Source organism: Myotis yumanensis, unplaced genomic scaffold (assembly GCF_028538775.1).
Source record: "Myotis yumanensis isolate MYYU_CA2020_CCGP unplaced genomic scaffold, mMyoYum1.0.hap1 SCAF_3, whole genome shotgun sequence".
NCBI classification, from domain to species: Eukaryota; Metazoa; Chordata; class Mammalia; order Chiroptera; family Vespertilionidae; genus Myotis; species Myotis yumanensis.
Genome location: NW_027223754.1, coordinates 113,902,327 through 114,046,505, shown reverse-complemented (window position 1 = coordinate 114,046,505; position 144,179 = coordinate 113,902,327). Strand labels below are relative to the sequence as shown.

Here is a 144,179-nt window from a genome sequence, read left to right as displayed (position 1 = left end):
AGGACTGTTTGCCATAGGAGCAGGAAGAGACACACAGGCTGGTGGGACAGGACAGCAATGGAACATGCACCCAGGAAATGTTGGTCTCTGACAGTAATAACACTACAAGTCAGAGGGCAAGAATGGACTAGTCAATAAGTGGCCATGGGACAACTGATTGTCAATATGAGAAAATAAAATTAGACTCAATGTGGAAAGCAAAACTTTAAAACTCTTAGAAGGAAAAAATATAGGACATCTGCATGATGTCAAGGAAGGAAATAAAGTCTAAGATATGCACACAAAACAAAAAGGAAAACACAGCTTCATTCAATTACACTGAAATTGGAAAACTTGCATACAAGAAAAGATACCATAAACAACATGAAAAAGCCAACCGAAGTCTGAGAGAAAAAGTGTAAATACAAAAAACTAATAAAGGAGCTGTGTCCAGAAAATATTAATAACTCTACATATCAATTTGAGTCAACCAACCCCATAGGTAAGCAGGCAATTGATGTTAACTGGAAATTTACAAAAGAGGGACCTGATAACATGCTCTACTTAGTAACTGAGGAACTGAAGGTGAGATGCCATTCCGCTATCATCAAATTGGCAAAAAAATTTTAAGTATGACAATATCAAGTGTTAGAGAGGATGTGGAGAAACAGGAACTTTCATACTTTCCTGGTAGGAGTGTAAGTAGGTACAAGCATTTTAGAAAACAATCTGTCTAGTGAAATTGAAGATGTGTACATCCTATGCCCCAGCAACTCCATTCCTAGAAATGTTCCTCAGAGAAACTCAAGTATGTGCACAAGGAGATCCATAAACCCTGATTTAAACATTGTTTATAGCAGAAACAAAATATCCATCATTAGGAGACTAGACAGATAAATAGTGATATATTCTTCTGTACTATGTGATAGTTAAAAATGAATTAACCAAAGCCTTGTATATTACCATAGATAGATTTCAAACATAATGTTGAGTCAGAAAAGTTGCAGTAAAATACATACCATTGCCTAGCAGGCAAAACAATATTATTTCTGTATCTAAATATTGTATAAAAACTAAAAGCATGCATGAGAAACACCAAACTCAAAATAATAGTTAGGTCCAGGAAGAAGAGAGGTGAATAGAATGGAGGTGGGTGGGAATGCACAGAAGGCTGTATCTGCAATGTTTAATTTGTACTTTACCTTCATTATTTTATACTCTTTATATTTTTGTATGCTTGAAAAAATTTTAAAAACTGCATCTTCTTTATTTTGCATACTTTAATTTCAGAACAAAATTTTAAAAACCCACAATACACAACATCCAAACCTAATATCAAATATGAGAAGAGACGGCTTGCGGCCATTGTAACCTGCCTTAGGCAAAGACAGGAGAGAAAAAATTACTAAACATCAGTTAGGGGAAACCAGGTGGACCAGGGCCATGCAGGGCTGCTGGGAGAGCCATGAAGACACTACATAGAGGATGCAAGGTCTGCAAGTAGAAACTCTTAATCTACTTCTTCCATGCAAGAGGCATCCTCATCACCCTCAAGGGGGTATCTCATCAGGAACAGCAGCACTGGGTTCTTCTGCTGTCACTTCATCTTCATCAGTGCCTCGGCCTAGCTTGATCATGCAGTAGATGCAGTTGGAGTAGGTCTGATGATCCTCAAGTGAAAAGTCAGAAGAGAGCAGCACAGTTTTAAACAGTAACACCACAAGGTCCTTGACAGCCTTGTCATTCTTATCTGCCTCCACCTTCTGGTGCAGGGTCTCCACAATGGGTTGGTCAGGGTTGATCTCCAGGTGCTTTTTGGGCATCATGTAGCCCATTATAAAGTTATCCCGAAGTGTCTGGGCTTTCATGATACACTCCATATTAGCTGTCCAGCCGTAGGTGCTGGTCACAATGCAGCAGGGTGAAGACACAAGGCTATTGGAGACTGTCGCCTTCTCAACCTTCTTATCCAAGATTGCTTTCATGAGTTTGCAGAAGTTCTCAAACTTGGCCTTTCTCTCTTTCATTTTCTTTTTCTCCTCTTCATCCTCAGGTAGTGCCAGGCCCTCCTTGGTACTTGAGACCAAGCTTTATCATTCAAACACCTTGAGCTGCTGCACACAGTATTCATCGATAGGCTCCTTCATATATACTACTTCAAAGCCCCATTTCCAAGTCGCTCCACAAAAGCAGAGTTGGCAACTTGCTCTCCCCGGTGATATAATAGATGGACTTCTGGGTCTTCTTCAGATGAAAGACATATTCTGAAAGAGAAGTCATTTCACCTCCAGACTGGGAGGTGTGATAGTGCGGAAGCTTAGAAAGGCACCCCTGACTAGTCGAGTCCTCATGGAGTCCAAGCTTTAGGTTATTAGAGAATGCTTCATAGAATAGTTCTCCTTCTTATAGTTCTTATAGTTCTCCTTGTCTTCTGCCAGCACAGAGCAGAGCTCAAGGCACTTCTTAACAATATTTTTATGAATGACCTTCAAGATTTTACTTTGCTGGAGCATTTCTCGGGAGATGTTCAGGGGCAGGTTCTTAGAGTCAACCACACTGCAGATGAAGTTGAGGTACTCTGGTATCAACTCATCACAGCTGTCCATTATGAACACACTAGAGGCCTGGTGCATGAATTCGTACACAGGTGGGGTCCGGCTGGCTCGCCCTGATTGGGGCCAATTGGGGCAGGGCCAGCCAGGGGGAGGGGACATGGGAGGTTGGCCGACTGGCCCCACCCTCGATCAGGGGGTGGGGGGGACGGTTGGGGCCACAGTGCACATCAAAGCAAACGGTTGTTCCAGTTGTTCTGGAGTTCTGGTCGCTTGGCTTTTCTATATATAGATATATAGATGATGGACATAGAGTTTTTGTTGTTCTTCTTGTTCTCAAAGAAGTCAAAGGGAGCCCAATGGGGGATGAATAGCAATGCCCCGAATTCCAGCTGACCTTCTACAGAGAAGTGCTTGACTGCCAAGAGGTCTTCCAAGTCTTCAGACTTCAGCAATTTCTGCCTGGAACACAAAAGTCTCCACTTCCTCCTCTGCATGGTGCACCACTTTCTCAGGCATCTTTAAGGTGATGAGATACAAGTACTAGAGAGCAGGGACTGTATTTGGCTCACAAACTGCTGAAAATTTTTCTTTGAAAAAAAAATCAAACCCTTCTGATGAAGCAATAAAGTGTAGAGAAGAAAAAATAATTTTCCTTCTACCCTCCTAAGTTCTTCTGGCTGGAATAGTAATCAAATTAATCATGAGACAGGTTATAGGAGAAATAACCAAATTTACTGTATATGTATATACAGGGGTTCAATAAGAAGATAGGGGGCCAGAGGACAAATGGGGCAGTTAAGGCTTATTTGCTATCTTGAGCTAAGGAGAAAGGGAACATGGGGGAGGGGGAGGAGGCGGGGGGGGGGGGGCACAGTTGTGGTTTGGGACTTCAAAGGGCAGGAAGGCAATTCACATGGAGATGGAAAGCAAATGTTTGCTAAACAAATGTTTCCTGAGCCAACTTTAACAGTGGGACACAGTGAGGACTTTGATCAAAGGGGCCTTGCTAGGTCCCTCCCTTTTATCACACCTAGTTTATAGTAAAACATAGTTATCTATGAAGATGGCTCCCTTACTGGAGAAGGTCCTCTATCTAAATTCTTTTAGGTGGCTAGGGAGGGCAAAGGTTCTTCTTGACTCTTGTTTCTTAAAATAACAAACTTAAAACAATCAATACCCCCCAAAAGGCATATTTTGAGGTGACAAACTCTGCTTCTCCTCTCCACAAACTAGCCTTGATCTTGCCCCTCTAAGGCTGTCTTTGCCAGCCTTTCCAGTCCCCTACCCATCAATCACTCCCCAGGTACCATCATACCAAAGCTTTGTGTGGTTTCCCAACTACAAGAGTCCCTTCCTTATCTGTGGTTTTGCTTTCTGAGTTTGACTCTGATTCAAAAATATTAAGTGGAAAATTCCAGAAAGAAACAATTCTTAATTTTTAAATTGTGCTTCGTTCTGAATAAAGTGATGAATTCTCACACTATCCTGCTCTATCTTGTTGTGGTTTTGCAGTGCTTGTGTTCAAGGAACCCTTATTTTACTTAATAATGACCCCAAACTATAAGATTTAGTGATGCTGGCAATTTGGATTTGCCCAAGAGAAACCATAAAGTACTCTCTCTAAGTGAAAAGATGTGTATGCATAGGAAAAAACAACAACAGTATAAATATGTTTTCAGGCATCCACTGGGGTCTTGGAACATATCCCATCGATAAAGGGCTACTATAATTTCTCTTCACAACTCCATGCCTTTGCTTATGCTATTCCTCCCTCCAATGCCATCCCTTTAGACCCCACCTGGAAAACTATTCATCCTTCCTGATTCATTTTATGTGTCACCTCAGGTGTTCTTCAAGATAATGCTTCTCAAATTTTAATGTGCATAGGAGTCATCCTTAGATCTTGTTAAAATGCAGGTTGATGCTGTAGGTCTCAGGGGGAGGGGCATGTACTGCATTGCTAACACACTCTCAGGGATGCCCATGGGCAAGTCTGAGGAGCCAGGCCCTCATGATCCCACCTTCCTCCAGGGCACACGAGCTCTCTGCTCTGGACTCCCACAGCCCCCTCCACATCCCAATTGTTCTGGGTCTGGTTTTCATATCTGCCTTCTTCACAAAACTCTCAAGGGTAGTAATCCCACCCTGGACCACATTGTACTGCCCACACCTGGGATTCATTTGCTGAATATGTGAAACATTCCAATGTTAAAAATACAATTATCTTTTGTGCCTCAGGTGAAACCTTATTAAATCTGTTAAAGCTTCTGTTTAATTATGTTTTATATCCCAGGCTGGTAGCAACAGGAAAGCAGAGCAGTGAGTGCACATTGTGTGAAGACCAAGTTGAGTAAGCTCCTAATTATAGCGCTCATTTGCGGAGGGAAATGGAAATCCTTACATGCCTTCAGATCCCTCCAGGCAGTGAAAGTTGGGAGAGGTAGTTACTTAATCACAGGGCAGGGTTTTGTTCTAAGCATGAAGACTTAAGGCTTAGGGGAGCTTTGCAACCTCTTCTAAGAAACAGACCTTCAGAGAACAAGAAGATTAAAAGGGCAAAGGAAGGGCTCCCTGGTGATTAACTCCAACTGCTTGGGCGAGGTTCCCACGGGTGGGCGGAGACCCCGCTCTGCTTTACCTGTGCAGGTGGCTCAGTGGAGGCCCCATGGAGCCCAGCGCAGCTCTCAGCAGCCTGCCCCATTCCAATTCTAGCGCTGCAACTTGGCGGCTAAGACACCTTGAGCAACTCGCTTCACTTTTCTAGGCCTAGGGGTGCCAGATTCCAAATCGTATTGCATATTTATACTAAATATAAAAAAATTATGTGCAAAGTATAAGACATATTTATACTGAAAATACTCCTTGTTTATATGAAATGCAAATACAATTGGGCATCTGGTATTTGGCAAACTTATCTGGGCCTCTATTTATTTCTAAAATGGAGATGATAACAGTACCAACCTTGTGAGTTTATGAGGATGACATGAATAATATATGGAATTTGCTTAGCATAGAACCTGGCTTAGAGTAAGTGTTCAATGCGGTAATTTTATTATAGCTCCCTCACAAACAGTGCTGTCCATTACCCTAAGTTCTAACTGGCCACTCTGATTCCAGTTCCTTCTCCCTCCCACCTTCCCTCTGTGTGCTGCTAGAGATATCGCTGGAAAATAGAAATCTGATCATGTAGTTTACATCCTACTTAAAATTTTCTAATGCAAAAACACTAATTTGAAAAGAAATATGCACTCCTGTGTTCATTGCAGCATTATCTACAATAGCCACGATATGGAAACAACCTAGATGTCCATCAATACACGATTGGATAGAGAAGATATGATACATATACGTAATGGTATATTGTACAGACATTAAAAAGAAGGAAATCCTACCATTTGTGACAACATGGGTGGACATAGAGAGTATTGTGCTAAGTGAAATAAGTCAGACAGAAAGACAAATGCCATATGACTTTACTCATAAGTGGATTTTAAAAAAGCACACAAATGAACAAACAGAAACAGACCCATAGATACAGAAAACAAACTGGTAGGTGCCAAAGGGGAGAGGGTGGGAGGATGAGCATTAAAAAAAATAAAATAAAATCCTCTAGTGGTTTCCTGTTACCCATAGGATCAAATCCACACTTCTCAGTCTGGGGTGAACTTTCAGGCTTGCACTCCCTTACCTTTCCCATCTCCATTACTGCCACCCTCTCCTCTGTGATTCCCACGCCATGCCTATTCCAAGCCTCTTCCTGCCGCTGTGCCCTTTCCTGCCACTTCCCTCCACCTGGAATCCCTTTCTCACCTTGGCCTCCCTGACGAATATCCAGTCATTTTTCGGAGCTCTGGTTAAGATCGCCTTCTCTGAAAGCTTCTCTAACCCCCCTATTGTGAACCCCACCCTTACCCAACCCACCTCCATATATGGGCTCTCACAGGGCCTCATACATACCTTTACCTGTTCTTATCACTCTATTTATAATTACTTCAATTTTTGTCTCTAACTGTGTAAATTAGTTTTAATCCACAGCCTGAAACTTTTAGTTAGTATTTGAAATAATCTTAATGAGGAACTCATACATTAGGAGTGATTAGTGAATACTTTAAAAACCCTGGCAAGTCTCACCAGTCTAGAGGGGGGTTGCACTACTTCAAACATCCTTATTTAATTCTCTACCAGAAGACTTGTTCCTTGGGTAAGGGATGTAGGCCATCTTCCATTTAGAGAGTGAGCAGTGATCAAGCTAGACTTGTACAATGGACCCGAAACACTTATACAGCCATGTCTGTCCTCTCTTGAATAGAATAGAAAGAACCTGAGGTCTAAACCCCAGTCATTTCTGGGTTTTCACTTACTGGAAGCTTTACCATTTGGTGTGATTGAGTTGATCTGTTGTCAGAACACAGTCACGTTTGCCTCTGGTCAAACTTTCATGCAAAGTATTTTATTGGAATGTCCGAAAGAACAGAGAGCATGGTCTTTGCACTTGCTTGCAAACAAAAGTCGGTTCACATTTCAGAGTGTGGCCTAAGACTTGCTGTCATTATTACACACCACCTGGTAAGGAGGTGGTTGGGCAGGAGGTATCTGTATTCTTCCACACATTTCTAATCACTGGAAGCCACTGTCATCCACCAAGAAGGACCTGATGACCATGAAAACAAGTTGGTTTAGATCATTTTGCAACAACCTGCCTCTCCAACTAAAAGTGAGTTTGAGAGTAGGGACCCATGTTAACCACTTTGTGACTTCATCTCCTCCCACTGCAACTAGCCCAGCATGGGGTGTGACAAGACCATTGAAAGAAAAAGCCAAGACCATTTATTGCTGTGCAGATTTTTAAAAAAATATATTTTATTGATTTTTACAGAGATGAAGGGAGAGGGATAGAGAGTTAGAAACATCGATGAGCGAGAAACATCGATCAGCTGCCTCCTGCACACTCCCCACCAGGGATGTGCCCGCAACCAAGGTACACGCCCTTGACCAGAATCGAACCCGGGACCCTTGAGTCCATAGGCCGACGCTCTATCCGCTGAGACAAACCAGTCAGGGCTGCTGTGCAGATTTAAAGTGTTGAGAACAAACTCAGATATCTGATAGCAAATATAATGGGGTGGAAACATATAGGAGAAATAAAGGATACATAAGAAAATTAACCTTTGATATATTTTCCTTGAAATTTGTTTTGTAAGAAATAGCTTTTCCTCTTGAGAATTCATCCATTAGCATTAAAGACATTGAGAAGTCATAAAAAAATAAATTTCCTCTCAGGCATTTTACCTCTGGGTCTTCTTCAAATACATACCATAGTTTAACCAAAGAAAACATCAGACAAACCCAAATTAAGGAACATTTGACAAAATATCTGGCCAGCACTCTTCAAAGCTGTCAAGTTCACAATAAACAAGAAAAGATTGAGAAACTGTCAAAGACTGGAGAAGACTAAGGAGACATGATGACTAAGTACAATGTGGAATCCCAAATAAGATTCTGGAGCAGAAAAAGGACATTAGTGAAAAAATTGGTGAAATGCAGTTGTTGGTGGTGAAACGGCACCAAGTGTTAGGCTGGTAGAGTTAGACCAGACCTCTGTTCAGCAACCTTGGTACTTGAGTTCTGGCTAGGAAGAAATTCAGAGCCAAGACTCAAACTATAAGAGAAAGTTTATTTAGAAAGTCACAGAGGTAGAAGAAGTGAGCTGTAGAAGGAATGGGCTCAGGAAATTAGTTAAAGAGGCAAAAGAAGGGCCCTTCGAGCATGGGAGAAAGAGAGAGAAAAGGGAGTGAGGAAAGGGGTGGAAAAAGGCATGTGTGTGCTCCTTAGAGAGAGCCTCTCTGGGTCCTCTGTCCTAAGGGCCTTTATCTGGAAGTCTCAAGGGAGGACTTCAATAGAATATTCATTAGCTTTCTAGGTGTATCTCCTCTGGGTTGTGGTCTCCACTGATTGGTCAGTGCCAAGGCAGGAAGTCATTAGTCATTAAAGCCGGTCATGATGTCAGCCATGGTGTTGCTCCATCTGGTTTTGCTGTTTTTCTGGGCTTGGAGCTGAAATACAGCTGAAGTCTAGATGTCATCTCCAGGGGTTAATACCTAAGGGATTGGTTATGCAAGGGCTTGTAGCTTTGCCCATTGCTAGGCACCTGTGCTCTCCACCCTGGTGACCCTCTGCACCTGACCTATGTATAGTTCCTACTCTGCTTATGTCTATCTAACTGTCTACCACACAAATATGTATGGAGTTCAGTTGATGGTAATTGGACTAATGTTAATTTCTTAGTTTTGACAAATGTACTGTGGCAATTAAAGATGCTAGTATTAATAAAAGTTGCCTGCAGGACATATGGGAACTCTGTATCATATTTGGAATTTTTCTGTAAAATTATCATAATTCAAAGAGAAAAAGTAAAGGAAGATATTTGACTGACTGGATTTGTTTTAGAAATAAAGAGGGATCTTGTTCCTGATAATTATAAAGTCAAAAATAAAAAGGGCCTGACTTGATGAGGTGGTTCAGTTGGTTGGAGCATTATCTCATACACCAAAAGGTTATAGGTTCAATTCCCCATCAGGGCACATATCCAGGTTGGAGGTTGATCCCTGGTTGGGGTGTGTACAAGAGACAACCAATTGATGTTTCTCATTCACATTGATGTTAGTCTCTCTCTCTCTCTCTCTCTCTCTCTCTCTCTCTCTCTCTTCCTCCTCCTCCTCCTCCTCCTCCTCCTCCTCCTCTTTATCAAAAATCAATAAAAAAAATTAAAAGGGAAATCGTACATGTGAGAATGACATATTTGTTGGAGTCAGCATTTGTTTGAGGAACTGGGTGGGATCTGAGCAGACCATTTGGGCCACATAGTTGCTACCAGGTTTGCAGGTAGGATCTTCTTTAAACTTGGTTCACATGTGTGGCTTTGCTGAATGGGTGGGTGGGTGGCTAGCTACAGTGTGAAAGCAGCTTTGGGGAAGTGAAACAATTTCTTCAGGGTTGATTCAGCAACTTAAGGGCACAGAGAATCACAAGCATCACAGCATCAAATCCCTTTCTTCTAATAAATGTCACAATAAACATCAAGCCTCATTCTCTTTCAGTGCCTACCACAGTACTCCACACACTTGTGTATCCTGAATGTTTGCTGAACTATAACCAAGTTCAGGGTTGCTCACACTCACCTTGATGGGAAAAAAATGCAGCCAAAGTAGATAAAGCTTGCCTTTTTTCCCCCTGATATTGGCTTTGAGGTTTTCCTTTTAAGTTTGAGATGAAGGGAACTAGTATTTACATTTTGACTAGATCACTTTCAACGTAGCTAGTCTCCATGTTTGTTGATGTAAACAAATGCAACAGTTAAGTAAGTATTTGCTGTTACACAGTGAGTGTTTAAAAAGTAATTTATTATTTTTCTGATTGTAAAACAAATAAGGCTCTCAACTGAAAACAAGAATACCATAAAAATAGAAAGAAAAAGAAAAAATTAAGTCACACCCTATAATACCATGACCCAGAGACTAATGACATTAACAAAATAATGAACTTTTAAAATACATGTATACATTTTTATATGATTGGATTCATACTATATCACTAGCTGTTAAATAATTATTCCATTTAATCAGTTTTATGATTTTAAAAATAAAAAATAATAATAGCTAAGTCTTATATAGCACTTATTATGGACCAGATGGTATGCTCGCATAAATCAGCTCATTGAATGCTCACAATATTTCTGTGAGCTGGTTACTATTTTCATTCTCACTAATAAATGAAGAGGGTGTAACACATATTGGTTAAGTATCTACTCAGGATTATATACATCTTGATATTTGATTAAACCATTATATGTGTATGAACTAGGATTTGAACTAGGCAGTCTGGCCCCAGAATCTACCCCGCTAATCACATACTCCATTTTCCCACATAGTTCATTTAGAAAGTTTGAAACTCTGGTAACCAACCTCCAAGGTGATGCTCACCTCCTGGAATTCATCCATTGTGTAGTCCGCTCTCATGAATCAGGATTCATGTGTGTGTCTAACAGAGTATTGTGGAAGTGACTGTGTGTGACATCTGAGGCGAGGTCATCAAAGGCATTGTAACTCCTCCCTTGGTCTGGGGGGCGGGGGTAGCAGTGCTCTAGGGGAAGTCAGCTGCCATGTTGTAAAGACACTCAAGGATTATTGTGGAGAGGAACCCATTTGCCGACCATGTGAATGGGACACATTGGAAGCAGGTCCTGCAAACCTAGTTAAACCTTCAAATGCCTGCAGCCTATGCCAACACCTGACTCATCATAACGAGAAATCACAAGCCACAACTACCCAGTCAAGCTGCTCCCAGATTCTCCCAGAAACTGTGAGAGAGAATAAATATTGTGTAATTTTTTAGTTACTAAGTTTGGGGATAATTTGTTATTCAGTAATTAGGTAACTAATACGGAAACTCTAGGAAAAGTATGAAAAAAAAAATCACTTCAAGTTTTATAATCCCCAAATAGCCTCATTATGATTTGGATATAATCCCTTATATTTATGCTTAAACATACTTAAACTATACATGTGTGAAATTTTAAAACATAAAACTGTTGCCTTAATGTAAACTTATTTTTATATATGCCAATTTTCCACATGATGTATAAATAAATTGAAAATAATTCAACCATGCCTTAACAAAGTCTTGACAAATGTAAGTTTAATGGCTTCACATCATACTGACTGGGTTATCTACAACCGAACCATATCAGGCACTTAAGTTGTTCCCACAACTTAATGCTATTAAAACATTGCCCCAGTAAATGTCTTGGAAAAAGACAATACAGCAAATTGAACTCACTCTGTGTGCAGATTCTAATTTTGCCTCTCCCTAGAGCAACTCTGAGCAAGTTCCTTGATATCTGTACTTTGTGTCCTTCATCTATAAAATAAGGAATGAACTCATCTTTGATTGCATTTATTATTTTCTTATTGTGGTAAAATATACATACCTTAAAACTTACCACTTTAAGAGTATAATCCAGTGGCATTAACTCCATTCACATTGTTGTGTAGCCATCACCACCACTCAACCCCAGAGCTTTTCCATCGTCCCTTCACTGCAGGGAACACTCCCACAGTGGGGAAGGAAGTATGGAGGAGGCACACTTTCTTGTTGGGGTGGGGAAAATGTTCTGGAATCAGGTAGTGGTGATGTTATACAATTGTGTGTAAATATTTAGTAAACCACAAAATTGTACATTTAAAAACGATGTATTTTATGGAATATGAATTATTTTTTAAAGTATTTTATTGATATCAGAGAAGAATGGAGAGGGAGAGAGAAATAGAAACATCAATGATGAGAGAGAATCATTGATCGGCTGCCTCCTGCATGCCCCCCAATGGGGATTGAGCCCGCAACCCTGGCATGTGCCCTGACCAGGACTCAAACCATGACCTCCTGGTTCATAGGTCGATGCTCAACCACTGAGCCATGCCAGCTGGGCTATGAGTTATATTTTTTAAAAAGGTATAGAACGAGGAAATGCTTTCCAATTCACTTAATGAAGCAGCATGACACTGTGATGGTCTTTTTGGTGTGTTGACTTGTCTGGCTACACAAAGTTTGCTGGTCAGGCATTTTGTAAACGTGGTCAAAGTCCAGAACCAGTTCACTTAAAGCAAGAGAGAGAGTGTTAGATACCCTGGGTGAGCGGGTTCCATAAGTTGAAAGGCCTGAAGAGCAGAGTTTTTGCTTCCTTGAGGCAGAAATCGCACTATTGGAAGCAGCCTTAGCTCATGCCCAGAGTTCCAGCCTCCCTTGCAGCCTATGGATTTCACACTTGCCTCATTTGCCCCCACAGTCGCATATTCCTGGTTTTGAACTAGGAAGTCTAGTTTTCTTAATAAAGCTCCTGTTGGTTGTGTTTCTCTGATTCAACCTTGAATGATACACCCTGATATCAAAACCAGATAACAATATCACCATAAATAAATAAATACAGACCAATATTCCTCCTAAACAGAAACACAAAAATCCTTAATAAAATATTAGCAAATCAAACTCAGCAATATGTAAAAGGACAACATATCATGAACAATTGGGGTTTATCCCAGGAATGCAAGGTTGGGGTTTTATTTTAATAATTAATGCAACTCACCTCATTAACAAAATACAGAAGAATGTCATTTCAGTAGAAGCCAAAAAAATTGACAAAAATCAACACCTGTTTATAATTTAAAAAAACACACACACTCTGAGCAAACTAGGAATGAGAGTGACTCCTCAATCTATGCATTAGCTTGCTAGGACCACCATAACAAAGCACCACAAATGGGCAGCTCAAGTGACAGCGTTTATCTCGCAGTGCTGGAGGCAGAAGTCCAAGATGAAGGTGTCAGCAGGGTTGGTTTCTTCCAAGGCCTCTCTCCTTAGCTCGCAGAGTCCATCTTCTCTGTGTGTCCTCACATGGTCTTCACTCTATGCCTGTGATGTCATTTCCTCTTCTTGTTAAAACACCAGTCATATTGAATTAGGGTTCACTCTTGAAACCTCATTACCTCTTTAGAGACCCAATCTCCAAATACAGTTACATTCTGAGGTCCTGGGGGTTAGGGCTTCAACATGTGAATGGAAGTGAGGGAATGCTGTCCAGCCCATGACAATCTAATGAAAGACATCTTTGAAAAACTTATGGCTAAAACTATATTAATGATGCAAAATTCAATGTTTTCCCCTAAAACAGGGGATAAGATAATGATTTCCACTCACATCACTTCTTTTCAACATAGTACTGGAAGGCCTAAACAGTACAATAAGGGAAGGTGTAAGAGTGTAAAGAAAGCAGTAAAAATCTCTTTATTCACAGTTGACATGATTGCATACATAGAAAATCCCAAGGAATCTCAGTCCCCACCCCCCAAAAAAGTTGCTAGGAATAATAAGCGAATTTAGTAAGGCTGTAAGACACAAAGTTAATATAAAAAAATTAGATGTATTTTTATATTTTAACAATAAACAGAAAATGAAATTTAATAAAGCCACACTAGTATTGCATATAAACATAAAATATTTAGAAATAAATTTAACAAGTATGTTCAAGACCTTTACATTTAAAAATACATGTATTTCTAAGAGAAATTAAAGAAAATCCAAATAAATAGAAACATATGTCATGTCCATAGATTGAAAGGCAATATTGTTATGACTTCATTTCTCCCCACATTAATCTATAGATTCAATGCAATCCCATGCAAATCCAAGAAGGCTTTCATTGTAGAAATTTGTAAGCTCACTCTAAAAATTTATTTACAAAAGCAGAAAGGACTTAGAATAGCCAAACAATTTTGAACAAGATGAAAAACTTACTGTAAATTAGCCATAAACTATAAAATAATAATAATTTTGAACAAGATTTCAAGAATAACTACAACAGCACATTAATTAAGAAAGTATGGTCTCTTCCCAAAAATGGCCTGAGGTGACCTCTGAAAATGGTTCTCTATTCACTTGACTCAGAAAATCCCATAAAATCATGCAAATCAGGAGGTTCAGATCTGCATGTTCACTTTAAGGACACAGTGAAAATCCCAGGCCATCAAGGGTGTGCATCCCACAAGGAGGTCACTTTACAGGAGCAGTGCGTGTCATTCTGTCAAACAATGATGGAGATGGTAGCTGGGCCGAGACCAAACAGCGGGGCTGGACACAAGGTCAGTAGACCAAAAAGAATTTTGCTGCACGTGCTTAAAAATGCAGAGAGCGGTACTGAACTTAAGGGTTTAGATGTAGATTCTCTGATCATTGAGCGCATCCAGGTGAACAAAGCTCCCAAGACGTGGCACAGAACAGAGAGCTCGTGGGTGGATTAACCCACATGAGCTCTCCCTGCCACACTAGGGGGATCCTTCCTGAGAAAGAGCAGGTGGTTCCTAAACCAGAAGAGGAGGTTCCACAGAAGAAAAAGGTAACCCAGGAGACACCGAGGAAACAAAAACTATGGCCTGGGAGTAAATTCAACATAAAATAAATGCTAATAAAAGAAAAAAAAGCATGGTATTGGCAGAAGGATATGTTTATACAGCAATGGAATGAAATATAGTCTAAAAACAGACCCCAAATTACATGCTCAATTTGTATTCACTACAACTGCCCAAGAAATTCAGTGGGAAAAGGAAAGCGTTTTCAACCAATGGTGCTGAACAACTGGATGTCCATATAGACAAAATAAATGTTGACGCTACTTCATACCATACTCCCAACTTAATTATGAATTATACACCTAAATGAAAAAGCCAAGACTATAAAGTTTATAGAATTATACATAGGAGAATATCTTTTCAACCTTAGCATAGGCAAAAATTACTTAGATGAGACACAAAGAACACTAGCCAATTGATAAATTGAACTTTATAAAATGTGCTACTCATCAAAAGCACCATTGAAAAAAATAATAGGTAAGTTATATATTGGGAATATGACAAAGGATTTATACTTAGAACTTATAAAGAACTCCCGCAACTCAATAATAAAACAACTAACAACACAGTGAGTAAGTGATTCTGATTAAGATCCTGTGTGCAGAGTTCACCTTATATGTCTTTGGAGACAAATAAATGAAAGTTAAACTATACTGTAAGAAAATCCACTCTATCACAGATAAGGCTGCCAAAGTTTTCAAGAGAAAATAGACATGTAAATTCAAAATACAGTATCACTAGTATAGTAAGCTCTGCATTCTGTAGAGGGCTTACAAATAGCTTTGGAAAGATGAACCAGATAATCCTCTCAGTTTCCTTAGGAGACAGATGAGGGAGGGAGAAGTTCAGGCTAATCTTACAGAAGCCACAAAAGGTCCATGACTGAGCTGCAGACATCTTGGCTCCTGGTGGACAGAGCCCTGCCAGAGTTGGGCTTGCCCAACCTTTCAGATGACTCACCAATGGGCTCACTCAGCAAATAGTTATTGACTAAAGCATCCCTGTCAGTGAAAGCCAGGGCTCTCACTTTAGAGGTGTCCTTCCCACTGGCCCAGGTGCCACTGGTGACTCATTTCCTGCTCCCAGGCTGGCTCCAGCACGAAGCAGGGGCTCTAGAGTCTCCACCCTCTGCTCCCTAGCCTCTCACCGGCTTCCTGGGCTCCACCAAAACCCTCCAGGCACATTCCTCTCCATCTTTCCCATCCAAACCCTCAGCTGCACTTGATATTGTTATTGTTCAGTGAAGCCTCATTTGCTGAACCCCAATATAAGCCTGCTGTGCTTTACAAAAACTTGCACTGTCACTCTGGCCTCGGAGCCTGTTTCTGCTGGTGCCTCCCTTGGAATTGCTCTCCAAACAACGTCCACCACGCCCATGAAATTTCTCCTGCATCCTCCCTCCTCCCAAGTCCCTTTATCCTCTGCACCCAGGGAACTTTCCAGCATACACGGCTTAACAGGACACATCACATCTCGCTCTCCTAGGAGAAGACCAGGGAGCAGGCCAGATCGATTCCCACAGGAGCATGTGGGAGGTGAGCAGCGGCAGGCTATCAGATGTTCCACATGCCACACTGGTTTTGTTGGAATGAAATTAGTTCCTGTTCAGAGGACACAATGAGAGAGCTGCAGATTGAGAAGGCAATAGTCAGAAATTCTTCCAGATAACCAAGACTATTTTTAGGAGACAAGGCATAGCATTTTCTAGTAACTTCCTTCACCTGGCTCCTTATATTTAGAATTTAACCTTGCATTTTATAGAAATTAGATCATCAAGAGAAAGTTTGTATCTCTAAGTGACCAAAAAAAGTATTTGTAATGACAAACAGGCCAGAAAGAGGAGGAATTCATGGGGGGGGGGAGGGCGGGGGGAGTAACTGTTTCACAATTCTGTTTCTAGTTCATTAACCTTGAGCTTTGAGAGGTCAGATAAAGGGGAATGTTTAGTGAATTTGCTTCCTCTGAATAATAACCCAAACCAGCACTTATTGAACACACAATGTGATCCAGTTAAGGAGTAAAATGTTAAGCAGTTTACCTGGAAATTTTATAATTGTCACAACAACCCCCGTTTCAGATGAAGCTCAGAGAGGCTAAGAAACTTGCCCAAGATCACACACTTGGTCAATGGTAGATCCGGGATTCAAACCCATGCTGATTTTGGAGTCTAAGGTCTGAACCTCTGTGCCCTGCCTCTAAGTGGCCATGCCCTTCCCATGACTGTTCCAGGCTTCCCAGGCACTAATAGAGCCAGCACATGTTCTTCAGGGCTGTTCCCTGGGACTGGCAGCCACCCTAGAAGCTGGACCTGTCCATGCAGTAGCCCTCCGGGCCCTACTCATGACATCTGGTTTGGTCCTATGTTTCCATTTTAACTCAACATCCCTATTGTTGAGTTAAATGATAGCCCTAATTATGAACCAATGGACTGACTATATACCAATGATGATGAATCACATTTGAGAAAGCACATGTCGAGGTAATCATATACCAGCTGTCCAACAAGGACTCCGATATGGGATACTCCTATTTAATATTTCAGAAGTCTTCTTTTTCCCCAGTTTACTCTGAGCTCTTTACATTCAAGCCTAGCCCCAATACCCACACTAGGCATTCACCCTCTCCATCTCCTGGAAATGCCCCTTCTTAATACTGCAGTCTGTTAGCTTCCGGAGTCTCCAGCACCTGAGCTCACCACAGTAATGGAAGGAAATCACAGCTACTTCAAGCCCTATTCATTACGCTTTCTCCAGGAATTTGTTTCACATTACTGCAAGCCTCAGAATTTATGAAACATCATTTGCAATTTCAGATGAAGTCTGTGGCTCAACATTCTCCACAGTCACAAGCTTCCATAGATTGCACAGAATAATCAGCTCCACTTTTCTCATTGTCTGCTTTCCCCATCAACCAAGATTCCTCTTTACCTCTAACCATCGTTTAGCACCTGACACTGATATTTTGTAGATGTAATTTGACTATTCCTATATGTCTCTATCTATTAAAGATGGCCTTATTCTTCTAGTATTAAATAGGACAATTGACTTCCAGTCAGTTATGATATAACCATAAAAGAATAATAAACTAGGCAAGTCCCGTAGCTATTTAATGCAGTGATGCCAATAGCTTCCTCACTAAAAATCAAACAAAACAAACAAGCAAAAAAGAAAACCACCAGAATTTCTAGACCATAAATTATTCAACCCCCTAATCCATTAAACTTAACACATTTTTTACCTCATCATTTTCAAAATGTATAAAACTATTATAACCTTCACCAACAATCCCAAAAGTAACATCCTCAAGACAGTTATAGCAGAAACTAAGACCTTGGCATATCACTCAGTAGCCATAGCCATTGTACAACCAACCCCCGCCCCCCAAGTAAACCTAAAAAATATTAAACCTAAAAAGATCCACCAAAATTCATTGCAATACCACAAACAATTCCACCACTCACAATTAACCCTAGAATGCCATAAATAGGTGAAAGTTTTAAGAAAAACCTACAAAACTATCACAGAAACAATACTTAAACACGTCGTTATTCTCACACAAAATATAACTATGACCAATGACATGAAAAATCATCATTCCATTTCAACTATGAGACCATTAATGACCAACATCTGAAAATCTCACCCACTAATCAAATTATCAACAATTCATGGATTTATCAACCCCATCAAATACAGTAAGTTTACAATTGCTCATATGGAAAATAATACAATAATTAATAAATAATATTACAAGAATAAACCGTGTTTCACTGTAAAACTACTTTTGCCCTACCCTGTCTCTCACCATGATGAAATTTGGTTCTTTCTTAGAAATTTTACAAATTCTAACAGGACTACTCCTAGACATACCCTACACATCAGACACAGTAGCTGCCTTTTCATTGTAACCTGAGATGTAAATTATAGATAAATTATTTTCTATTTACAGACCAATGGCGCATCTATCTTTTGTATGTGCTAGTTTATTCATGCAGGACAAGGCCTACCCTATGATATTTTACCTTTCTAGAACATGAGATAGTGGGGTAATTTTATTACTCACAATGACAGCCCCCGTGGTTAGAGGGAATGTTGTAACAGGGGACAAACATCCTTCAGAAGTGCAACAGTACCAGCTTCCTCGCCTGAATCTGAGGGTCTGTCAGCTAATAAAGCCACTCCCTCCAGATTGTCTGATTTTTACTTTATCCTCCTATTGTCATCTCAGCCCTAGTAATTATGCAGTTACTATTTCCCCAAGAAACAGGATCTAATAACCCATCAAGAATCTCAACTGACCTGGGCAACATTCCATTCCACCCACACTACACAATTAAAGACATCTTAGGACTCTCATTCCCAATTCCACCACCATTTATTTTAGTCCAATTTTCACCTGACCTTCTAGGAGATCCAGACAGTTATACTCCAGCCAACCCCTTCAACACTTCCCACACATTAGCAGAATGGTATTTCTTATTTCCTGAGGTGCCAGCCTACACTGTCAGGGCTGACGGCCAAAGCAGAGGTAAATCTAGATTTGGCAGTGTCAGGCCAAAGCCTCTTATGGTTCCCTTGGGGGAAAAGGTGAGGAAATTGTGGCTTTTATGAATGACTTCAACATGGCCTCTTTTGATTCCACACCCAACCTTCACGAGAATCTTCTGTGTAGGTAGTTGCTGAAGTGGTAACTACAAAGGAAGAAGTTCCAGCCCTGTTTGTTAAAGTAGGACCTGTCTGTTAGGTGATGTGGTTCTCAAAGTTGAGAAGCGGCTGGGGTCAGTTAGGCCCTCACAGGTGCTTTTCCAATGCAATGACAGAACTGAGCTGGTCAGCAAAATAGGTTTAAAATAAGAGCAAGTTGGGCAGCCAGGGGATTCTTTGGTGAGTCAGTTTGCCCCAGGAGGTCCCAGGGGTTGGCTATCCCTGAGAAAGTTTGCACCTTCCAGAGGCTGGCATCGCATGGCAGGCCCAGAACCCTGATGTGCATCGGTGTGGTGCATTCAACTGTGACCCCCAAAAGATATGCCCAAGTCCTAACCCCAGAACCTGTGAATGTGACCTGATTTTGGGAAAGTGTCTTTGCAGATATAACTAAGTTTAGGCTTATGAGATGAAATCATCTTGGATTTAGGGTGGGTTCTAAATCCACCAACAGGTTCCTAATGAGAAAAGCAGAGGGTGGTTTGAGACCCAGACTTACAGAAGGGGCCACATGAAGATGGAGACAAAGACTGGAGTGATGTGGCCACAAGCCACGGAACACTGGAGCCACCAGAAGCTGGAAGAGGAAAAAAGGATCCTCCTCTAGAGTCTTCAGAGGCAGCATGGCCCTGCCGACAGCTTGGTTTTGGACTTGTGGCTTCCAGAACTGGGAGAGAATACATGACTGTTGTTTAGGCCACCAAGCTGATGGTGCTTTGTGAAGGCTTCCCTAGGAAACCGAGAGGGGGCACTGCAGCTCCTGGTCTGGGGTTCTCTCTCACGAGTTACATTCCAGTAGTCTCCGCCCCCAGAGTCACCTATTCACAGTGAGAAGTGTAACTGAGAAAGGGAGGACACCACCGCCCAGTGCAGAGGGCAGGCATGTAATGCAGGTGGTGGCCCATCTTCAGAAACGTCACCGGCTCAGGCACAGAGGGACCCCCTGCTCCTAGCCCGACTTCGGGGGCAGCCTTGGGACATCTAGGAGCACCTCCCTCCACCGGGGTGCACGGCCAGCTTGGCTTCTCAACCTCCTCTCTCCCCACAGGGCTTCTGGCTGCACAGTCACCGGGATTCCACCGCCTTCTCTCAACAGCACGGTCAGGACCCTGCTTACTGCATGATCACCTCACGAGTCACCTTGAGTTTTTAAATGATTCCAATTTCTTTGGTCACATTTGACCAATAATTCCCATAGAAACCTACTCCCATCCTTTATGTGTGAATTTTTCTAGTTTCTCTCTAAGAACAATGTCCAAGTCTCCAGGAGTCAGGGAGGCGTCTCATGGTTGGATGGTTGGGGGTCCACACTGGTTGGCAAAATGCTGACAGGGTTCCCCTGTGGTCTCCAACCATGGGCGAGAGCTGGTCCTCCAGGTGTGAGCTGAGTGGCCATAAATGAGATGACAAAGTGATGTCTTTTAGTTGGTGTTTAACATAGGGCGGGGTTTTCTTACTACTCTTGTGTGTGTGTGTGTGTGTGTGTGTGTGTGTGTGTGTGTGTGAGAGAGAGAGAGAGAGAGAGAGAGAGAGAGAGAGAGAGATTGATGTGTGTGAGGGGGGTGGGAGTCAGTCACCAGCCACCACTTTCTCTAACTCTAAATAAAGGAACAGACTTTGAAGGTCTATCCCTTTTCCCCCTTAGCTCTAACATCCTAGATTCTGTGGAGTTCGTCCCAGAAGAATTTAAAACAAGAAATAACAAGTTCACAAGTGCTTTCAACAGCTCGAGCTGACAGAGAACTCCAAACCCACAAGGAAAAAGAAACCTTCCAGACCCTCTTCCTCGCTGATGCACGGGCTGCGATCACCAGCTCTTTGGCAGAACAGGCTGCTATGAGAAACTCACTTTGTTCCCATTTGTTCTTGATTGTCCCCCTGGGAGTCAGGACGGCTGTCCGCAGTGGGAGGCTGAAGGTGGGCTTGTGCTGAGCCCCTGGCCCCCGGGGCAGCTCCTCTTGCTGGCCCTCCCATGCAGTCCTCACTGCCCTCTCCTTGGCAGGTTTCCTGAGCTGCTCAATAGCAGATTCTCCAGCTCCACGCCACTCATTCCTGGGCTCCCCTGTTAGCCCAACAAGCCATCTGACTCCCCAAGTGTCAGATGGCCACTCTCACTGTGGCCTAGCAGGCTGGCCTCTGTGGAGAGCTGTGCTCTGAGTTTCCATACTGTTCCTTCTTTGTGTTGTCCTGTGTTTGTGCACATGATTTGGGAGTGGGGATGGATCTCCCAGAAGCCTTCCTCCTTGTGAAGCTAGTTAGGCTCACCATTGTCAGTACTCAGCTGTGTCTGGTGGACAAACCACTGGGTGGTTTGCAGGAATTTATGTGTAACCCTATGTCTGACACAGACCAGATAGAGGCCAGAAATGTAGCCTAGGAATGGATACATGCTTTTGTAATCTAAAATAGGATGGCCCAGCTCAGATCTAGTTTTTCTAGACTCATTCATTCATTCCATTTGAGAAGCACCATGTGCCTTACCTGTGCCAGTCATTGTGCTGGACGCTTGGGGATAGAGTGATGAAAAAACTGCACATTGATGCTACCCTCACCTGAGGCTAGGTTTTCTTTTCCTAATGCTGAGGAAAGGCCCATACAGGAGAACAGGTCTGTCTCCTAACTGCCCTAAGTGTGTGGACATCGGGGTTCAGTGCCGGCCCCAGCTCCTAGGTTAGGACACCCCATCTCTCTGCCTCTGGTTTGCAATGAGCCCAGACCTCTGTCACCCCCCATCATCTACTTCTCTGGCCCTGGACCTAGCTTTGCTTTTTCAGGCAGAGAGCGCCCTCTGTTGGTGACTCTGGCCTTGGGCTGGGACACCACATTGCATGGTAGCCTTTTCTGCTCATCTGAGCCTATGTGTCTTGTCCACCCATCCACCCATCCTTACATCCACCCAAACAGCTTCTGCTGAGAGCTAGCCCCTCTTCCTGGGGTTAAGGATATAAAAATTTACAAAATAAATTTTCAGACTTCTCACAGATTTCAAGTTCAACTCCCTTCCCTTGAATAAGGATCCCAGTGCAAGTAGACAGATTGGGAATGGGGTGCTATCTGGATTCCATAATCTTCTCAAAGGATCTGGCTGAGGGGTATTCCTGTCAGGTGAACACTCTGTGGCTGTCCTTTGCTTTCTAGAGTCCCAGACCTAAGTGAGCAGGACTGTCCCACTCCAGGCTGCATGTGAGACAATGGACTTAATTCCTCTGGGGGACAAACTCCTGTCTCCACACCTCGCTCCACCCTCACCCTGTAACCTCCCTCTCCCACCTAAATGGAGACCCACTGACAAAGGGCATGACCGTGACTGAGGTGGGACAAGTCCCACTCAGAACTTTCTGCCACCTTCCCTCCAACTAATCATTGTTGCTCCTAGGGTACCTACCTGTCTCCACCTTGAGGATTCTGGTCACCCGCCAACACCCTCGACCGTTGAAAGGCCATTCGGCATACCTTGATTCTTAGCAACAACACTGGAGAACCTCACACTCTTTTTCTTGCTCCAACAAGGCTGTGAACTTGCAGGAGTTGTGTGCAAGGGGCCCTCCAGAGGTCAAGCAGAGTTACCACACCCCTCAGAATGAATAGCCTCTTTCTGGAGGCCCTTAGCATAGAGTACTCACTGACAGAAAGACACTGCAAGCTTTTCTGTTTTTCCCTTCTATTTCTGTGGTTTAACTCTTTTTAAACCTTTGTTTTAATATAGCTACTTTATTGAGCTATAATTTATATAGCGTACAATCCAATGGTTTTTTAGTATATTCACAATCTTTCTATCGTCACCACAATCAACTTTAGGAAATTTTTTCTTACCCTCAAAAGGAATCCCTTACCCATTCATAGTCGCTCCCCATATCTCCCCAAACACCTCCAGCCCCTGGCAACCCATGAATCTACTTTCTGTCTCTCTGTGTTTGCCTATTCTGGACAAGTCATATAATGGAATCATGTAATATGTACCTTTTTTGTCCAGCTTCTTTCACAAGATAAGCTTTTGCTATTCACTTCATTTTCACTTTCATTGGAGTGGTGGTATTATTTATCCACCAAACTGAGACACGTTAGAGTGAGAGGGTGCTCTTAATGATTACCCTGTGACAACTGGCATGAAGTGGGTCATCCTGGCACACCTGACAAAGGTGTTGGCATCCTTCACTGAAGATGGTTAAATAACCAGCACCTCACACCCCTCTGACGCTGTCCATCTCCCCTCCCCAAAATCGAAATTGCCAAATCTCCTTCAGTAACCTCGGGCCTCACCAGGAACCGAAGTTAATTTACTTCTGGAGTTGCTAATGCTCCATCCACAGCCATATAGCTTGCTCATGAATTATGGGGGAAATAAGACTAATTTCCTCTAAAGAGAGGAGAAACGGCAGTTTGATTTCATTTTGGAAGCATGAAATGTGACTGTATGGGGTGCAAATGCAAAAGAAAGCAGACACAGAAAACAACGCTGTCGTGACAAATGCGAAAGGGATACCATGAAGCACAGGCCCTCAGAGGGAGATGCGCAGAGGCTTAATTGGGTGGGTCATGCTCGGGGCTCTGAAAGGGGCAGCGTCATTGTTCACTGCTGTGCTGTTGCGTGCAGCTGGCTCAGTGTCCTCTCTCACTGCCATGGCCTGTCCCAGGCTCTTTTGTTTTGTTTCGTTGTGTGTGTGTTTTTTGTTAATCCTCACCAAAGGATATTTTTCCCATTAATTTTTTTAAAGAGAGAATGGAAGGGAGGGTGGAGGGGGAAAGAGAGAAAAATCGATGTGATTGGTTGCCTCCCTATGCTGGAGATCCAACCTGCAACCCAGGTACATGCCCCTGACCAGGAATCAAACCAGAGAGATGCTACACTGTGCAGGCCAACACTCTGACCACTGAGCAACACTGGCCACCGTCTGCTCCAGGCTCTTCTTGATACTCTTGGAAAATGCTTTCAGTATTTGTAAGCCAATGAAACTTTTATTTTTCATTATAAGTATCTGTTGGATAAAGATAGAAGTCACACCTGTTTGACTTATCCTAACAAATGAGCTTCGGTTTAGCAACCAACATGTTTAACTCCTGGTTCCCTCCTTGCTGTGCTGAGGCTCTAGTAGACAAGGAGATGCCTTTACCACCCAACACAGGCCTACTGTCACCAGTGTCCCCTGATGGCCCGCCACGTTAGCAATGCTCTGCCTTGCAACCACAGGCAAAGGGAACAAAGATATAAAGTGACCACGAAGTCATCTTCCCCTGATCTTTGTTCTGCTCATACCCCTGCCTCAGCCTTGAGTCTAAATTCTCTGATTTTTATGAGTTGCTTGTGTTCTTGATTCACTAACAAGGGCAATTTGGGGCCAGCTGTCGCAATATGCTCAGGGACTACACGATTGTGTGGATGTTGATTTTGGTTCCTGCTATTTGGGGGCAGACTCTGGAAGCCAGCCCCTCATGCCAGTCCAGTTCTGGGCCCAGATGCAAATGAGTCCTCTGCTCTCCCAAGCAGCTTTTGTTTGTGTTTCCGTGTTTGAGCTCACCCATCTGGCTCTCCTTCTGCCACTTTTTCTTCTATTTACACCCACCAGCCTCAATTTGTCTTCCAGCTCTTCCTGAACCAATTATGCTATAGACAGATTAGGTCGATTTCTAGGCCAGATGCTCACATACATCCTTTTATGCATTTAAAGTAATCAGAGTTGGCTCCCAACCAGCTGCAGGATTTTCAGACCCTTAAAACTTTAGGAGAAATCCACAGAAACTTTTCTGATCCTGACAGTCCTCGATTCATTTATGGGGGAAGAGGGCAGTGACTTCCTGTGAGTGTGGGAAACACCTTAGATGTTGGTCAAAGCACCCACTGTCGCACGCAGCAGCAGGTCTGGCCTAGATCTTATGTGGCTCTTTGCCAACAATGTTCCTCACAAGCTGGTCACACAGCACTTCTAGACGGCTCAGCACCTTGGAGAGGCCTCCCGACATTTGTCCACCAGATCCCTCCTGCCTGAGAAGCTGGAGTTTTCATGTCAGCATTATGCTCCCCACTTTGTTGCTTTGGGTGCTGTTTGTAGAAATGCCTCCATATTTTCAAGGTACATGGCATGTTTAAGATGGGATCATCACCTCTTGGCTCATCTTAAAGCTCCAGGAAGGGGGCTGCTCATGAAGTGTACAAGGCTTTCCATAGAGAAAAGAGCTCCTGTCATCTACCATCAGGAAAGAAAGCCAGGTTCTTAGCTGGAACTCCAAGAGTGCTTCCAGAGCAGGTGTGCATGCACTGTGGAAAAATACAGATGCCCCAGGGTTCCTTGCTAACGGGGGAGCTGTCCACAGGCAGACGGTTTCTTGCCATTCCTGCTCGCACCAAGGTCTTCCCTGGCTTCCCGAGAGGAAAGCAAGGTTCAAAACCAGCATGTAATAGGATTCCCAGCTGCCCCACGGATATCAGTGAGGCAAGTGGGAAGTGGGTCTCTGGAATCTGCATTGAAAGCAAGCACCCAGGTGAACTGGGTGCAGGAAGTCACATTGTGGCATGGCCTTCTTTGTCTCCAGAATGCTTAGCTGCCAGCACAGTGTTCTTCATGCTGCCTTCAGGTTGCACCTAGAGCACTGCGCCCCCCACCCTGCAGGTGGCATTTAGGAAGAGAAACACAGTCATATCCTGACCCAAGGGTCTGAGGAAAAGAGGGCTCTAATGTCACCAGCAATTGCCCCAACATCATAGGTCAGCCCTGAAGGTCAAAAGGTCAAGACTTCTATAATAAAACTAGCTCTCAGGTATTATCAACATTGCCAACAACTACTTATAAACTCTCTCTCTCTCTCTCTCTCCCTCTCTCTTCCTCTCTCTCTCTCTCCCTCTCTCCTTTGATAGGATTTAAGGGACATTTACGGCATGCCCCGAGGCAGGCATCCTTCCTGGAGGAGGGAACAGCATTTGTGAAGACCCTGTGTCACAGTGCTTGCTCCTCAGAGTGTGCTCCACAGAGCAGTGGCCTTTGTATCCTTTGAGAGCATATTAGAAGTTCAAAATCTCAGGTCAGAGTGGCTAGGGGGGATGGGAGAGTGGGGAGTCTATTGGGGGAGGGGGGGAATGAGACATATATAATACTTTAAACAATAAAAAAATATCTCAGGTTAGGCCCCCACCTCTGAACCAGCATTTCAACCAGCCCTCCAGGTGATTGTCAGCACATTGAAAATAGAGGCACAGCTCTGCTCATCTCAACTTCCATGAGCTAAATTCATGGTGGCATCATGTTTTTTGGGGAAGGGGGTTTGTAGTAACAACTAAGGTCTCCACCCATGCCTTTTTTCCTTTTGAAGGCATGAGCACAGATTCCTGTTAATAAGCGATTGTGGAAGCCAGAGCCGAGCAGGCATTGCTGGGCTGCAGCAGGAGGGGCATCTAGCACAGGCAAATGCTGACTGTCTCCAGCAAGCAGGGACAGCCCACAGGTCTGTCAGCCAGGCCACAGTGACTCCTCAGAGGGGGCTTTGAAGATCATAAACACACTGCTCACCCTTTCACCCGGCTGGGTCCGGGTTAATACAATGGCTTTAAGACCTTAGCTATTTGCTGAGCAACAGGAACACCTGGCCTGGGGGAACGGCCATGGTCATTGTTTCCTGGTGCAGACTTGGGGCACAAGCATTTGGCTTCCCTCTGGTTTCCACCCCCTGTGAGAGGATAAACATTTCAGGCCCATTCGCCACAGAGGGCTCTCAGCTCCACAGCCAGAGCCACTGGCGAGTGGACCATACTTTCCGACTTTGGCCACAATGGAGAAGACACAGTCAGATGGATGGCTCTGCCCCACTTGTATGGACTTGGCTGAAGTGGGATGAGGGCTCAGGGAGCCCAAGGGGAACCTGTGGGCCCCCTTCTCAGGGATTGGAGTCCTCATACTGGCCCCAGGGCCTCTGCTACCTCCCCAACCCACCCAGCCAGAGGTAGCCTCTCCCATACCATGTTCAGCCCCTTGCAGCCTCTGGAATCACCCTGCAAGGATGCCATCACTGTCCTGTCATGGACTGGGCCTCTCTATGGAGAGAGCCAGTGACAACGTGGGTGCTTGGGCACCTGGCTTTGTGCATTGTTCTACATGCAGGACAGCGAGGCTGCTGGTGGGAGTGGGGTTGGGGTGGGGGCATGCCCAGGATGGAGCCATCGCTGAGCTGTGACAGGATTCAAGTCTTACAGACATCTGACTTGACATACCACCCAATACAAAGCATGCTTTAGTTTTTGCCTTCTCCCTGAGTGACAATCAAGTTAAATGTGACTAATTACTGGATGCGCTAGCCACAAGCTGGGAAGCTTCTATGCTGGCCGCAGCGCTGGCACTATTGTTCCTTAACCATCTGTCCACACCCGTGGCATCCTTTTGACCTCCAAGCTGTTCCACCAAAGAATAAGGAATCCTCTGGATCGGGTTTCAAACACTCTCCTGTGACTTGGGCCAAATTCATAAGTTTGAAGGAATGTCATCTAGTCCTAACACAATCGTGTTAGGTATGGTGTCCTCTGGTTGGAGACGAAGCAACATTGTATGTCATTGCTGAGAGATGACAGGACGGGAGAAGGCTTTTCAACAAGCTATCAGCATCAGATGCAAAAATTGCTGCAAAGAAAAATCCTTTGCTCAGGCCTCAGTTTCCTCAGTTGCAGAATGGTGACAAGATGAAGTCTGTCACAAGGCTTTATTGAGGAACAAATGAGGAAATGAAACTGCCTTGTGCATATCAGGTTTGGGTAAGTGTTTGCAGGATCTGGAACCTTGCTATTTAGCACTGAGTAGAATATGGAACAGGGAGAACCCATTTGGAGTCATTCCCCGAGGGTTGGTTTCCTGGAGGCCGAGTGCCTGTCACCTGAAGGCATTTGACCCAATGGTATTTGTGTTTGTTGTGGAGTTCTACTGACTTACAGGGGCTCCCTCGGAGAGATTCATCAGGAGACTGTGGCAATTGGAAAGGGACAATATGAATGCCTTCCTGCCAAGCTTCTTTTGAACACAGATGCCCCACCATCAGTTTGACCCTCCCAACTGTGGGCTCACGTAAACCAAGAGAGGGCGACCTCCTGATCATGCCCAGATCTTTTTTTTTTTTTTTTAATATATTTTATTGATTTTTTTTACAGAGAGAAAGGGAGAGGGATAGAAAGTTAGAAACATTAATGAGAGATAAACATCAATCAGCTGCTTCCTGCACACCCCTACTGGGAATATGCCCGCAACCAAGGTACATGCCCTTGACCGGAATCGAACCTGGGACCCTTCAGTCCTCGGGCCGACGCTCTATCCCCTGAGCCAAACCGGTTAGGGCCATGCCCAGATCTTAAGGCCTTTTCAGTAAATGTTGAGGGGAGAGCGATAGCACAAGAAATATTTCGGCCGAGGCCAGTTTGGCTCAGTGGATGGAGCGTCAGCCTGCGGACTGAGGGGTCCCGGGTTCGATTCCGGTCAAGGGCATGTACCTGGGTTGCGGGCACATCCCCAGTGGGAGGTGTGCGGAAGGCAGCTGATCGATGTTTCTCTCTCATCGATGTTTCTGGCTCTCTGTCTCTCTCCCTTCCTCTCTGTGAAAAATCAATAAAATATATTTTTTAAAAAAAGAAATATTTCGGTATCATGTTTGGATATTGACTCAGTATTTCTGGAGCGCGGATTCTCAAAAATGATAATTGACTTCTCTAGCATTGAAGCTTGAACTAACCACAACCGCAAAATATCATATAGTTAATGCAGGACTTCCTTTTTTTGGTGTGTTGTTGTTTTTTTGTTAATTCTTACCCAAGGATATTTTTCCACTACTTTTAGATAGAGTGGAAGGGAGGGAGGAAATGAGAGAGAGAAAAAAATATTATGTGATAGAGACACATCAATTGGTTGCCTCCCAGATATACCCGACAGGGGCCTGGGAACAAACTTGCAACCCAAGTAGATGTCCTTAACTGGGAATTGAACCTGTGACTCTTCAGTGCACGGGCTGATGCTCAAAACACAGGCCAGGCCTATGTGGGACTGTTTTAATGTGAATTATAGGAACTACCCCACAGAGTTACTATGGGATCCGTCAATAAATGAGTGTGTGCTGAGTACTGTTTCTACCACGTGACTAGCTCTGTGGTAAGTACTATGAGGCTTTAAAAAAAAAAGGTAAGGCCTGGCCAGTGTGGTTCAGTGGTTGAGTGTTGACCCAAGAGCCAAGAGGTTGCTGATTTGAATCCTGGTCAGGGTACATGCCTGGTTGTGGGTTTGAACCCCAGTAGGGAGTATGCAGGAGGCAGCGGATCGATGATGTTCCTCTCTCATTGATGTTTCTATCTCTAGTCCTCTCCTTCCCTCTCTTTCTAAAAATCAATAAAAACAAATTTTTTTAATAAAAGGTAAGATTTACTGGCCTTTAAGAAACGTGTGAATTGCTTGACCAGATACATACATATATATACATATACATATATTTACATATGTATATATATGAAACATTAGAGAGGAGGGAGAGAGAGAATGCACAAACCAAAGTTCCAAGGTGGCACCATTACTGGGGACCTGAGTCGTCAAGGGCAGATGTCTTGAATTTGCCTTGCACCATGGGCAGAGTTTGAAAAGAAAGAGGGGCAGAGAAAGAGGACTCCCTAAGTTTGATGTGGATCAGGCACATGAAGGCCATTCTGTCCATCTTGTGTTGGAAGGTGTGGCTGAGGCAAAGCCAACTGCATGGGCAACTTGGGCAGGTTTGCACCGTGCCCTTGGTCATCCAGGCCTGTTCTGCTTTTATGGGCACAGCTGCCTTCTCATCTATCCCCACTCTCTCCTGAAAGTGTGTAATGCCAGGCCCCTCCTGGACGGCTGGGCTCTGTGGGGCTGTCTGATGCAGCCAGTGGCCCCCATTTAAGGGACGTTAATTCCCACCACATGTATAAGTGTTGACTTATTAATTTTGCAAGCATTATTTAAGTGTCTAGAAAAGCTTTATTATATGACCAAAGTACTTAAAAAGAAAATTAAATATATTTTCATTATAAATGTACTATGAAGTGTCCAAGGGAATTTAATTAACTAATTCCAAAGTCTTCTTGTGAATAATTACATGATTTAAAAAGATTTATAAGTAAAATCATAATATCTGTTAAGTTTAACTTAAAAGTCTAAGAAAACCTGTGTTTTAGAATGTGTTACTTAAAAAAAATGGAATATAATTTTTTAACACTGAAGTCATCTTTTCTGTGTTCAGAGTCTCCTCTCAGGGCAATAAAAACCATACACTAGCAAGGTAGGTAAAAGGAATCAGGGATCTACTTCCCCAGGGAACATAATTTTTCTTACCCTGCTCTGCTGAGTCCTCTGCTTCTCTCATTGGATCTGATTTTGTCCTAAGAAAGATAGAAGAAAATTTGTGAATTCAGTGTGTCAGGAATGGCAGATTTCAGAAGCTGAGTTCTGCTTCTCTGGTAGAAGTAATCCCTTTCACCCCATTTTCTCCTAACAAATGACTTTCAAGGTCCTGAGATATTGCATCTACTTCTGATCCCATTACTCTTATAATAGTAAGGATTGGGTTTTTCTCAGAAAAACAACAACAACCATATATCAGTAACTTAAATGCTATAAAAGTGTATTTCTTGCCCTGGCTGGTGTGACTCAGTTGGCTGAGCATTGTCTGGTGCACTGAGAGGTCACTGGTTTGATTCTTGGTTAAAGCACATGCCCGGGTTGTAGCCTGGATCCCCAATATGGGGCATGCAGGAGGCAACCAACTGATGTTTCTCTCGCCCTCTCTCTTCCCTCCTCTCTCAAAAAATCAATAAAAGCACATTTTTTAAAAAAGTGTATTTCTTTTCAGGGAACTAGTTGAACTAGTCTCCTGTATTGTTGGTCTGCCATTCTCAACGTAGGACTGACTTTTACCTCATGGTCAAAGATGACTTCTGGGGCTCCAGCCATCATAAACACATTTCTGCCAGGAGGAAGGAATAAGTTGAGAGGAAGAACACACTTTTTCCTTTTAAGGATAATTTATGAAAGCCATACATGACAATTCTTATATTTCATTGGTTAAAATTTAGTCAGGTGACCATTCCAGCACCAAGATGCTGCTGTTCGATTCCCAGTGCAGGGGGCAGCAGATAGATGTTTCTCTGCCATCGATGTTTCTCTCTCTCTTTAAAATCAATAAAAACATGTTGTTTTTTTAAGAAGGGGTAGCCTGGCTGGTGTGGCTCAGTGGTTGAGCGTCAACCTATAAACCAGGAGGTCATGGTTCAATTCCCAGTCACAGGAATGCCCAGATTGCGGTCTCCATCCCTAGTTGGGGGCAATTCTCTCTCATTGACACATTTCTCTCTCCTCCTCTCTAAAATCAATAAAAGTATATTTTTTTAAAAAAAGAAGGGGTAAGTGGATGGACATTAGGGTACTCATACTCCTCGTCCACTTCTCTCCTCCTGCCATATAGTCTAGTTTATTACCTCTCCTGGGTCTCTTCAGGACTGTGAACCCTGAGGACTAAGAAGGGCTCCTAGAAGCTAACTGGGCTCAAATAATAATAACTTTAAAAAAGAAGAGCCTAGCAGCTATTACTGCATAGGGTTCTCTCATGAAAACTGCACTCATAGAGAAGCCTGCCTCTGCACTAAACTCCCTGCCACTGAACTGCCTGCACTGTGATTTTGCCATCTGAGCCAGCCCTTATAACAGTTTTCTGGAATCCTATTTCAACCAATAGGACTGAGGCTTTCCCCATCCCATCAGAGCTGTGTACCTCTGACCAATCAGAGAAGCTCTATTCTGACCAATAACAACAGTGCCTTTTACCAATCAAAGGAGGATCTGGCATTCTCATTTGCATGAGGATGAACTAATCAGGGACCAGGAGTGGGAACTTCTGTCAATACTAGAGGCCTGGTGCATGAATTTGTGCATGTGTGAGGTCTGGCCAGCCTGTCCTTGCTGGCCCCACCCCTGATTGGGGTTTGGGGGTTGATCAGGGGCTGGGCCACCCTGGGGGAGAGCAATCGGGGCCCGGATAAGGCTGGCTGGCTGCCGCAGTGCATGTCATAGCCACTGGTCGTTCTGGTCCTTCTGGTCATTCTGGTCATTCTGCTATTCTGGTTGCTGGGATTTTATATCCAATACTAGGGGCCTGGTGCATGAATATTCGTGCATGGAAGGGGGTCCCTCAGCCTGACCTGCACCCTCTCCAATCTGGAAGTTCTCAGCAGAGCCCTTTCCAATCCGGGAGTTTCTGTCTGTCTTTGCAATCATATGAGCGAATTGTCTGAGACCCCCAACCCAGTTTGGTTTGTTGGTCACAGAATAATAGAGGCTTTTTTTTTTCTTTGCTTCATTGGTGGAGATTTCCTGGAAGTTTTAGGATATCTTCCCTTTAATTTTTCCTAGACACTCTGATTTTACTTATGTCTCTCACCTTTGCTTTCCCTCCATCCCCCACTGCAACAGTAACTTGCTCCAGGTCCACTTTGCTCTAGTGTCTAGGAGATCCTTCTGCCACCAGAACTATGATTCCCAGCATTCCTGGTGCTCCCCGTGCTCTGGGCTTCCACTTCCAGTCCTGGTGCTGCCATCAGAACTATTATTCCGAGAATTCCTAGTGCTCCCCGTGCTGGGAGCGACCGAGGGAGCCATGGCCCCCCAAGCCTCCAGCTCTCCTGCTCTGCTCTCCGCCCAGCGACAGAGAAAGCCATGCCCTCCCAAGCTGCTGGCTCTCTGCCAGGCACCTGTGTATGCAAATTAACCCACCATTTTTGTCAGTTAATTTTCATATTCACTCCTGATTGGCTGGTGAGCGTAGAGAAGGGATGGTCAATTTGCATGTTTCTCTTTTATTATATAGGATAATAAAGAGCTAATATGCTAATTAGACTGGACAGGAGAATGACCTTCTGGATCGACCTTCCAGGATGACCTTCCAGAATGACCAGTGGGCGGGGGGCAGGGCCGCGAGGTAGCCGGGGCTGCTGTGAGGACCAAGGCGGCAGCCAGGGTTAAGAGGGCTGAGCCCCTTGCACGAATTTTGTGCATCGGGCCTCTAGTACATAGACAAGCCAGTTCCTTTCTGGCTTGGGGAGTGCCCCGGCTAGGAAGATGTCTCACCAGAGCAAAGCTGACCAGTCCATCTTGGAGTGGGCTATGGTGGAGCAGAGCTGCTTAACTGAAGATGGGCCAAGCCCCAGGGATGCCTGGTTCTAGGGCAGCCTCACAACCGGTGGTTACACTCTCGCTGCATCACAACAGAGCTGTTCCACAGCAGTGCTGTTTTCACAGCCATGCTATATCACTGTTTGCCCTGAATAAGTTTCCTTTTTCACCACACCCCAGTTTGGGGCTTCCCGTTGGTGTTAATTGGTGCCAACAACTGTCAGTTGCTGGACTTTGGCTTTGATTCACTAAAAGCTCTGTTCTTAAAAATCAGAGTTTGGCTTTCACAATGATTATTTCTGGAGTGTAACCTTGATCCTTGACCCTGTCTTTGTCTTTGCTATCCAAGAAGGCACAGTGTGAATTCTTCCCAGAAACAAATGTGCTGACTTAGAATTTCCCAAGAAGAAAAGTATAGCAATACATGAAGATACTTGGAAATATCTTCATGCCTGGTAATGTCATTGTCCCTCTAACACTTAAAACTATTTAATAGCTTCCTATTAATCCTATATAATAAAAGGGTAATATGCAAACTGACCCTAACAGCAGAACAACTGGGAATGACTGGTCACTATGACACACACTGACCACCAAGGGGCAGACGCTCAATGCAGAAGCTGCCTCCTGGTGGTCAGTGTGCTCCCACAAGGGGAGCTCTGCTCAGCCACAAGACAGGCTGACGGCTGCCAGTACAGTGGTGGTGGCTGGAGCCTCTCCCGCCTCCTCAGCAGCGCTAAGGATGTCCGGCTGCAGCTTAGGCCTGCTCCCCACTGGCAAATGGACATCCCAGGCTGCCAGAGGGATGTCTGATTGCCAGCTTAGGCCCAATCCCCCAGGGAGCCAGCAGGTGGACATCCTAAGCCAGCAGGTGGACATCCCCCAAGGGGTCCCAGACTGTGAGAGGACACAGGCCAGGCTGAGGGACTCCCCCAAGTGCACACATTTTTGTGCACCAGACCTCTAGTCTTAGATAAAGAATAAAATTTTAAATAGGGTCCCAAAGAGCCCAAATGCTCTGGCTTTGGCCTTCCTTTCAGCTAGCTGTCCACATGGAGACTTGAACTCCAGCCACTCCAGCCTGCTCTGTGCACATGGAAAGAGCCATGCTCCCTCTCCCACTCTACACCCAGGACCCTCTGCCTCCTTCCTCTGGGAAGCCCCTCCAGACCTAGCCAGCCTCTGTGCGTTCTCTGTGACAAACTCCCATGGCCTCACTCCTTTTATCTGAGGTGTTTCACTTGCTGGATTATTTGATTACTATGTAGATGAAAGAATGTTCAAACCTATAGAAAAATGTTATGAGTTTATTTGAGCCAAAACTTTGAGGACATGCCCAGAAGCAAGATCGCATCCGATCAAGAAAATGCTCTGGCTCTGGCCAGTGTGGCTTAGTTGGTTGGAGCGTGGTCCCATGCACCACAACGCGGCGGGTTGGATTCCCAGGCAGGGCACATACCCAAGTACCCGTTAGATTCCCAGTCAGGTCGAGCCGTGTGCGGGAGGCAACTGATTCTCTCTCTCTCTCTCTCTCTCTCTCTCTCTCTCTCTCTCTCTCTCTCTCTCTCTCTCCTTTCCCCCTCCTCCTTCTCTCCTTCCCTTCCTCCTCTTTCCTCTCTAAAAAGAAAGGAAGAAAGAAATAAAATGCTCTAGAGAATGGTATTTTGCACTTTCTTGTGCATTTAGAATTAAAGAAGAGAATATAAGCCAGGTGCATGAAATCTATCCGTGGTAGATTAAGGAGATGGGAGAAAGTGAAGCAGGGAAATCTCTAGGGTAAGACGTATAAATGAAGAGGGTTTTCTTGCCTCTGGGGACAGTTGATAGAGTAGGAGGAGAAGGGAGGACTTTGTCTGTGAGAACATTGGTGGAGGCTTATCTCAAGTTCAAATTCCTGTAAGCACCAACAATCCTTTAACACTTTAATTGTAGATGGCTCATTTATTAAGCTGGATAACAAGTACTCCTGCTGTTACTGTTGATACTGCCACTATTATTAAGGTTGCTGGTTAAAGGTTTCAGAGACCTATTCCATGGACTTAAAGAGAAGCCTTGTGGTGAATTCCTTATCTATGGAGAACCTGATGGAGCTTTGGAGGAAGGTGTAGGGTTTGATGAGAACTTAAAATAAAAACTTGCATTGCGTTTTGTGTTCAGAACCACAGAGTTTGTTTTAATTGATTTGCAAATATCTAAAAATAATTTACATATTACTGTTTTAGTTAAAGTTGTGTATTGTACCCACAACCTAATAGGTACTTAATATCAACTTGCATTATGACACTCGGTACACTATTTGCCTCAAATTGATTTTTAAATGAAATTCATAGATTTTGAAAAATCAGCACACATCCTTTCAGATTGTTTGCTTTTGCTTTAGAGTTCAAATAAAAGTTATTTACTGCTAAATTGAGTGGGTAAAATGTACAAATAATAATTGACAAAGCATTTATGACTATAGTTAAAGTAAAAATTCTTTGCAAATAAAATAAAACATTAATATGCACCAAAAGCATTGTGAAACAGTTAAGTCTCTCAAAGGTAACAGTGAATTGGGCTTTCATATCTGGTGCATTACTCAATGCCCAAAATAAATAACATCATCCTTTTGTGGCTTAGGGGTTGATTTTAACTGAAAAGAATCAGGCCCATATCAAGTCACAATAAAATTAAAATGGTCACTTTGTACCTTCACAGGATTGTAGCTAAGGACTAAAGAAACACAGTTCCACCAACCTTATCAGCAATATTTAATCGGCTTCCTAGGCAATTAAGCACTAACAAATCAGAAACCCACTTCAGCTTGGGTATAAGTTGTTTTGGAAAAAGTAACATTGCTCTATTGGAGATCTTTTTTTTTTTTTCATTGAAATCATTAAATTAAGGAGTATGGCTTTGCTGAATTCTTTAGAAACTAAAGACTGCTTATTTTGGCAATACTCAGAGGTGTGACAATTTATTCAAGTTGGTATAACCATTCTTATTCCTTTTTAAAGAAACTACACTATTTAAACTGGAAACAATTTAAAAGTATATCAATAGGAAAATGTTGAAATACAGAAATACCTCAGAATCATATAAGTAAAAGAAAAAATTTGCAGAATAATATGGACAATATCATAACATTTATTTTAAAAAATCCTCTAGGCATGTGTACTCACACACTTCAAACTGTACTGAGGGCTACATGGGAGAGGAAACGAGGTTTGGGTAGGAAGAGGAGGTAGTCGTTTGTTATTTTGAATTAAACATTAAGAAACAAATAATACCAAAAACAAACAGACAAACAAACAGGAATCCTGAGGATTGTACATGAACAACAGTGTGGGAGCTTAACCAACAGAGGTTCATTGCCTCACAGTTCTGGAGTCTGGAAGTTCAAGATTCAGAAATCAGCAGGTTTGGTTTCTCCCCAGGCCTCTCTTCTTGGCTTGCAGATGGTACCTTTTCCTATGTCCTCACAGGGTCTTTTCTCTGTGTGTGCACATGCCAGGGGTCTCTTTCTGTACAATTTAATCTCTTCTTAAAAGGACCACTGGTCATATTGAATTAGGGCCCATCCCAAAGGCTATTTTAGTTTTAACCACCTCTTTGAAGACCCTGTCTCCTATACAGTCACATTCTGGAGTACTGGAGGTTCAGACTTCAACATATAAATTTGCGGGGGGGGGGGTGGGGGGGGGGGGGAGACACAATTCATCCCATAATCATATAATTTTACTATTTATTTTATGAGAATTAATGCTTCCTTTATTAAACACAACACAATATTAATAAACCACATTAGGAGAACAATTTTTCATGAATATTTGAACATCGATTACAGACTTAATTCAGTAAATTTCCTAAACTATTTAAACTAGAATTATAGTCTTATCATTACTTATTATTTGAAACTTTAAGTATTTTCATTTAAAGTTCTAGGCCAGCCCTGTCTTGTATGGCTCAGTTAGTTGGAGCATCTTCCCCTGCATGGGAAGGTCTCAATTTCAATTCCTGGACCAGGCACATACTGGAGGCAACCGATCGATGTATTTCTCTCTCTCTCTCTCCCCTTCTCTCTCACTTTCCCCCTCTCTAAAGTCAATTTTTTACTATATATTTTTATTTATTTCAGAGAGGAAGGGAGAGGAAGAGAGATAGAAACATCAATGATGAGAGACAATCATCAATCTTCTGCCTCCTGTACGCCCCCGACTGGAGATGGAGCACACAACCCGGGCATGTGCTCTGACCATGACCTCTTGGTTCACAGGTCAATGTTCAACTACTGAGCCACACTGGTGGGCTCTAAAATCAATTTTAAAAAACAGGTACCTTTAACATTCTAGGTCAGACTGCTTACACTCCACAGTGTATTGGATTTAACACCAGCTGTACAGCTTTATATTCTAGATAGACTGAAGATACACTGAAGATGACTAAAAATGTCAAACAAATGCCAGACTTTGAAAGTGGTAAACGCAACCCCAGATCTTTCTAAAATCTCCCTCAGCTTCACTAGGATGCAATTTAAAGGTCTTGCCTCTCAACCCAATACTCAAATGTCCTTTCTCTAAGGTTCCTCCTTTGGAACTTGACTCATGTTCCCATGTCCCTCTCACCAACTGTATCCCAGTTTTCAGAATACTCTACTGGGCGTGCCCACCCTGGATTGTGTGTAAATCAAGCACAGGCTGTGTATTAATGTATCTTTCTATCTCTCAGCATCCAGCAAAGGTGTGCCACATAGATGTTATGGGTGCAATTATGTTCCTTATAAATTCATATGTTGAAGTCCTCACTCCCAGGACTTCTGAATGTGTCCTGCCTTGGAAATAGGGTCATTACAGATGTAATTAGAAGATGGGGTTCTAATGGAGTAGGCTGGGCCCCCTACTCCAATATGACTGGTGTCCTTATAAAAAGGGAAGATTTGGACACAGACATGCAGACAGGGAGGATGCCATGTGAACATGAAGGCAGAGATTGGGGTGATGCTTCTAGAAGCCAAAAGACATCAGAGATTTCCAGCAACCACCAGAAGCTAAGTCAGAGGCAAGGCACAGATTCTTTCTCGCAGCCTCAGAGGGAATCAACCTGCTGGCACCTTGACTTCCAGCCTCCATACCAGCGAGACAACAAATTTCTGTGTTTAAGGACCCCGGACTATGGTACTTGACTATGGCAGCTCTAGGAAACCGTTGGAGTGCGTTCCAATAAATAGAGGGAAAACCACTGGGACACGTGGTTCCCCTGCCCATAAACACTTGTTGGGTTTGGTTCTCTTAAGAGTTTCTTGTTCCCCTTTCACTTCTCTTCCTGACAAGACCACATAGGTTTGTAAGTGACAGGAATAAGGCCTGCTGCTTGCTCTGCACAGAGAGCCTCAGTCCACCTCCGATGAATTCATTCTTCCTCCGTGCTGCTGAAGTGGTCATTTGCTTAGAGGAATGCCCACCCAAATTAAACTTGAGAAGAGAAGAAACAAGCTTGACACTGTGTGCCTCAAACTTAAAAGCACAAACTTATTTGCAGGCGCATACTTTTAAGTGCTCAGCACCAGTGTCCAGGCCGGGCACAAGCGGTGCAGTGACATTCGTCCTGGCTCTCATGCTTTTTATGCTCTTGGGGCCCGTTCTCAACTATTTACAGCTACATTTCTTACTTGGGAACTACACTTGGGGATCTCCAGCGAAGTTTTGGGAACTGAGACCAGAGAACAAATTTGCATTTGTGGCTCAGGTTCCGACCCCACCCTGTCAAGCGCTAGGTTCTGATCATTCTGTTGCTTAAAATCCAGGCATTTTAACAGCTGTGGGTCAGGTACCACAGAGCCCCAATTTTAACTTCTTTGTTCAGTGTGGATACCTGGCCTGCCTCCCATGCATCCACAAGCATTAAGAAGCCAGACTGGTCTTAGCCGGTTTGGCTCAGTGAATAGAGTGTCGGGCCTGCAGACTGAAGGATCCCTGGTTTGATTCCTGTCAAAGGCACATGCCCAGGCTATGGGCTCAATCTCCAGTAGGGGGCATGCAGGAGGCAGCCAATAATGATTCTCTCTCATCATTGATGTTTCTATCTCCCTCTCCCTCTCCATTCCTCTCTGAAATCAATAAAAAAATAAAATAAATAAACAAAAAAGAAGCCAGGATGGGTCCACTTAAAAAGAAAAAGGGAAGAGAGTTCACATCTTTCCCTGTGTATGGTTCTGTGCAGATGTCAGTTCATCAAATCTCATTAATGATAAAAAAAAAACCACTTGGAGACAAGGCATTTTCACGTGGAGAAGCTGATGTTTGGAGAAGTTCACGTGAGTGCCCACATTCATTTGACTAGTTTGTGGTAGGTCTGGGACTCAGAACCAGACTTTGAGCTTGTGCTTTTCCACGTTAGCAACAGGGGTCATATAGAGGCTGGGCAGCTGTGTAGACAATAAACAGAAAAGTAGGCTAAGGTGGCTGCTGCTAATGGGTATAAGGCAGAGCTGAGAGTTTCCAGGCAACCAAGGAACAGACTGCCAGCTGCTTATCCCATAAGTAGGTCAAAGCAATTCATTAAGAAAAAGAAACTTTCTGGAAAATTTGCTACAAAGATCTTTTGTAATTATGGGATCAATAATTATGTCCAAAGTCTCCCAACATTCAGGAGCTGCCCAATTTACCTCTCTTGGAAAATGGGGGTCAAATGGTCTGGGCTCAGTTTTGGGGGGTGTCTGGGGATGTGAGCAGGGTGGGGATGACAATTCTAGAAGCAAGGCACCAAGGAGATGCCAGGCCAGAGTCTAAATGAACAGGCCAGTGTGAGGCCTCTAAGCCACAAGGGTATGGGCCAGGCATATGTGTGTGTGTGTGTATAGGAAGGGACCAGTGATTGAAGAGGTCAAAGCAGATGGAAACAGGGTAAGTCTGGAGTCATTCCTGACTCAAGTAAATTACTTACATGCTTTATTTGTTTTTCTAAACAGCACTTACAGCTTCTAGGATGTGCATGTGGAGCCATGTACATAAACACAAGCATCTGTCAGCTGGCCACTCTTTACATCATCCTTTGATTAAAGGTGAGACCCCAGTCTCCCTCTAGGAAGGCATTTCTGTGGGTGGTTCAGTAATGGGCTGTAGCTGTTGGATGAGGAACAGGCTAAGAGTAGGGACAGATCGGGGCAGGAGCAGTGAGCATCTCCCGGAACTCGTGTGCCCTGGGATGGCCTCGGAGCCCAAGTTCCTCCTCCAGGAGCCTGGTCTACCTGATGACACAGCCTCGGTGGTGTGGGGATCAGACCGGTCGGTTTCTCTGAAGCAGAAGGGCTGTCGCACTGGCTTAGTTCCTCTGCCAGGGCACTCACCCCCAAGCTCCAGAGCCCACAGTGAGGTCCAGTGCTGTGAGCGCTCTTGCTGCGGCCTGTGCAGACTTCCTTTAGGACTTCTGCTGAGAGCTTGCTTTGGACCCTCACCCACTAGGCCAGGGGTCCTCAAACTACAGCCCACGGGCCACATGCAAATACAAATATTGTATTTGTTCCCGTTTTGTTTTTTTACTTCAAAATAAGATATGTGCAGTGTGCATAGGAATTTGTTCATAGTTTTTTTTTTAACTATAGTCCGGCCCTCCAACGGTCTGAGGGACAGTGACCTGGCCCCCTGTTTAAAAAGTTTGAGGACCCCTGCACTAGGCCTTGGCTGGCGGGGAGGTCTCGGTCGTCAACAGGCTGGCTAATTGAATATGTGCAGCTTGTTTACTTTGCCCCAAGCCGGTGGCCACGCTGGGAGAAGGAGCTGCCTGTTGAAGAGGACGGTGCTTCTCATCACTCGGAGCCCGGCTCTGCCAGAGCACCAACTGCTTTCCACCCGTGACAGTGAACTGTCCCCATGTGTTTGGTCAACCAGGGGGAAAAGGTGTCAGGAGATAAAGAGGCCCCAGGGTTTTAAGTGAAAGGTGTGTAAGAGCGGCTGGGCACTCTTGAATTGGGAAGTAGCTTTTCTTAAAATTTCAACAACATTAGAATTGGAAGAGAAGGCAGTGCTCAGGTGGTCCAACCTCTACGTTTTGTTGCAAAGGAGACCAAGGACTACTTTTTCAACAATCACAGTTGGAGTGGAAGAGCTGACACCAGCAGCCACTCGGACTCAGGCTGTGCTGCCCTGTCTGGTGAGGGGGACTAGCGGGGACCACAGGGGTCAGAGAAGCGGAGACACGGCTCGTCTGAGGTCTGAAGTAGAGGAGCCAGGGGGTGGTTACATGTCATGGGATAGTGAGGGGGCGAGTAAGGCACAAGGCAGGGATGAATAGGGTGCACTTCTGAGACCAGAAAGGAGACCAGCCTGAGAGGTTTTGGGGGAAAGTGAGAATTAAAGCTAGGTAACATATTGCCCAGAGTTAATGACTGAAAAATCCAGGAGCCATTTAACTAGTTAAATCAGAAAGAACTTAAGCAGTGCATGATACTCAGAAAGCAGAAAAAATAAAGTCTCTAAGCTGAGCCTCCAAGAATTGGCTCCTTATCCTCCCAGCAAAACTGGGCTGAGGCCTCTGTAGTGATCAGAAAGCTATCAGCTTAAAATACTGCCTACAAACCAGGCAGTCATTGCTTCCAAACCCAAACCCCTGCCCCTGCCACACTCCAGACCAGCGAAACAGATGCTCCATGCCCAGTTTCCCTCTCCACACACCTCGGGGTGAATCATAACTGTACCTGTGGGCAGCCAGGAGGAGATACTTAAATTACAGCTGGAACTCCATCTGCATGGGAGTCAGGAAAGGAGGATTTTTGCTTTCACTTGTGCAGCACTTGAAGGAATGTTCTGGAAAGGGCTTGGAAGAGAAGTTGAACAAGCCAGTCCTCCATACTCACTGCAGAGGAAGAACTGGGGCTGCAGGATGGAGAGTTGGATGTGGGAGGTTAGATTTATGGGGTCAGAAGTAACAAGCACTTGACCAGGGAAAGCCATGAAGAAAGTGATTTTGAAAAGATTTATCTACAAACATTATTCGGGCTGAATCTGTCTCCGGGAGTCTTAAGTAAAAGACTATGTAGGAGACTGTGGCTGTACTACACTCATGTCAGAGACAATGAAGGCATGGGTGGTAGGAGAGAGGAGGAAGGGAACAATAACTAACATGAAACCGAGAGTATTTGCTGACTGGACAGCTGGGCAATGACATAAACCCCATGAGCAGAGACTATATCACGTGTCCTTGAACTCTTAGTGCCCCAATGCACAGCTTACCACCCAATGAATGACTAACAAATGAATGAGAAGGACGCATCAAAGATAGTTGGTAATCATCAAAAGCAAGTGATTAGATAACTATTCAAAACAATAAGAGTCCATAGATTTTGCTGTTTTTCCCTCTTTGTGACCAGCAACATGAAAAAGAAATAGAAAAAGCACTTTACAAAGAGTCAAGGGTAGAGGAATAGGAGGTAGTGAAAAATAGAGCTGATTCTTTAGCAGAAATGAGGATTCTAGGACAATCCCTGAGTTAAAAGAACAATCTGACCCCTGAGGGTAATCCCAAAGTGTGGGGAGACGATATAGGGTTAAGCCTCGGACTGACCTGTTGGCAAAGTCACAAACAAGTCCCAGCTTAGAGGGCACAGTCCTCTTAAGCATAATTAGGCTTGACCTTATGACACTCCCTAGATCTTATCTGGGTAGCTAATGGGCTGTGGGAGATGCAGCAAGTGCCACCAAAACAAGTGAAACTCACAAGAACAGTGTAACTTTGGTAACCACTACCTTGTTTATCTCTGACTATAAAAATAAAGGCTCAGTTTGCCTCGGGATCTTTCTCAGTGGCCTCAGCCAGGCACAGGAAGATCCGCGGAGACTAAAGAGAGCTAGAGAGTTCTGAACGCTGTCTCCGTGTAAAACATTCTTCGCCGACTCCGTCCACACCTTTGGGAACCCCTGGACCACTGGGGCTGGATCCCGGCACCAAAGGGAAATGTAAGTGCCCTCAACTAGGTGGTGGGAGTGCTGGCTTCAGACACTCACGACTCATCCACAGAGTGCAGAGTGCAGTTCCTCCAACAGAGACGCACATAGCTGCATCTGAGTTTCCTTCTATTTCCTTCCATTCTCTGACTCCCCTGCCTGTTTCCATAAACTCCAGAACATCACAATTAGAGGACTAACGTATAAATTTTAAAAAGAAATGAAAGGACTAGCCCTGACCTGAGTGGCAGTTGAAGCACCATCCCATACATCAAAAGGTGGCAGGTTCGATTCCTAGTCAGGGCACATACCCAGGTAGCTGGTTCAATCCTTGGTCAGGGCATGTATGGGAGGCAATGGATTAATGTTTCTCTCTCTCTCTCTCTCTCTTTCTCCACCCTCCATCTTCCTCTCTATCTAAATTTTTTAAAAAATTGAAAGGACTAGACATAACTAAAAATCCAAGTGCAGACATAGAAGAAAGACCTGAGGTAATCTCAGTGACTTCAAATGGAATAAACACAAATGTTCAGGCAAATAGAGAAGATAATAGATATGGTGTAGACATGAAGATAACCAACATCGTCTTCAGGTGTCCCTGAAGAAGAGGATTGACAAGTGGAGCAAATGCTATACTCAAAGATAGATACAAAAACTTCCCCAAGCAGAACTGAATCCGCAGATGAAAGAACTTTCTGTGTTCTTGGAGCTTTTGATCCTCAAGGTTCTGTTTTAAGGCAGAACCTGGAGAAGCTATTGAACTTTAGGTATAAAAACAAAGAAATCTCTAGGTCCCCAGAAAAACACAAATCAACTGCAAAAGAAACATACTACACTGACCTCAAAATTCTTCACAACCATCAAAGCCTTAAAACAATGCAGTGATATTTATGAAGTTCTGGAAGAAAGTGCCACCTAAGATTATTATACCCTGTCAATATATCATTCAAATGTACTAGTAAAGATAGCAGACAGACATCTTCAGACTGTATCATGAGTCGTTTTTTTTTTGCAGAGAAGTGGTTTTTATTATTATTTTTAGTAATTCTTTATTGTTGAAAATATTACATATGTCCCCCTTTTCCCCCATTGACCCCCTCTAGCTGACCCCCTTCCCTTCATCCCCCCTCCCCCAGGCCTTCAGCACCTTATTGTTTGTGTTCATGGATTATGCATATATGCATACAAGGTCTTTGGTTGATTAGCACCCATCTATCCATTCTCCCCCACCTTCCCTCTGAGATTTCACACTCTGTTCCATGCTTCCACGACTCTGGATCTACTACATTCATCAGTTTATTTTGTTACTTAGATTTCACATGTGAGTGAGATCATGTGATACTTGTCTTTCTCTGACTGACTTATTTCACTTGGCATGATACCCTCCAGGTCCTTCCATGTTGTCTCAAAGGGTAACAGACTCTTCTTTTATATTTCTGCATAGTATTCCATGGTATAAATGTACCACAGATTTTTTTACCCGCTCATCTACTGATGGGCACTTGGGCTATTTCCAGACCCTAGCTATTGTAAAATGTGCTGCTATGAACACAGGAGTGCATACATTCTCTCTGATTGGTGTTTTGCTTTCTTAGAATATATTCCTAGAAGTGGAATCACTGAGTCAAATAGTAATTCCATTTTTAATTTTTTGAGGAAACTCCATACTGTTTTCCATAATGGTTGTACCAGACTGCATTCCCACCAGCAGTGCAGGAGGGTTCCTTTTTCTCCACATCCTCGCCAGCACTTGTCATTTGCTGATTTGTTGATGATAGCCATTCTGACAGTTGTGAGATGGTACCTCATTGTTGTTTTGATTTGCATCTCTTGGATGATTAATGACTTTGAACATGCTTTCATATGTTTCTTGGCCATTTGTATGTCCTCTTTGGAGAAATGTTTATTTAGGTCCTCTGCCCGTTTTTTATTATTAAATTGTTTGTCTTCCTTTCTTAAGTTGTATGAGTTCCTCATATATTTTGGATATTAACCCTTTATCAGATGTATCATTGCCAAGTATGTTTTCCCATACAGTGAGCACACTTTTTGTTTTGCTGATGGTTTCTTTTGCTATGCAGAAGCTTTTTAGTTTGATGCAGTCCCATTTGTTTATTTTCTCTTTAGTTTCCTTTGCCTTAGAACAGTGGTCAGCAAACTGCGGCTCGTGAGCCACATGCGGCTCTTGCTCTTTGGCCCCTTGAGTGTGGCGTTTCCACAAAATACTGACTTCTGAGCATGGGCCACGAAGTTTCAATCGCACTGTACATGCGCGCCTGCCCGTGGTATATTGTGGAAGAGCCACACTCAAGGGGCCAAAGAGCCGCATGTGGCTTGCGAGCCGCAATTTGCCGACCACTGCCTTATTTGTAAACATATTGCTAGGCAAGATGTCCGAGATTTTGCTGCCTCTGGTTTCTTCTATGATTTTTATGGTTTCATGATTTACATTTAAGTCTTTTATCCATTTTGAGTTTATTCTTGTGTATGGTATAAGTTGGTGGTCTAGTTTCATTTTTTTGCATGTATCTGTCCAATTTTCCCAACACCATTTATTGAAGAGTGTAGGGAGCGGATATAGGGTTAAGCCTGGGACTGACCTGTTGGCAAAGCCACAAACAAGTCCCAGATTAGAGGGCACAGTCCTCTTAGCATAATTAGGCTTGACCTTATGACACTCCCTAGATCTTATCTGGGTAGCTAATGGGCTGTGGGAGATGCAGCAAGTGCCACCAAAACAAGTGAAACTCACAAGAACATTGTAACTATGGTGATCACTACCTTGTTTACCTCTGGCTATAAAATAAAGGCTCAGCTTGCTGTCTGGATCTTTCTCTGTGGCCTCAGCCAGGCACAGAAAGATCCACCTAGACCCAGCTTACTCTCTTTGTCTGTCTTTTCTACATCCTTTGAGCACCGCCCCCCCTCCCACCCCCTCAAGCTCACCAAACCCTTGGCTGAGCTGGCCTGGCACATGTGGCACCCAATGCAGGGCCTGAGTTCGGGGGAACTGCAGTTGTCAGGTGAAAGGATGCTCCAGTGAAACACGTGCAGAAAACAAAAAGTAAGGAAAGGAGTGAAATTTAGTGATATCACTAGGTGTAAAACATGGGAAATTCAGGATCGCAGGAAAAGAATTATTCGTATCCATGCTTAAGGCTATGCTCCAAGCACGGGGCTGTTCTGTGAGGTATCAACAGCTTTTCAATTTGTTGGATTTTGTAAGTAAAACCTGCCCATGGTTTCCTGAGGAAAGAAAGGTAAATGTAGATGCCTGGGAGAAGGTAGGAAAACAACTTAGAGATCGTTATATAGCTGAAGGTCCAGGGAGAATTCCTCTCTCTACTTTCAGTCTGTGGTCCCTGATTCAGGACTGCCTAGAGCTCACTCCTAAAAGGGAATGGATGAATGTGGCAGAGGAACTAAAACGGATAGTGGAAGGTTACCAGAGGCTTAATATTGTCGCAAAGGCTTGTCTGTCACCTGGAGACTTCTTATTATGGAAGTATTATATTCATGTTTGTGCTGACATTGGACCAGCTTACATTCAAGGAGCAGTATTAGCTGCTGCATTAAAGGAGGTGTTACTTGCTGGTCAGCAGAAAAAGAAAGGGGGCTGCTTTAACTGTGGCAACCAATGCCCCCCAGGCAGGGAAACTTCAAGTGGGGCCAGCCCCAGTCCCACCAAACAGTAGGGGCCTTATCCTTAACCCCACTGCAGCCTTTCCAGCCAGCTCAGTAAACCGTCATCAAGCCACCCTGGGGAGTGCAGGATTGGCAAGTTCTTCCTGGGCTGATGGATCAGGACTCAGGCGATAGTGGAAAGCGCCAATCCTACTCTTAAAATGCAACTATAAAAACAAAAAAGGGTGGAGAAGAATGTTATGTGTTAAATTTTTTGAATGACAATGCAGAAAGTTGTACAGTGACTGAAATGCATCGGGCCTCCTGTACAATAGCCTCTGCTGGGTTAGCCCGGTGGAAGAATGCACAAACCAGACAAGAGTTTTACCACATTCAGTAATGATGTGGGGAAGAGGTTGTGTTTGTAGCTTCCCAGAAGGGGCAATGCAGCCAATTTGGGTGCCAGAGCATTATATATGTGTCACCACAATGGACCCAGAGAAGCTCCTTGTCCCTTCATTCAAAAGACTGAGAGTTGCCCCAATGACAGCAATACAGAAAAGGAAGATGACGAAGGCTACGCAAGGGACCGAGGTGCCAACAGGGGGTCAGATGAAGAAGTTAACAACTGAGGCCCAGCAGATAGTAGAAAAGCAAGATGTGGAAGCTACTCCTTCAATCATATTTCTGGCTATGCTAGCATTGGTTAGCTGCCAGTCTTCTGCAAAGTCTTGCATAGCCAAGTCTGAGGACTGAGTAAATCAGCAAAAGAAACTTCATTTAGTAGAAAAATGTTACTATGGTTTTCTCTCACTTATTGCTGTGTTGCATTGGCATTATTTTGTTAATGGCCAGAGCTTTATGTTTAAGTTTTAAAATGATAACATGTCTGTAGTTTGGGTTTTGCATTGGCATTGTTTTGTTATTGTTTTAATAGCCAGAGTCTTGTTCTTGATGCTTAAGTTTTACTTTCATTATGGTAGCTTAAAAATAAAAGAAGGGTGAGATGTAGGGAGCAGATATAGGGTTAAGCCTCGGACTGACCTGTTGGCAAAGCCACAAACAAGTCCCAGCTTAGAGGGCACAGCCCTCTTAGCATAATTAGGCTTGACCTTATGACCTCCCTAGATCTTATCTGGGTAGCTAATGGGCTGTGGGAGATGCAGCAAGTGCCACCAAAACAAGTGAAACTCATAAAAACATTGTAACTATGGTGATCACTATCTTGTTTACCTCTGGCTATAAAATAAAGGCTCAGCTTGCTGTCTGGATCTCTCTCTGTGGCCTCAGCCAGCACAGGAAGATCCACCTAGACCCGATTTTATGCTCAGCTTCCCCTAATCTGCTGTGTATTCCTTCCAATGTGTTCTTTATTTGTGTTATGTCATTCTTTATTTCCAACTGTTCTTTTTTTCATAATTACTATATCTTTTTTATGATCTTGAGCATCTTTACCATCATTATTCTGAACTCTCTTTTAGATAAATTTCTTATCTCTGCTTCATTTATCTCTTCTTCTGGAGAATTCTCTTGTTCTTTCATTTGGGGGTTCTTTGTCTCCTTATTTTGGCTGTCTGTTTGGGTTTGTGACTATGTATTATGTAGATATACACCTCTCAATCTCTTGTGCAGCACAGTGTTAAAGGCTATTTCTGACTAATTAGATCAGGCAAATACTCAAAGCCTCCAGGGACTGCCTCTGCCTACAGACTGCTAGGATTCTGACTTGAATTGCCCCCAGATAATCATCCTCAGTTGTGATGGGAGTTTTTTTCAATAGGGTGGGGTAGTTGCTTCTGCCTGGAGCCGTGGTTGGCAAGCTGCGGCTCTCGAGCCACATGCGGCTCTTTGGATCCTTGAGTGTGGCTCTTCCTAAACCTTAGGAGTACCCTCATTAAGTTAATAACAATATACCTACCTATATAGTTTAAGTTTAAAAAATTTGGCTCTCAAAAGAAATTTCAGTTGTTGTACTGTTGATATTTGGCTCTGTTGACTAATGAGTTTGCTGACCACTGGGCTGGAGGATAATTGTTATTTTTACTCTCTTAAGTGGCCTCAGAGCAAGCTGTTTTTCAATAGGGTGGTTCAACTGTGTTCCCCCCAGGCAAGTCAAATATCTGTGCTGGAAAGATGTCCCCCGCTGCATGAAGAAATGACTCAGCACAGGAAACTGGGGGTGTCTGCCTTTTGAGCTCTAACCACCAAGTCCCTGGTCCTGGCTTCTGCTCTCACAGTCCCTGTCCACTTCACCCTCCCTCTGCCAGAGTACAAGATGGGTGGCTCCACAGGAATTTTGTGCATTGGCCCTTTAAGAGGGTGCCTGAATTTTCAGCTATCACTCTCTGGCAGATAGCAACCCTGCTGCTTTTCACAGTCAGATGTTATGTGGGTAACCTCAGTTGTGGTGCTCTCTGCTGGGGAGCTCAGCTTGGGGATTAGACCCCAGAGTTCTCAGTGGCACCCCCCCGCCCCACACACACACACACAGCTGAGATATCTCTCCAGGACTTCAGTTGCTGCCTGTGGGCACCAAGCCAGCCCTTTTGTGCCTCCACCCTTCCTACCAGTTTCTATGAGGTCTCCACTTTCTGTCCTCAGGTATCAGGGTTCTCTCCCATGAGACTTCCTTTGATTATTCAGTAAAATTTTTCTGTATTTTAGTTTTAATTCCAATTTGTTCCTGGGAGCATGTCCATGCAGCATCCACTTACTCTGCCACCATTTTTAATCTTTCATCATGAGTCTTCTTAAATAATTTTAGCTCTGGCCAGTGCACTCGGTTGAGCATTGTCCCATGCATCAAGCGGTAGGCAGCAATTCCAATTCAGAGCACTTGCCCAGTAGGAGGTGTATAGGAGGCAGCCAACCAATGTTTCTCTCATAGTTGTTTCTTTCTCTCCCTTTCCCTTCATCTCTCTCTAAAAATCAATAAAAAACATAAATATAATATACATATATATCTAATATAATAAAAGACAAACATGCAAATTGACTGGACCTTTGCTACGCCTTAAGTCACGCGCACCAGCCAATCAGAGCAACTATATGCAAATTAACCCAACCAAGATGGCGGCCGGCAGCCACTGAGCTGGAGTGAGCAAGAGGCTTGGTTGCTCAAGTGATGGAGGAAGCCAAGCTTCCCGCCTGCCGGGTCCCGGCTCTGAGCTCCACTCAAGGCAACAAAGTTTCAATCATAGAAGATATATAAACCCCAGATACCTGCTTTCAGCCGGCCGTGGCCACCAAGCTGGAGCGATCAGGAGGCTTGGGTTGCCCCTGGCGATGGAGGAAGCCAAGCTTCCCACCCGCCGTGGCTGGCTCAGAGCTCCACTCAAGGCTACAAAGTTTCAATTATAGAAGGTAAATAAATCCCAGAATTAAAAAGAAAAAAAGAAGCTGGGAGCTTTCATTGCCAGGGGGCTTGGCCAGCCTGAAATCAGCCCTCAGCCCCTCACCCAGACTGGCCAGGCACCCCAGTGGGGACCCCCCACCCTAAAGGGGGTGTGGCCAGCCTGAAAATAGCCATCAGCCCTTCACCCAGGCTGGCCAAACCTCCATCGGGTGAGGGTCCCCACTGGGGGGGGAGCTTGACCAGCCTGCAAAGAGCCATCATCCCCTCACCCAGATTGGCCAGGCACCCCAGTGGGTACCCCCACCTGAAGGGGGTGTGACCAGCCTGCAAACACCCATCAGCCCCTCACCCAGGCTGGCCAGGCACCCCATTGGGGACCCCCACCCTGATCCAGGACACCCTTCAGGGCAAATCAGCCAGCCCTCACCCATGCACCAGGCCTCTATCCTATATAATAAAAGGGTAATATGCAAACTGACCCTAACAGCAGAATGACTGGGAATGACTGGTCACTATGACACACACTGACCACCACGGGGAAGACGCTCAATGCGGGAGCTGCTCCCCGGTGGTCAGTGCACTCCCACAGGGGGAGCTCTGCTCAGCCACAAGCCAGGCTGATGGCTGTCAGTACAGCTGTGGTGGTGGGAGCCTTTCCCGCCTCCTCAGCAGCGCTAAGGATGTCCGACTTCGGCTTAGGCCTGCTCCCCGCTGGCAAGTGGACATCCCCCGAGGGCTCCCGGGCTTTCCTTTGTTTTTCTTGAGGTCTAACATATCCAGAAATTACATACAATAAAATATAAAAATCTGAAGTGTACAGCTTGATTTTTACATGGGTATGTATATTGCATTTCAAATATAAAACATTTCAGCACCCCTCACTCTCTCCTAGTTAGTAGCACCCCTCCCCACCAAAGCTGACCACTATTCTGAGTCTATCTCAATGACTAGTTTTGCCTGTTTGTGGACTTGATTTAAATGAGCTCACACAGTATGTATTCTTTCATGTCTGGCTTCTTTCCTTAATATGATTGTTGCACAATATTAAAGTCCACTCTACTGTTGATGGACATTTGGGATGCTCCTTGTTTATGAATAAAGTGGCTGTGAAGATTCTGGTACATGTCTTTTATGGGCAGACACAGTTTTTTTCTGTTGGATATTTATCCAGGAGAAGAGTTTCTGGGTCACAGGATATACATATACTTGGTTGATACTACAAAATGGTTTTGTAATACAGTTGTTCTCAATTACATTCTCATTAGGAATATATGAGTGTTTTGGTTGCTTCACATATATATTTTTAAAATATGTTTTTATTGATTTCAGAGGGTGGGAGAGAACGAAGGAGATATAAACATCAATAATGAGAGAGAATCAATAATGATTGGCTTCCTCCTGCACACCCCCTACTGAGGATCAAGCCCACAACCCGGGCATGTGCCCTGACTGGGAATTGAACCATGACCTCCTGGTTCATAGTGGATGCTCAGCTATTGAGCAGCACCGGCCAGGTGGTTGCTTCACATCTTGCTAACACTTAATATTGTCAATCCTTTTCATTTCAGCCATTCTAGTGAGGATGTATTGATATTTCATTATAGTTTTAACACTAAACTTTTATTAATTGCATAAATAAAAATAATATGCCCGTGAAATGGAGTATTATATAAATATAAACAAATGTGTTGTTAAATAAGACAATATTGAGGATATGCTTATGATATGTTAAAGACGAAAAACAACATAAACTCTGTATGGAGTACACTTTTTAATGTATACATGTTAATAAAGAGGACTAGGAGAAATTTATAGATAATAATAGTTGATTCCAGAGGAGGGATTAGTTTACTTTCCTTATACTTTCCCATAATCATGAGATGTCCTACAATGAACAAATATCAATTTTAAAAGTAGGAAAAAAAGAACATTTTTAAGAACAATCTCTGCCTGATAAAATGAACTTCATATATATATATATATATATATACTGTACTTCTCTGGGCCTGTTTTATTACCTGTAAATAGGCCTACATCATGACCATAAAACAGTGCTTGTTACTGGGTGAGCACTCAGTAAATGATAGCCTTTGAAAGCATAACACTCCCAGGATTGCAGGGAGATAGTCCCCTCAGGGGAGAGATGGAGTCTGAGTGAAGAATGAAAGGGACTTCCAGAGACCAGGCAGAGGCCAAATGGCAGGTTTCTACTGGATCCTGAGTTTCTGGAGTGGGGGATGGGTGAGTGGTAGGAAATGGGACAGGAAGTGGACGTCCTAGGGCCACATGGGATCATGGTGAGGACACTGAGAGGGGGCCTGCTTGTCTGGGCCTTCTGTGTCTCAGAGTGGGCAGTGGTGGTGAGCCTGTGCCAGGGCCGTAGGAAGGTGAGGGTCTGGGATCCTCCTTCACTCCTGACAATGGCACCAGGAGGTGGGCAGAGGACAATATTGCTTGGAGAGTGCATGAGTTCTCTTAGAATCCCGAAGTGTAAGTTATCTGGGTCTGGCGACGTACTCCCACCGTAGATGGCCCCTTGTGCCTCTCTCCATCATTTCACTTGGTTTCCAATGCCATCTTAACGACACTTGTCCCCATCTTTCCACTGCATTCCTCTGAAACATTTACATGGTTCTGTTTTGGTCATCTGCAAAAACCAAGGCAACTGCTCCAAGCCACAAGTGCTCAGATTGAATCCAGCTGAAGGAGGCAGGGCTGACCACCAGCAGTGCAGCCCTGCGCTGCTCTTCTGTTTTTTGCTCTGTTTGTGTGTGTGTTTTCACTGCTCTTCTGTTTTGAACAGAGCAAATACTTTTTATTATTTTCTGTCAACTCCAGCTTACTTCAGGCCTTTCTAACATTTTTCTCAGAGGTGGTTGACATTTGCTATTCATCCTTCTTTTATAGACCCAAACCCTCATTCTGCTCATGTCTTTAAAAATTATAAGATTGTCCCTAATCTTATAATAGATTCCGGTCAAGGGCATGTACCTTGGTTTCGGGCACATCCCCCGTGGGGGGGGGGGGGGGGGGGTGCAGGAGGCAGCTGATCAATGTTTCTAACTCTCTATCTCTCTCCCTTCCTCTCTGTAAAAAATCAATAAAATATATATTTTTTTAAATTATAAAATTGGAGAGCTGATTTGTCTCTTTAGATGTCTTTTTCCTTCATCATCAGTACTAGAGGCCAGATGCACGAAATTCGTGCAAGGGGCTTGGCCCTCTCAGCCCCAGCTTCGTCCGGAAGGTTGTCCAGAATGTCATCCGGAAGGTCGTTCTGCCTTCTGGTCTAATTAGCATATTACACTTTTATTATTATAGATAATTTGTGCTCATACAGTCAGAGATGTATTTTTGGGAGAGCTGAATACAGAATCATCTTCCTATTTTTTCTCATCTTTTTGTAAGCTAATTTCATAAAGTTTGAAGTATGTATTGAAATGTAACCCTCCCTTCTATGTATCATTAGGGATGCTTTATGAGCGGAAGTGACATGTTGTAATTAGCTAGTTATTAATAATAGGAAAGGAGCAAAGGGAAGGCCAGACATTATAGGCATGTTATTTGGGCAGCTTCAGCAGGAAGTTGTGACTTCACACTCCCCAGGGAACCATCAGCTCATTCCCCACAGATCACTGAGGAAAGGGACTGGACAAAGACAGGGTGCTGTGGGTAAGATGCCTGTCAGTCAAACCTGGGAACAGAAATCATTGGTCAGAGGGGGGAGGGCCATTGCAAGCCCATGAAAACTTGGGAATATATAATCCCCTAGAAAACGGATCTCTCTTTCCTGGCTCTCTGACTCCTTTGGCTTTTCCCCTGACATGTTGCCTCTATGGCTGCATGGCCACAGCCACGTGAACTCCACACACAATGGACTGCGGCAGGAAACACAAACTAAACTGGCCTGATGCTGCATCTGACTGTGCCTTAACATGGAGTGGGAACTCTGGACACTGGCTTTGATCTTCACTCTGCTGAAGCCACAGCTACACTTCTTTGGCAGCACAATGGAAAAAGGGACCTTGGGAACTTAGGGACTTGATTCCATAGAAATAAAGCTTTCTACAATATCTCATCCTCCAGTGCTAGTCTTAGAAAATTCCTTTTCTCAGGATATTGCAAGAACAGTATTTCCACCATTTCCACCAGTAACAGAAGTAGGAAAAAACTCTAAGAAATTATGGATGAAAAGAGGTCACATACTAACCCTGACAAGCTAAGGGGAGGCCTGTGTGGTGGCCTTACAAACTCAGAGGCCTAAAATAACCACGTTGGATGGTCTGAAAGCCGTTTATGGCTGGTAGTCATGTCCTAAGCTAGAATCCTCCCTGACAAAAGTCAATTTTTACCTTCATTGAACCTGTCTATTGCCTTTTTGCACCTACAATAACATACCTTTGGAATGTCAAAGTAATTTTCCTTTTTCCAGACCCCTCAAAGCACAGGTACTGCACCTGAAGTGGAGAACACAGCTCTCCTCATTGTTACTTCTATCTTGTTAATTGCTGACTGTTAACTATCCTGTACCCACCTATGTAAAAGAAATATGGCTCTATCATTTTACTTTTTTATCCAATTACAGAGGCTTCCCAGCTTTGCTTTCTCCCACCTTCCTAATTATCACCCAGATTTCATGTAGCTGACTTACGCCTTCTCTTTTGATTGTAATGTATAAAATAAGGTGCAAAACTGCCATTTTTTTCCCAGAGCACTTTCTCAATTCATTGAGATTTTGCTTCCTGGCAATTGTTGTCAGTTTGGCTTAAATAAACTCACAAAAATTCTCTCTGGTTTGAATGTTTCTTATATTGACAAATATATTAGATTGCCATCAAGAATCTAAAGTAGCCCAAGCCAGTTGCTCAGTGGTTAGAGCATTGGCCCACAGACCAAAGGGTCATAGGTTCGGTTCTCAGTCAAGGGCATGTACCTGGATTGTAGGGTTAATCCCCCAGCCCTAGTCAGGGTATGAAGCATAGTAACCTCTATTTTGTAAAAACTGCTGTTTGAATTTTCCACTAAACACAGATAGTCCTTTGTTCTATGAATTAACCCTGCTATTCTTGGCTTCTGTAAACACACTTGCTTGCTTGAATAATAGAGAAAATAAGCTCAACTATCTGACCTTGCAAGCCGTTCCGCTGCCGTCCCTAGCTACTCCCATGCCAGGTGCCCTCCAGTTATCTGAAATGTACTATGCTCAAGGCTACTGAGTTGTGCTGTGCTCAAGGTTACAAGCTTCTTGCAACAAACATCTACATAGGGCTCTTTGAAAAGCCTGCAAAGGGTCCGGAAATCCATATTGGGGAGACAAAGGAGCTAGAGGATATAAAAGGAAAACTTCCTCCAAGTTGCTTTTCTCAGACTTTGAGAGACAACTCCTCTGAGACCGCTAGTGTAATAAAGTCTCCAAAATTCGGCTTACTGATTGATTGGTTAAGGCATCCTCTGTTTAGTTTGCTGATTTACAATATAACAGGAGCATGTGGGAGGCAACTGATTAATGTATCTCTCTCACACTGATGTTTCTCTCTCCTCCTCCCTCCCTCCCTCCCTTCTACCCTCTCTGAAAATCAATGGAAATAATATTCTTGGGTGAGGATTAACAAAAATAAAAGTCTAGAGCAGCGGGGTTTATGCTGGGCAGAACCTGCAGCCCTGTGATGTCCTTGGGGGCCAGATACCTTCTTTCTACCCTATACCTTCAGTGTGCTGGCTCTGCCCTCAGGCTGGCTCCCAGCAGGGTCTCAGGGTTGGTGTGGCCGTTTCAGTCAATGTTCTGAAGGAGAACACCTAGTCTCTTCTAAGCTTTTTGTGAGTGAGAACTTATCCCAGGATCTCCACAGGGGAGCTCCCCTCAAGTCTCCTTGGCCAGGTTTGGGTCCTAAGCCCACTCCTAAATCAACCACACCCAAGGGCATGGGGTTGGCCCCTGGGCTGGGATAAAGCCACACTTCCCTGAGCCACTTGGGGGAGGACAAACAGTCCCATCCCCTCCAAGAAAATCAGAGCTCAGCCAGCAAGGAAGAAGGGAGAAAGTCAGAGAAGCAATCACCAGGATCTGCCTTGAAAAGGTGTGTCATCATGAAAATCTGGGTCACAACGTTTCCTCTGCAGACTCCTAACATTTCCACTGGAATCATTCATTCTCTCTGAGTTCCAATGAACCCAAGTACAGCAGTTCATTACTTGTGTTAACCTACGGGGTGGCATTGTCAGCAAGGGTCAATAGTTCTCTCATTAAATAAGATGCCTCATTGTTACAGCACTTGTCTCAGTGCTTTCCTCGGGTAGGTTTGAGACAGGCTAGTAAGCCAGGACAAGCGGAGTAGGGAAACTGAGGTAGATAATTAACCAGCAGTTTGCAGCCACCTAATAAATCCTATCTTCCCTAAACCTAGGACACTTAAGAGTAAATAGTTTGCACTTCTCCCTGCCTCCCACCCCCAACCAGATGGTAAATAGCTTAAATCACCCTACTCAGGGAGAGACAGAGCAGAAATTCAATTGTGCCATTTGCCAACCACATCCAAGGACAGATGAAGTTAAGGAAATAAGTATCATTTTGGCACACCAGCATAAAATTAATGAATATTATTTTGAGATTCTTCCCTAAATGCCCAGCCTTTAAAACCCCTGAAAACTAAGGTCCCAGCTCATGATTTCCCTCCCAGAAGGATGCTGTGCATTTTCCTTCCCACGTTTCTTCCCCCAGAGACATGCATCTCCTAAGCTCTAAGGGACCCCAGGAGGCATGCAACCAGGGCAGCAATGGGCAGCAGCAGTTTGTCCCAGGCAAACTCCCTGAACCTATCCCCATGGCCCCCTTTCCTCTGACTTCTTAGTGAGCCAAAGCAGACCAGCCTAGGCTCATTACCCCAGCCTTTTCCTGTTTCATTGTCCCCAGCTTTAATAAACATCCTTTAAAATTCACCTGGACTCGAGTGTGAAATTTTTCCTGCATGAAGTCAAGAACCCACACACTATTCGTCAGCTCTAGGCAGACCCACTAAGGGCCAGGTCCCCTTTCCGATAACAGATTCAGAAACGGATGCCTGAATCTGAGTAAACATGCAGGAGTATCCCATGATATTTTTGTCTGTTCTCCATCATGATTCAGCTACTCCTCACCCACTTACTGGTAAGCTTTCTGGTCTGTGAAGCTCCATGTGGGTTCTTCTTGCCCTAGAGCTGTTTCCCACCCTGATCAGACCTGTCTCTTTTCAGCAATGTATACATGCATTTTTTACATCTCAGTCAACAAACCCCACCTCAAATGTTGAGTTATGTCCTTGTGTTAATATGTCCAGTTCTTCTCTTACTGTGCAAGCTCTACAACCTGGTGTCTAATCTGTTTCTGAAGCCATGTCCCAGTAGTGAATGACTGGGTCCTCTATTTTTCTTCTAATCTAAGGCTAATTTTTAAGATATTCCCAGTACTTTTCTTCCTTTTAGAAATCTTTGAACATAGCATCACTTATTTTCTGACATTTTTGTAAGAATATATATATATTCTTATATATATATATATATATATAATTTTTTTGTAAGAATGAATAAATATATATATATATATATATATATATATATATATATATATTCTCTAAAGGCCCAGTGCACAAAAAAATTTGTGCACTTGGTGGCGGGGGGTTCCCTCAGCCCAACCTGTGCCCTCTTGCAGTCTGGGACCCCTTGGGGGATATCCACCTGCTGGCTTAGGCCCACTCCCCAGGGGATCGGGCCTAAGCTGGCAGTCAGACATCCCTCTGGCAGCCCAGGAGCCCTTTGGAGATGTCCACTTGCCAGTGGGGAGCAGGCCTAAGCTTCAGTTGGACACCCTTAGCACTGCTGAGGAGGCGGGAGAGGCTCCCACCACCACTGCTATACTGGCAGCCAGCAGCCTGGCTCGTGGATGAGCAGAACTCCTCCTGTGGGAGTGCACTGACCACCAGAGGGCAGCTCCTGCATTGAGCATCTGCCCCCTGTGGTCAGTGTGTGTCATAGTGACCAGTCATTCCCAGCCATTCTGCTGTTAGGTCAATTTGCATCTTACCCTTTTATTATATAGGATAGAGGCCTGGTGCACGGGTGGGGGCCAGCTGGTTTGCCCTGAAGGGTGTCCCAGATCAGGGTGGGGGTCCCGCTGGGGTGCCTGGCCAGCCTGGGTGAGGGGATGATGGCTGTTTGCAGGCTGGCCAAAGCCCCAGAGGGGACCCTCACGCCATGGGGGTGTGGCCAGCCTGGGTGAGGGGCTAAGGGCTGTTTTCAGGCTGGCCACAGCCCCTTCAGGGTGGGGGTCTCCTCTGGGGTGCCTGGCCAGCCTGGGTGAGGGGCTGATGGCTCTTTTCAGGCAGTCACAGCCACATGCTGGAAGCAGGTATTTGGGATTTATTTATCTTGTATAATTGAAACTTTGTAGCCTTGAGCGGAGCCCAGGGCTCGGAGGGCAGGCAGGAAGCTTGGCTTCCTCCATCACTGGGGGCAACCCAAGCCTCCTGCTCACTCCAGCTCTGTGGCCGCCGCCATCTTAGTTGGGTTAATTTGCATATTCATTCCTGATTGGCTTGTGGGCGTGGCTTGTGGGTGTAGTAGAGGTATGGTCAATTTGCATGTTTCTCTTTTATTATATATACTGGAGGCCCGGTGCACAAAATTTGTGAACTGGGGGAGGGTCCCTCAGTGTGGCCTGTGCCCTCTCACAGTCTGGGAGCCCTGGGGGGATGTCCAACTGACAGCTTAATGGGCCTAAGCCATCAGTCTGACATCCTTAGCATTGCCACAGAGGCAGGAGAGACTCCCACCATTGCTGCTGTGCTCTCCAGCTGTGAGCCTGGCTTCTGGCTGAGTGGCTATCCCCCCGTGGGAGCACACTGACCAGCAGAGGACAGCTCCTGCGTTGAGTGTCTGCCCCCTGGTGGTCAGCGCACAGCATAGTGACCGGTCATTCCACCATTCAGTCATTTACATATTAGCCTTTCATTATATAGGATACGCTGTAGATGGGACCCCTTCGAACCATAAGAAATGCAAAAAATTCACTGTTAACTCATTCTGGAATTGTCCCCACTTAAAATCAAATTGCCCCCCTACTCCCCGTGGGGCGTGTGCTACACCTTGGGAACCACTGTGCTTGACACTTTTCCTCTCTGAGCTTCATTTCTGCATACACATACACCATGGGAATTGTAATCTCTTCTCCGCCTACCTCACAGGGTTGTCATGAGGAGGTTCTGAGCTAATAAGCCTAGAAATGTTTCATCAAGTAAGTGATGCCTAAATGGGAAGGGATTGTTATTTTTAAGCCCACGGGTACCCTCGCAGGTAGCAGGTGCTGATTAGGGGAGGAGGGCATGATTGTTTCCTGGGACTGTAGATATGGAAGCTTTGCAGAGGGTTCCACAGGCCTCAGAGGCTCTGGCCAGCAGCCCTGTAGCGGTGGTCGTCCCTGGAGGTGCTGGCTAGGGGGAGAGGGGAGTGCTAGGGAGGTGCTAGGGGGGTGACAAGGCTGAAGGGGGAGTAACTGTCAAACCTCCCCACTTGACACCATTCTTTAAATTGTACATGGCCTTTTTGCAGCTGTATGTGCTTAGGGCAGGGCTCCAATCTCCTGGAGCAGGGCAGGGGCCGGGCTAGGGTGGGGCCAGGTGAGCTAGGAGAGTGGGTTTAGCTGCACTCCTGGCAAGGTTCAGTGCACTTCTGCTGCGGAGACAGCGCCACTGCTGTTGGGGAGGGGGTGTTGGGGGGGATGAGTCTGACCCTGAAGGGCTGCTTAGGCCTGCCTTCACCCGGGTCTGGAGTTGTAGGGAGGAGAGGCGTGCCTGGCCCCAGTGGAGGGGGCCCAGCAGTGGCAGGCCATGGGCCTCGGGTGCCTCGGGGGCGCTGACGGGTTGTCGCAGGCATTCTATTGTTGTGGGCGCCCCTGGTGGGGGTGGCAGGGGAAGAGATTGGGAGTTGGAGATACGGGCTGCAGCTACTCCCAAGGCTGGGTCTTCTCCTGTCTGGTCAGCCTCCCCATCCCCCCAGGGATATGGGGGCTGCGGTAGGGTGTCCGTGCAGGGGGATTGGAAGAGCTCCCCGTGGCCGCTTCCTCTTCCTTCTTTGCAGTCCGGGCTCCTGTCAAGCACTCTCCTCAGACCCCCGGGAACTTGGCTCCAGCCGCTCTGCCCCTCCATGGCTCCCTGCAGCCCCTGCCTCACTTGGCTCTCCCGACAACCCTCCTGTCAGGAGGCTGCCAGGATGCCCTGCTGTGGGGCCACCAGGGAGTATGTGCTAAGCCTTAGCTAAGCCCCCAGCCCTGCCCGTGCGCGCTGGCAGGCCCCCCTTTTTGCTCTTCGCTCGCCATGCTGGCCTTCGCTCGCTGCTCCTGCCCGGGGCCAGCCGGCTTCGCTCCATTGCTTGGTGCCTACATATGCAAATTAACTGCCATCTTTGTTGGCGGTTAACCACCATCTTTCTTGGCAGTTAATTTGCATATTGCCCTGATTAGCCAATGGGAAGCATAGTGGAGGTATGGTTAATTACCGTTTTTGTCTTTTATTAGATAGGATATATATATATATTTTAGAGGCCTGGTACATGAAAATTCATGCCCTGGAGGGGGGTCCCTCAGCCCGGCCTGCCCCCTCTCACAGTCCGGGAGCCCTCAGGGGCAGAAGGCCACCTGGCAATCAGGGGAAGGTGACACCCCATCACACCTCTGCTGCTGCCACTGCCAGCAGTGCAAGCTTTGGCAGGCCCTGGTTACCTGAGCCTCAGGAGGCCCTGGGTGGCTAGGCAGCTGACAGCCAAGGCTTGCCTGTGCCTCGGGCCGGTGCTGGGCAGCTGGGAGGCTGAGAGGACTGGGGGTCTCCGGAGGCAGGTGTGGGGAGTGCCCTGCTTGCCCTGGCAGGGCTGAGGGGACTGGGCATCGCCACCTTGTGGCTGTGGGTGCCACCATTTTTGAGGGCAGGGCAATTACCATATTTCCTCCTTATTGGCTATGGGTGCCATCTTTGAGGGTAGGGCAGTCAATTAGCATATTCCCTCCTTATTGGCTGTGGGCGCCGCCATCTTTGTTATGGCATGAGAGTCAATTAGCATATTCCCTCTTTATTAGATAGGATAATTCTTTATTGTTGAAAGTTTTACGTATGACCACCATTGACCCCCCTCAGCTCACCCCACCCCCCCTCTGCCCCATTGTCTGTGTCCATGGGCCATGCATATATGCATACAAGGTTCTTGGTTGATTACTTCCCACCCACTCACCCTCCCCTGCCTTCCCTCTGAGACTTTGCACTCTGTTCCATGCTTCCATGACTCTGGATCCACTCCATTCATCAGTTTATTTTATGAGATTCCACATCTTAGTGAGATCATGTGATACTTGTCTTTCTCTGACATTTCACTTAGCATGATACCCTCCATGTCCCTCCATGCTGTCTCAAAGGATAAGAGATTCTTCTTTTCTATTGCTGAACTAGAAGCCCGTTTGCACGAAGATTTGCGCAATAGGCCTTCCTTCCCCTGGCTGCTGGCACCTGTTTTCCTCCAGCACCCGGGACCCAGGCCTTTGGTCCAGCCGCAGCGAGGCTTGGCTTCTCCGCTGTGGCTGCAGCGGAGAAGCCAAGCTTCTTCAGTCTTCAGTCTTCACTCCAGCCAGAGCATTCAGTCTTCACTCTGTGCCTGTGTATGCAAATTAACGGCCATCTTTGTTGGGTTAATTTGCATAGTCACTGATTGGCTGGTGGGCGTAGTGGAGTGACACCAATTTGCATGTTTCTCTTTTATTAGTGTAGATAGTATTCCATGATATAAATGTACCACAGCCTTTTTATCCACTCATCTACTCATAGGCACTTGGGCTGTTTCCAGATCTTAGCTATTGTAATTGTGCTGCTATGAACATAGGGGTGCATACATTCCTTCTGATCTGTGTTTTGGGGTTTCTTAGGATATATTCCCAGAAGTGGGATCACTGGATCAAATGCAGTTCCATATTTAATTTTTTGAGGAAACTCCATACTGTTTTCCATATGGCTGCACCAGTCTTGTAAGCTATATTTGTAAAGTCTGGAGTACATGTTAATGCCTAGTACTTAATGTCTAACAAAAAGCCTTTGACAGGTTTGCCAGTTTGTCAAATTGAGAGATGTTAGTAAGCCAGGACAAGCAGAATAGGGAAACTAAGATAGATATACAGCTAAGCGGTTTACAGCCATACAGTAAATCACAAAATCCTACCTTCCCTAAACCAAGGACACATAAATGGTTTACACTTCTCAACCCAAAGAGCAAAGAGCTTTAAATCACCTCACTCAGGGAGATAGATAACAGAAAGCCAATTAGTGCCATTTGCTAACCACACCCATGGACAGATGAAGTTAAGGGAGTAAATCTCATTTTGGCACCTCAGGATCAAGCTGATGAATATTCTATCAAGGTCCTCCCTCAAGACCTCCCCTAAACTCCCAGCCTTTAAAACCCTCAAAACAAAGGTCCCAGTGCTCACTCTCTCTCCCCCCACCTTCCCCTCCAGGCATGGATCTCCTAACCTCTAAGGGACTCCAGGAGGCTTGCAACCAGTAGCTGGTCCTGGGCTAACCCTCTGAACCTGTCCCCAAGGCCCCTATTTTTGGACATCCCTGTGCTAAAGCAGCCCCACTTAGGCTCTCCCTGTTTCACTGTTCCCAGCCTTAATAAATGTACTTTGGAAAATTACCGAGACTCATGTGAAATCTTTTCTGCACAAACCCTAGGCTTGTCCTCTTTCTGGTAACAAAATGGGTTCTTGGGCAAAATGTGCTCTACATGTTTATTTAAAAGTAACTCTTACAGCCCTTCAAAGTAGGTATTATTCTTATTCTATATATGAACAAAACAGAAGTCCAAAGATTAAGTAATTTGTTCAGTCACCCAGCTTGAAACCAGGGCTGACTTCAAAGCCCAGGAATTCTCATGGGATTCTGAAATCTGAGGACCAAATGAGTGTCAGTCAAAACGAACTGTTCAAATGATCAGAAGGGCATCTGAGAAAGTGTGTGTGTGGGAGTGGGGGTGAGGGAAGCATACAAATTAGAGGAATTCAGGAAAGCAATGCCCCTAGTGAAAAACAAAACAGTGAGATAAAGATGGGGAATGTGAAGGAAGCCAGGCTGCAGAATTTTGGAAAAACCATCTTAAAGGCAATCAGTCCACTGGGACCTGAATAAACACTCACATGGAATGTCTGGACAAATGCAACACCAATTGGAACCTTGAGGTTCTAGCTCTGCTGATGGTCAGTTACTACTTCTAGAGTCTGTTCCTCAAGTTATTTAAATACGGCAAAGTTGCCCTGGCCAGTGTGGCTCTCAGTTGAGCATCATCCAATGTCCTACGCAGCCAATGTTTCTCTCTCATTGATGTTTCTCTTTCCCTTCCTCTCTCTTTCAAATCAACAAAAATATCTACACTAATAAAAGACAAAGATGCTAATTGACCATACTTTCGCAAGGCCCCAAGCCACGCCAGCCAGCCAATCAGAGCAACTATATGCAAATTAACCCAACCAAGATGGCGGCCAGCAGCCCCGGAGCTGGAGCAAGCAAGGCTTGGTTGCCCGGGTGATGGAGGAAGCCAAGCTTCCCACCAGCCCTGAGCCGGCTGTAGGCTCCACTCATGGCAACAAAGTTTCAATTATAGAAGCTAAATAAATCCCAGATACCTGCTTCCAGCCAGCCTCCACTGGGAGCTTGGGTGGCTGGGGGCGGTGGCCAGCCTGCAAATAGCCATCAGACCCTCATCCAGGATGGCCACACCCTCATGGGGTAAGGGTCCTCTCTGGGGGGCTTGGCCAGCATACAAACAGCCATCAGCCCCTCACCCAGGCTGGCCACACCCTCATGGGGTGAGGGTCCCCGCTGGAGGCTTAGCCAGACTGAAAACAGCCCTCAGCCCCTTACCAGACTGGCCAGGCACCCCAGCAGGACCCCCCACCCTGAAGGGGCTGTGGCCAGCCTGCAAACAGCCATCAGCCCCTAACCCAGGCTGGCCAGGCACCCCAGCAGGGACCCCCCACCCTGAAGGGGCTGTGGCCAGCCTGCAAACAGCCATCAGCCCCTCACCCAGGCTGGCCAGGCACTCCTATATAATAAAAGGGTAATATTCAAATTGACCCTAACAGAACGAGTGCGAATGACTGGTCACTAGGACACACACTAACCACCAGGGGGCAGACGCTCAATGCAGGAGCTGCCCCCTGGTGGTCAGTGCGTTCCCACAGGAGGAGCTCTGCTCAGCCACAAGTCAGGCTGACGGCTGCCAGTACAGTGGTGGTGATGGGAGCCTCTCCTGCCTCCTCAGCAGCGCTAAGGATGCCCAACTGTAGCTTAGGCCTGCTCCCCCCTGGCAAGTGGACATCCCCTGAGGGCTCCTGGGCTGCCAGAGGGATGTCTGACTGCCAGCTTAGGCCCAATCCCCCAGGGAGCAGGCCTAAGCCAGCAGGTGGTTATCCCCCGAGGGGTCCCAGACTGCAAGAGGGCACAGGCCGGGCTGAGGGACCGCCCCCCCCCCCCCCCGAGTGCACAAATTTTTGTGCACTGGGCCTCTAGTATTTAAAACAAATTAAAAAGAGTGAAATTTCTCACTACATTGTAGACATTACCAAAATAAGGCACAAGAAAAGTCTGCAGAAAATAAAAATCAGATACTAAATGTTTGAATGTGGAACTCTACTCTGAAACCAATGGAAGTTTCAGTGTAAGACTTAAATCCCTTCCAGATTCATTAAGAAGTGTGTGTGTGCTTACCCAACCAACTCCTTTGGTGTCACTTAAATTGTAGAGTAACTGACATCACTTTTCCACCTGGGCCAGGGAAAGTGTGCCTGCATAATGGGCAGCAGTCTGCACTTTGTGTCCATCATAATTCTAGATATTATACTCTTCCCTCAAGCCCTCATCTCACCCAAATCACTGTCTGGCTAACAATAGACTATACTATGGAAATGTTAGTGGAAAACTTGAAGACATGCCTGTGAGTTACCATTAAGGATGGCACACCAAATTTTGGTTGATCCCTTCTCAGAAGAATAAAGGCTGGCACACACAATACTGATTTTACTGAAGAATGTAATAAAGTAAATTGAAGGGAAAAAAGAAAAACAGTAGAGAGATAAAGAACAGGAAAATACACCAAAATTATGAATAATTTAAAGGAAGTATCCTATAACAGATGAAGAAATTTTTAATTTCTTTTCACATTAAACATTGTTTACCACAATCAGCTAACAGAAATTACTGTAACAAAGGTCAAGATGACATAAAACTAAGGATAAATGTTTGTTATAAGAAAACCTCATTTAATATGAATGACAATGTGAGATACTATGTTTTTCATGACAGGATAAGATACAACTTATCTTGAAGAGAAAGCAAATAGTTCAGATCAAGGAGACATGCTGAGGCTTAATGGTGAAGGAAAGCTTAGCCTTGTCCAGAACACGTAAAGTCTAGGATAATTTACGTAAAAGAAGTGTGATAGATACCAAGCGCTGGGCAGAGTCACAGGCCCATGATTCAGGCTTTATTTACATTACTGGGTCTATGCAGCTTCCACCTTTTGGTAAGTGAGCTGTTGTTTTGGCAGAGGGACCTTCAGTAGTAGCCGTGGCTATGACCAATCATATTTCAGACATCAGGCAGTCCAAGGAACTATTTTAAAGAGATAACTGAGTATTTTCATGAATATACTATTAAGGCATCTATATTTTTGGTGTTTTCAGTATATAATTTTACTGTTATTTTTTATTTTTTTTCATTTGCACAACAATGATATTAAATATTAAGTGACATAATTCTTTCTCTAATAATAAACAAGTTTATCCATTTTGCAAACTTTAAATTGAGGTCTTATGAGAGGGAAATGTATAACATGGGAGCACACAGAAAAATATATTAAAAACCAGTAGAGAATATTTTTAACCGTCGTAAAAATTCAATCACAATTAGCTGATAGTTTTTAACTATGGAAAAACAGAAAAGTAAATATAATTAAAATAGGTATTAAAAATAATTACCAGTAGTTTGTTTTACAAAAGAAGAAGAGAGCCAGCCATACATGACTAAATTGCCCAATTAAGTAATTACCAGATTCTTCTTTAGTCAACACTAATAGAACTCACATTTGAGCTAGTCAACAAAGCATATAAATATTTAACATCTCTTGAATATAACATTTTAGTGATAACAGAGACTACATAATTCTAACCATTGTTTTGACTGTGCGCAAATTAACCAGATTAAATATCAAAGATACATTGTAAATAACTCCCAAAACTAACAATAGAATAGTAATTAAATTTTTAAAGATTAAGAAATAAAAGTAGAAGACAAATGTAACATGAATGACAGCACTTAAACAATTATTAACCTAATCAAGACCTTTTAGAATGACCACTGAAATGCACGATACTTTTTTATTTAGTTTACAGAAAGAATCTATAAGTACAGGTTGCGGGAAAAAATGTTTAGTGCTATTTACATTCATTTTTAAAACTCTGCTCTATACAAATTTAATTCTATCAGTATGAACAATATTTTCGTAGACCTACTGCATATAAAGCCTTTTCATCAATGCATTAACAATGAATAAAATAATCTGATTATCTTTAAACAAAGCTGACAATCTGAAACCCTTTACACTTAATGTTTGTAAGGACCGCGGACACTTATTTAAATACAGAACATGTCAGCCTGCAACTTCATTTTATAAAGGCTAAAGTTATTAATATGGATTATTGTTCTATATACTACACGCCAATCTATATTTAAGTTCTATAGTTAGGTATTTTATAAGTTTTTTATTAAATATAATCTACACATATTTGTAATTTCATCTAGGAAGAAAATTTCTCCCCAGTGAAAAAATATAAAATCTTTTATGTTTTTACAGGTTTAGATGAAACTAGCTCATGCTTTAGTGCTGTGCAAATTGTTTTTAGCATATTCATTTTTAAATTATTGATTTAAAACAAAATAGTTGATTTTAATACAACTGCAAGCACTAATACCAAATGCAAACTACATAAAGAAAGAAGTCAGTTATTATGGAGAATTTTTTAATTTTAAGAATTCATCTGAACTCTCTAATGAATAAGTCTGACACTGGACACAATTATAGGTGAGGAAAAACTATGAAAAAATTCCATCTACTGATATTCAAATACATAAAATTGAACAGTAAATGAGGTTTTCTAATACTTCTGCCCAATCATGAAAGTCTATGAGTGATTAGAACTTACCCCTCCACATTAAGGCTAGGAAGCACACTCATCCCTTTTGTGCTGTGTGAACTAGCATTCGGTTACTTATGACTGAAGAGTGCATGTGTTACAGGAAAACAAATTGCTCATCAGCTCTCTACTGAGTCCTTCAAACACCAGGCACATTTGTTTCTTCACTTGCTGCGGTGAAGATCGTCACACCCAGTTTAGTGTCCGTGCCAGTGCAGCCACCACGGCTGACTTAGGTAGAATTCACCCAACATTTTAGTTTCTTTTCCATTTTTTCCCCTCTCCAGTTGGCCCAGTAATTAACTACATTAACTGCTGAGTGTTTTCCAGTGTGGAATTGTATACATGAGTATTTCTAGGTACCATAAACTACACTATAAATTCTGCCGATGAAAAAAATAATGTCAAACTTTTTTAGTGCAAACTGTATTTGAAACAGTTGATTTGTTAGTTCTGGTGATAAAATTTTTATGGCAGCAGAAAGGCTTCTGCTATGAAAAGTAACTTGGTTAACTTTTCCGTTGGAGATTGACTGCATTCAAAAACCAGTATTTTAAAACTGCTCAACATAAACAAAAATACTAGGAATAGAAAATCATAGTGAAAAATGTTCTTGGTTCTTTTTACTTTCATGAGAGAAGATGACAGTGTTCATGTGATCATTCAATTCCATGGCTTTACAGGCAGACTTCCTAAGGGTTTCTGAAGCAATGTTGGGTCTCTTCTGTCCCAGCAGCATGAAAGACAAGGATGACATCACATCACACTTAACAGACAGTGTTTACAAGATTACACAACAATTACTCTCTCCAGTCTTCTCACGATTCCTCTGACCTGGAGAAAATGAAGAAAAGCCTTGTTTATAATAATGCTTCAATTGGAGATAGGAGGAAGTGGAAAGGAAGGCACCCAACACAAGAATTATAATAGTGTTTTTTTAATGTTTGCATTTTTTGCTATTAAAAAGCTATAATAAATGCTGTTAATTTTAATCTATTTCCAGAATGTCTGGTTATTTGCTCAACACATTCTATTCATAAACTATGAAAACTTCCTTTCCCTAAGAATTCCTGTTCAAGAAAAACTGAGCCTTTAAAAAAAAAAAAATTATATATATATATATATATATATATATATATATATATATTTTAATTGATTTCAGAGAGGAAGGGAGAGGGATAGAGAGATAGAAACATCAATGATGAGAGAGAACCACTAATCAGCTGCCTCCTGCATGCCCCCCATTGGGGGATTGAGTCCACAACCCAGATATGTGCCCTTGGCTGGAATCGAACCTGGGACCCTTCAGTCTGCAGGCCAATGCTCTAACCACTGAACCAACTGGCTAGGGCAAAACTGAGCCATTTTTGAATGCTTGTCTCTGTGGCTCAAGTGAGACCCTTCTCCAACGCCTGGCTTACCTTGAGAGTTTGGCTCTGGCAATGTCTCTCTGGCCACCAAATGCATCACTGTTGTTTTGCCAAAAGGAAGTTTTAATGCTGTGTGAAAGTAGAAGACAATCTGTTACACATTCATCAACTTATCGAAATCACTAGCCAGAAGTGAAACCATTTAATACATTTTTTGCTTTTTGTATGACTTCCTCAAAAGGTTAAACTGCATCCTGGATAGAGTATCTCTTAAAAAATGAAATTAGGTTAATATTATCAAAAATAATTTTTTACAATTCAGAAGTTCAGATATGGCCATTAGCTTGATACATAAACCACACTGTTTAAAGAAGGCGACAAAAGAAAATGTATAACTGGTTAATATTGGAAATAACCTTTAGAAAAGAGGAGAAAAGGAATAAAAAAAAAATTATTTTGGAGGGCAGTGACTTGGTGATCTGGAAACAATGCACCAGGGACAATGTTATAGGGACAATGCATCAACCACAAGGAACAATCTCACGGACAAGCTAAATTGGCATTCAAGAGCAAGGCTCAGAATTCAGGTGCAAGATGGTGGAGTAGGAAGATCCAAAGCTCACCTCCTCGCCCTGATATCAAAACTACAACGATATAAAGAATAGCTGTCTTTGAGAATGGCCTGAAGACTTACAACAAATTTCCTACAACTACGGATACAAAGAAAAAGCCACATTAAGATGGGTAGGAGGGGCAGAGACTCAGTCTAGTCAGGACCTACCCTACCCTCACTTGCAGTGTGGTGACCCACAAGTGGGAGGGATATCACAATTGTGATGTGCCCCTCTGAAGAGGGAGGGGTCCTAGCCCCAGCCTAGAGGACCTGCACCAGGAAGAGGAGCCCCCCCAAAATATGAAAACCAGTGGAGCTTACACCTAGGAGAGTCAAAGGGCTGTAGGAAATGAGCACAAAGGTAGCAATTTGAAAAGTATCTGGGCCGTATGTGAAGGTAATACACTGACTAATTTGAGGGATAGGGATCTACTGAAACTTTCTCCAGGGGCAAGAGTGCTGGTGGGCACCATTTCCCTCCTTTTAAACTCTCCTTCCACCTAGCTGGTCTGATGCTGGCAGGCATCATTTCTGACACTCTTCTTTAACCTTGCTAAGAATGTTCATTCCACTCTGGTGTTTCCCTGAAGACTCATCTAGCTGCCTACCTTCCAAAGGGACTCCTGCCCTGCTACACCTGGTGAACAGCCTCAGTCAGCACCAGCACAGTGCAGTGTATCTCCAGTAGTCAAAGCTGGGCCTTGAAGCCATTCACACCGAAGAGCTGCCCTGCACATCAGCATGCCCACAACAGTTGTGGCCAGGCCACAGCCAGAGGGCCAGGAACCAGCCTCGTCTGCCAGTGTGTCCTTAGCAGTTGGGGACCAACCACAACCGAAGGCCACACTAGTCCACATCTCTGGAGCATCTGGCTCTGGTGACAAGAAAGGATTCTACTTGCCCTAACCGGTTTGGCTCAATGGATAGAGCATCGGCCTGCGGACTCAAGGGTCCCAGGTTCGATTACGGTCAAGGGCATGTACCTTAGTTGTGGGCACATCCCCAGTAGGGGGTGTGCAGGAGGCAGCTGATCGATGTTTCTCTCTCATCGATGTTTCTAACTCTCTATCCCTCTCCCTTCCTCTCTGTAAAAAGTCAATAAAATATATTAAAAGAAAAAAAAAAAAAAAAGAAAGAAAGGATTCTACCACCGGGCCCCACAGTACACCTTCTCAATAAGGTCACTTTTTCAAGGCCAGGAGATGTAACTCATCTTCCTAATGCATAGAAAAAGACAAAATGAAGAGACAAAAGCATATGTTACAAACAAACAAAAAGGACATTGCCCCCCAAACAGAACTAAACTAAAAGGAAGTAAGCTGTCTACTAGATAAAGAGTTCAAAGTAACAGTCATAAAGACGCTCATCAAACTCTGCCAATAAGTATAGAACTCCAACAAAGAGATAAAAAAGATTTAAAAAAAACTATCAGAACTGAAGACTATAACAACTGAAATGAAAAATACACTAAAGGGAATCAACAGCAGATCAGATAATGCAGAAGAATGTATCAACAATCAGGATAAAGGAAATCACCCAATTGGGAGATTAAAAAAAAAAGGAATTAAAAAGAATAAGGATGGCATAAGGGTCACCTGGGACAACATCAAGCATATTAACATTCACACCATATGAATCTCAGAGGGAGGGGAGAGAAAGGGACAGAAACCTATCTGAAGAAACAATGGCTGAAAACATCCCTAACCTTGTGAAGGAAATGACATTCAAGTCCAGGAAGTATAAAGAGTTTCAAACAAGATGAACCCAGAGACTCACTGAAATGTTAAAAGTTAAAGATAGTCCAGCCAGTATGGCTCGGTGGTTGAGTGTCGACTTACAAACCAGGAGGTCATGGTTTGCTTTCTGGTCAGGGCACATGTCAGGGTTGTGGGCTCAATTCCCAGTATGGGACCTCCAGGAGACAGCTGATCAATGATTCTCAGCACGAATGTTTCTGTCTCTCCCCCCCTCTCATTTACTATCTGAAATCAATAGAAATATATATTTTTTAAATGTTAAAGATAAAGAGACTCTTAAAAGCAGCAAGAGAAAGACAGTTACCTAGAAGGAAGCTCTAAAAAAACTTACAGCTGATTTTTCAACAGAAAATTTGCAGGCCAGAAGGGAGTGGCATGATATATTCAACATGATAAAAGGGAAAAACCTACAACTAAGAATACTCTACCAGGCAAGGTTATCATTTGGAATTGAAGGAGAAATAGTTTCTCAGACAAGCAAAAGCTAAAGGAGTTTATCACCATTAAACTAGCATTATAAGAAATGTCAAAGACAATTCTTTAAGCTTGAAAAGAAAAGACCAAAACTAGAAATAAGAAAATATATAAAAGAAAAGAAAATCTCACTAATAAGGGCAAACGTGTAATAAAGGTAGTGGACCAACCACTTATAAAGCAAGTATGAAAACAAAATGGTAATAAGTACCTATCTACCAATAATTACTTTAAATGTAAATGGACTAAGTGCTCCATTCAAAAGATATAGGGTGGGTGACTGGATAAAAAAAAAAAAAAAGATGCACACATATGCTACCCATAAGAGACTCACTTCAGATCTAGAGATACACACAGACTGAAAGTAGATGGAAAAAAGATATTCCATGCAAACGGAAATGAAAAGAAAGCTAGGGAGCTTTACTTAAAAAAATAAACACTGTAACAAAACACAAGATTATGACATAATAAAGAGATCATCCAACTAGAGAATGTAACACAAAAATCTATGCACCTAACATAGGAGCATCTAAATATATACAGCAAATATTAACAGACATAAAGAGAGAGATTGGCAGTAATACAATAATAGTAGGGGACTGAAACATCCTACTTTCATCAATGGACAGATCATCCAGACAAAATCAATAAGGAAACATTAGACTAGATGGGCTTAATAGGTATATACAGAACTTTCCATTCCCAAACAGTAGAATACACATTGTTTTTATTTTATTTTTTTTTTAAAAAATATATTTTATTGATTTTTTACAGAGAGGAAGAGAGAGAGATAGAGAGCTAGAAACATCGATGAGAGAGAAACATCGATCAGCTGCCTCCTGCACATCTCCTACTGGGGATGTGCCCACAACCCAGGTACATGCCCTTGACCGGAATCGAACCTGGGACCTTTCAGTCTGCAGGCCGACGCTCTATCCACTGAGCCAAACCGGTTTTGGCTAATACACATTCTTTTTAAATGAACATGAACATTCTCCATGATAGATAAAATGTTAGCCCACAAAACATTTCAATAAATTTAAAAAGACTGAAAACATATCAGGCATCTTTTCTGACCACAATGACATGAAACCAAAAATTAATTGTAAGAGGAAAATTGGAAAGAACATATGAGAAGCCTGAACATAATGCTACCAAAAAACCAATGGATCAATGAAGAATTCAAAGAAGAAATTAAAAAAATATCTTGAGACAAATGAAAATGGAAATGTTACAAAATCTATGGCATGCAACAAATGCCATTCTAAGGAGGAAGTTTACATCAATATAGGCCTACCTCAAGAAACAAGAAAAATCTCAAATAATCTAATCTTATACTAAAGGAAGTAGGAAAAAACAAACAAACAAACAAAACAAAGCCCAAAGTTAGTAGAAGGAAGGAAGTAATAAAGACCAGAGTAGAGGTAAATGAAATTGAAGTTAGAGACCTCACTCTCTGTGATTTCAAACTATACTACAAAGCTATAGTAATCTAAACTGTATGGTATTGGCACAAAACAGACATATAGGTCATGGAACAGAATAAAGAGCACAGAAAGAAAACTATGCTTATATAGTCAATTAAATTTACAACAAAGGCGGCAAGAATATACAATGGGGAAAAGTCTTCAATAAATGGTGGTTGGAAAACGGGATAGCTATAAGCAAAAGAATTAAACAGGACCACTTTGTTATACCATATAAAAAAATGAACACAAAATGGATTAAAAACTTGATTTAAGACCTGAAACCATAAAACTCCTAGAAGAAAACACAGGCAGTCAACTCTTTGACATTGGTCTTAGAAATACATTTTTGGATGTGTCTCCTTAGGCAAGGGCAACAAAATGAAAACATAAATAAATAAGATTACATTAAAGAAAAAGCTTTTGTACAGCAAAGGAAACTATGAACAAAACAAAAACGAAACCTACTGAATGGGAGAAAATATTTGTAAATGATATACTTAATAAGGAATTAACATCCAAAATATATAAAAAAACTTATAAAACTCAGCATAAAAAAACAAATAATCCATTTTAAAAATGGGCAGAAAACCTGAAAAGGCATTTTTCCAAAGAAGACACACAGATGGCGAACAAACATGTGAAAAGATGCTCAACATCACTAAATATCAGGGAAATGCAAATAAAAACCACAATGAGATATCATCACACACCTTGTTAGAATGGCTGTCATAAAAAAGACAAGAAACAACAAGTGTTGGCGAGGATGTGGATAAAAGGGGACACTTAGTGTACTGTTGGTGGGACTGTAAATTGATGTAGCCACTATGAAAAACAGTATAGAGGTTCCATAAAACATCAAGTTTCATGGTACATTCCTTTGCTATTCTGTATATAGAATTAGAAGATCAGCGTATCTAACTTCTAGAGTTATTTCCATCGTTGTGACCTTTGAGTTCTGACATCCCAAACTACTTGCTCTTCCCTAATTACAAACTGAAGGCAGGCTTAGGACCATTACTTAGCAAGTATGATCCTCCTGCTTGCTATCTGTCTTTTAAATCTTACTCTGTTGGATGATATTCAACTTGTGGATTAAAAGAGTCCCAATTATCTTCAATCTTAATAGTTCATGTAATCAAGGTGAGTTTCCACCTTATTTAAAATTAGCTAGCCATTATTTGGTCTAGTCTCTTAACTTCTGAAATTCAAATGAAGCATGATGGCCCATAAATACACATGATAATGGAAAAAGGAGGGCCTTTTTGTGGATAATCTCCTAAACCTAACTTAATATTAAAATGCAAATAAGATGTCATATTAAAAATGTCACTAAATGTATTGGGAAAGCCTGACTGAATTTAATATGTACACATGCCCAGCTGTGCATCGCTGTCATACCATCTTGTTGACTCTAGTATGTCAGACCTGAGTAAAAATCACACCTCTGCTATTCACCAACCATGTGAAAGGAGTTGTCTGTTACTGACCTCCCCTCCCTAAGCCTCAATTTCCTCCACTTAAATTGGAAATAATTCTGTCACCTGCCACTTAATAGTTCTATTGACTAAATTAAACAATCTAAGGAAGTGCTTAGTTCACGGCTTGACACAAAGAATGCAATCAGTATGTGTTGCCATAGCCATCATTAATATCAGCCTTTTGAGACAGCAAGGAAAATGGATCTCAGGAAACAGGGCAGAGAATTGAGATGTCAATTTAGAGAAATGTTGGGCAGGCCTGGAAAGCTGCTGAGAAGCTGGCCATTTGAAGCTAAAACTTGGACTGATGAGGCTATAGTTTTCCTTCTCCATTTTAATTTTAACTAGAAAGAATAGGTACTAATACTAATAGCATCAAAGAAGCTGAAGGAAGAGAATACAAGGATCCGAAATGCTTTGTATTTCCTTCACTGCGGATGCTTCTGCTTTCTGCTATGAAACTGCACAATATCCAGAACAGAGGTTTTCAACCTTCACATGAACATCACCCAGGACTTCGATTCAGTAGAAGATGGGAGATGGAAGGGAGAGAGGGCATGCAGAATCTGCCTGTTAAGAGTATCCAAGGAAGTCTCAAGCTCACCAGCTCATCCACATTTTGGGAAACACTGATCTGGAATGGAATGTACTGAACGTCAAACCTGTAGCTGATCTTTATCCCCAATTAGTAAGGCTGTTATCACACCTTTTCTTTAGCAGATTGAAATTCTATGTAACTGAGATTAAGAAAACGGGTTCAGGGCTATGTTTAAGAAACTTGTTAACAAAAATTTACTAGTAAACCTGAAACTTATTAAACCACAAAGTCTCAGCAGTGGCAGAGAATGCCCAGGTCTCCTGGTTTAACATAATGACAAACCCCTACCCATGGCTGTATTCGCCCGCTACTTGAATGTCACTAATAACAAGGGCCTCACTCTTTCTCATGGAGGTCCATTCTTTCTTTAGGCAGCGCCACTGTTCAAATATTCTTCTGGTATTGAATAGAAATCTGTCTGCCTTTGACTTCCAGCTGTTGGTCCAACATCTAAGTCACCGGGCTATAGAGAAAGTCATAAGCGAAGCCTTCCCCACACTTGCCATTAGAATATGGGAAGACAGCTGCTATGACCCTGTGTGCTGTCTTCTTCATTATCCACATTCAAGGACAAAGGAAGACTAAAAAGAAAAGTTGCAATGAAAAAACCAAATAGTTGAATATTACTCAACCTTTATCAAACACCCAAATATACTGATCAACTTGAAAGGACTAGGTTATGCTCCTATGCTATTTGCCTAAATCACTAAAACCAGCGATGGTTTATTTTGTTTTTGAAAACACTGACAGCACCACAGTATGAAAATAGCAATAAGTCAATCTGTTAATTATTCCAAAAAAATTCCCAGAAAATACTGGTAAAAATTTTAATTTTAATAGGAATGAAATCAATAGTTTGATTTTAACACAAATTCCACAATCTTTAATTCCATAGTTGGAACTGTGGGGCATAACAAAAAGATAAAGAATCCAAGTTGGTGGGAAATTGCTCATATAGATCAATACTCAAGGGAAACGGAGTCTCAAGATTCATTTACACTGTCAATAGATTAACTTCACTCAACATTTACCCATCAAGAGTATAAGAGCTTATGTGAGACACAAACACTGAAAAAGAGACTAAAACATGGCCCCATCCTTAATGAATGTCCAATACAGCCAGGGAGCTAATGGTCAATTCTTCCACTAAGAGTTGGTCCATGTAACTACACAAAGAGCTATAAAAAGAACTACAAGCCAATAACTGTATTTGAAATGGCAGATATCTCTTAGTAGGTAGCAGCACCCCTTAGACCAGTTATTACACTGCCAATGAAACGTGGTATTTGTGAAAATTATCCTGAAATGTTCTACCTACTTGATATTATTATACTTATCATTTGCACTTAGCTACTCCAGCACTGATCACACAACATTTTAATATTGGATTTTATCTGTTTCTATATATTACTAGAGCACCTTGAAGGAAGAGATTCTATCTTGTTTACCTTTTACTGGTATATCTTCAACTGGTTAGCACAGTTTTGGCACATAGGACTAAGTATATGCTGAAGGAATGAATGAAAATATTCTACCTTCAAGGAAAAACAAATTAAACATTTCATGTTAGTTTTAGAGAAAAAAGTCAGATTGTAACTTAAATGAAGATATATTAAAGTAGATCAGCGGTCACCAACCTTTTGGACCTCACGGATCACGAGTGGTCTGCGGACCACCGGTTGGTGACTGCTGAAGTAGATCATTCATTGCTTACAAATTTCTAATCATCAGAATACTTCTGAAATACATGTACTAAAAACAAAACAAACCCTGATGATGGTAGAAAATGTACCCATAAGGGGGCACCATTGAGCTACATTTCTCCAATCACATGTAAAGAGAAGTAATTGCTAACAAGTGTTTACTATGTGCCAAACACTGTTCTAAAAGCTTCACACTAAAATTTAACCCTCCCAACCTAGGAGGCAGGTGCTATGGCTATTCCATTTTACTATGCGGAAACTAGGACACAAAGCAGTTAAGTCAGTTGCCAAGGTTACACAGCCAGTGAGCAGTGGAGCCAGGGTGCAACGTGGACTGTCTGGCTCTAAAATCTGCTCTTTCAGCCACTGTATGAGACTGTCTCTCTAATGTTACTCATTATTCTTGCATGAATGGCCATTACAACAGTTAAAGTCAAACTGAAAACATTCCTTCATCATTATATTTGAAAACCAATTATAATTTTTTCCTAGTTTGTCTGGCTTTAACTTAAATATTACATTTAAATTATATTATCCAGAAGTAAATAAGATTATATTTATAAGATAGTTATGGACAGAGTTTATTTCACAAGGTAGTAAACACTATAATGCTAAAATTAAATTTAACAGAATGCAAAATACAAAGAAGTGGACATAAAAACTAGGCAGAATTCACATTAAGTTTGAAGTTAAAATTTTTTAGTAAAATCAGACATTAGCATTAAACAAACAAATGGATAATGCTGCCATGAGACAGACATTAAATCCCATTACAAAGGCAAATATTACCTCCTAATGTGACATTTCCATGTAGAAATCGTCCTTGATAAATAAGTCGTAGAATATTTGGGCTGCTGACCTGCTCTTCTTCCCAGTCTGAAAAGAACCAGTGAACTTGTTAGGTGTATTTCAACACAAAATTAAAATACTACTGCATTGTTCTAAACTTCTGATCAAAACAGGTAGAATACATCAAGGAAGACACTTGGAGCTTCCACTTCACAGTAAAAGCAGGCACTACTCATGCAATCATTGTGGGCTCAGTTTTTTTTTTTTTTAGTATCTTTATTGATTTCAGAGAGGAAGGGAGAGGGAAAGAGAGATAGAAACATCAATGATGAGAGAGAATCATTGATTGGCTGCCTCCTGCATGCCCCCTACTGGGGATCAAGCCTGCAATCCAGGCAGGTGCCCTTGGCCGGAATCAAACCTGGGACCCTTCAGTCCGCAGGCTGATGCTCTATCCACTGAGCCAAACCAAGTAGGGCGTGGTCTCAGTTCTTGCTAGTTCTTCGCCTTAAATAGTCGGAGCTGCGGAAAGACTAGTTTTTGCTTTTTAAGAACACGAACATGTGCCAAAATAGAGTCCTGAAGTTTAAAAATTAAAAACAAACAAACAAAAAACAAGCTGTAAAAAATCTAATCCCAGGTGAAGAGAAACATCATTTAAAAATTAATTTCAATTGCCAGTAATTAACAGAGGATATTTTAATATTCTAATATTTGTACCTGTTAACATATGAGGTTAGAAACAATATGTTTCACATAGATTTTGAAAAGAATTAATATATTGCTATAGAGAATAACAAAAAAATTATATCTCACTAAAACTGGAGAACAAAAATTTTAAAAGAGAATGACAAAAAATTTGTGTTTACTTTTGGACAATGGTGACTTATTACTTTATTGTCTTTTTGAAGCCATTTTATAAATATTACAGAAGACACAACTTTAATTCACTTTACCCAAACTACTTAAGAGAAACTTGAAAAAAAACAAAACACCCCATATATTAGAAGGTATGATGGAAAGTGCATAAAGAAAGCAAAAGACAAACTGGTGGGGGCATGATGAGTAACACAATAGTTCATTCTGAAACACTACTTAAGAAACTTATGAAACACTACTCTGTTAACATGATGGTGTAAGGACACTGGCATGTGATAGGCTATACGGTTAGTAATTTTCTCTAGCTTGTGGATATAATTAAGCTCTGATTTTGATAGAGATTTGAGATTTCCATTATCTTTCTCAACAATTCTAGTATGATGTGTTTGTTTCTTACAGAAGCTCCTATTATCAGATGATAACTCTCAACACACACACTAGTTTAAAATATTCCAAAGAGCCTAGCCGGTATGGTTCAGTGGTTGAGTGTCGACCTATGAACCAGAAGGTCACTGGTTCAACTCCGGGTCAGGGCATATTCCCTGGGTTGCAGGTTCGATCCCCAATAGGGGGCGTGCAGGAGGCAGCTTATCAATGATTCTCTCATCACTGATGTTTCTATCTCTATCTCTCCCTCTTCCTTCCTCTCTGAAATCAATAAAAATATATTTTAAAAACAATCCCGAAGAGGAAGTGATAGCAGAGAATGGGGCTAATTAGAGCACTTTCCTTTTGCCATTTTTGTGTGTGTATGCAAAATAATGAATATGAATTTGATAAAACCAGTGCCTCTCAGTGACTCAGCACAACAAACTGGGTAGTGAAAAAATGAATGCAATTTCTCCCGCCTCCCTCTCCCCTAGACTCCTCCAGTCTTTTCTCCCGTCCCTCTTCCCTCCCCCAGCAAGCCTTCACTCCTGACTCTAGAGTTCCTAGATCCCTCCTCTTATAGAAGAAAGGTCAAATAAGCCTTGAACACTTTTGTATGGATTACTCTGAATCCATCACATCCAAAATTATGGTTTATCAGAATATTTCTGGTCAAGAGGCAAGTGTTTCATAGATACAGAAGACAAATTACAGCAAATGTCCAATTCACAGGAAAGCATTTTTGAGCTGCAGAAACTTGAAGCCACATATTTCATTATCTTTTTGTTTTGTTTTAATATATTTTTGTTGTTGATAGTATTACAGATATCTCCCATTTTCCCTTATTCCCAACTCCTCCCAGACCCTACCCAACCCTCCTATTTCATTATCTTACACAAAGTGTCCTGATTTCTGCATACACCACTGATTTAATAGGCTAACTCCCTTCCCTCAGAGGATCTGAAATTTAGAGAACTACAGAAGAACAATGCTTCAAGGAGCAATTTCAGCTATAGAAACATATACTTAATAAATTATATTTTGAACCTCCGATTCAGTAGGTATGTGTGGCACTATTCCAACTACTAACAATATTCCATTATACTGCGTAGGATTATACCAAGAAAATCCAATTCCTTCCAAAAATATATTGTGCAAAGTATTTTCTTGACTGATTTAACTTTTACTACAGTTTTATTACTAGCAACAATAAATATCTACATTTGTTGACTTTTGGTGCATTTATGTGATACAATGTAGAAATGGATTTTTAACATAAATATTTTATAGAAAATAAAAATTATTTATTTTTATTCCCTGCATTGTCTAAAATTGCTGAGTACAACTGACAAACTGAGGAAAGGCTGGGTTCAAAACTTTTGCCCTGGCTGGTGTGGCTCAGTTGGTTAGGCACTGATCCATGCACGGAAAAGTTGCTGGTTTGATTCCTGGTCAGGGCATATGCCATGGTTGCAGGCTTGATCTTGGGTAGGGGGCATGCGGGAGGCAGCCAATCTAAGTTTAGCTCTCACATAGATGTTTCTCACTCTCTCCCTCCCCCTTCCTCTCCTAAAAATCAATAAAAAATAAAAAATTTTCAAAAACTTTTTGTGTGTACATAGCATAGGATTGATACAATAAATTTCCAATGCTGGTAGATGGTTCATTCATTTGGGAAACTATTTACGGCAAAGACCTGCACTTGGGTTGTACCTTTGTTTACCATTAAGTCTATTCTAAGGAATTAAAACTAATTTTAATATCCAAGTCAAACAATTATGAAGGTAAAAGTATATCTTTTAGCTCAAATTACAATGTTGTCCTCAAAAAATAAATTTTTGAGACTGATTGTTTTGTGTCCTGTGTGATCTTTTCTAGAATATCCATAGATGTCAAAAGCTATCTATCTTTACCCTCCTTTTCCTCCAAAATCACAAAAGTAATGTTGTGTCATACTTAGTAAAACATCACTACTAAACAGGTATTTTAAAAATGCTTTTCATACTGACAGCTATGTGTCCTGCCTGGCTCCTGGCTATGAGGAAATTCCAATATCCCAAGAGCCACAAGTTTAGCTCACTTCATCTTTTCTGAAATTCCTTCTTACCTACAATCTTCAGCTTCAGTAGCTACCTGATTCAGGACTAACACTGACTTGGCCCTTGGTTACCAATGGGAAGAAAGATCTAGTTATTTCAAAGTATTTGTCTCAGTGTTTCTTAAACTCAGATCTATGAATCCACAAAGACATATTCATAGGGTCTGAAAGTCCTCTTCAAGAATTTTTAAATTGTGTTTTCATTTTAATGATAATCTGGAAGAAATATTCTATATGATTCAAATAATCACTTTATAACCAAGTATACAGCCTTGGGATTTTAAAGCCCATGTATGTGTTTAAGTTTATGATTGAACTGATGCCAAATAGGACTTCTTTAATTGTTAAGAGGCTAACAATGAAAGAACAGAGGTTGACTTAATACATAATCAATCAATTGTTGCTGAGTGAAGGCTGAATGGCAATTTGGTACACGGTGTGAATGAAGGTTTTGTGGTGACTGTGTCCTCATTCCCCAAGCAAGAACACATGCACGCCAAGTCAACAGTACCACACTTATGGTGCAAGCCTTAAGTTGGTTTTAGTAAAAATACATCATAGGGTACAATAATGTTTTTAATTTGAATATTATTGGTTTTAGAGTTATGTTTGCATTTTCCTTGTGGATCTGTTTTAGTTTTATGGTATATGAGTTAATAAGGATAAAGAGTTTTAACTGCGTTTCATGTTTCTATCTTTAAAAATAAACATTGTGATAAAAATAATTTAAGCCAGCACTAAGGAATCTATAAGAATTTTCTTCCTTTAAAAAAATTCCATATATTATTTAAGGTTGAGAGACACTGAAGTAATTTAATCATTTGTATATACTGTGTTCTTTGTTGAAACAAGTCTTGTCCTTTAAAAGTCCAAATTGCTTTGACTAGTAAAATTAAGTGAAATCAGCTGAAACAGTCGTATCACTATGGTACATGCCATAAAAGGGTCAAGAGAACATGGGGAAAGTTCAAAGGAAGAACATGAGCTAAAGACTCACATTAGGAAGGCAAGATGGAGTCTTATTACAGAGAAAACCAGAGAAAAGAAGGAATGACACCCCCCAATTTTGGTGCCATGGATACTAGCTTAAATATGCAAAGCACAAATAGACTTTATACCTTCTTGACCTTGTAAGTAGTTCAGAAAACTTATGAAGTGACATAAATTAGAAATTAACTTTGTGTCAAACTCAATTTTAAATAGGCTATGTATAGAATAGACCAAAGAGAATGTATTATAATCTGTTAAGGTAGTTTTTCTTTTCCTTTACTTTGTGTTTCAGCATAAATGGGTTTATTTATATGAAAGTGTATGTTTGCTACATTATGTTTTACTTTTAAAAATAGTTTTCATTTATATCAAGCAGTTCTAAGTCAAAAACAAGGACCTGGCATTGTGGATCCTTTACCATTTTGCAGTGAGGTAGCTGAAGAGCAAAATAGGGAAGGTGGTCCCCTTTACCTTTGATCCTTATACCCTCTATTAGTTTGTTCTTTTATCTCTTATACTAGAGGCCTGATGCACGAAATTCGTGCAGGGGGCTCGGCCCTCGTAGCCCCGGCTACCTCTTGGCCTCAAGGCCTCGCCCCCCGCCCACTGGTCGTTCCGGAAAGTTGTTCTGCTGTCTGGTCTAATTAGAATATTAGCTCTTTATTATATAGGATATTTAAAACTTTTTAAAAATGTTTGTGAAATAAGGTAAGGGCATGAAGAAGTAACATTATTCATTCTCAATAGGAAAAACACCACTCACCCATTGGCCAATTGTCATACACATGCTTGGCAATGTCAGAAGCAGAGTCATTCGGAGAAAACAGGAACTCTTTTGTCTTTCCGCTTACCAAGATGAGGCGCAAATTGATCTGAAAGAAGACAATGATGCTTTTAATATAAACCTTGAAATTTTAAAGTAATAAATGACTCAGTTTTTTATTTCAATCATATTCTAAATTATTACCAATTTCTCATTTGTGTTTAACTTAAGCTCTGCAAAAATTTTTTTAGAGAATGGGAATTTGATATATAATTTTATTTCTAACTAGAGGCCTGGTACACTAATTCCTGCACCAGTGGGGTCCTTTGGCCTGGCCTGTAGGATCGGGCCGAAACCGGCTCTTCGACATCCCCAAGGGGTCCCAGATTGCGAGAGGGCACAGGTCAGGCCGAGGGACCCCACCGGTGCATGATTGGGGCCGGGGAAGGACGCAGGAGGTTGGCCAGCTGGGAAGGGAGCATGGGCGAGCTCCAGGGCGTGTCTGGCCCATGTCACTCAGTCCCGATCAGCTGGACCCCAGCAGCAAGCTAATCTACCAGTCGGAGCGTCTGCCCCCTGGTGGTCAGTGCATGTCATAGCAACTGGACAAGCAATCGACTGTCTGCCCCCTAGTGGTCAGTGCACATCATAGTGAGTAGCTGAGTGGTCTTAGCATATCACTAGCATATTATGCTTTGATTGGTTGAACGGATGACCGGATGACTGGACATTTGGCATAGTAGGCTTTTATTATATAGGATATCCTATACAATAAAAGAGAAACATGTAAATTGACCGTCCCTCTGCTATGCTCACCAGCCAATCAGGAATGAGTATGCAAATTAACCTCATCATCTCTGTGGAGACTGACAGCAGGTAGGAGGCAGCTCCCAGCATGGCCTGCTTGGCTGTCACCGCAGCGACCCAGGAGTAGGCAAACGCCGTCTGCAGGCAGCTCCCAGCATGGCCTGCTTGGCTGTCACTGCAGTGACCCAGGAGCAGGGAAGAGCAGCCTGCATGCAGCTCCCAGCACAGCCTGCTTGGCCGTCGCCACGGCAACCGGGAGCAGGCAAGTGTTGCCCGCAGGCAGAACCCAGCACGGCCTGCTTGGCAGTCGCTGCGGTGTGAAGCAGGCAGGCCATGCAGAGAGCAGAGAACCACAGGGAGTGGGCCTAAGCCATCAGTAGGACATCCCCTGAGGGCTCCCAGATTGGAGAGGGTGCAGGTCAGGCTGATGGACACACCCTCCTGCCCCCGTGCACAAATTTCGTGCACCGGGCCTCTAGTTTAATATATATGAGGGGGAGCAGACATATTTGTCACAATACATGAATGAAGAAAAACAAAAATTCATTATGCCTTTAAATTTTACTTCAACAATATTCAGAATTGGACTTTTTCAGGTTATCACTATTAGTATAGAATGCATATTTTCCATTGAAAATTAAAGAAAAGTGGTGACCCTACAGTTCACTTCACTAAATGGGGGAAAATTTAGTTGATAATCTACTTCTTAGAGAAAATAAAGAGAAAATAATAAATTATATAAAATATTTTACCCTATATAATCATTCGAAACTTAATCAAATTAACAAGAAACTATAACTTTAAAGAACTTTATTATGGTTAATAGAAGAATCAATGATAGCAGTTACTTTAATCCAAAATGCATGATGATATATTTTCCTAGGGAGGAGGAGGAGGAGGATCTATATATGACAAAGAATACAGATTTTTAGTGAAAAACATAAGGTGGATAATAGAATTAAAAATTTTGAGATCCAAAGAACTTACCGTTCTTACTAAATATATATTTGCTTACATGCCATTCTTAACTTTTTAATTATTTTTTTGAAATATATTTTTACTGATTTCAGAGAGGGAAAGAGAGATAGAAACATCAGTGATGAGAGAGAATCACTGATCAGCTGCCTCCTGCACGCCTTCAACAATGGAGATCAAGCCCATAACCTGGGCATGTGCCCTGACCGGGAATTGAACTATGACCTCCTGGTTCATAGGTCAATGCTTAGCCATGTGGGCTGGGCTTAACTTTTTAATTCTTATCTTTTCCACAATTAACTTGGTATTATTATTTTTTTAAACCACACCATCCATTCATTTCCATATAAGAAATACAAGTATGGTTTTCTATACTTCTGGCCCTCTGTTAAGATAGCAGAGAAGATCTTTCCAAAAGTTGGGTCTGCTCCAGAGCTGAGCCCTAGGACTAGCCCAGCACCTTTATATATAAAGAATAGAGAATGTCTTGTACCTGTTTGAATTGTGCCAGGTCACAAGTTACCTAAGCTCTCATCTTCAGTTACTAATGGTCACAAGTTACCCAAGCTCTCATCTTCAGTTACTAATATTTTTTTCCTTATAAAAAAAATGCCAAAACATCTTTAATATGGCAAAGGCTACAATGAATAAATTGGTGCCTGCTGCAGCATCATTAAGACATCAGGGCACTTATCTACTATCTACCACCATGATGGCCAGTGCCACTCCCAGCACCTCACCACTTTGCAAATGTGTTAAAAGTTATAAAATATCTCATTTAAAAAAACGCTACACACAAACAATTCTACATTCAATGGGTGTGACTGGATTCCATATCAGATGAAGTAGAACTGGATTCCAAATTAGAAAATGTATTCTAACTGCATTATACTTTCAATTTCAATAAAAAAGTTTTTAAAAAGTCTATATTCCAGAGGAAAAGCTCTTAATATATGTCCAGTAAAACTTTCTTGCTATCTTTCCTGACTAGAATGAAATTAGACCAAAGGGCTTAATACAGGAAGCAAACTGATGAAATCACACTCCCATAAAGAAATGATATAATCCAGAAATTTAGTAAGTTCCACTTGAACTAAATTCAAGTAGTGGTTTGCCAAAATGATTAAACTGTAAGAAATCACCACTTTACTTATTTCCTATAATGAACAAGTAATGACTGATTCTTAAAGCAAGGACATCTACACAATATGATGTGAACTTTAGTTCTAAAGCTTCCTAAAAATTATGCAAATGATATGATCTACTATTTCTTAGAATAATCTTTTAAGTTTAAAAATAATTTCTATTAGACTTTTATTGAAATTACTAGAGGCCCAGTGCATGAAAATTCATGCACTGGAGGAAGGTCCCTCAGCCCGGCCTGCCCTCTCTCACAGTCCGGGAGGCAACCCAGCAATCAGGGGAAGGCGATACCCCATCACACCTCTGCTGCTGCCACTGCCGGCAGCGCAAGCCTTGGCTGGCCCTGGTTACCTGAGCCTCGGGTGGCCCTGAGTGGCTGGGCAGCCACCATCTGAGGCTTGCCTGTACCTTGGGTGTTGGCTGGGCAGCTGCCATCCAATGCTTGCCTGCCCTTCGGGCCGGCCCTGAGCAGCTGGGCAGCCGACAGCCGAGGCTTGCCTGCACCTCGGGCTGGCCCTGGGCCGCTGGGGGGCTGAGGGGACTGGGGGATTCCAGAAGCAGGCACGTGGCAAGGCCGGGCCCACCTTGGGGCAGGCCCAGCCTTGCTGCACGCCTGCCACCCCAGTGGGGCTGAGGGGACTGGGCACCACCATCTTGTGGCTGTGGGCACTGCCATCTTTGAGCACAAGGCAGTCAATTAGCATATTCCCTCCTTATTGGCTGTGAGCGCAGCCATCTTTAAGGGCAGGGCATCAATTAGCATACTCCCTCCTTATTGGCTGTGGGTGCCGCCATATTTGCGATGGCATGAGGGTCAATTAGCATATTCCCTCTTTATTTGCTAGGATATTTTAAAATAAAGAAAAATGACTTAATCTTTAGAATCTGTAATGGTGACATCAAAGCATATTTTAGATTTTTCCTGATATCAACATGGGAATGGAAAATAAATGACCATGCATCCTTACAATAGAAACTGGTACAGTTGTTAAATGATATAAAATATAGATCTATGTAATTTGACATGGAAAGATGTCCACAATAAATGAAAACAAAACAATACATATACCTCACCCCAGAAATACATTAGCACTAGCTAGATTTGGGTTCATGCTGCAAAGTTCTTAGTATTTCCTATTTTAAAACTGGTACACATCACTGTCACCAATAAACTGATATTTCACTTTCTTATTTGAAAATGAATTATCTAAAAAATTTGTTTACACAGACCCTATCAATTCCTACTTACTTTACACTGGCCTGCTTCATATACTTATTACTAGAGGCCCAGTAAGCACAAAATTGCGCGTAGTTAAGGTCCCTAGGTCTAGCCTGGCCTTGGTTGCATGGCCTCTGCCGCCCTGTGATGCTAGGTGAAGTTCCCCGCCCCGGCATGCTCCGCGATGCTCGCGGCCCCTCAACTGCTCCTCAAGCCCCGCAACTGCTCCGTGAAGCATCCCCCACCCCTCAATTGCTTCGTGAAGCTTGCTGCCGCCCCACAGAGCTTGCCATTGGACGCTCCGCTAAACTCCCCCGCCCCGCCACTGCTCCACGAGGCTCCCCCCACCCCGTGACAGCGTCGCTTCGCAAAAGTCCCCCGCCCCGCAACTGCTTTAAGAAACTTGCTGCTGCCCAGGTGACTGCTCTGGTAAGTCATGGCCACCCCGAGAAGCAGCCCGCCACTACCGCTCAACAGTCCCCAGTCCTGCCCCGCCGCCAGCCCCCCGTCATGGTGAGAGGCTCAAGGGCCAGGGGAGGGGGGGACCGAGAGGTGCTCCATGCACTTCATGGTGACCAGTTGCCCATTCGATCGTGATGGCACCTAGCTCTTTATATATATTAGGATACCTGTGTAGCCCCAGAAAACATTTGAGTTTGTAACTCGTGGCAGAGTTTGAAGTGGCTTTGGACTATAAAATGAGAACAAAAAGCGAGGTAAGATTTTAAAATCTACTTAGAGGAAACCTAATCACCTATGCAGAATGCAGAAGGAGGGAAATATGATGATGTGAGAGTAGGCCCATAAATACATAACTCTAAGAAATGACCAAATCTTACAGTCAAAATTACCTAAAACTGACAATAACAGATAAAGACTGCTTCAGGAAAGAAGTTTATGTCCAAACATTAAAATAACATCAATAAACCCACAAAATTAAGTTGATGAGGAAAATAACACATTGCCTGGAACTTAGTAGGTGTTCAACCAATATTTTTTGACTAATATTTCAGTTTCTTTAGTTTCAAGATGCAAGTGGAAATGCAGACTGGAAACATTAGCACTAAGATTCAAATCTAGGCTTCAGTATTCTGGGCATTTTATCAAATGGCCAGGGCCAGTGCATTATGTTGAATGGGGATGAATAACAATAACTTCTTGGTAGTGATATGGAGATATAGATTTAGTTCCAACTGTGAGCTATTTTCCTTTAAAAGATAATGTACCAATTATTTAAATATTTATTAATGAAAGACCTTTTTACTTATTTGAAGCCAAGCTAAGTCAATCTATAAAATACTCTAAAAGAACCTCTGGTTGTGAGGTAGTGGGATTCCTGACATATCAACAACAAGTTAGAAACAATATTCCTATTTACAGCTTAAAATATGCTATACTACATATACATACTTGTCTAAAAAGAAAACTATCAAGACTCTGGATGACTTAATATGAGATGGAGCTCCTATTAAGTAATAAAATTCCCAAGGGAGGGCATTTAGATCATTCAAATGAATTATATATTTTATAATTACTTTTGAAGCAAAACAAATCAAAACAAGACTATTAGTGAGGTAGAACTACCATGATCATTTCCTGTAAGGCAAATGGAAACAACAACTCTTCCATGCATGTAATTTTAAGTTTAAAATAAAATTTTTCAGTCAAATTGATTACATCAATTTGGCGAAATCTCACCTAAAACTTAATTCAACAGCGATTTGTTTTCAATTGGTCAGGATTTTAAAAAAATTAAGAGGATGGAGAGAGAGGGAATGAAAGATGGACTTAACTGGAATGGTCTTTGGACATTAAACAGACAATTATGGAGATGGACCATGACCTTTAAAAGAAATAGGACTAATAGAAGAAGAAGAAGGAAAAAAAAGAAATAGGACTATTTTCTACCAAGAGATCAACACATCCTATATAATAAAACCCTAATATGCAAATTGACCAAGTGGCAGAATGACTGGTCGCTATGACGCTTACTGACTACCAGGGGGCAGACACTCAAAGCAGGAGCTGCCCCCTGGTGGTCAATGCACTCCCATGGGGGGAGCGCCACTCAGCCAGAAGCCAGTTCAATGCTGGCAAGTGCAGCAGCAGTGGCGGTAGCAGGCTTGGGCTGGCAGTTGGACATCCCCCAAGGGGTCCCCAGACTGCAAGAGAGCGCAGGCCGGGCTAACCCGCCCCCGCCCAGTGCGTGAATGTTGTGCACCAGGCCTCTAGTAGATCAGAAAAGGAAATCCCAATTTCTCTGAGAGTCTCTGAATAACATGAGTAATGAGGTACTCTACCTCACATTCCAGGGAAGCACCTTTGCCTTTGTAATGCCAATTCCTACCTTTGTTGCCAGAGACCAGGCAGTAGGCCCAGTGGGAAAGATGTTAGACTTTCTTTACAAATCACTTTTTAAAAGCTCTCAAATTATCTCAAGGGGATTATACTGAATAAAAACAGGGAGCCCAAAAGATTACAGACTGTCTGATTCCATTTGTATAATATTCTTGAAATGACACAATTATGAATCGTGTGGCCAGGTTTGAGAAAGAGGCATAGCTGGCTGTGCTTACAAAAGGGAAACACAAGGGATCCTGGTGCTGGAACTATCCTGTATCTTACTGTGGTAAGTAGTCATATGAATCTGCACATGTGCTAAAACTGCACAGAACTAAATACACACAAAGAAACAAATCTGTGCATGGAAACTAAAGAAATCTGAATGAAGTCTATGGATTTTACCAGTGTCAATTTCCTATTGGGCTATTGTACCACAGTTATGTAAGATATTACCACTAGGGAAAACTAGGTGAAGGATATATGGGATTTCTCTACTATTTCCTATAAAGGCATGTAAATCTATAATTATCTCAAAGTAAACAGATTTTTTTTTTTTTTTAAAAAAGCAAGCATTCAACTTGCTAAAAGTTTATATGGTATATGTCTGTCTTTACTTACCTATCTTATTTACATTTGAAAATAGTTCTTTAAAAACTACTGTATTAAAGTAGCTACTTAATCTTGAAAAAAGACATAAACCTAACAGTAACTTATTTTGAGGCAATGTGTGAATTTAGAAACTGAAAGTAGAAAAAATGTGTGAATTTGAAAATAGAAAATAAAAAGAACATATTTTCTATTTTTCTAGAGTTAAGGATTTATAACTGGCATGTTTTAAATTTCTGTTGAAGTAAAATGAAATGAGGGCGACAAGAAATATATTTTGTTTTTTACATAGGACTGATTTAAAACAAATTATTCAAACAACTGCATGCTAAATTATAGTAATCATGTTCCATAAACTTTCTACTAGGTGTCCATTTATTCAAACATTTTCTGAAGCAGATGCTATGCTTGCTGCTTGAGAATTTCATAACCTTGAAGCTATGAGAAAGACATACAAATATAATTAAGGCAAAGAGAGTTAGCTAGGATATAAAATTTTAAATGCCCAATAAATATTTGCTGAATGAATTTAAAAGTAACAGAAAGAAAAGCCTGTGAATCTTAGAATCCAGAGTAGGGTATGCATGGTACAGTGAATAGAGAGGTAAAGTGCTAGCAGCCTGCCATTTGTTGTGTGGCTTACTATATTTTAGGTAGTGCACACCACCTAGCCAGGCTCTGAAGCAGGTATTACTACCATTTTAGAGTTGTGGGAATGAGTTTATAGAGACTTTAGGAAGTAGGGAAGCTGAGTGAGATTTGAATCCAGGTGTGCTAACAATTAGAACCTGCTGCTCACCACTCTGCTAGAGTGAACCAGGTGGCCCTAGCAAATTCCTCACCATAGTCTCCACTGTTATTCTCCATCATCATCTGGACCACTCTTGGTCTCACTATGCTCCAATCACAGGTATCTTCTTTCAGTTCCTCAAGGCCCTTACTCCGGTTGCTCCTTCTGCTTGTAAGGCTTGGTGCCCTACACTCCCCACCCCAATCCACACACACTCTTGCTGATAGATGTTTGACAGGGGATGGCATCAATAAATCCTCCTGAACCTAACCATCTTGGATGAAATAATGAAACTGAATTTATTTTTAATTGTAGAAAAAAAAATTCAAAATTAAATTAGGGAAGCCAAGAAATATTCCTATTCCCTACTGGAAGGGAGTAGTCCTACTTATGAAGAAGTTATTTTAAGGCACTCATGACAACACATTTTAACCTCTAAGAAAACACACCTGAATTCTTATTTATGAATATACTTCTAGTATGGAATCATAAACAAGGTGCACTGAGATTTGACAAATGAATTAAAACTATGGAATTTTTTTCTACATTTTTCTTAGCACTCAGCAGGATGTCAATTCTAATTTATATGAAATATTAAATCTTTATGGGTAAAAACTCAGTGGGAGTCTATTTTTAATTGGAGAAACACCTATCCTGAAAGATAGGTAAAGAGGCTGCCAGAGAGATCTCTAGCTTAACTTCCCAAATAAAACATCTCATTTTATGAGAAATGAAAAATTCCAGAACATTTAACTCATTTTTAAAATGAAGGTGAAGCACTATATTCCAAAGCAGTATTAATACTTCTTGAATTATATGAAATGCCAACTATTTATTCATTCAATTAGAATGAATGAGTACTGAACATGAAGAATTGCTTCTGGGCTACAAAAATGAATTAACAGTAATAATTAGCCTACTTGCTTTCTGATTATTTTTTATCTCACCAATGAAGAAACAAAGAAAATGCTAGGTTCTTATAAGTACAATTCAGAATCAAATAATGCAGTTCAAAACTTAAACACCTTTTAGTGACTGGCACATAGCAAGGACCTAATTAAGCTAGTATCACAAATGATCTATTATTGTCATCATCATACCCATCATCAGTTTATCAAATCACAATACAAACTATATAATGCTCTTTAAATATTTTATAATGCATATTTACTTTAAAATAAGCTTGGAAAACTTTGATAAAATTAAAATTCCATCAGAAGACTGAACAATATATTTTTTTCAAGTTCCAAATCCTGTAATCTAAGGAAACATATTGGTTCTGAAATTAAATATGGTTTTGTATAACTTTAAAACCTGACCATAGGATATCCTTTAAAACTTGCACATACGATATCAACTAGCTGCTTTAACCAGATTTCAATTCTCAATAGTAGCAGTCTAATTTCTTATACATATTATCATCTAAACAGTACATTCAAATGAAACCAAAGCACTCTCTCTGGGACACCAGATTTATATCTAGAGAAACCTTTTTTATTTTTATTGTCTAAAGTTTTACATATGTCTCCTTTTCCCCCCAATTGACCCCTCCCTCACCTGTTCCCCCCCCCCCCCCCCCCCAGCCATTCCCACTCTGGGCAAGACCCCACTGCCCCAGTGTCTTTGTCCATTGGTTATGCTCATATGCATGCATACAAGTCCTTTGGTTGCTCTTTAACCCTCCCAAACCTTCCCTGCCATTTCTCTCTGGATCTATTTTTATTCATCAAATTATGTTGATCATTATATCCCACATATGAGTGAGATCATGTGATATTTATCTTTCTCCAACTGGCTTATTTAGTTTAGCACAGTGGTCGGCAAACTGTGGCTTGCGAGCCACATGCGGCTCTTTGGCCCCTTGGGTGCGGCTCTTCCACAAAATACCACGTGCAGGCGCGCACATACAGTGTGATTGAAACTTCATGGCCCATGCTCAGAAGTCGGTTTTCGGCCTGGGCGAGTCTATTTTGAAGAAGTGACGTTAGAAGAAGTGCGGGTATGTTCGCTGAGGTCGACCCCTCAAATTGAGGACGTTTTTAGCAAAGGCCAGCTTAGGGGTACCCTAATTAAGTTAATAACAATGTACCTACCTATATAGTTTAAGTTTAAAAAATTTGGCTCTCAAAAGAAATTTCAATTGTGGTACTGTTGATATTTGGCTCTGTTGACTAATGAGTTTGCTGACCACTGGTTAGCATAATGCTCTCCAGTTCCATCCATGCTGTTGCAAATGTTAAAAGTTCCTTCTTTTTTATAGCGGTGTAGTATTCCATTGTGTAGATCAGGGGTCCTCAAACTTTTTAAACAGGGGGCCAGTTCACCGTCCCTCAGACTGTTGGAAGGCCGGACTATAGTTTTAAAAAAAACTATGAACAAATTCCTATGCACACTGCACATATCTTATTTTGAAGTAAAAAAACAAAACGGGAACAAATACAATATTTGTATTTGCATGTGGCCCGTGGGCCGTAGTTTGAGGACCCCTGGTGTAGATGTACCACAGTTTTTTAATCCATTCATCTGCTGATGGGCACTTAGGTTGTTTCCAAATCTTAGCTATGGTGAATTGTGCTGCTATGAACATTAGGGAAACCTTTGATTTAAGAACAAAAGTCCAGTACAATTATATCTGTCAACCAAGCACCTACGACATTAAACTATAGAAAGGAGAAAGGAACCCCGCAAAAGCATAGCAATAGAGAGGGCATTGGGGAAGGGAGAGAGTAGCTTTTTCTATACACTGAGTGGCCAGATTATTATGATCACCTGACGTTTGTAGGCAAATTAGCTATAATTTCGTGCTGAAGTTGCTAGAGGGCCAGACCATTATAAATAGGGAAGCAGGTTGTTTACCACGACAGTAGAAGTGATTTTTTTTTTCTGAAGATATGGGTAAACAACGCCATTTAACAGCCTTTGAACGTGGGAGACATACATATACACATATACACACACACACACACACATACATATACACACATATACACTGAGTGGCCAGATTATTATGACCATCCCATCAGTACTTCGTTGGGCCACCTTTTGCCTTCAATACTGCAGAGATTCTTCTTGGCATTGACTCCACGAGATGTTGAAAGGTGATGCGAGGAATCTGACACCATGCCTGATGAATAGCACTGTCCAGTTCTGTGAGATTTGATGGTTGTGGAACCAGCTGCCTGATGGCTCTTTTAACTTCGTCCTACAAATGCTCAATTGGATTGAGATCTGGTGATTGTGGGGGCCACCTAAGCAAGGTAAAGTCTTCCTCATGCTCTTGAAAGCATTCCTGCACAGTACGAGCACCATGGCATGGCGCATTGTCTTGTTGGAAGAAGCCATCTCCATTGGGATACGCCATCAACATGATAGGATGAACTTAATCAGCAATGATACTTAGGTATGTTGCACTATTCAGACGTTGTTCCACACGAATTAAAGGGCCCAAATCATGCCAGGAAAACATGCCCCAAACCATAACACTGTCCCCACCAGCTTGAAGGGTTGTACTCATGCATATGGGGTGCATGCTTTCATGCTGTTTCCGCCAAATTCTCACTCTGCCATCTGCATGATGCAACTGGAAACGTGATTCATCAGACCACATGACTTTTTTTCCAATGCTCGACTGTCCAATCCTTGTGTTCCTGTGTGAACTGGAGATGTCTTATCTTGGTAACTGCAGACAGCAAAGGTGTTCGAACAGGCCTTTGGCTACAATGTAGTGTACGGCTACTTTGCCTACAAATATCAGGTGGTCATAATAATCTGGCCACTCAGTGTGTGTGTGTGTGTGTGTGTGTGTGTGTGTATACACACTAGTGGCTCGGTGCATGAAATTCATGCACGGGGGGTGGGGGAGGGTTCCCTCAGCCCAGACTGCACCCTCTCCAATCGGAGACCCCTTGGGGGATGTCTGACTGCCAGTTTAGGCCTGATCCCACAAGACTGCTGGCTCCTAACTGCCTCTGCCTGCCTGCCTGATTGACCCTAACCCCTCTGCCTGACCTCTCCCCCAACTGCCCTCCCCTGCAGGCCTGATTGCCCCTAACTACCTCTGCCTCGGACCCCACCACCATGGCTTTATCCAGAAGGAAGCCGGACGTCCAGAAGATGGTCAGTCAACCTGGTCTAATTAGCATATTACCCTTTTATTAGTATGTATGTATATATGTATATGTGTGTGTGTGTGTGTGTGTGTGTGTATATATATCTATATATATCTATATATATCTATATATCTATATCTGTATCTATATATATATAAATCCATCCCAGGTTCAAAGGCTGTTAAATCGCATTGTTTACCCATATCTTCAGGAAAAAAAAAATCACTTCTACTGTCGTGGTAAACAACCTGCTTCCCTATTTAAAATGGTCTGGCCCTCTAGCAACTTCAGCACGAAAAATATAGCTAATTTGCCTACAAACGTCAGGTGGTCAAAATAATCTGGCCATTCAGTGTATATTTTCATGTATTTCAGGAAGATGACAATTCTCTTTTCTCTGCCCATATTTCAGATTTTTTCCCTTTTACTTCTTCTATGTTATTATCAAATTCTCACTACTACTTTTTAAATTCCATGTCTTTTAAAACAGTCTTCAATCATTCAACTTTTAAGACTGCTAATAGTCCCAGCTCATATGGAACAGACAGGGGAAAAGGCCCTGAAACGCTAGCTAGTTAGTGGCAAAGTAGAACAGGAGCCCAGGTTTTCTCTCTCCTACATCAAAGTTTGCTCTAGCATACTCAATGTCTCCCCAAAACACCCTCTCAACCTCCCCCTATATCTTTCTAAATACTGAATTCATGTCTTATTCAAATAGACATTTCAGAAGAGCTTGCTTTTCTCTTAGGATTCATGAAATTTTTGAGAAAAATATTCCTTAATCTGACACATCTATATAAATAAAAATGTAAATGTTCATTTGTTCAAAATCTTAAATCTCCGAAAGTTCTTCACCGATTGCTTTGAAATTTTGACACAAAGTTGCATTCAAATACGCATGTGTTTTTATATACCTATATACCTACTATTATATAGATGTCACAACTGTGACAGGTAAAAACATGCTTTTTTGAAAAACAGCGCCATCTGTTGGACATAAAAGCAACACACACTATACTAAATATTTTACGATTCCATTTCAATATTTCTGTTTACAATCATAAATTGTAGATAAAATTAACTACAAATATGCGTGTCCAGCTGCAAAACGATCAGCGGAGATATTCTCACATCAATTGCTGGAAATTGGGAATGGAAAGGTGCCGGTTGATCTGACCTCAGGACGAATTTCATTGCCTCATAACTTCTGCAATTTAGTGAAGTCAAAAGAAGAATTGGTTGAAAAAGTATTTCCCAATATTCAAACCAATTATAAGAATCACGATTGGCTGAGTGAACGAGCTATTCTTGTGGCCAAGAACAAAGACGTCTACAAACTTAACAATATTATTCAGTCTAACATACAAAGCAAGGCAGTCACATACAAGTCCATCGACACTGTTGTGGAAGCAGATGAAGCAGTTAATTATCCAACAGAATTTTTGAATTCACTCGATCTGCCAGGGATGCCACTGCACGTACTGCAATTGAAAATCGGCGTGCCAATTATCATGTTGCGAAATATCAACCAGCCAAAGCTTTGCAACGGCACGCGGCTTGCAGTAAAAAAATTAATGAGCAACGTCGTAGAAGCAACAATCTTGACAGGACCTTTCAAAGGTGAAGATGTCCTCATTCCTCGCATTCCTATGATTCCAACGGATATGCCATTTCAATTTAAGAGATTGCAATTCCCAATTTGATTGGCGTTTGCAATTACCATCAACAAAACTCAAGGCCAATCTTCAGAATTGTGCGGTTTAGATCTAGACATGGATTGCTTCTCATATGGACAATTATATGTTGCGTGTTCTAGAGTCGGCAAACCAGACAATCTTTATATCTGCACAGACAATGGAACAGCAAAAAATATTGTATACCCACAAGCATTGTGAAATTAAACATATTAGAAACGTGCACTTTCTCTTCTCTTTCTTTTCCATTTAACCAGACTAAGCCACAGCAACGCGTGGCCGGGTACAGCTAGTACTAAATAAAAAATAATCCTGCATTTTTCTCTGAGTGATGGAACATCTAGGGAATATAAGTAAATATTAAGAGAAAAAGAGTCCTTATTTACTATAAAATAAGTTTGGAAATGCCAGTTTTAAAAAGTCAACCAAGGTGTCTGTCAGGAGCTGAGGTAAATGGGGAAGGGGGGTTACTATTGAATGAGCACAGTTGCAGTTTTGCAAGATGAAAAGAGTTCTGGAGATGGATGATGTTGATAGTTGCACAAGATTATGAATATCTTGAATACCACTAAACTGTACATTTAAAGATGATTAAGATGGTAAATATTATGTATATTTTACTACAATCTAAAAAGCCAAAAATAAATTTTTAAAAAATTCCAAAGTTTCTTCACTGCAAAACTTCTCAGAATCTTCTATCTGCCAACATGAATGTGTGCCTCTCCAAGGGGAATAGGGGCTTATACCAGAGTGTTTAGGATTGGTCTACTTGCAGCAGAAACTTCAAAAGACTTAGCACACCAATGTTTGTTAAACAAGATACTAGGCTGGATGCTATAAAAGATACAATAATCAAAAACAGTCACTAACTCTACAATACTCTGGGTTTGCTCTATAGCATTTAACCATCTCAGGGGGCAGTGGTGCTAACCCAAGCAGGTCACAAAAATTCAGGTTATTTATTGATTTTTAAATTTGTTGGGCATAGTGTGAAGATGTGGAACCTAATATACCCATAATAAAGAAATCAGTCATCAGTCCTAATGCATAATATTTTATCATAAAAAAATGTTGAAATGGCTGTAAAAATTATCTATTTACAGTGATTGTGAGAGGATGTCAAAGTCACTTTCCTCTTTATAACATAACTATGAGTTAAATATTTGTATCATTGCTATATGAAAGGATAGGTTATACTCAAAGATGGTCTTTAATATTAGAGTAAAATTCACATAAGATGGACCCCTTAAAAACACACAATTGATAAGGCTTACCTTTCCCATATACTTTTATTTTATTTTTTAAAATATACTTTATTGATTTTTTACAGAGAGGAATAGAGATTTAGAAACATCAATGAGAGAGAAACATCGATCAGCTGCCTCCTGCACACTCCCTACTGGGGATGTGCCCGCAACCAAGGTACATGCCCTTGACTGGAATCGAACCTGGGACCCTTCAGTCCACAGGCCAACGCTCCATCCACTGAGCCAAACCAGTTAGGGCTACTTTTATTTTTTAAGCATGAAAAATTAGTTTAGACTTAGGCTGTGGTTAGAAAATAATTTTAATGTGAGCCTTTACCCTATAAAAGGGAAACTAATGGTTCTCTGAGGGATTGTCCTACAATGACTGTTAAAGTCCCTTCCAGCTCTAATATAATCTAATTAGCATTAAACAAAAGGTCATATTATTTAGAAAAATAACAATTTATTATGTATAATAAAATATACATAGGATACAAAAATATTCAGTAATGACCAATTTGTTCCTATCAATCCCACTTTATATTAGAATTAACAGAAGTGGAATGATGTAAACCTACTGCCTTCATTTCCTCATCAATAACTCTTATCCTTAACTAGAGGCCCGATGGTGTCCCTCAGCCCAACCTGCACCCTCTCCAATCTGGGACCCCTCAAGGGATGTCCAACTGCCCGTTACTGAACTGTATTTTTTTTCCCAAACTGTAAGAGAACATTTATTTGGTAAATCGCAGAGGTAGAAAAAGTAATTCCTAGAATAAACAGGCTTAGGAAACACGTCATAGAGGTAAAAGAAGGGCCCTTGGAGCTTGGGAGTGAGGAAAGGAGGAAGGGAGAGTGCACTGGGTCCTCCATGCTACTGAACTGTATTCTTAAAGGCCATGTATGATAACTTAATAAAAAAAACTAATAGCTTCTTCTCATTTCTCATGTTCCTGAATCTCTCTACATTTGACAAGTTTCATTCCTTCCTTCTTGAAACTCTTTCCTCATTAGGTTTCTATAATTCCCTAAGTGTGTTTTATGGAGCACTAGCCTCTATGAAGTATTCTGGGGAGAAGAGGGTTCAGCAAACAGATAAATCTGCAAACCATTACTTCATATATTTCTCTCTTGGAGATTTGCCGTGTATATTAACATACTAAAAAACATAATTCTTGCAATGAACTAATTTAACTTTAACAGAGTTGTAGAATTTAACCACAGAACCAATTTCCTTTCCTATATGCCCTGTTACCACACTATAGATCTAATGTTTGGTAAAACATACTTTGGGAAATACTACACCTGTTTCTTTGATTCTCCCTTTTAGTTGTTTTTTTCCTCTTGTACTTCAAATATGGGCTTCCAAGTTTCCCTCATCAATCGTTTCTTTCCCCTACACTCTATCCTAGAGAGAGATCATCATCTATGCCCAAGGTTTCAACTGTTACCTACGTATTTGGAACATTCCCAAACTCATTCTTCATGCACACCACTTTTATTCCTCCAACTGCCAGCTGACCATTTCTAACTGGCTGTTCTCCCCTCAAAATTGTCATGTTTAAATTTGAACTTTTTCTTCCTAAATAACAGGTAACCCTTCTGACTTACTATTTTTTTTTGCTAAATTCTCCTGGTTTCCCAGTCATGCAGGCTTGGAAGCTCAGAGTCATAATTTACTCAGCCCCTTTTTCTCATCTCCACTTCATCACTTACTAAATTCTTTAAAAATCCCCTCTTCTGCCTCTCTCATCCCCAATCCATTTTGCACATTGCCAAACACTTTCAACAGTTTAAAATTTTGTCAGTGTGCCACAGGTAGTTAACACAGTACTTTCCAGGAGGACATAGTTAATTGCTGTACAACCTTATGAGATAAGTACTGCTATCTCCATGCTGTTGATGGCAAACTGGGTCACTAAGGTTAAGTAACTTCTGAAGATCACGTAGTTCATAACCCAAACTTCTCAGCCCAATCCAACTACTAGTATTTCTCTACCCAAATTTCTATACCATCCAAATTGGTATATTCATTATAAATGAATATATTTATATCCTGGCAAGAATCACAAGAATGATTTTCCTCATTGAAGTTCTAATGCCTTCTTTGAAGCCTATGTGACCACTCTGGCCTACACTGCTCATTTTTCCCTCAGAGTTCCTAACCAATCACAAGTGAGTACCAGGGAGACCCTATGTGTCTATGTTTGCCTGGGACATTTCTGATTTATATTTGCTTTCTCACTATTATGAACAGGGCCCTCAAAAGTATTTCAATCTAAACAATAAATTATAAGGCCATTCTACACATATCATATCATTTTATTGAAGCGACAGTTTACGTATGTGTTTTAACTTTGCAATTAAATCATGCTCCTTGATGGTGGAAATCAGTCTTAACACGCCTTAATAGTTCTCTTCTTTCAGAAATTGCTAACATATCAAACAGCACAGTCTCTTGCATGTGTGGCTGGCTATAGACTGGTTTTAGAAATGAGGTACCTTTGGCTGTGTTTTGTCTCCTAATTAAATCCTGCTTTTAGATCAAAAGAGAAAAAATACCAGTATACATTTTAAATTAATTCATATAGTTAACTTATATAGTTACCTGTGCTTGAAAAATAACAAGTAGTTAATATATTGTAAGATGAATGAATAATGTACCAGAATATTTCAGACTGTAGGCAACATTCCTAAAATATTTCAATAATGTAAAGGTACTAGGATACTTTAAGTACAATGAGAAAGTGAACCTACCAACAATTACCAAGAAAAAATACACTGTAACATGTTTTACTGTTATACAAAGTGGGTGATGACACATTATTTTCCACACACAACTATCATGGAATACAGGCACTGAAACAGACCACAGTGATAATGAAAATCAGCTGACCCGAAGAAGGAAAAAAGAAACCCTAAAAAAAATCATCCTATTCTTTACCATATGCCTTTCAGTCTATTCAAAAGTGATAGCAAGTTCTCCTATTTAAGAAGAATACACTCTGTCTATGAAGAAAACAATTGTTTAGACTGCCTGTGCTCTGCAGTCTTATTCAGCTTGCACAGGCAATTTGCATCAACCTGTGACTAGGAATACTGTCTTTAGTGGTGTCCCAGATAGCGATGACCTCATGTGTTCTTAAGATTGAGGTTCTCATTTATAAATTAATGTCTCTGGAATCCTCATGAATTTGTACTTGAATACAATTGTGTTATATTAATTGTTGTTTATTAAAATTTTAAATCCTAATAAATAATTTATCAGCTTACTTAGGATCAGCATGACAAATTATTCAGAGGCAGAGCTCTGTATAAGCAGGAATAAGATGGGCAAATGTAACAAATGTATCAGGATCAGGATATAATATTGAACACCATTACCAGTAAAAGATAGCATAAAATCCTGCAACTACACAACACATACCATCTAAGCTAAGAATGTTAATTAATATAATCACTGGTGCTATTCATTTCAAGAAAACGCTGAATGCTCATACAAAGTGGTTACAGAATAGAAATCCATAAGCACGAAAACATTTAGTATTACAATACAGAAAGCAAAAGATATGGTTTCAAAGACCAGAAATAAAGAGAACCACAGAGTAGTAAAGTTTAAATTAAAACTGAAAGTAAAAATTTGACAAATAAATTGTTAAGCAGAAAAACAGATGAACTGGGAAAAAGTAAATGACTAACAAACAGCAAAAAGAAGGAATATTTATAAACAAGAAAGATTGTTATGAGAAGATTAGACAATTATCTAAAGACAAGGACATGAAAGAGCAGAATGCATCATTACAAAAGAAACAATTCAGGAAATAAAGAACCACCACACTGAATTAGAAAATACCACATTATACTTGTTGCAAATTTAGACTTAGCTTTTGAGTTAAAGAAAAATTATCTCAAGTTATAAAGAAACCAGAAGACAGTTAGAAATCTAGGTAAACTGATTCAAGTCAGTTATTATGACAATCCTCTCATTTGGACTATATGCTGAACAATGTGCTAACTTTTAATCAACAAAATAGCCTTCATTTGTGTCTATTCACACAACTGCAACAATATGTGAGGAATTTCAAAAATTGCTGTTATATCAATAATAATTCAGAATAACTAACACCATAAAACAGATATAAAAGTCAGACAAAGATATGAGTTTCTGGAATTCTCATTAAAAGAATTAGATTTTGCCCTAGCCGGTTTGGCTCAGTGGCTAGAGCGTCGGCCTGCAGACTCAAGGGTCCCAGGTTCGATTCCGGGCAAGGGCATGTGCCTTGGTTGCGGGCACATCCCCAGTGGGGAGTGTGCAGGAGGCAGCTGATCAATGTTTCTCTCTCATCGATGTTTCTAACTCTCTATCCCTCTCCCTTCCTCTCTGTAAAAAATCAATAAAATATATTAAAAAAAAAAAAAGAATTAGATTTTTATTTTCAGAAAGTATGACTACAGCATAAAATGCTTTCTTAAGGAATATAATAAAATTATTTTTCCCCAGTTTCTTCAAAAGCAACCCAACAATGGTAAGGGAATATGTAATAGCTCTACACATACACACACATGGATATACCAATGTGTATACTGACCTTTTGTGGCCTAGTTTACTTTTTTTCAGGTGGAAACCCAGGTAAAGGTTAATTTAATTTAGAGAATCAATAATGATCCTAGAAATTAGAAGATAATGAAGAACATGGATTCTTCAACAAGTGAGGCTGCTAGTGATATTTTTAAAATGGTATTTTGATCACAACTATTTTTCCATAGCTACACAGTTACCAGGTTTTGTTAGTTTTTCCTTCTGTATCTATTCTCCTCCCACCCATATTCATCTGTCAATATCCTAGTTTAGAACCATATTACTCGTTAAATAAACCACAAATGGTCTTTCTTGGGCATTCTGTACCCCTTCCCTCATGCATCTTGCTCTAATCAATCCTGTGCACTATAACTCATCCATGCAACAAACGTTTATCAGGCACTTATCATGGACCTACTATGTGAGTGCTTTAATATTCAAGACCTACCAAAGCAATAGAAATCAGCAGGTAAACTTCCCATATGTGCTTCTGAGATCATGAAATTGGCTATGCATCTGATTATGGTTTTTTTTTGCAGCACTTGTGGGGAAGAACTAATTGTAAGCAGGTAGCAAAAAAACAAAGACAGAATTCTACCCAAAGTTATTGTTATGATTATTGCCTATTGGAGCCAATACAGTCTTTTCTTGGCATTCTTAAGTGATAAGACTTGAAACATTCATTTCATATTCCAGTATTCATACTATTCACTCATGAATAAAGGTAATGGTTTTGATCATTTTTCATAAGCTTTTATGTGCACAGAACTTAATGCCTTCCAGGAACAACTCTACTATTAATGGCTTTAATCTAGCAAATACTGAATACTTTGGACTCTAACCAATTTTAATATATACTAGTAAGCTTTTATGTCCCAAGGCTTCACATTTGTAAATCCATTGTTTGTAACCTGGATTACATTTCTATAGAAAAAGACTATATATGGCAGTTAATTTCCCAGGGAATTCCTAAATCTATTTAATCTCATAACATGACTAAAGTACCTAATATGCAGTGAAAACTATTATTAATAATCACAACATTATTAATAATCACAAACACCCAGGTTCTCTTTTAGCTATTTTACATACATTGCCTCATTTAATCCTCACAGCAACTGACAGGAAAATTGCTATTATTATATCCATGTTTACAGAGGAGGAAACTATAACAGAGACTAAATACAGGTCCAAGGGCCAACAGCTAAGAAGTACCTGAGCAGGGTCTCCAACCAACCCTTGGGTCCAAGGTCTGTGTTTTTTAAACACTGTTCAGTTGCCTAGGACTACTGAAAAGTTTTAGGTAGTTTATATGGAGAATCCAAATTTTTTAAAGTACATCATGGTTTTACTTTGTTCAAATGCCTCATCTCATACTTTAAGGTTCTCCTGAAGTCTAAGCGTTTAATTACTTCACTCAGTCATTGTTATTTCAGGAATTGCTCACATATGTATATATAGAATTTACTTCTATATGGTCAGAGCCCCTGGATAAGCTGAAGCATATAGACTTCCCCATTTGTCTCGAAAATATATGCTTCCTAAATAAAAAAATATGAGTTGTCTCGCTTAAAACAAACAAAAAATAACACAAAACAAAAATCTCAGTCAGGAAGTTAACTGCAAGGGCAAATATTGCCATGACTTCTAATCACTCCAGAAATATACTGAATTAACTTTTTTGTTGTTGTTAATCCTCACCCAAGGATATTTTTCCATTGATTTTTTAGAGAGTGGAAGGGAGGGGGAAAAAGAGAGAAACATCGATGTGAGAGACACATCAACTGGCTGCTTCCCATACACACCTCAATGGGGGCCGGGGATCAAACCTGCAACCCAGGTATGTGCCACTGACCAGAATCGAACCTGCAATCCTTTGGTGCACAGGCAGATACTCTAATGACTGAGAAACACAGGCCAGGGCTTGAATTAAATTTTGATTTCAGCTTTTAGTGTTGTCTTATAATTACTGGGGCAAAGTTATAGCTTGACATTTTCATTTGTTCATTTTCTGTCAATTTTCCTCCGCCACTGATTTGGCAATACTAATCTTGGTAGCAATATCTTGCCCCAAGGAACAAAGATTCAAAGAAGCTACTAACATGGGTTCAAATCACAAAGATTCACTGTTCTGTATGGCCTATTTTTAGACTAGTTTTTCTGTGAAGAAAAGAAGAATAGGGATGGGTGAAGGACTGGAAGAAGAAAAGAAAGCTCAATAATGATTCAAATTAAAGTGAAAGAAATGAAGAAACATAGTCTCCAAGTAAGAGGGAAAAAAAGAAAAATCCTTGAAGGTGTTGAAGTATAAACTATTTGTTGACCCCATAACTTGCAGACAATTGAGGTCAATAATCCTGGATACCTTAAACACCTTTTATGGAAGCACGAGTGTGAAATAAAAATCTAGCCCTTAACCAAGGTGTAAATGAACAGAACAGCTCTGGAGCAGCAGAAAACATAGGGCTGTGATCACACTACATGAACCCACAAATTAGGGACACCTCCTTCTCCCATGACTTGCAGCTTGACTTTAGAATAATCATTTTTGCTTAAAAACAATCTGCAGAGAACAAAGATGGTAGCCAGTACTTGCTGCTTTCCACAACCACATCAAAATTACAACTGAAATACAGAACCACCAACATTCAGAACCAGGTGAAATCTGGCTGAATGGAAGTCCTACAACTAGAGAAGTAAAGAAGAAAGTACATCGAAACAGGTAGGAGGGGTGGAGATGCATAACAGGCTGGTCTGACACCACGTGTGGCATTATTTTTAATCAGGAGGAAGATTGTCTCTGCAGAGGCCTCCTGTGAGGAGCAAGGGGTCCCAGCCACACAGCAGACCCCACTCCAAGGGTTCCAGAGCTGGAAAGAGAAATCCCATAATTTTGGGTTATAAAAACCATCAGGGATTGTGGCTGAGTGACATGGAGGCTGCTGGAGTCACAGTCACTTTCTCTTAAAGGGCCGGCACACAAACTACACAGTCTGCTTTCCCTGAGCTCCAGCACTGGGGAAACAGCTTGATGGGAACCAGGGACATATGGAGAGGAACTGGATTGTCTGGCATCTGGGCAGGAACTTCCAGGTGGCTTTCTCCCAGGCAAGGGTGCTCTCTGGGGTCATTGTTCCTGTACTGGGACATCCCCCATCACAGAGCTGACTGGCAGCCATAGATGAGTTTCCATCACCTTGGCCCACACTGTTCCCTATGACCTAGTAATTCCCTGAGACCCTACCCTATCCACTTTGCAGACTCATCCAAATTGTTTGCAGGGCTTTCACATATGAATGGCCTGTCCAGGCTCAGGTTTCAGACTTTGCTAAAATCTCTCAAACAAGCAGCAGCTGGCATCAGCATGCCCCAAACCTATCAATGAAAGGCCCAAGACCTGGCACTAGCATCAACCTGCCTTGCTTCACAGCTGAGCCTCCCCTGGGCACTTCCAAGCCCAATATAAGTAGCAGCCATCTGCAGATCTCTCTGTAGCTCCTGCCAGGTGGCCCCAGGCAGTGGCTGACTTTGCATCTTCCAGAGACCCCAGAGCCAGTGTACCCAGTGGGCAGCTTCAGGCCATACTAGATTACAACTCTACACATCCACAAGCTACACACTCGAGGGTCAGACTCAGTGAGCACCACAGCTCCACTGAAGCAAATTCTGCTCCATAGGGATGTCTCCTACACAGCATGTGTGCAGCTATTTCACTGTAGTCACAGCTGGTCCTCACAGCTAATTGGCCTGGAGGTCAATTCCTCCCAGCAACACCAACAGCAATCAACTACAACAAGACTGTGCACACAGCCCAGGTGACTTGTAGGCTGAGCCACTGCACCCTACAGGACACCTACTACACAAGGCCACTCTACCAATTCCAGGAGACATACTAGCTCTACCTAATAGAAACAAACACAGGGAAGCAGCCAAAATGAGGAGACAAAAAAACATGTCACAAGTGAAAGAAATGGAAGTAAGTGAACTACTGGATATAAAGTCAAAACAATGGTTTTAAGTTTGCTCAAAAATCTTAATGAGAGCTTCAAGGGACTTAAAATGAGAGTTTCAAGGGAGTTAGTAAGACTTTCAAGGATCTTAGTGAGAATTTCAAAGCCACAAAAAAGGACAAGTCAGAAATTACTAGTAAGCATACACTAACTGAAATAAAGAACAATTTACAGGGACTCAAAAGTAGAGTAGAGGATTCCGAGAATCAAATCAGCAATTTGGAATATGAGGAAGCAAAAAACACCCAATCAGAAGAAAAAAGAAAAAAGAAGAAAAAAATAGAAGCCCTGGGACAACTTCAAGCATTTATGGGGATGCCAGAAGGAGGGGAGAGAGAGCAAGATATTGAAAACCTATTTGAATAAATAATGACAGAAAATTTCCCTTACCTTGTGAAAGAAATAGACTTACAAGTCCAGGAAGCACAGAGAGTCCCAAACAAGTGGAACCCAAAGAGGCTCACACCAACACACATCCTATATAATAAACCCTAATATGCAAATTGACCAAACAGTGGAATGACTGGTCACTATGAACTGACCACCAGGGGGTAGATGCTCAAGATAGGAGCTGCCCCCTGGTGGTCAGTGCGCTCCCACAGGGGGAGCACAGCTCAGCCAGAAGCCAGGCTCACGGCTGGTGAGTGCAGCAGCGGTGGCAGGAGCCTTCGCGGCAGCACTAAGGAGCAGTGAGCTGAGCGGTAGGGAGCAGCAAGCAGGCGAGTGATAAGGGGCAAGGGGTCCCAGACTGCAAGAGGGCATAGGCCAAGCTGAGGGATCTCCCCCATCCCCAGTGCATGAATTTTGTGAACTGGGGCCTCTAGTCATAAATAAATGCTAAGGGTTAAAGACAGAATCTTAAAAGCAGCAACAGAAAAGCAGTTAGTTACCTACAAGGGAGCACCCATACAACTGTCAGCTGATTTCTCAACAGAAACTTTGCAGGCCAGAAGGGATTGATGAGAAATATTCAAAATGATGAACAGCAAGGAACTACAACCAAGATTACTCTACCCAGCAAAGCTATTTAGAATTGAAGGGCAGATAAAGAGCTTCATAGACAAGGAAAAGCTAAAGGAGCTCATCACCACCAAATCAGTATTATGTTGAAGAAGGAGAAGGAGAAGAAGGTGAAGAAGAAGGTGAAGAAGAGGACGAAGAAAGAGGAAGAATGAGGAGATAAAAAACATGGACAATAAAATGGCAATAAATACATATGTATCAACAACTGAATCTAAAAATCAAAATAAATGAACAAGAAATCTAACGAACAAAATAAACTGATGAATAATATAGAATCAGAGACATGGAAACATGGAAGAGAATGACAAATCTTAGAGGGAAGGGGGGAGGGGGGTCAGTAAGAGATTAACCAAAAATCTTATATACATAGATGCATTACCTATGGACATAGACAATAGGGTGGTGAAGGCCTGGGGCAGGGCAGGAACCGGGTGGAGAGGGACAATGGGGGGAACAAAGAGGAGCATTTGTAATACTGTCAACAATAAATATTTTTAAAAAAATAAAAAGTAAAAACAATGTATAATTCCTTGTGAATCATACTGGTATTCTTGAAACTACTTCTACTAAATAAATAACTTGTCCAATATTGCTCCAAGCAAACTGGTCCACACAAGTTAATATAAAACTCTACAGTCTCTACCAAGTCAGAGCTTCTGATGAGATATAAAACCAATACTGAGGACCATTTTTTTAAAAGTCTGTGAGTGGTTGTAGTGGTGGTTGGAGTTTTGTTTTTTTTAAATAAGTAATTTTAAAGTTTTTACTTTCAATGACACCAAAAATAATTTAGTTCTGCTGGTCAATTTTTATGATGGAGATGGAAAAGACAGAAAAAAGAACTGATGATAAAGATTCATTGCAAAGGAGGAGGCATTATTAGAGCTATCCTAATAGAAATCATAATGTGAGTTGCTTTTGAGCCCACAGAGGTAGCTTTTGTGTCCCACAAATATTTTTTGTACACAGAAATTTATATTTAGAAGTTTACTTCCATTTTGGTTTGTTAAATTAATACTTGATTTATGAAAATTACAAATTCAAAAATTAGCACTAGTTTTTAGTTACCTTTAATTTTTATTCAATTTACAAATCTGTCAAAATGTATCACTTATGAGTAGCTTTCCATTAATTCCTTAGATTTTAAACTGCAATTATAATTGAATAGACTCTTTTTACCTTTTAGCTATTTCAACTACCTTATGGCAAATCTTTTCAATTACTTAAGTATTCTTATAAAACTAATAAAATAAACTTACAAAAACTGAACCTTAAATTCTCATACATGTTATTACATTAATGTAAATAAACTTATCACAAGCTACATCATCTCAATTACATATTTTAAATTGAAAGTACACTGACCAATAAGTGCATGAAAAGATTTACATCATTAGTCATCAAAGAAATAAAAATCAAAACCACAATGAGATATCTTTTCAAACCCACCAGGTTTGCTATATTAAAAAGACAACCAAGTGTTGGCAAAGATGTGGTGAAATTGGAATTCTCAAATATTGCTGATGGGAATGTTAAAGGGTGTAATCATTCTGGAAAATAGTATAGCAGTCCTCAAAATGTTAAACATAGATTTGTCCTACGATCCAACAACTCTAGTCCTCAGGTATGGTTGATTGTTGTTATTCACAGTAGTTCCATTCTACACAGTCCTGTGAAGAATGAACTACTGAACCATTACATCTTTGGGGGAAATACAGGCTTAGGTTGTGAGTCTGTGGTCACAACATTTTCATCAACCAATCAATACATAACCTTAAACAGATATTTGTAAAACTTTATGAATATTCTAAACATCCACTAAATTGTACACTTTGAAAGGGTGAATTTTTTTAAAAAATATATTTTATTGATTTTTCACACAGAGGAAGGGAGAGGGATAGAGAGCTAGAAACATCGATGAGAGAGAAACATCGATCAGCTGCCTCCTGCACACTCCCTACTGGGGATGTGCCCGCAACCAAGGTACATGCCCTTGGCCAGAATCGAACCTGGGACCCTTGAGTCAGCAGGCCGACGCTCTATCCACTGAGCCAAACCGGCTAGGGCGAAAGGGTGAATTTTTATTGTGTGTGAATTATATTGCAATTTTTAAGAAGTGGAATTACACTGAACCTGAATCTAATTGACTCTCTAAGTTTGCAGGAAAACTGGGGAATAGAGGAAGATATAAAATGATACTATGAAAAAGCAAAACTTAACCAAATTTAACATGTAGTATATTCTTCAGGATATAAGTCCTTTTCTTCCAACAAATCAATGGCATAGGAGAGAGAAAGGGGGATGGAGAGAGAGGGAACCTCAAGAATAAAAGACATTTTCAGCGGTCGCCAACTGGTAGTCCGTGGACCACTGGTGATCCGTGAGGTCCAAAAGTTTGGTGACCGCTGATTTAAGTGACAATCAAATGCAATGTGCAAACGCTTTTTAGATGTCAATTTGAACAAACCAACTATTAATCAGGGAAATTTGAATATGGACTGGGGATTAAGTGTTACCAAGGAATTACTGTCATATAATGAAGTCATGATTATAGATATTCTTATCTGTTAAGGATTCATACCTACAAAATTTAAGAGGAAATGACAAGATATCTGGGATTTGTTTTAAAATACTCTTAAAAATAATCGGTGGGAAAGGATGGTGGTGACCAGATGTAATAAGAATGATATAAATAGATTAAAAATGGTGGCAGAGTAAGTGGATACTGCTCTGACACGCTCCCCGGACCAAACTGGAATTACAACTAACACACAGAAAAACTTCCTAAATAATTAATAGAAGACTTGCGGGAGAGAACCCTGATAACTGAGGATAGAAAGTGGAGACCTTACAGAGACTGGTAGGAGGGGCGGAGGCTTGAAAGGGTTGGCCGGGCACCCACAGACAGCAACTGAATTTCCGGAGAGATATCCCAGCTGTGGGGGACTGCCACTGAGAACACTAGGGTCTAATCCCGAAGCTGGGCCCTCAACAGAGAGCACAACTGAGAAGGGTATCCACATAACATCTGGCTGTGAAAAGCTGTGGGGTTGCTGCCTGCCAGGGAGAGATGGCTGGAAATTTAGGCACCCTCTGAAAGAGCCAATGCACAAAATTCCCTAAGGAGTCACCCACCTTGTACTCTGGCAGAGGGAGGGCAGAGTGGACTGGAGGCAGAAGAAGGTGCAGAAGCCAGGATCCGGGGCTTAGGGGTTAGAACTCAGAAGGCAGACACCCTGACTTCCTGTGCTGAGTAACTCCCTCACGCTGCAAAGGACATCTTTCTCACACAGGCATTAGCTATATAGGTGACTTTACCTGGGGGTTGACCCACCCTATTGAAAAACACCCTGCGCCACTAAGGGGAGTTTCTGAGGCCCAATAAGAGACTGCGAATAATAGCCTCCAGGAAGAAGCAATTGCTCCACCCTACTAAAAAAAATACTCCCCAAACCTGTGGACAATTGCCTGAGGGCAATTCAAGACTAAATCCTACCAGTCTATAGGCAGAGGCAGTGTCTGGAGGCTTTGAGTTTTTAGACAGGCTTTGATCTAATTAGACAGAAAAAGCGTTTGACACTGTCCTGCACTAGAAATTGAGAGGCACAGCAGATCTACCTAATACATAGTCACAAACCCAAACAGACAGCCAAAATGAGACAAAGAAACAACCCACAAATGAAAGAACAAGAGAATTCTCCAGAAAAAGAGATAAAAGAAATGGAGATAAGAAAATTATCTGATACCGAGTTAAGAATGATATAGCCTGGCTGGTATGGTTCAGTTGGTTGGAGCACTGTCCCATACATCAAAAGGTCAAAGGATCGATTCTCAGTCAGGACACATACCTAGGTTGTGGGTTCGATCACTAGCCCTAGTCAAGATGCATGCTTAAAGCAACTAATTGATCTTTCTCTTTCTCTCTCTCTCTCTCTCTCTCTCTCTAAAAAATCAATGAACATGTCCTTATTTTAAAAAAATAAGTAGTATATGCCATTAATTTTTAAAGCACAGTGATAGGTACATAGGGGTCTTTTATACTATCTTTTCTACTTTAATGAGTGCTTGAAACTTTCTATAATGAAAAGTTTTTAAAAAGTTATAATTATACTAGAGGCCCGGTGCACAAAAATTTGTGCACTCGGGGGGAGGGGGCTCCTCAGCCTGGCCTGTGCCCTCCCGCAGTCTGGGGACACTCGGGGAATAACCACCTGCTGGCTTAGGCCCGCTCCCCGGGGGATTGGGCCTAAGCTGGCAGTCAGACATCCCTCTGGCAGCCCGGGAGCCCTCAGGGGATGCCCACTTGCCAGCAGGGAGCAGACCTAAGCTCCAGTCGGACATCCTTAGCGCTGCTGAGGAGGCAGTAGAGGCTCCCACCACCACCGCAGTACTGGCAGCCATCAACTGGCTTGTGACTGAGCAGAGTTCCCCCTGTGGGAGCACAGTGACCACCAGGGGGCAGCTCCTGCATTGAGCATCTGCCCCCTGGTGGTCAGTGTGTGTCATAGTGACCAGTCATTCGCACTCGTTCTGCTGTTAGGGTCAATTTGCATATTACCCTTTTATTATACAGGACTAGAGGCTCGGTGGACAAAAATCTGTGCACTCAGGGGTGGGGGGTTCCTCAGCCCGGCCTGTGCCCTCTCACAGTCTGGGACCCCTCGGGGGATGACCATCTGTTGGCTTAGGCCTGCTCCCTGGGGGGATTGGGCCTAAGATGGCAATCAGACATCCCTCTGGCAGCCCGGCAGCCCATGGGGGATGCCCACTTGCCAGCGGGGAGCAGGCCTAAGCTGTAGTCGGACATCCTTAGCGCTGGTGAGGAGGCAGGAGAGGCTCCCACCACCACTGCTGTACTGGCAGGCATCAGCCTGGCTTGTGGCTGAGCAGAGCTCCCCCATGTGGGAGCGCACTGACCACCAGAGGGCAGCTCCTGCATTGAGCGTCTGCCCCCTGGTGGTCAATGTGTGTCATAGTGACCAGTCATTCCCAGTCTTTCTGCTGTTAGGGTCAGTTTGCATATTACCCTTTTACTATATAGGATAGAGGCCTGGTGCACGGGTGGGGGCCAGCTGGTTTGCCCTGAAGGGTGTCCCGGATCAGGGTGGGGGTCCCACTGGGGTGCCTGGCCAGTCTGGGTAAGGGGCTGAGGACCATTTTCAGGCTGGCCAGCGACTAAAGCTCCCATCCTCTCCTTTTTTTCTTTTTTTTTTAATTCTGAGATTTATTTACCTTCTATAATTGAAACATTGTTGCCGTCACTGGCGCTCCCAGCTCTGAGACCACGGCTGGCTAAAAGCAGGTATCTGGGGTTTGTTTAGCTTCTATAATTGAAACATTGTTGCTTTCAGGCTCAGAGCCGGGCCACGGCAGGCCGGGAACCTTGGCTTCCTCCATCACTGGAGCAAGCAAGCCTCATGTTTGCTTCATCTGCGTGGCTGCGGGCCGCCATCTTAGTTGGCAGTTAATTTGCATATCATCCTGATTAGGCAATGGGAAGCGTAGCGGAGGTACGGTTAATTACCCTTTCTGTCTTTTATTAGATAGGATAGAGGCCTGGTGCATAGGTGGGGGCCGGCTGGTTTGCCCTGAAGGGTGTCCCGGATCAGGGTGGGGGTCCCGCTGGGGTGCCTGGCCAGCCTGGGTGAGGGGCTGAGGGCCATTTTCAGACTGGCCACAGCCCCTTCAGGGTAGGTTTCATATTCTACATTTAGGGAAATTATAGGAAGAGTTAGGAAAAAATTTGAGGACAGAGACTACCTGTCATGTAAGAGAACATGGTTTGTTAAGTGTCTCTTTTCTTTAACCACTGACATTTCAATTATAGTGCCATGGAATAAACAGTTAATATATTTGTAAATCAATTATTTATAAATTAATTAGTATAAATACCTTATAAAAACACAACCTATCAAACAGGCTATAAAGAAAAAGATTTTGTGATGTATTTTTCTTATTCTCCATATTTTAGCAACTGTGTTCTATTGGTTTTTGTCTTCCCAAATAAAAGATATTTCATCAGACCTGCCAGGGTGGCTCAGTTGGTTGGAGCATTATGCCCTGTGGGTTCAATTCCTGCACAGGGCACATACCTAGGTTGTGGATTTGATCCCTGGTCGGGCACACTGGGGCGGCAACCAATCGATGTTTTTCTGTCCTTTCCTCTCAAATCAATAAAAACATATCCTTGGGTGAGGATTTAAAAACAACAACAAAAACACCCCGACATGTCTTCAGATCAGAAAAAGGAGATAGAAAAGTGTTCTACATGCTTTGCTAACTTGTGAAAGAAATGTAATACTGACAGTAAAGAAAACAGGCTTAGTTTGTGAGTAAAGTATGCTTGAGGAGTTCAAACAGAACTTTAGAATTAAAGGAGTGTAATGTCTCTTTAGAGACATCAAGTGAATACCCCTTCTTCTTCAAGGTCTCCTAACACATTTATGTCCACTGGCCAGGCTAGTGCTGGAGAAAGACTATTACTCTTCTAATTCTACTGCAAAGATCAAATAAAATAAGTATGGACATTTACTGTAAATTATAAGACCTTAAAGTGCCATAAGTCTCATATTAAATGTAAGTAGTAATTAGCTTCAATCAAATGAAATGGTTATCTTTGATTTGTCCTTTCCCTAACCTTGCTCAATTATTTACTACCTTATATAGGTCTGCCATACATTTAGATCTATAAATCCTTTGAGTGTTAAATGTGTAAGTTATATCTTCTTGATTAGACAGTATACTCCTCAAGGGCAGGAATCACAATGTCTTGTACTCCTTCTATGTCTTCACTTCTTTTTGCTTTCTCTCACCATTAGCTGGTTTTTCACAGTGGGTATTTATTTGTGGTAGCATCATTAAACATATGTTTTGTGTGTGTTTTTAAAATATATTTTTATTGATTTCAGAGAGGAAGGGAGAGAGATAGAAACATCAATGATGAGAGAGAACCATTGATCAGCTGCCTCCTGCATGCCCCACACCAGGGATGTACCCTGACTGGGAATTGAACCATGACCTTCTGGTTCATAGACTGATGCTCAACCACTGAGCAACACCAGCCGGGCTCAATATACATGTTTAATGAAGGCATGGTACAAGTACTGAACTAGCTGATCATCCTCCCTAATTGCATCAATAAAATCATTGGGGGCCATTGGAGAGAAAGAGAAAACACCATGATTCCCAAGATCAACCACAGACTCTAACAAGGCCCAGCAACTACTGAAGAACTGATCCCAAGGAGCAGTGGCTAGAGCTCAGGACACAGCTTTAGGAAGAAACAATCCTCATTCCAAGACTCAAGGTACTGGGAGTGTCTGCAATCATTCTACAAATTTTTCAGTCTTGAAACCATTTATTATTTCGATCATTTGAACCTGAATTAGGTAGCCAGAAGCTTGTATAATTAGAAAATACATGGAAAAACAAAAGACTTCTAGTGGTCTCACTGTGCTGTAACACAGCTGTTACACAAAGTATATGTGAATTACTACTGCTCAAACAGGGGAATTTAGCAAAGAAATTGAAAAACTGTAAGTCTTATAGTACTCATCAAACTTTACCACTCTAATAATTTTTGATGTGCTTGATGTTATTGTTGGTAGTGATAACAACAATACCGTGTGTCAAAAACTGTACGAACTAAAATTATATAAAGCAGATATTATCTTTTTTTTTTCCAGATGAGGAAACTGAGACTGAGATTGAAAATCTTGCCAAGTGAACTGAAAGATTGAATATAGATCTAACTATTTGTGAGTCCAAGATCTTAGGCTAAGATAGGGTTTCTCAACTTCACCATGACTGATATTTCATACTGGATAATTCTTTGTTGTGGGGGCTGTTTTGTGCATTGTTAGATGTATAATATCATCTCTAGTGGACCCTGCCCTTCAACAAATCATGGCAATAAAAAAATATCCCCAGACATGGCCATAGGTCTCCAGGAGCCAAAATCATCTTGGTTAAGAATCACAGGATTAAGCTCTTTAACCTGCTGAAACACAAAGACAATGTTCTGGCCAACTGGTTTGGCTCAGTGGATAGAGCGTCGGCCTGCGGACTCAAGGGTCCCAGGTTCGATTCTGGTCAAGGGCATGTACGTTGGTTGTGGGCACATCCCCAGTAGGGAGTGTGCAGGAAGCAGCTGATCGATGTTTCTCTCTCATCGATGTTTCTAACTCTCTATCCCTTTCCCTTCCTCCCTGTAAAAAATCAATAAAATATATATATATTTAAAATTTAAAAAAGACAATGTTCTGGGGAACTCTAGTTGTGGTTGATTATCCACAACTGGTCTGTCATGAGCAAAGAGTAGGGCAGCCAGAGCTAAGGTAAAAGGGTGCCATATACAGAGCTAAGGTAAAAGGGTCCCAAAAAACTGTATACATACTTTAACAGCTGATAGCTCAATTTTGAAAATGAAATGTATTTTAATAAGCACTGCCTTTATAATTATTCAAAGTGTGTGTACATTTTTTGGGGGGGGTACCCTATATTTATTGACTCCAGTCTAATGCCTTTTAAAACTGTACCAAGATATTTTCTTCATTGTGAATACTAAGTGAGGAGTTCTTTAGCTTAAATACTGACTGCATTAAAAAACATTTTGTTTATTCCAAAATTTGCTTCTGTTTATATCACATGGCCATTGACTGAAAAGATACATTGGCCTTGGCTTTGTCATCTTCCTTAACCCAGTGATACATCTGCATACTCATAATTCTTTTATTTTGTTTTGTAATTAGTAATGGTTTATTCAGTAGCTTGTGCATCAATGGAGCAGTTTTCAGGTCTTACAATAATCACCCTTTTTTTTCCCCTACTGTGGGGCTGTATTTCCCAATTAATTTTTAATATATACCATATTATATCACTTAATATGTAGTGTTGCTTAAAATGATGAAATCACAAAGATCAATGCTATCAAAAAGAAACTGGTCAGAATTTGAATTCAGGTTTTTGAATTAGAAAGTTTCTGCTATTCTCATTTCTTTTCCACAGAGATTCAACTGTTAAAGAGAATATGGGTACCACAAATTTCATATAATGAATGTTAACATTTATATAATTCATTTTCTATAAAGTCAGGGCTACTTTTGCTGTTTTGTGGATAGGAGAATAACAAATAAACTGGAAGTCAGGAGCCTTGGATTCTCCTAATCCTGGCTTTTATACAATACTAGTGCCCCGGTGAAGGATTCATGCACATTGAAAGAAAATTAATTAGAAGATGGCCAGCGGGGTGGGACTGGGCAAGATGGGCTGGACATGCCCTGGGGCCAACCTCCCGCAGTCCCTCCCCAGACGGCTGCACCTGGGGCGCCACCACGGTTCAAAGGTTGTTGGCGGAATGAGCAGGGTCCCTCCAGCAGGAGGGGTCCCTCAGCCTGGCCTGCAAGGATCGGGCTGAAACCTGCTCTCTGACATCCCCCAAGGGGTTCCCGGATTGTGAGAGGGCAGCTCTTGGGTGATGCACCTCAGAATCGGGCTCCCTCTTCTCTGGTTCTAGGTGCATCACCCAAGAACCGCTACTGCCAAGTCACTACAGCTCGGCAGCTCCTGTGTTGAGGTCTGCCCCCTGGTGGTCATTGCACATCATAGCTACCAGTTGGACGGATGCTTAGCCTTTTATATATATAGATAGAGATGGCCTGACTCCCAGCCCCTAATAAAATGGAGAGCTGGACAAGAATCTAGCTTGCTAGTCTAGCTTCCTATACTGCTTCTGAGTTCTATGAATCTAGTATTCCATACTTCAATTCTCATTGCCTTTACCCCTTCTCTCTCTCCTCTCTACCTAATTACTTTTTTAAGCACAATTCTACATCCAGTTTGCCATATTAATTCTATTAACTTTTAGAGCTCTTTTTTCCTCCAGTAGTGATAGTAACTTTTTATTGTTGTTCATTGAAGTATGAATTAGTTTAGTAATTGTGAACATAGTGTCAAGTGAAAATTTGCACCACTGCTTCCTTGAGGGCTGTATTTGATCTAACAATAATGAGCTTTGCTTGTAGTTTGGGGGGGAAAAAAATCTAAAGAACCCTGAAGAAGAGATGGCAAAGGTGATTCAAGATTTACTTTTAACCATTACTACTTGCAAGATTAGCAACAAATAAACCAAAATATTTACACTAGTCATCTTTGGGTGGGAACAATATGGATGATTTTTCTGCAACTTTAAAAATATTTTCTATACTTTCTAAATTTTTTAAAGAATTATTTATTTTAATGGATTATGCAATTTATAATCTACTTTATGAATTCTTTATAGTGGGCAAAATCACAATTATCATTAACAAATGTTCATTAAATAGCTTTTATAGTACTTTCAGGAGGTATCAGGTATATATAATGGAATTCTGAAAGCCTGTTTGCTAAAGAAAAAACTGATAGAAAAGGAATCACTGTGTAGGCAGCTTTAATTAATGACCTGTTCCAGAGTCCTTATACAACTTTTTAAAATATACATATTTTTTTATTTTACAGAGAGGAAGGGCGAGGGATAGAGAGTTAGAAACACCGATGTGAGAGAAACATCGAACAGCTACCTCCTGCACGCCCTCTACTGGGGATTGAGCCTACAACCAAGGTACAAGACTATGTTCAGAATAGAACTTGGGACCCTTCTGTCCAAGGGCGACGTTCTATCCACTGAGCCAAACCGGTAGGGCTACAACTTTTAATATTAAATATTTAATGTAAAGCTAGCAAATTAACTTTGTAGCAAACTTATTAAATGGTGCCACACACTGCTTATTTCTCTATGTATACTCAATGCATTCTATACCTTATATATATATTTGCTCAATTAATAAACTTAAAGCATGATCTTACTATCTATAAAATCTATAATAAAAGCATAATATGTTAATTAGACTGGACATGCTTCTGGACGAAGCCAGGGCTGCAAGGGAAGCCCGGATCCCAGATGCCTGGCAGCAGCCAGAGGGAAGCCTGGGTGCCAAGTGCCAGAGGGAAGCCGGTGCCGGCAGCTGGGGGAAGGAAGGCCTACTCTTGCATGAATTTCATGCATCGGACCTCTAGTCCTATATAATAAAAGCGTAGTATGCAAATTGTCCCCTCAACCAGGAGTTCTTCCGAGAGTTCGACCAAGGGGTGGGGCCGGCCAGGGGAAGGGAGAAAGGCCCTGGCCAGCGGCAGTGGCGGCAGGTGTCTGGGGGAAGGGAGAAAGGCCCTGGCCAGAGGCGGCAGGGAGGAGGGAAGCCCCCGGCCAGCAGCTGGCAGCTGCTAGGGACCCTACCAGTGCACGAATTTTGGAATTAGGAAAATAACTACCAATTTATTGCATGGTTTCTAAAAAAGTACATGGTATTGCCTGTCAAAAAACACAAAGTTATGAAGACATTCTATCTCTCCCTCTTCCTTCCTCTGAAATTAATAAAGAAATATATATTTTTTAAAAAAGAAGTAATGTTTAATACAAGAAGACATTAGAACTATAGCAAACCTCACTGCAACAAGTAGTGGCTATGTGATTTAGTTCTGTACAATGGGGTACAAGAAAGACTGATGGGTCTTCCAAGAAATTTTACTCTTTGCTGATAAGAGAGCTGAAGGAAAATGGTAGTTGGGCTGTCACTGCTATGCCCTTCACTCCATCCTTTGCCCTCTGCCTTTGACCGGGCTGTGATATTCATAACCACATAGCTATCTTGAAACCACAGGACAACAAGCACAAAGATGAAAATCTAGTCTCTAATAATGAAAAAAAAACTTGCAGCTTGTTGACATCATTAAGCTGTTATACCAGACCCAGAATAGCTTTCTCCAGATTTCTTGTTATCTAAGATAAATGCCTTTATTGATAGTCACTATCAATAGAGTCACCTTTATTTTTCAACGGTGGGTTTTTCCTCCAGCTAAAAGCATTCCTTCCTTCTCTCAAATATCCATGTGCCTTCATGCTACCCTTTGAGTAAACAAAAGTTCCTCTGTTAATCTGGCTTTGCATCTCATTTCAAAATGTCTTCCCTAATATGGGTTGAAATTATACTAGTTCCATCCTTGGAATGCTCTCCCATCTAATCTTACAGGGTCTAGCTTAATTCCTGTGGCCCTCAAGGATTTTCCCCAGGGAACCATAGAAATTATGTCTTCAAGTCCACAATTCTCTCCATTCATTTATTAACAGTCACTCCCTATTCTTCATCTCCTGTATATTATTCTCCATGTAAACCCTCCCTTTCAAGCTGGCACAGTATTTAGCCAATTCAAATTTCAATTCTAGCCCTGGCTGGTGTGGCTCAGTCGTCCTGTGCCAGTTCGATTCCCGCTGTAGGGCACATACCCAGGTTTTGGGCTCAGTCCCTGGTAGGGGGCATGCAAGAGGCAGCTGATAGATGTTTCACTATAGCATTGATTTTTTTTTTCTCTCTCTCTCTCCCCCTAAAAAAAATCAATAAAACAATCTTTTAAAAAACCAATTCTAAGAGTTTTCAGGCTGGGAACACAGAATACCTGAATCCCTGTTCCTGCTGCTACAACCTTTACCAAAAATGTAGTTGCAGGAACTCCTGGTCACATTACTTTAAGTATATGCAACTAATTCTCAGGATCAGTGATTCTTAAGTAAGAGTGTAAATCAGAATATACCTGGGAAACTTTTCCAAACTACATATGTCAAGGAAGCACTCGAGTTATTGAATCATTTCCAAGGGCACATATGTTCAAGGCCCCAGGCGATTTTGATGTACACTTCTGGGTAAGTTTTTTCTACTCTAGTATTCTCCAGCTGCACTGTTCAATGTGGTAGCTATTGGTTATATGTGGATACTGAGCATTTGAAATTAATTTAAATTTAAATCTGATATGTGAGATTCAGTTACTGGAAAATTCTAAGTATGTTTGGAATTTGGATCCATATATTTACTTTTTGACTGTAAATGTTATGAAATATTTTATGACTTTTTCTGATAAAAATTTAACATCTGAATTGACAAGTGCTGTAAGTCAATTTCAAAGACTTGGTATGAAAACATTTAAAATACCATAATCATTTATATTAATTACAGATAATTCGATAATTAATTAGAGATAATATTTTTGATATGTTGAGTTAAATATATTATTAAAATTAACCGCCTTTTTTTTTACTTTTTTAAGGTAGCTAATAAAAAATTTAAAATTATATATATTGTTGCACTGTGTTTCTATTGGTCAGTGCTGTTCTTTAAAAAATCATTTTTTACCCAATTGTGACTAGGAGTTATACCGTTAAAAACTCCCTATTATATTTACTTGGAGAAAGCTCCTATATTATATATTACTTGATATCTCCCAATAAAGGTCTATGCAAGAAATTTCTCTCAGACTTTGATATCAAGAGAAAAAATTTCCTGTTCCTAAGCAACTAGTATAGTTTTATTTTATGAACGTTTTGAAACCAACTAATAATAAGAAATTTTCATCAGAGAAGCTACCAGTTATGGCTACTTAGGGAGCATATCTCTTATTATGGGCTGAGTTAATCAGTTTTAAATTGTGTCTAAATTAAGAGCAACTATGCTGTTAATGTTGAATTCTGAAAATCTTCTAGGAATAAAGTATACCAAGTTGGTTACAAGAATTTTTGCTGTTTGGAGACTGTTATTTTCTTGGTCTTGGCTATGCTTTAGGGAACAGGGATTGCTATACAGATAACCACTAGCTAAATTAGGGCTTATTTATCCTAAATTGTATCATGTCTCAATTCAAAATATGGAACACACATGATCTTAGCTGCATGTAACAATCCTCAAGATCAAGACCAAAACTGTAGCAATGCTGCTGTGTTGTTTCCTCTTTATTTCCAACATATTGTGCTGAGGACTAACTGTTCAAGTCTAAGCTACAGTGCAAAATGCTACTTCAATCTTTGAAATCATGGGTAGAAGGTGAATACTTTAATTTCTTATTGACTGTATTTTATTCATTCTGGAAAGAAGAAACAAAAGCATTTTTGAGTCTTAGATTTTTAATGTCAATGTGGGAAAAGGCTACTAGTTACTATAGCTCAGGATGCTATAGTGTTTAAAATGAAAATATAAAAGGTAACAACTAAATTTCTGTTTCTCTGTTTACTTTGCCTCCTATTTGACAAATCTGTAGAAGCAGCAGAAACCTTGAATTTTTAAACATATGATTTAAGCCACCCAGCCTTGCTCTTATGTTTTAATCATTGCTTTAGACCCTCTCCACCTTTGAAGATTGAGAGTGCAGGGTTATGATATAACTGGCTAGCTGCACTGATGGGAATGAGAATGGATTGGGAAGGAACAGGAAAGGGGCCATAAACAAGATAGCTTAAATGCATTAGAAAGGACAGGGTTCTTGAGGTATTTCATTTTTTAAATGTCAATCTTGTGATCCAATTCTAAAAGCAGAAAGTAATCACAGATTAAAAAAACAAAACACACCAAAAAATGAAACTCCAGTCAACAGATCATTATCATTTGTTAAAAGGGAGACTCAAGTGCAAACTCCCATGTACACGAATACAAGCATGTAAGTTCTTGTGCATGTGGCCAATCCCTGCTCTAGTCCAGAACTGGGCCAGAGTTTTGAGAGATTGGGAGAGTAGGCAGCTAAGTAAAATGGCAGCCTGAATTAAACACTTTCTCTGTAAACCAAGGATTCCAAATGAAACTTGATTCAGAGAATTTTTTAAAATTTTTGCTTTTATTCAGTTCAAGAGCAATAGAAAAGTAACTTTATAGTTTGAACTGTTTGCAAACATTTATTTGTAACTCTCCATTAACCCTTAATTGTATCAAGAAGTGAAAAAAGAGAAGCAAAAAATAAAGCTAAATTTAAGAAAACAGCCATATTTTACCTGTAGGTCAACACACAAGCTTGCTAATTCATTATCAAAAAGTCTAAATTTAGAGTGACTAAGGAAACAAAAATACTAACACATCCTTTTTAGTCAGGAAAAGAAAGTTAATAGTATCTATCGAGCCTTCAAACCACAGGGATTCAGAGACACTTAACATCAATTATTTAAAGAACTACTAATCTATTATAGAGCAAAGGAAAAAGAGAACAAACTAGGTCACCTGACCAGAGATAGAGATGCTATCCTTTCCCTTCCAATAAAAGAGGACGACAGCAACCTAGTGATTTCCCAAATCAAAGCCAATCAATCTCCTGAATGATATTTCCCTATTCAAAAACTATCTCTAAATCTTGACACAATTTTTTCAACCTTTCAAAAATAGTGTTATTTATTTTAAAAGTTCTTATTTCATACTTGCAAGTGTGCTTGTATTCAACATTAGTAGCCAATGTATAATAGTTTGTAAATTCGAACAGCAAAGTCAGAATATTTTTTACTTCTTTTAGAGGTAAGACAGAAAAACAGAGAACTAAAAAATACTGTATTTCCTATGACTTCTCCACTTCTCAACATTCATAAGACAAAAAACACTTTGCTAAACACATTTTGAAATGTTAATTTTTAGTGTCTTCATACTGCTAAAAGTTAGCATAAAAATTTGTCTTTATATGCTTTATAGCTGTATGTTTTATAAAATTAGGCAATTACTGTTAATTTTGAAACTGTAATGAGCATTATGGTTACTTTTAAAGAGGTACATATTTCATACATATACATCAAATATCATATATAATATTTGGGATTTGATTAAAAATAATCTAGGAAGGGCAAGTACAGCAGATTACAGATAAAACATTATTGACCATTAGCTGATAATTGTTGAATCTGGGACATGAGTACATGGGGTTTCATTATACTATTCTCTCCACTTCTGTGTTTGTCTGAAATTTTTCATAAAAGTTAAAACAATGCTTACAAAATCCCACCCAAGTGATTCAATGTTATAATCTAAAAGAGTTGACTCGATTGGTAAAAACAGTAAAGAGATTGATAAGTACAGATTGGTAGTTACAAAACAGTCATGGGGATGAAAAGTACGGCATAGGAAATCCTATCTAATAATAGACAAACATGGTAATTGACCGTACCGTCGCTATGCCTCCCATTGGCTAATCAGCACGATATGCAAATTAACCACCAACAAAGATGACGGCTAATTTGCATACTGCAGGCAGGGCAGGCCAGCACGAGCCGCCATCTGGGCCCCTGTGTGCCGCCTAAGCCCGTCCCCAGCCGGGACCCCCGTGTGCAGCCCTGGGTGGACGGGACCCCCATGTGTGGCTCTGGGCGGCGGGGCTTGGAGGCACAATTGGCCCGAGGAAGCCCTATTCTTGCACCCCAACCCCCTGGTCGGCCCTGCCGAGTGCGCGACCGGGGGGGCACCCCAACCCCATGACTGGCCCTGCCATGTGCGCGACCGGGGGCGGTGCCCCAACCCCGATGGGCCCTGCCGAGTGCGCAACCCGGGGCGGCACCCCAACCCCCTGATCGGCCCTGCCCTGTGCGCGACCGGGAGCGGTGCCCCACCCCCCCGATTGGCCCTGCCCTGTGCGCAACCCGGGGAGGCGGGGCAGGCACCTAGGGATCGGGCCTGCCATCTGCCACCCGGGGAGCGCAGGTGGTTATCTCCCAAGGGGTCCCAGACTGTGAGAGGGCACAAGTGGGGCTGAAAGACACCCCCTTCCCCCCGCCAGTGCACAAATTTTTGTGCACTGGGCCTCTAGTATAGTCAATAAGATTGTAATAATTATGTATTGTGTTAGGTGGGCACTGGAAATATGGGGGGGGGGGGGGGAGTGGAGTACTTTGAAGTATATGACTATGTAACCACTATGTAGTATACCTGAAACTAATTCAAACTAATACTGAATGCAAACTGTGAAATAAAAAGTAAATTGATAAAATAAAAAGTAAATACATAAATAAATAAGTTAAATCCAACTGTAAAACTAGTAAGTTAGCTTTGGGACAGAAAATGAGAAATAATGTAAGATGGAAGAGAAAGGCTAAGTAAAGTTGTTTGGTTGTAGTATGTAGTAGAAATCCTGGGATTAAAAAAATATAATTACAAAGTTCATAAGAAATACAGCTGCCTATGAATAAAAGAGTGAGATAAGAGCATAAACTAAGGAGATTGCTATAACAATACTTCCATATATCTGGAGAAAATTAACCTACCTATTCATGGAATTAGAAGATTTGATCTAATAAAAGAAGTTGTTTTCAGCAACCAATCCTGGATAATTACTTACAATAATGAATTAAAATACTAGGGCACTACAAATTATATAGATTTTTCATGAGCAGTTTTCTAAAATAAAATGTGTTCTTTCTACCAAAAAGGAAATCATTTAACAACAACAATGGGGGGGGGGGGCAAATGTTTATTTTGCTTTAACTTCAGGGGGATTCATGAATTAAAATTAGCAAAATGTTTTTTGTCACTGGCACATCCATATTAGACTCTACAGAATCCCCAGAAAGAACACTGCAACTGCATTTTAAAAAGGAAAAATTGTACAGATAAGATGTGCCAAAAAGAAGCCTATTTTATTATTTGGAAAAACTCGAAGACTTAAAGGTTTCTAATGAGTGAATGTATACTGCCTACACATAGTTAAATTTGATCTTTAAAACCTCCCCAAATTAGAACATATCAAAATGAATCATCAACTGTACAAACACTCCCCCCACCAAGTCTAGATAGAGGGTAAGAGAACAAAACATTCACAGCATTTATACTAAGTAACAAAATTTTATAAATGGCATTATATGTTTTAAAATGTTTTCTATTTTACAATAATCCTATTGTTTTTCTAGTCAGTAACACAATTAGAACAAAACAATAAAAAAGGTTTATATTTAAGTACAAATATATAAAATACATAGACTATGGCCAAGAAAGGGCAAAATAAGGCAAGCCAAATAAACACTTCCTTTAGAAAAGGTCAAGTATATCAAGAGATCACAGAAAGGATAAATGTCATTCAATTCACTATAGAGATAAGTTACATCTCACCTACTGCTGAGTGACAATCACATTAACCTACTTGATATTGCATTATTATGATTACCCTTCCTTAATCTACATAGTTTATTTTTTAAAACTATCAGATGCTAAGATTAACAATATAAGGACAATCTCCGAAACTTAACTCTTTAGCAAAAATTAATAATAAATGACCACATCTGTGACTGTTTTCAAATAGAGTAAAAGGTATTACTGTTCTTGCCTTTGTGCTAGTACTATCTGATGTACCTATTCTGGGACATCTCCTTTTTGTCCCTGTGATTATCTTTGGTGTACTTCACAGGTAACTATAATTTACATAGTTTTTCAAGTCACCTAGGAATCAAGAAAATAATTTTACAATTTCAGGATAGACTGCTCTCCCTTTTGTCCAACTGGGATGGCCGCTTAAACTGGTCCAGGAAGACTTCAGCTGTATATCTAGTGGTTCTAATTAAGAAAGGAGATTTCACAAATGACTCATGTATTGGCAAATTTGAAAATAAAAGATATAATAATAAGCTTACATCTGCACTACACACAACTTAATAGTGAACTCACCTCTACTTCATAATAAAAATATTTAAGAAAAATATCTTCCCAGCTTTTTATTTTTCTTGGCCGTCTGTCCTAAGTCCCAAAAGAGTAAGGTAGACAGTACTCTGGGAAATGAAAGAGCCTTTTGCTACCTCCTGTGCCAGCTGGAATTCTGACAACACCTCTGAAAGGCAAGATGTCCCAATTTTTTAGTAAAATGTCTTTCTCTGGATATAGAGAATTTAACAAGAAACAACAACATCTCTTAGTAAACCCTGCACCAAAACATGAACTGAATGGTTGCTATGGAACCAACAATCCTATTAGGTCCTGTACTTCTGCATGATTTTAAAAGGCTCAATCTCAGAGCAAAATGCAAATATTATTAATACTTGTCCAGATTATATACAGGAGCAAAACAAAACATTTTAACAAATAGAAAGGGTTGAGAAAAGTTAGATATGAGCACAGAAACTGCAAAACAGTAATAACTTAAAAAAAAGTGGACATACTTAATTCTTCTATGCCTAACACTTCAATATGAAAGAAAACTGAGAATTGAAACAAAAATACTGTTTTGACCACACTTGACGAGTTAAGATACAGCCTTCACCAGATTACACAAGATGGACTTTAGTCCTTATTCTTCACCGCCCTTCAGTGTATGCTTTACCCAACCACTCCTCCCTGAGTTTCTCCTTGAATGGCTTTCAAGATATAAATTTTTTTTTTTTTTACTTTTCCTGTAATTCTGTTCCTTTAGTCACTTTTAAAATTCTCCACTGAGAAAAAACACAAAAAAAAAACCCCACAAAAAAACAAAATTCTCCACTGTACTTTTAGGCTGCCCTCCCTCTCTCTGGGTGAATTAATGTAATCTCATATTGGTATTATTTTTTCTTCAATTAAATGCCCACACTAATTTATATTTTTAGCCCTCTCTTCTTTCCTGAGGGCTAATTTCATATTCTTACTGGGGGTTAAAGAGAGGTCAGTGATGACACCCAGGTTCTTAAGAGTATTTATTTGCTTTTTTAAAAAGAGGATTCTAGCACAACTGATGTGACTCAGTGGATTAAGGATCATCCCATGCACCAAAAGGTCGCAGGTAGGATTCCAGGTCAGGGCACATGCACAGGTAGGGCACATGCACAGGTTGCGGACTCAGTCCCCAGTGGGAGGCGTGCAGGAGCCAGCCAAAGGACCTTCCTTCCTTCCTTCCTTCCTTCCTCCCTCCCTCCCTCCCTCCCTCCCTCCCTCCCTCCCTCTCTCCCTCCCTCTCTTCCTCCCTCCTTCCCTCCCTCCCTTCCTTCTTTCTCTTTCTCTCTCTCTCAAGAAAAAAATCAATAAAACCATACCTTAAAAAAAAGAATTCTATAAACTTGATTACATCTTTCTATGTCATGTAGAATAAGATCTGAAAAGTTTTTTAAAAAGGCTGATGACTACCTATATCTACATCCATCTATCTATCTATCTGTGTAAAATAGAGAAATATGCTAATTAATCGGGACCCGGTAAATCTGAAAATAAAAGATATAATAATAAGCTTACATCTGCACTACACACAAGGTTGCGTCGGCAGGGGCCTCCAAGGGCCTGCGCTGGGGGAGGGCCTGATTAGCAGTGGCCCGGCCTGCTTCAAGGGCCAGAGAGGGGGGCAGGGCCAGACCGGCAGCGGCTGCAGCTGATGCAGGGACCGGGGAGCGAGGCAAGGCCGGACCAACGACTCTTGGGTAGGCGGCGCCATGCGATTTCGAGTATCTGGCACAACGGTATCTAATAAATGTTTGTTGCACACATTACTGAATAAGATAATGACCACTTAGACCACAAAGAAGGGCAGAAAACAAAAACCCTCGAGAAATACAAAAATTTAAGGGAAGGACTGGTAGAAGAAACAGCAAGAGAAACTGTAAAGGAACCAAGAAATCAAGAGGCAATAATCCCTTTGTCCGTAAGGGGATTCCCCAAGATATCTGGATGGCTTGCTCCCCGTCTCCTTCAGACCTCTCTGTACAAATGTCAACATCTTAGTGAGCTCTCCCTTGATCACACTATTTAAAATTGGACAACACAGGCATACTCTCTTAGTACTCTCCAACCCTCTCCTGCTTTATTCTTATCTACAGTACTTATCAATAGCTAACATACTATACATTTTACTTATGTACTTTGTTTCGTTTTATTCACCACTGCACACCAGAGCCTAAAACAGTGCCTGGCATATAGCATGTGTTCAACCAATACTTGATTTGATTGAATGAATAATGCAAAGAAATAAAAAGAGCAGGATTATTACATGTAGACTCTATAGTATATAAAATATCTAACATGGAAATTCTACTGATTATTTTGAGTGCCAAAACTAAAAATCTGTATAACTAAACAGTCTTTTAAGTAAAAAAGGCTCAAAGTTTTCTTAAAATATGTATTTTATTCATATAATATATTCAAATATACCTAATTAATTGTAACAGTCTATTTACAGTTACAAAGTAATGAGAGAATTTTATAGCTTGAAACATCATTCACAATATTTGATAGACACACCACAAATATACCACTTTAAGTATCAACACTTTCTCGATTTTACAAATTTCTAATTTCTTTTCTGACATTTTGGCTATTATTAAATGTTAAGCAAAGGCAAGTAGCTAAAATTGAAATACTGGAATATTAGTATAATCATAGCCATTAGTTTTAAGATATAGTGATATAGGAAAAGGATATGACATAAAAAAGGTAAAGAATGGCCAAAAAGTTAGAAAAATAAAAATATCCAAGAACATAATCCAATGATTATGCCTCGTTTTCCTTATTAATCAAATGCTGCTAACACTACCACCTACCTACCTGATAGACTAGTTCTTAGATATTTTAGGGGGGGATTAAATATATTTTAAGTAATAAGTTTGGCAGAGCATTTATCACAGTCATTTACTCCTTTAATCCACAAATATTCATGAAGAAACTACCTACTACACAAAAGGTGCCATTCCAGATGCTGGCTATAGTAGCAAGTGAAAAAGACACATACCTATTCTCAGAATATATGGCCTACTGGAAAGACAAACAAATGAATTACAAAGTGTGACAAGTGCTATGGAGAAAGTCAGTAAGGACCTGAGACAGAAACCAAGTGAGAGAGAAAATTCAACTTTAGATGTGGTCAGGAAAAGTGTTTCTGTCCTGGCCGATTTGGCTTAGTGGATAGAGCATCAGCCTGCGGACTAAAGGGTCCCTGGTTCGATTCCAGGTTGCGGGCTCTATCCCCAATAGGGGGCGTGCAGGAGGCAGCCAATCAATGGTTCTCTCTCATTATTGATGTTTCTATCTACTTCTCTCTCTCCCTTTCTCTCTGAAATCAATAAAAATATATTTTTTAAAAAGTGTTTCTGTGGACAGAAAAACCTAAGAAAGCACTGATATGAGGGTGTGGAAGTGTCACAAAAATTAACTCAAAATGAGCCCTAGACCTAAATGTAAAACACAAAACCACACACACACACACACACACACAGACACGAAGTATACTGGTAAGTGTTTTAGGCCAGTGGTCGGCAAACTCATTAGTCAACAGAGCCAAATATCAACAGTACAACAATTGAAATTTCTTTTGAGAGCCAAATTTTTTAAACTTAAACTATATAGGTAGGTACATTGTTATTAACTTAATTAGGGTACTCCTAAGCTGGTCTTTGCTAAAACCGTCCTCAATCTGAGGGGTCGACCTTAGCGAACATACCCCCCCCCACTTCTTCTAATGCCACTTCTTCAAAATAGACTCGCCCAGGCCGAAAACTGACTTCTGCGCATGGGCCATTAAGTTTCAACCGCACTGTAGGGGCGCGCCCGCATGTGGTATTTTGTGGAAGAGCCACACTCAAGGGGCCAAAGAGCCGCATGTGGCTCGCGAGCCGCGGTTTGCCAACCACTGTTTTAGGCAAAACAATGATGATACACGCTAAAGCTCACCCCAGCTATGTGAAGAGCTTTTGGCTTATGTGAGGAACTGAGAGGAACCAGTATAATGGAAACATATTAAGCCAATGAGGTAAGATCATAAAGACACACAGGAGCCAGATGTTGTAGGACTCTGCCTGGCCTTGGTAAGGATCTGTGATCTTATGCCACGAGAATTTATTTTTCAACTAGAGGCCCAGTGTACGTGCACTGGGCGGGGAGGTGTCCCTCAGACTGGTCTGCACCCTCTCGCAGTTCGGGACCCCTCAGGGGATGTCCAACTCACACAGTGGTGTGAGAGGCTGCCACCACCAGGGCTGTGCTCGCCAGCCGTGAGCCAGGCTTCTGGCTGAGTGGTGCTCCCCCTGTGGGAGTGCACTGACCACCAAGGGGCAGCTCCTGTCTTGAGCGTCTGCCCCTTGGTGGTCAATGCGCATCATAGTGACCAGTCATTCCGCCATTCAGTCCATTTGCATATTAGCCTTTTATTACATAGGAAGGTCTTTGGTTGATTACCTCCCACCCACCCACCCATGATAGTGGCCGGAGAGGGATGCAGGAAGTTAGCCAGCTAGGGAGGGACTGCGGGAGGGCTCCAGGGCATGTCTGGCCCGTCTCGCTCAGTGCTGATCAGCTGGACCCCAGCAGCAAGCTAACCTATGGGTCGGAGCATCTGGCCCCTGGTGGTCAGTGCACGTCACAGTGACTGGTCAGCCAGTCAACTGTATGCCCCTGGTGGTCAGTGCACCTCATAGCAAGTGGTTGAGCAGCCTTAGCATATCATTAGCATATTACACTTTGATTGATTGAATGGACGACCAGACACTTAGCATATTAGGCTTTTATTATATAGGATGGGAACCTGAAATTTCCTGTTTTTCAGAGGAAAAGATAATTCAATTTATGTCTCATAAAGATCACTCAAGCTATTTCTGGAAAATGTATTACAGGGGAATGTGAACAGAAGTGGAAGAACTAGTCCCAAGACCAATACAGCAGTCCAGGTGAGAGAGATGGCTCGCAACAGGGTGGTAGTATGAAAATAAAGTTGATGGATTCCAGATATATTTTGAAATGGATTGAATTTGGGGGATGAGGGAAAGAGAGGAATCAAGGATGACTCCTAGATGTCTAACTTAAGCAAACTGTTTGGCTGATGGTGCCAAGGTATATTATTTAATTAATTTTAGCTATACAAAAAGAAAGGGTAATTGGGTCAAGCTATGACAGAATAGCGGTATAAGACCAAATTTCCCACTGAAAACAACTATGAAAGTGAGAAATAAAATACAAAACTAATAAACAAAAATTCCTGTTATCTGAGATATGGAGAGAGCAATTAAGAGTGCCAGGACATTAGGGGTCAAGAGCTCCTAGAGAAGGGAACACATTGAGAAGATCCCTACTTTTTCCCCTCGAGGTACCTGCCAATTACCAGTACAGGGCACAGAGCCACACAGAAAATAACATCCAGGCCCTGGTATCAGTTTCACTGGGTAAGGAAGACAAAAATTGGAATTATGTACTACCACAGTAGCCAGAAATTGAGGCTCCCAGATAAAAGAATGAGCCCTATATTCTGCTCAGTTTTTGCCCTTCCAGAAGGAATATGCTGAATCATAGACAACAGAACTGACACAGGAAAACTCAATGAAAAGATGCTGCAAAGAGGCTAAAAAAGCTAAGCACAGCTTTTATCAGCTTCACACTACTTGGAATTCAGGGCCTGCCAAAAAAGACAAATCTTAGTAAGTACTCCAAACTTTCAAGTGAAATCTCATAAGCATTACACACTAGGAGTGAGTCTATCTGAATTTCTTGATTGCCCTGAATTCTGCCTCATGCCATATCAATCACTGATGAATCAAAGTGATCCATGTTTTTTTAACTGCCCTGACAGAAAATATGAAATCCTATCGGGAGAAAGATAATATCATTTTGATCCTCTATAATTTTTCATCACAATGTTAATAAAACATTACCAGGCATTCTACAAAAAAAGATATAATGATCGAAAACCCAGACAACTGAAACAGGCTATTGGATGATCTAGATATTACAGTCATCAGACAAGAGTATTACAACAATGATTAATATAACCAAAAAAGTAGATGAAAACATCATGAGAACTTGAATCTGTGTAAATTTTAAGACTGAAAATACAAAATCCAAACTTAAGAACTCAATAATTGGGTATACCTGGATATTGGACAGAAAAGACATAAGTGAACTTGAAGGTAGATCAGTGAAAAATATCAAATCTGATACATAGTGGGGGAAGGGAGGGTGGAAACTGTGAATGACCTAACATACATGTAACTGTAGTCCCAGAAGGAAAGGAATTTAAATAGAAACAATATTTAAAGAATACCAGCTTAGAAAATTCCCAAAGTGACAAAAGATAGCAAACCACAGATTCAAGACACTCTACAAACGCCATGCAGAATTACAATAAAAGCCACGCATAAGCTCACAATACAATCAGGTGCCTCTTTAACCACAGGACAGGTACTGAGAAATGTGTCATTATATTATTTCGTACCGTGTGAACATCACAGAGTGCACTTACACAAACCTGTATGGCATAGTCTACTGCACACCTAGGCCATATGTTGTAGCCTATTATTCCTAGGCCACAAGCCTATACAGTATGTTACTGTACAAAATAACACGAGATTAAATTAAGCACAAAAGAAAATGATTCAATCAATAGATGCTGAACAATAATCGTAAATTTATTTGCAGCCATTAACTTAGCCTCAAAATATATGAGGCAAAATTAGAGGTAACTAAAAGAACATAGAGAAAAATCCTCACACAGTTGGAGATTTTAACCCACCTCTCTAAATTGATTACAAACCCCCCAAAGTAAGACTTTGAACATAATTAACAAATTTGATTTAAATATTAAGCACACCACACTCAATTTTCTAAAATTAACTATAAAGCAAATAACAACAAGTTACTCACGATTGGAATCATGGAAAAAATAATCCTAAGACCACAGTACTATTAAACTGAATATCAACAACAAAAATACAGCTAAAAAAAAATCCCCAAATGCTTATAGATATTGTACATTACACTATTTCTACATAACACATGGGTCAAAGAAGAAATCACAGTGGAATTTTAAAAATATTTTGAATTGAGTGATAAATAAAAATACATCAGACTTGTGAGATCCAGCTAAAGTTGCATTTATATGGAAATATCAGACTTAAATGCATACATGAAAAAAAGAAGACTGATCATTAGTGATTTGAGTACCCATCTCAAGAAACTTGAAAATAGCAATTAAAAAAAACAACAACCAGAAGAAATAAAGGTAAAAGCAGTACCCAATAGAAATATTTTTTAAAATTTAAATCTAAAAGTTGGCTTTAAAAAACTGACTGATAAGCAGAAAGCACAAAATTACCAACAAACAGATTTTACAAAGCAGATACTATTACAAATATCAAAAGGATAATAAAAATATTGTGAAAAATTTTAAGCCAAATAAGAAAATTTAGATAAAATGGGCAAATTCCTTGAAATCAAAACTTGTCAAAACTGACAGTAATAGAAAATGTGAATAGTCCTATATGTAATAAAGAAATTGAATCAATATTGCCCAAGAAAACTCCAGATGGCTTCACTAGCGAGTTCTTCCAAACATTTATGGATGAAATAAAATCGATCTTCACAAACTCTTCCAGAGAGTAAAAATACATCTTCCAGCTTATTTTATGAAGTCAGCATAACCCTGATGCCTAAATCTGTCAGACTTCACAAGAAATTAAAATTACTAGTCAATCTTGTTCATGAAAATTGCAAACATTGTAAATGAAATATAATCTAGCATATAAAGAAGATAATGCATAATGAAGTGAGGTTTATCCAGAAATTCAAGGATACTTTGAAATTAGTAAATATGTATCTTCTCCAACCCACTAAATTTTTAACACATATCCAACACACAGGAACTATATTCTTAAGAATTTCATCCTAAGAAAATTATCCAATAAGTATAGAGATATGTTTTAAAATATGCATTATTTCGTTGTTTATAGTAGCTCTTAAATGTCCATGACTCGAAATCAGCTAAACAATTTATGTATATCTATCAGAATCCGTTCAAAATCATGTGGTTCTGTAATTATAGGTATGGTAGCTGTCATGATATATGACTAAATGAAAGACGCAGGATACAAAAGCAGGAATATTTCTAAGGCAAAGGCACTAATTTTATCTGAAAGTAAAGAAAATTAAACATGTATCATGAGAGACTATTTTGTCTAGACACGATGAATTGCCATCTTAATGTAAGTTCATAAAAATATAATGCCTAACTTGGACAAGTTTCTTTAGTGGAAAGAACATTTCCTTCTCAAAATCTAGTCATAGAAAATTGCCCATGTATGTATTTTATTTATACCATAAATAGATTTAAACAAATCAATAGAAAATTTGCATCATACATAAGCAGTTATAGTATAAAGACAAAAACAAAATACCCTGAAAACACTAAATTGTTGCTTATCAATCAGTTTTACATATATAAAACAATATAGTTTCTGCATTCAAAGTGGTTAGTATATATGAGATACACAAGAGAACTCAAAGTTCCAAAGACTATAAAGAAAACTCCTTTTAATTTTAGCAATAAAACAATCTACCTTCATTAAAATCATTCCAATCCAGAGAGTATACTGACCACAGAAAAATATAATTGCTCAACAAGGCAGGAGACAGAAAAACTATAATTATCAAGCACAAGAACTTAAAATACTCAGCAATTTTGTTATCTTATGCAATGGCTTCAAAACAATTTTATGACTGAAAATCCCAACTATAAAGTACTTGAGCATATACCTCTGCTATGTGCATATTCATTTATAAATCATGTATTTATGTATATTATATATATATATTAACTATTCAAAATATTAATTTATTTTAATCTTGCAATCACTAAACATACTATTATTATTAATATGTTAAGTGAGAGCACTGTTATTGAATACGCTTCTGTTTTTTTAAAATCTTGGTTTCTCAATTTGCAAAGTTCAATGTATTTTGACACTTGATTTTAAGAGCTGAAATAGTCAAAACTGAAAAACCTAGCTCACTAAGAGACATAAATCAATATAAAAGAATATGTCGCTTACTGGTTTATTAAATTATATCACTTTTCTATTCTATCACCAAATATGCACAAGCTTTTATTAAAAGTCAGTTACCTGATGTCAATGTTATTAAATTTTTTTTTGATGTCAGATATTTTTGCAAACTAAGCAAAATGTGTTGCTTTATATGTTTCAAAAAAATGGATTCAAAGTCCACTGAAATTCTCTATAAAGAAGAATTTTTCAACATACTGGAAATATCTAAACGTGTTTTCAAAATGTTCTCTCCATAACATTAGTTTCTTCTGAAAATAAGGTACTTTCTCATTTATTGGTTAAAATGTCAATTTTGCCTTGAAGAAACAACCTAGTATTTGATTTCTGAAAAATATCTGCTAGGTAGCATACTATTGATAGCTTCTTGTCATCATGAAAAAAATCGGCATCTAGAATATTAAACTTTTGTAAAATAAAAATACATAATGCAGTTTTGAGTTCTACAGCTCTTCTAAATACTTTTACAGTGAACCTCTGCTCTTATCTCAATATAAAGTATACATACTTTTAAAAAGCATTTTTAAAAGTAACTATATAATCCAGGGGTCCTCAAACTTTTTGAACAGGGGGCCAGTTCACTGTCCCTCAGACCGTTGGAGGGCCGGACTATAGTTTTAAAAAAAAAACTATGAACAAATTCCTATGCACACTGCACATATCTTATTTTGAAGTAAAAAAACAAAACGGGAACAAATACAATATTTGTATTTGCATGTGGCCCGTGGGCCGTAGTTTGAGGACCCCTGATATAATCTATCTATCTAGCTATATATATATATATATATATATATATATATATATATATATAATCTATCTATATATATAAAAGTCTAAGCGACCATTCAACCATTTGACCAGTAACTCTGACACTCACTGACCACCAGGGGGCAGACAATCAATACACAGGCATGGAAACATGGAACAGACTGATGAATCTCAGAGGGAGGAGGGAGGAGGAGGGGCGGTGGGAAGAGATTAACCAAAGATCTTATATGCATACTAGAGGCCGGGTCACGGATTCGTGCACTGGTGGGGTCCACAAATCTGTGCATCAGTCGTATAATCTATAATAATCTATAATAATAATAATAATAAAAGCATAATATGATAATTAGACTGGACGTCCTTCCAGACGACCTTCCAGATGAAACTGGGGCTGCAAGGGAAGCCTGGGTCCCGGGTTCCTGCTGGCGGCCAAAAGGAAGCCCGGGTCCTGGGTACCTGTCGGTAGCCGGAAAGAAGCCTGGGTCCCGGGTGCCAGAGGGAAGCCGGTGCCGGTAGCCAGGTGAAAGACGGCCTACTCTTGCACAGATTTTGTGCATTAGGCCTCTAATATAATATAAAAGAAAAACTGCAAGAACTTGGAGAAGCTCATGGTGCTGTTGATCTCTATATTACAGAATTCCCACATCTTTCATCAACAAACCACATCCAGCCATTGTAATCACCTGGATTTGAACCTAAAATAGTCTTAGAGCCAATCCATAATTCATATAAAAGCTCAGTTCTTCCCCCTTTGGGGAGCAAAAATTAAACAAACAGAAGTTCTAATATTTTAATTTTCATGTCTCAGTTGTCTTTCCTCATTGAACTTAGTAAATTATTGAACTAGTGAAGAAGCACAAAGCTTCACAACTTATATTAGGTGCAGAGGGTATGAACAGTTATAGTTTATAGAATGATACTTCATTACACAGAGAAGTACTCAATGAAAAATAATTGAATTGAATCAATGATATTCAAATAATGGCTCTAAGTCATCAAATGTAAGTTAAATTATGCATACATATTAGGATTAACAGGACAGTCATTCAAAATTATTAGATTGGGATATTTCCAAAAACAACCTTCATATATTCAAAAATTTACTGATTCAGAATCTCTCACCCAGAGATTCCAGTTACCATGAATTCTATAGTCTCTTTCCATTTTACCCAAGAATGAAAGGAATTTTTAAAAAGCATATTTAAGAAGCACATACTTCAGTCTCCTAAAATACATTTACTGTTCCAATTATGAAAACCAGTGGAGCCATTAGTACGTTATCCACTAATTTAAATAACTTCAAACCTTAATATTAAAATATTTTTTTAATATTCAAAGTAGTAATAGAGGCAAACATCATAGACTTCATATTTAACACCATTAGCAGTAGTAGTAGTAGTAGTAGTAGTAGTAGTAGTTGTGGTATGGAACAAACAAATCTACTTTTTCCATAGGTAACAAAAAGAGTAATGCTTCATGAGTCAAGAAATCACTCAACCAGTTTTTAAATGTCTATTTTGCATTAGTAAGTACAAGAGATATAAATATAAGATACATATCCATATAAATTTGGCATCATAAAAGAATCTCAAATATACTGATAGAAAATGTTTTACAGGAAGAAAAGATGAACTAAAAACTATTTTCACAGGAAAGGGACATGAACTGGAGGATTCAGAGCCAGAAAGGGCATTGAAAGCTGAGGGAAATAATTTGCTACTTGCTTTAATAAAAACAAATAATTCAGAACACCGAATATAAGACAATTTGAGGAAAACAATTTAGAGAAAGTTTCCATTAGAGACTCATAATTTATTAAGCTTTTTGTTCATTGTCACACACTTAAATATAGAACTGGTACCCTTTAGGTTCATTCATAAACCCTCTCAACTTAGTCTTAAAATAAACACTCTAGCAAGAGAAAGAAAAATTAAAAGGAGCTGTAAGCTGAAAATTTGGGGCACTAGATCTTAATATACTCTTTTGTCAAAGTTAACCATTTTCTATTCTCTGGACCTTTTTCTAAAATATAGAAAAGGCATGGCCTTTTCCCCTAATATACTTTATACCTGTCATTCTACTTTAAGTTGGAAACGTGATAAAAGTTCACTTTGAAAAGAAATTAATTTTAGTAATTTCCTGTCCACCAGAGGGCTCCAATATTTATTTCTCCCACAAATGGAAGAGATATAACATTACAATAAATTCATTAAGTACTGAAAAAATTCAAATTATCATTACCTCATTTAACCCCAGACTAAAATGTTTACATCTGCTACAATTTCTACATTAACAGTTCAAAAAGATACAGGGCTTTTAAACTAATTTATCACCTAAAATGTTTCAAATACCAAAATTGCTTTGCCGTTATTCTCACACTAATTGTCAATTTCTTTCAGGTAGAGTTTCAATTTTATAGATATCATCAAGTACAATTTTAAGTCCAAAGCTCTAAATAGTAACTCAAATGTTTTATATAATACTTTGATAAATACAATTTATTAATAACTCTCCTTATCCAGAAAATAAAAGTACTACCTATCTACCTAGCCTTAGGCCTTATTACTAACAAATAGAGTAAACATTCTCTTTCAGAAAACCTACAGTCATTAACATCATTCATGTTACAATTATAAACAATGAATATTGTCCCATCATGACCTATGATTTGGCTGAAAAAAAAAATAAAATAAAGGCAGTGAATCACTTATATACAATGTATTATAATATTCTGTTCAGATATTCTCAGATTTTTTTCACAAGTTATTATGCTGGAAGTAAATCTCAGTTCAAACTCAATCACTCTTAGCAAAAAAAAAGCCAATATTTTATGTAAATACATGCAAATTATTTATAGAACATATTTACAGAATTTTAATAGGAAAGGCATCAACTGCAAATTATTTTTTTAAAAGAGTACAGCAAATCCATTCCCTACGGGTGCTACTCCCCTTCCAAAAACTCAACTTGCTAAATTTGAATTATAAAAAGAGAATCCTTACGGTAAACACAAAAATTTACTGAATGTTTAAAAATAAATTTTATAATGTGAGTTCTATTTACAAAACAAAAAAGATGCTAAAAATCTATTTTAAAGTGAATCACAATCATTGCCATAAGACTTTCCAAAAACATCAATTGATTTAGCAATTACTGTAGCTCAAGAATAAATTATCTCTAATGAAAACATGGCAGGGTTGTAACCTTACAGGACCACCTCATCTCCCAAATAGGATTTTCCTGTACAACTGACAAGCACCATTATCATGGAAAAGAGCGCAACATTTTTTCTAAGTAGCACATACTAGCTGTCAGCACTTAGAAACGTGAAAATTTTACTGCACCTAGCAAAAATGTATGTATTCATACTTGCAAGAACACATACCCTGATCAATTTAGAGTTATGCTGCAAGGAAAATGTCAGATTGTAGAAAGAGGTGGGGGTGGGAAGGCTGAGGCTTTTCACCGTGGTAAAATTGTTCTCACTTTAAGTCATGAATAAAAGCACAAATTAACTGCCATTACTGCTATGAAGAGCTTAAAAATACGAAGCACTTAATCAACAACTTCTAACCAGTATTTACCATGTTATATTTCAAAAAGTCAAGAATTCTAGGAGCATATCAAATGAAGGTATTTCTTAAATAAAAATTCTAAGTAATAGCAAATAAAGGCTTAAAAGGCTTTAACATAGGGGGGAAATCTATGGACCTTCAACAAGTTCAACAGCTAGAAAACAAGAAATAAAAAATACGCAGAACAATCTCATCTGCGCTGTACCTTAGATACACTCTGAAACAGCATCAAGATATTATGTTTATTATATAATATTACTGTGCCCTTGCATATCACCTTTAATCAAAGGATCTCAAAGCACCACAGAATCATTAAGCCCTTAAAATAAGGTCTAGAACAGAAATAATTACATTTTATAATTGCAGCTATTAATAAAAACCTTGCCACTATTTCTCAGTCCCGTGATCCAAACAAACATTAGCTTCCAAACCTTCCCTCTGACATGGAAACAGTATTTCCCAAATCATTTCAATTTGTGATTGATGCTATGCACATTTCAGCTTTTCTTCATCACTGGGACTAAAGAAAGTGATGGTATTGTTTTAATGACACAAATCTATTTCATTCTAACTCTCTGCTACAATAGTGCACATATCTTGCAGGGTGCAGGATGATATAAAATGGTGGCCTTATGGAGATCAAATTTTTGCTGGAGGTGATGAGCCCAAGCACCTACCAAACAAGAAACAGCATTTCCCAGCTCAGTCCAGAGACCTCTCCAGGCAACTTCTAGAGGGGGGTAGAGGAAACCATGTCGTTATCTCCTTAAGTGGGTAGAAGACTATTCTTCTGTGTGCACACCAGGAGGAAAGAGAAAACCAAAAGGATAAAGCAAGAGTTTTAAAACTCAGGAAGGAGAGTGTAAGGTTGCTGCATGGCCACCCAAAAGACAGAATGTTGTGGTTCCTTCACATTTAAATAGCACGTTAAATGGAAATCCAACATAAGCAAAATGTCTTTAAACCAAGGTCAAAATACACCACTTAGGGTCACTTAACTTTTTAAAATCTGTAACTGAAGTTTGCTCCTATAGAAACATCTGAGACTTTAAAATGTAATCAACAAAGTTCAATTTTACTTTTTGGCTGGAATACATGAACACTCAAATGGAATGTAACTACGTTAACAGCAATTCTTTTATAAACAAGATTATCCATCTTCTTGTTAACTGCATTATGTTTGCCCCTAGGACTGCAAAATGTAATGTCACACTCACACAAACCCACCTCCAGCACGGTAAGTCTACACGGCTAACTACCGTCGGTCAACAAACTCACAACCTTAACGTTTATAAACAAAAAGAAAAGCAACATCAAAGAATACTTTTTGTTTCGCGTTCTCAACAGTCAAGGGTCAAGGCTCAATAATGTGTTTTATTAGCGTTTAAAAGTCCAATGATGGAATAGGTGCTACCAAATATTTGGTACTAAAAGTCCTGTAATATTCATTAAAAGTCCCCAATATACGGTGAGCCTAGATTTGTGAAAATCCCCAAACATCTTAATATTTGTTGCCATGCTTGTTCACCTAGACACTTCAAAAAAGTCACTGCAAATTCTCGTGGACTTTTTCTTGAGGAGATAGATACACGACACTGTTCTCGCCCAGACCAAGTTTGCACCTAGTGCCTTCAGGAGCTCGTCAGTGTCACAGACTCCGTTTCCCTGCCAACCTCGGTGTCTGGTGGGGACGCCCGCCCTCGGCTCTGCCCACTGTCACCGACGTTTTCCGAAGCATTCAGATACAAGATACACTGTTCAGAGGCTTCTAGCAAAGGGATCTTCTCCCCTTAAAGCTACCTCGCCACATTTCCCCGACTTCTCCATTGCCTTGGGTGATTTGAAAAAAACGCAACCAAGTGAGAAACCCCATCCTCAAAGCACTACTGGCTAAAAGGGGGAAACCAGAACCTCCAACTTCTCCAAATCTCCCAGCACCACGGCTTCTCAACAGGCCCCTGCAAACTCGCCCCACCTCTGCATCCTTTCTGATTAAATAAGACTGGAAACCACAATTAAATCAAAGTGTGTCGTAACTTAGCCTTCACTCACCATATCCGCCGGGACATTACTGGACATCTTGCCACTTGATAAACAGCCAGACGTTCACGCAAAAAAAAAACCCAAAACAAAAACGAAAAAAACCCACACAACAAACAAAAAGGTGCAGAGGTCTTCAAGCCACAGAAATCAACGTTAACGATCTCGGTGAGTTCGTGATGTGCTTTCCAAAAACTAAGTGATGTGGGAGCCAAAGTCGCGGCCTGGCCGAGGTTGTGCGCGGAGGAGCGATCCCAGGAGCCGAGTGGCCGGAGCGCAGGGCACTCGGGAGGGAGCAGCCGGGTCGTCGTCAGCAGTGGCCCCAGGACCGGCCGCGCCAGGTGGACGGAGCCGAGTGACACACGGGCATGGAGCGGTGGGAGGGGGTTAAATGCGCCTTCCTCCTTCGTGGGCCGGCAGTGATTCACACGCGCGCCCGAGTCCAGTCCTCATGAAGCAGCAAAATGCCCCGGCGGGAGGTACACAGATAACTATGCGGCTACACATGGACGCGTGAGCGCTGAGTGGCCGGCGGGGGAAACGGCTTACCGAGCGCCGCCGGGGCCGGGGGCCGGGCCGCCCGAAGCCGCGCTCAAGGGCATTTAACTCGTTGGGAGCCAAGGCCCGAAGCCCGCGGCGACACGCGGGGGACGGGAGCTCGGGCCGGGCAGGGACCCACCGCCCCTCGGGGCTCAGGCCGCGGGCGCCTCCGGGCCGCAGCGGCTCTCGGGGCGCATCGTCTTCGCGGCTCCGCTCTCCTCGCCGGCCTCCCCTCCCCTCCCCGGCCTCGCGAGGTCCCGCGACACCGACTCCAGCCGGTCCCCGGAAGAGGCCGGTCCTCCCTCTCCTCAGTCCGGAACGGCTTCCTCTCAGAGCTTTGTCTCGCTTCCACTTCTCAGTGCCAGACGCCGCAGCCACCTCCTGTCATCGCCCCTCAAGCCAACATGGCGGCTGCAGCTGCCTGAACGCGAGTCGGGGACTCCGGGAGCTCGCCCCCCACTAGCGGCCGCCGCCCCCGTCCCCCTCGCGGACACCGAGTGCGTCACGACGGAGGCCACCCTGGAGCATCACGGGAAGGGTAGTCCCCCTCGCCCGACTTCAAAGCCACGCCCCTCCTAGTAACAGTTGCTAGGAAAGGAAAGCTAGCTTTTGCCAAGCTGTGACCCAGAAGTTAGGTGTGACCTGGAGAATTATTGTGGGGAGCGGGGAGGGCGGGGAGGGGAGAGATAATTCTGTACAGAGAAGTTCCCTCATGTACAATATACATACAGATTTAAAATATGGCTTACTTCTAAGCAGAATCATTTGTTTTAATGACAGAGAGCTCTCCACATCCTGCAATCTGAAAGCATTTTGTGTAGTGATTTCCTGAGTCTCAACATTACATTTGGAAGATCAGAGGCAATCATTGATTTCCAATGAGGCCCTACAAGTTCAACAGGAACATGGATCTTATTAAGCAGGGAAAATGTTTGAACATGTGTTTCTTGAAGACCCAGGGCCATAGAGCTACAATCTAATTAATTGAAATTACCAAAAACTGTAATAGTGAATAGTGCCAAAGCTACATCAGGAAATAGCTACTACAGACTAAGCGAGGATTCACTAGTTTACCAGGCCAGCCTCTAAATTCTATTTAACTCAAAATGTAATTGAAAACCTATATACCTGCAGTGATTAACAAATAGCACCAAATAATACCATTAGTCAAGAGACACATGAAGAATATGTCTACCCCAGATTTAGGAACAAAATGCAGAAAACACAAATGTCTCTCTGAATCCATATTCATATCTCTCTTATTGCTTTGGCTGCATATTTTAGGAAGGTCAGTCTCAATAACACACATGTGTAAAAATGCCAGAGTCTGAAAGCCACCTCTCCAACCTATAGCTATGTGATCTCATCTGTAAGACAGTCTTGCCTACCTTCCACTTTTAAAGTAGAATGACTTCATGCTGGGAAAATAGATTACTTTGTAAGTAATAATGCATCATTTGGTATGAAGTGTTACTACTCCTTCATTCAGCAAACAACTGTGCCAGGCACTGCTAGGCATCAGGAGTTTAAAAATGGATAATCCAGGCACTGTGCACAGGGAACTCACTGTCTGATAGCTTCTCATTCCCCATAGCAACCAATCAGGTTTGTCTCATCAGGATAGAAACTCACAGGACATGTAGAGTGCCTGCCTCTTAAGTAGCCTGGTAAGTTCCAAGTACTCCTCCAGCCTACCTCATTCTATGGTGAGTTAGGTTGGTAACCAGGCTGGAGGATAGAGCAAATACCCAGAGAAACCAAAGGACGGAGGAAATAAAGACCCAATCACACCACAATTAGGCTTCAGGACTTTGTCTAAACATTTCTGAGTCTCTAGCTGCATGACTTTCCATGGCCTTGGTACTTGGTTCCTCATTCACCATGTTTAGCAAGCAAAGAGCCCCCTTCCCAGTCCTCCAGATATAAGGACAGTTGAAAATGCTTCCATTGACCAATGAGTTCAGAAGGAATATTGGAACACAGTTAGAAGGCTCTTGCTTGCAAAATTAGTCCCCTCACACCAACTTTCATCCAATGACAGCCCTGGCCGAGGTTTGTTGGGCCTCCATGCTACTGTAAGTAGGAAGGCAAGGAGCAACATGGTAGGACTTATGCAAGCTTCAATTCACACCTCTTTTGCGGCTTTCCAAGGGCCACGCGGCAGCACAGTGTAACAACCACCAAGGGAGCCCAAGACCTTGACATTTCCAACAAGATGTTGCTGTTTGCTGCCAGCTACCTGTGCACTACTAGAAGAGACCACATTTTTCAAAAGTAAAGTCACTGTACCTAGCTG

The 144,179-nt window shown here is 41.3% G+C and overlaps 1 protein-coding gene and 1 pseudogene across 1 annotated transcript; both read right to left on the bottom strand.

The window, feature by feature from the left end:
* Positions 1-1,489: 1,489 nt before the first annotated feature.
* LOC139006302 (heat shock protein HSP 90-beta pseudogene) lies at positions 1,490-3,028 on the bottom strand (annotated as a pseudogene).
* A 62,307-nt stretch (positions 3,029-65,335) lies between these two features.
* On the bottom strand, positions 65,336-142,364 carry UBL3 (ubiquitin like 3). Its single transcript, XM_070409394.1, has 5 exons — positions 141,356-142,364; positions 82,836-82,944; positions 77,737-77,823; positions 68,907-68,984; positions 65,336-68,319 (listed from the first exon to the last, which is right to left on the bottom strand). Exons 1-5 carry the CDS (start codon positions 141,380-141,382, stop codon positions 68,267-68,269), a joined length of 354 nt encoding a protein of 117 aa, XP_070265495.1. The 5' UTR covers positions 141,383-142,364; the 3' UTR covers positions 65,336-68,266.
* Positions 142,365-144,179: the final 1,815 nt, after the last annotated feature.

What these genes read in the sequence shown, in the direction of transcription:
- UBL3 (XM_070409394.1), bottom strand. Translation starts at nt 141,382, where the DNA reads ATGTCCAGTAATGTCCCGGCGGATATG. An exon ending in GTATGACAATTGGCCAATGG is followed by an intron (nt 77,824 to 82,835) that starts GTGAGTGGTGTT and finishes GGTTCTTTTCAG; the next exon opens with ACTGGGAAGAAGAGCAGGTC. An exon ending in TGGAAATGTCACATTAGGAG is followed by an intron (nt 68,985 to 77,736) that starts GTAATATTTGCC and finishes ACTTTCACACAG; the next exon opens with CATTAAAACTTCCTTTTGGC.